The 107,618-nt window shown below is 48.6% G+C and overlaps 1 protein-coding gene across 1 annotated transcript; it reads left to right on the forward strand.

The window, feature by feature from the left end:
* The first annotated feature begins 7,299 nt into the window (after positions 1-7,299).
* On the forward strand, positions 7,300-101,699 carry UXS1 (UDP-glucuronate decarboxylase 1). Its single transcript, XM_075334261.1, is given in 17 exon segments — positions 7,300-7,392; positions 7,394-7,586; positions 30,869-30,896; positions 34,349-34,400; positions 34,720-34,763; positions 41,391-41,451; positions 44,782-44,962; positions 47,288-47,392; positions 51,950-52,009; positions 54,837-54,958; positions 75,754-75,873; positions 77,893-77,936; positions 90,732-90,792; positions 99,370-99,427; positions 100,167-100,270; positions 100,799-100,910; positions 101,013-101,699. Coding segments are annotated over 17 exon segments (1,455 nt in total). The 3' UTR covers positions 101,030-101,699.
* The last annotated feature ends 5,919 nt before the right edge of the window (positions 101,700-107,618 follow it).

Genomic DNA, 107,618 nt, shown 5'->3' on the forward strand with positions numbered 1-107,618 from the left:
CTGCAGCATCCAGCGCCGTCCAGTGTAAGAACGCTGAGAAAATGGCGCTGGAAGGAGGAGGGGGGCGGGTATTAGGCCAAGAGCGGGAAAACGGAGGGCCAGGGAGAGATGCAGAGAGAGATACAGGGGAGGGAACATCTCCCCAGAGAGGAGTGCCCTCCCCTCTGCTGGCCGAGCGGTGGGCGGCGCCTGTATGCATGACATGCAGAGAAGCCGAAACCGAAACTAGGCCCAAACTAAAGCCGGGGCCTAGATTTTAAAATGCGACCGACGAGCAGGCACCTTCGGCGCGGTTCTCAGGGGAAACCCCCCGAACTGGCCGGAATTTACAGTAACGATAAAACACATACTGTCCCCCTAATAAAAGTACCCGGGACCCCTGAAAAAACGTCTCAATACTTAGCTTTAGAGACGCAGGGCCATGTCCCTGAGGGGGGGGGGGAACGCTCCTTCCAGCAGGAACCAGACAGGGCTGTGGATGGAGACCGGTCTCCTGCAAGCAGAGAGGACCGTGATGGCTCCCACTTCAAACCAGAGCCTCTCAGAGGATGTGAAGGAGCACGGCATGTGAAGGCTCCAGCCTGGTAAAGTCAACCTTAACAGCACCGCCGACTGAGTGGGGTGTGAAGGGACATGCCGGGAGTCCAGACTGGACCCGCTTTTCTTCTAATCTTGAAAATCAAAAAATAAAAAAATATCAGAGAATGCAAGTGTGTGTATCCTCCTGAAACACAAAGCATTGAACTGGGTAGATTGTCATCCAGGGAGTGTATATAGCCCGGAGGGAGGAGCTACACGTTTGAGTGTAGTACTTTGTGTGTCCTCCGGAGGCGCTAGCTATACACCCATGGTCTGGGTCTCCCATGGAAGGAACGATAAAGAAAGAGAGCGCGGGGGGGAGGAAAAGAGAGCGAGTGGGGGAGGAAAAGAGAGTGAGTGGGGGAGGAAAAGAGAGCGAGGGGCGGAGGAAAAGAGAGCGAGGGGGGAGGAAAAGAGAGCGAGGGGCGGAGGAAAAGAGAGCGAGGGGGGAGGAAAAGAGAGCGAGGGGGGAGGGAAAGAGAGCGCGGGGGGAGGGAAAGAGAGCGCGGGGGGAGGGAAAGAGAGCGCGGGGGGGAGGGAAAGAGAGCGCGGGGGGGAGGGAAAGAGAGCGAGGGGGGGGAGAGAGCAAGGGGGGGAAGAGAGCGAGGGAAAAGAGAGGAGAGAGGGATAAGAGGGGGGCAGAGAAGAGGGGGAAGAGGGGAGGGGGAGAAGAGTGGGGGGAGAGAAGAGAGTGGGGAAAGAACGGGGGGCAGAGGTGCTCTGTCACCAACTGTCTCCACTCTGTGACTTGTGGTGCAGGTGACAGAGTGCAGACAGTTGGTCCCATGCAGCAGGACAGATGGCAGAGCATAGCGGTGACATGCCTGTCAGTCTTGCTGCTGGGAGGAGCACATGATCACACTTCCCAACACCGGCCGCTCTCCTGACATCGCAGCAGAGCGGGCGGGTGGACAGTGTGATCACATACTTACGTGCAGGGGGGGATTCAGCTGAAGAACCCCCCCCCCATGTACTGCACACTGGCGCCCCGTGCCTCACCATCTGCAGGACGCCGGGTCCACACTGACGTCCTCCGGCTCCTCCCCTCGATACTGGGCTGTGCACTGCAGTGCGGTAGTCACCGCCCACAGCCCTGTCACTCAATCTGAGTGGTGCCAGCCTCCTGTGACGTACCCGTCTTCTTTGATAGCCCGGAAATGCCGGGACGTCAGAGGATACTGGCGGCCACAGCTCCAGGGGGTCATGTGACAGGCACTGAGCGTGCAGGATAGCGCCGCTCAGTGCCAGAACTGGAAACAGAAGACAATGGAGAAAACGCCTAGAAAGGTAAGTAGAACTCCTACAGAAAATAAAAAAAATGGGTGAACCACCCCTTTAAGGTGATGGCATCTGTGTTCTGGGATAAGGAGGGCGTGCTGCTAGTGGACTACCTTCAAAAGAGTTTCACCATCAATACAAGGTATTACATTGAATTTTTGGACCAATTGGAGGCAGCTCTGAAGGCCAAAAGGTGTGGCAAGCTGTCCAAAGGAATCTTTTTCCTCTAAGACAATGCCAGTGCTCGCACAGCACAAACGACCACAGCAAAACTGGCAGAGCTGGGCTTCTAGCTGGTTGACCACCCACCTTATTCACCAGATCTAGATCCCTCCGACTATCATCTGTTTCCAAACCTGAAAAAACATCTCAAGGGTATGAAATTTCACACCATTTCTGATGCCATGGCTTCTACGGATGCCTGGTTTGAGGCACAACCGAAATCCTTCTTTTTGCTAGGCTTAGGTTGCTTTCACATCAGCGTTTTTTTAACTGTGGCAAGAATGGATTTTTTACCGCAAAACCGGATCCTTTACAAATGTGTTGTCATTTCAGTGCATTTGCAAAAAAATCGTTTCAAGATGCGGTCACTTGCACTTGCGTGCAGCATACACTGGATCCGGTGTTTTGCGGTATTTTATCTTTTTTCAAAACCGCTACTTGTAGCGTTTTTGACCTTGGACAAAATACTGCATCTCACTGAATCCGTAATATCGCGGCGGTACCTGCAATGCAGTTCAATGAGCGCCGGATCCCGCTCTACCGGAAGTCACCGCATTCTGATAGGCAGGATCCTGTTGTCTGTATTGAGCATGCCCAGAAAGTAGTTATTTCTCCCCCCGTGCTTTCTGATATAGTAGAGCTGCATCGGTTGAAGAAGACAGAAGATCAGGATCGTGGAGGGGTGAGAGGGAGTAAAAAAAGATGGAATCCCTAAAGGCTGCTTTACACGAGTCGATCTATTGTGCGATGCATCGTTGGGGTCACGGATTTTGTGATGCACTTCCGTCATTCGTAACGACATCTCCTCATGTGACAGCTCCTTGCGAGTCCAACCGATGCCTAATCGTTTGAAATTCGGCCATCGTGTACTCATCGTTTAATTCCATAAAATCGGTCAGTTTAGTCTTAATGAACGACACATTGCAAAGTGTGACACCGTGTAATCGGCCATCCTCGTAGTTGTTTGTGACGTCAGTAAACGTTCAGGGCATATTTGTGGTTTTAAATAATCACGCCTAATCTAATCGGATTGGTTGTAGCAGATGCGTTTTGATTGGTTATTACTGTTATAAAATACGGAGCTGTAGTCATGATGTGTGAACATTCATCCTTGGCGTCATGCACAGTGTTTTATAGTGCATTACTCCTAATTTTTCTTACGTTTGTTTGTTCGCTGGATTTTCCGCCCTCACTCCTTGTTATCCCTTTTTTGCGGTAAGTTGTTATATGCCAATCTTTCCTTTTTGGATCAAAATCGACATTAACCAGACCACAAACAACAAACAAGAATGATGCTAAGGACACACGAGGCAACAAAGACAGACGCAGAAGAGAAACTCTATATATGGGATGTAACCAATCAACCACATTAGCAGAACTGGATTGAGCAGGTCAGAAGAATTCAGGGCGTGCAACAATCCAGACAACGTCACGGAGGAGTGTATAGTTTGCCTAATTACGCCCATACAAAAGACAGCTTGACCAAAGGAAAACATGTGTGAAGCCTTTTGGACGTCCGCCATGGCCAATCAATATATCGATGAGCGCTTTGTGGTCGTTTGACAACACTCAACATGTGACACATGGACAACTACCTATCAGCGATACAAACAAAAAAAAAAAAAAAGACTTTGCCAAATAAATCGCACGATGGATTGACTTGTGTAAAGCAGCCTTAAGTGTGTCTGTGTATTAATTTCTAATAAAGTATTTTTTTCTCTGTGTGATGTCTTTTTTTTAACCCTTTATTGGAGATTCTTAATGGCTGGGTCAAACTTGGCTGACATTAAGAATTTTGGGCTTTATACCAGCTGATAAAACAAAGCTGGTATTAACCCCTTATTACTCAGCGTGCCACCTGGCACCAGGGCCGCTGGAACAGTTGGATACAGCGCAAGAAGATGATGCTTCTATGAAAGCGCCATTTTCTGGGTCGGCTGCGAACTGCAATTCGCAGCGAGGGTGGCCCCAGAAAGCTTGGGCCACCCTGCGCTACAGATTCTAATCCCCAGCTGCCTACTTGTACCTGGCTGGACACATAAATTGGGTGAAGCTCAAATCTTATTTTTTTAATTATTTTATGAAATTCATGAAATAATAAAAAAAGGGCTTCCCTACATTTATTATTACATTTATTATTCCAGCCGGATACAAATAAGCAGCTGGGGGTTGGGGGCAGCCCGTACCTGCCTGCTGTACCTGGCTAGGATACAAAAATATGGCGAAGCCCACGTCATTTTTAAAAAAAAAAAAAAAGGGCTTCTCAGGATTTTCCATTGCCAGTGAAGGCAACACCAGGCAGTGGGGGTTAGCAGCCAGTAGCTGCTTGGGTTACCCTTAGCAATAGTAAATGCAGCGGGAGCCCATGCATTTTTTTTTTTACCCCCTAGGGTTATGTGGGGTTTTTTGGTTTTTTTTATGAATTTAAAGAAAAAAAAATCAACATGGGCTTCGCCCATTGAGCACCCGAGAATTGTGCTGCTCACTCATCCCTACTCCTGACCACCACACACCCGGCAGAACAACTAATCAGATCAGCTGACTCCAGTGTCGGCCAATTACTTGTTCTGTGTCCCGCTGCATCCATCGCAGCGTGTGCGGGCTGTGAGTTCAGCTGAGTTTGGCCAGCAGTGGAGCTGATCTGATTACTTGTTCTGCTGGTTAGGAGGTCAGCTGATTTCGGCCGCCACTGGAGTCAGCTGATCTGAACTCAGCTAACCTCACAGCCCGCACACGCTGCGATTGATGCAGCGGGACACAGAACAAGTAATCGGCCAACACTGGAGTCAGCTGTTCTGAACTCAGCTGAACTCCTGACCACACCGCCTGCACACGGTCACACGTGATCGGCATCAGGCAGTGACTGCTGTTAACCTGCATCCATCGCTGTGTGTGCGGGCTGTGAGATCAGGAGTTCAGCTGACTCCAGTGCCGGCCGATAAATTCTGTGTCCCCGCTGCATCCATCCATCCAATAAAAGGATCCGGTAAAATAACGTACCGGTGAATTGTGGTTGCACTTTGAATGCACAGGATCCGGTCAAATGCAGTTTGCGGTATTTTACCTACACACAAAAAAACACTGATGTGAAAGCATCCAGAACTTGGAATACCGATGTAAGAAGTGTATAGACATCAGTGGAGAGTATGTGGAATAAATGTAAACTTTCATCATCCTATATTCTTTCATTCTGAGTAAAGCCAAAGACTTATCAGCAGCCCCTCGTATAACTACACTATACTGTATTCTTTCTACGGATGGATCAATAAATAAATTATAAATAAAAAATGAGCCATTATATTAAAAAAGGTCAATGTGAAAACGAAAGAGATTGCGCATGGTTTAAGCAGAGCAGTCTGACATGGAGCCCGGTCTAGGAGAGAACTCCCAGCAAGCTCTCTAACCCCAGGGAGCTGCCACCCTCTGCACCGCCCGTGAGGTGCCACCCTGTGCTCACCGTAAGCTGCCAGTCTGCACCCACCCTCTGTGCCCGAGAGCTGCCAGTCTGCACCCACCCTCTGTGTCCACCGCGAGCTGCCAGTCTGCACCCACCCTCTGTGCCCACCGTGAGCTGCCAGTCTGCACCCACTCTCTGTGCCCACCGTGAGCTGCCAGTCTGCACCCACCCTCTGTGCCCACCGTGAGCTGCCAGTCTGCCCCCACCCTCTGTGCCCACCGCGAGCTGCCAGTCTGCACCCACCCTCTGTGCCCACCGTGAGCTGCCAGTCTGCACCCACCCTCTGTGCCCACCGTGAGCTGCCAGTCTGCACCCACGCTCTGTACCCACCGTGAGCTGCCAGTCTGCACCCACGCTCAGTGCCCACCACGAGCTGCCAGTCTGCACCCACCCTCTGTGCCCACCACAAGCTGCCAGTCTGCACCCACCCTCTGTGCCCACCGTGGGCTGCCAGTCTGCACCCACCCTCTGTGCCCACCGTGAGCTGCCAGTCTGCATCCACGCTCTGTACCCACCGCGAGCTGCCAGTCTGCACCCACCCTCTGTGTCCACCGCGAGCTGCCAGTCTGCACCCACCCTCTGTGTCCACCGCGAGCTGCCAGTCTGCACCCACCCTCTGTGCCCACCGTGAGCTGCCAGTCTGCACCCACCCTCTGTGCCCACCATAAGCTGCCAATCTGCACCCACCCTCTGTGCCCACCATAAGCTGCCAGTCTGCACCCACCCTGTGCCCACCACGAGCTGCCAGTCTGCCCCCACCCTCTGTGCCCACCGCGAGCTGCCAGTCTGCACCCACCCTCTGTGCCCACCACGAGCTGCCAGTCTGCACCTACCCTCTGTGCCCACCGTAAGCTGCCAGTCTGCACCCACCCTCTGTGCCCGTGAGCTGCCAGTCTGCACCCACCCTCTGTGCCCACCGTGAGCTGCCAGTCTGCACCCACGCTCTGTACCCACCGTGAGCTGCCAGTCTGCACCCACGCTCTGTGCCCACCGTGAGCTGCCAGTCTGCACCCACCCTCTGTGCCCACCACGAGCTGCCAGTCTGCACCCACCCTCTGTGCCCACCACGAGCTGCCAGTCTGCACCCACCCTCTGTGCCCACCGTGAGCTGCCAGTCTGCACCCACCCTCTGTGCCCACCGTGAGCTGCCAGTCTGCACCCACCCTCTGTGCCCACCATAAGCTGCCAGTCTGCACCCACCCTCTGTGCCCACCATAAGCTGCCAGTCTGCACCCACCCTCTGTGCCCACCATAAGCTGCCAGTCTGCACCCACCCTCTGTGCCCACCATAAGCTGCCAGTCTGCACCCACCCTCTGTGCCCACCACGAGCTGCCAGTCTGCACCCACCCTCTGTGCCCACCATAAGCTGCCAGTCTGCACCCACCCTCTGTGCCCACAAGTTGCCAGTCTGCACCCACCCTCTGTGCCCACCACGAGCTGCCAGTCTGCACCCACCCTCTGTGCCCACCATAAGTTGCCAGTCTGCACCCACCCTCTGTGCCCACCGTGAGCTGCCAGTCTGCACCCACACTCTGTGCCCACCATAAGCTGCCAGTCTGCACCCACCCTCTGTGCCCACCATAAGTTGCCAGTCTGCACCCACCCTCTGTGCCCACCGTGAGCTGCCACGCTCCGCGCCAGGTAAACGGCAGCATGGCGTTGCTAGGAGAGTCTACTCTACACAAACCGCCAAGGTCTGACGTTCTATCACGTGATCAGAGACTGCCAGTCAGTGGCGCGCATGCTCACACGTCTTATTTGCATGGCGTTATTTCTTCCTGTATCCAGAGTATATGAAGTGCAGTGGAGTTGTGCGCATGCGTTGTGTCCTGACCGGGCAGGAACTCACTTACACCCCCTGTCCTGGCCTTCATCCCTCCTCCTGGGATTTCATTGAGACGCCGGGTTCATGTCCCCGGCTCCGAGATCGGGTACGGAACGAGGACCGGCTGGTGATGGTGAAGAGCCGAATGCGTCGCTTACTAACTGCAATCAATAGAAGGATGATGAAGCTGCTCATTGCACTCGCCTTGATCGCCTATGTAGCCTGTGAGTGCCTGTTCCCCCATTCATTCTTTGCGAGTCAGCCCGGGCCGTGTGGTGGGGTAATGTGAGGTTTATTATGGGTACGCCTCCTATGTAGACATGTCTCATGCCCATGTTGTATTATGCTGAATGTGCCCAGTGCATGGCACTGCCAAACGGCCCTGGTACTCTCCAGTGTGATGTAGTTGTGCTGTCAGTGGGTAGAATGGAGGTGGTGGGTACTGTGCAGGGACTGGACGGAGGCGGCGGGCACGGGGCAAGGACTGGATGGAGGCGGTGGGCACGGGGCAAGGACTGGACGGAGGCGGTGGACACGGTGCAGGGACTGGACGTAGGCGGTGGACACGGTGCAGGGACTGGACGTAGGCGGTGGACACGGTGCAGGGACTGGACGTAGGCGGTGGACACGGTGCAGGGACTGGACGGAGGCGGTGGACATGGTGCAGGGACTGGACGGAGGCGGCGGACATGGTGCAGGGACTGGACGGAGGTGGCGGGCACGGGGCAAGGACTGGACGGAGGTGGCGGGCACGGGGCAAGGACTGGACGGAGGTGGCGGGCACGGGGCAAGGACTGGACGGAGGTGGCGGGCACGGGGCAAGGACTGGACGGAGGTGGCGGGCATGGGGCAAGGACTGGACGGAGGTGGCGGGCACGGGGCAAGGACTGAACGCAGGCGGCGGACACGGTGCAGGGACTGGACAGAGGCGTCGGGCACGGGGCAAGGACTGGACGGAGGCGGTGGGCACGGGGCAAGGACTGGACGGAGGCGGTGGACACTGTGCAGGGACTGGACGTAGGCGGTGGACACGGTGCAGGGACTGGACGTAGGCGGTGGACATGGCGCAGGGACTGGACGGAGGCGGTGGACATGGCGCAGGGACTGGACGGAGGCGGCGGGCACGGGGCAAGGACTGGACGGAGGTGGCGGGCACGGGGCAAGGACTGGACGGAGGTGGCGGGCACGGGGCAAGGACTGGACGGAGGTGGCGGGCACGGGGCAAGGACTGAACGCAGGCGGCGGACACGGTGCAGGGACTGGACGGAGGCGTCGGGCACGGTGCAGGGACTGGACGGAGGCGGCGGGCAAGGACTGGACGGAGGCGGCGGGCACGGTACAGGGACTGGATGGAGGCGGCGGGCAAGGACTGGACGGAGGCGTCGGGCACGGTACAGGGACTGGACGGAGGCGTCTGGCAGTGACTGGACGGAGGCGTCGGGCAGGGACTGGACGGAGGCGTCGGGCACGGGGCAGGGACTGGACGGAGGCGTCGGGCAGGGACTGGACGGAGGCGGCGGGCACTGTGCAGTGAATAAACTCAGACCGGGGTGGCCAAAGCATATACCTGCTGTGTGGGCATGGATAACCAGTGACGTCCTGTACTATAGAGGACAATGCCCCCTTTTCTTCATTCACGGGCCTGGAGCAGCCATGCTGGAACTCTTTCTGCTGAAATGCAGCGTGGTGTTAACCTCTCGGTGCCAGCTGCTGTATACTGATCACTTCCAATAGTATGCAGGAATCAGCAGCAGCGCTGTGTCTATAGGAAGGTTTGCACTGTCACAAAGTGGGCACTGTCCATGAGTGGATTTCAACCACATCTCCAGGAATGGGACACATTAGCCACAGCTCTGGCCTGTTTATTCCCCCCCCCCCCCTTTTTGTGTCCTTTTTAAATCTTCTCCTTTTCTATGGCTCCTCTAGACCTGTCTTGTCATTGTTCTGTAGCGCAGTTGTGTATTGGTACACATGCTCTTCTGCATTCGTCAGGAGTGGGGTTCTGCCCCTAGGCCTGGGCTCCTGGCACCTCACCAGTCCGCTCATCTTCGGATGGTGCCTGTGAAGTTTTTACTTATCGTTTGGTCTCTAAAAAGATCAATGTGTCTTGGAGTGGAGGCCGGGTCCTCAATGTGCAGGGCAGTAAGCCAATATACCGTAGACTGGGTAGTGAACTACATGGAGACATCAAGGTGTACTTACTACAACTGCCCAGACCTTATGATTTCAAGGGAAGCACTAATTTTTTTCAGCATTAAAAACTGTTTTAGGCCATGTGCACATGTGGAGTATTAGTGGGTTTTTTACCTCCACATCTGTAAAGCTCAAACCAGGCGTGGAACAATCAGGGGAAAAGTACAATAGAAACACTTCACCACTTCTGTATTTATCACCCACTCCTGGATTTGGCTACAAATACTGAGGTAAAAAACTCACCAAATACTCAACGTGTGCACGTGGCCTGAGGGGTTGTCTAAGATCTTACTGTTGTATCACCAGGATATGCAATGAAGATTTTATTGATGGGGTGGTCCATAGATCATAGGGGTTTAGGGTGAGTACCACTTACCTTATCTGCACACCCGGTGCCGATCTCGTCCATGGGTTGTCCTGTATTGCAGCTACCTCTGTTGGGTCTCATTTTGATGTCGGTGACTTTTCACGTACGTAACGGACAGTACGAGTTTCATCAGTGTCAGTTTATACCATAGCGCTTCATCAGTGACTATCACATATTAGAGGTTGGCCACCACTTAAACACTGATGGTCTCTCCTTAAGGCCCCGTTATACGCAACGACGTATGTAACGATATATCGCCGGGGTCACAGATTCAGTGACGCACATCCGGTATCGTTAGCGACGTCGTTGCGTGTAACACCAATGAGCGACCATTAACGATGGAAAATACTCACCTAATCGTCCATCGTTGACACATCGTTCCTTTTCAAAAAAATCATTGATTGTTGAGGACGCAGGTTGTTCGTCGTTCCCAAGGCAGCACACATCGCTATGTGTGACACCTCGGGAACGACGAACTACAGCTTACCTGCGGCCGCCGGCAATGAGGAAGGAAGGAGGTGGGCGGCATGTTCGGCCGGCCAATCTCCGCCCCTCCATTTCTATTGGGCGGCCGCTTAGTGACACCGCACGAACCACCCCCTTAGAAAGGAGACGGTCCGCCGGCCACAGCAACGTCGCTAGGCAGGTAAGTCTGTGTGACGGCTCCTAACGATATTGTGCGCCACGGGCAGCGATTTGCCCGTGACTCACAAACGACGGGGGCAGGTGCTTTCACCAGCGATATCGCTGCGTGTAACACCCCATTTAGGATAGGTCACTAATGTCAGATGTGAGCGGCTCCGTGGATAATAATGGGAATGTTTTGTAGCTGTGAAAACCACAGAACACGTTCCTGATTCCTGGACATCTGAATAAGGCCTTAGGCTATGTCCGCACGATGCGTTCACCACAAAACTGCACCCTGTAATCACAAAAGTGCAGTCTGTGGCCAAAAAAGCACATCTAAAAAAGCACGTGTTTCTCTAGTCCCTTCCACGACAGCATAGGAGGTTGTCTCTCCACGCCCTAATTGGGACAGGAAGTTCAAGAGGTTTAAAAGGACCCTCCCACCTCCCACAGCCAGTGTCTTTCCTGTCCCCATGGGGCATGGAGAGGTTTTGTTTTTTCTCCTATGCTGTGGTGGCCGGCGAACTGCAGTATATTTTTTTTTTTCTCCCCCTATTACCTTCAGCCGGACGGCATCGGTCGGGCCTTCACCGCTCCTCCCTTGCTGTTCCCTCACGCTGTGGGGGACCGCTGCTCCAGCCTTCCGGATCCTCCTGAGGGGTGATGCAGGCTGTTGAGCTCCCCGGCCGGCGTCCTCCCTGAGCCGCCGGCCGCCTCCCGCATGCACGCTGCCGGAGCGATCCGGAAGTGCTCCCGGAGGCGGGACTTCTGGTCTTGCGGACTTCCGGTCGAGCGCTTCCGGTTTGCGGAGGCAGCGTGGAGGCACGCCGACTGCGACTCGACCTGCCCAGGACCGGATGCGGGAGGCGGGGAAACGTGCACCATCACTGGGGAGGCAGGCCCTTGTCCATAAGGGCTGCCACGAAGACATCAGATCATGGTAAGACCGTGCTCCCTGTCATGTCTTCCGCTGCAGCTGCCTCTGCAGAACCCAGTGTGCCCCCTGCTACTGTGAGTATGGAGGGGACTGGTCCCTCGGACATAGGTCTCATCAGTGATTATGGCTCTCTGCTCTGTGTTTTCTAGGAGGACAAGGCCACCAAGAAAACTGACAGAAATGAGAAATCAGAGAAGCCTGAGAAGTCAGAAAAAACTGACAAGTCCGATAAGCCTGATAGACCTGACAGAGTGGACAAAATTAAAAAATGTCCCATCTGTATAAAGAAGCTCCCTGCAGTATGGGATAGAAAGCTTTGCCAGCAATGTACGGACCAGGTTATTAGGGCCGAACAACCATCTCTGATAGATGAGTTGCGGTCCATGATGAAACAGGAGATTAGGGCCTCACTGGCTTCTCTCCCTGTTCCTGGCCCTGTTCCTGGCCCTGTTCCTGGCCCTGTTCCTGGCCCTGTTCCTGGCCCTGTTCCTGGCCCTGTTCCTGGCCCTGCTCCTGGCCCTGCTCCTGGCCCCTCTCCTCCAAAAAAGAGGAGACTCCAGTCGACCCCTTCTGATCAGGAGGACGCTGATTCCACCTCTGAGGGTCCTGATGAAGGATTTCCATCTGGGGGGTCTGACCAGTCCTTTCTTTTTCACTCAGAAGAGTTGGGGGATCTTATTGAGGCAGTTCGGAGCACTATGGGTTTAGAGGAAGTGCAGTCTCTTCCTTCAATCCAGGACGAAATGTTTGCTGGCCTGAAGTCAGTCAAACAGTTGGGATTCCCAGTTCATGCCAATATATTGGATATTGTTTCTCAGGAATGGGAATGTCCTGAGAGGCGGGTACGGAGTGACCTTAGACGCCGGTTTCCTCTGGAACCTTCGGGACTACATTGGGAGATCCCAAGAGTAGACGTTCAGGTGGCTAGGGTAGCTAAGCAAACGGCTCTTCCCTTTGAGGATACTTCCCAACTGAAGGATCAAATGGATAGGAAGGTAGAGGGCCTGATGAAGCGGTCCTGGGAGGCATCGTCTTCCTCTATTCAAGCCAACATTGCCTCCACCTGCGTATCCAGGTCCCTAATTAGGTGGTTGGACCAGTTAGAGGCTCATATTTCCCAAGGGACCCCTAGGGAGGAATTACTGGAATCCCTTCCCTTGCTTAGGAAGGCTACCTGTTTTCTGGCAGATACCTCGGTGGAATCTGTCCGCCTGGCAGCCAGGACCTCGGTGCTTTCTAACTCTGCCCGACGTGCCCTCTGGCTTACGGCCTGGAGTGGAGACTCCACCTCTAAAATGAGGCTTTGTTCCCTTCCTTTTAAAGGGGATTTGGTGTTTGGACCTGCCCTGGATGATATCCTGGACAAGGCGACTGATCGTAAGGCCTTGCCCGATCCTAGACCTACCAGGAAGCGGTCCTTTCGTCCCTCGATGCCTCAGGCCTCCCAGCCCAGAGGGAAAGGGAAGGCAGGCAGGTGGAGCTATCCCAAAGGTAGAGGGAGAAACATCCTCATCCCTCCACATCAGCAACGTCCTCAGCAGGACAAGCAGTGACTCGGCCCGGGTGGGGGGAAGACTCTCAGCGTTTCTTACCCAGTGGCAGTCCATAACCTCTTGCCAATGGGTTCTGAAGATCATCTCGGACGGTCTTCTCATAGAATTCCTTTCCCCCCCCTCTTCCGGGTCTCCGAGTCACTGCGCTGGCATCGCCGGGTTCACAGACTCTGTTGTACACAAAGATTTTAGAGTTAGTGCACTCGGGGGTCGTTTCCCCAGTCCCGAGTCGGGAAGAAGGGATAGGACACTACTCCCGTCTCTTCCTGGTCAAGAAGCCATCCGGCGACGTCCGTATAATTATCAATTTAAAAAGTCTAAACCGTCAGGTCAGGTACCGGCGGTTCAAGATGGAGTCGGTGAGATCAGCTATTCCCCTGATAGGTCTACACCACCAGATGGCCTCTATCGATCTGAAAGATGCCTACTTCCATGTACCCGTCCATCCGGGACACAGACAATACCTCAGGTTTGCGGTGCTTCACGGGGAAGAAGTACTTCATTTCCAATTCAATGTACTTCCCTTCGGGATCTCCTCAGCTCCAAGGATCTTTTCCAAGATCATGGCAGAGGTGGTCGCCTTCATAAGATTGCAGGGTATCTGTCTAGTTCCGTATCTGGACGACTTTCTTCTCATGGCTCCGTCTGCTCCAACCCTCCGGAGCCATGTGGAGAGGTCTTTGGGAATCCTTCGGTCTCTGGGATGGATTCCCAATCTCAAAAAATCACAGTTAAACCCCTCCTCCACACGGCAGTTTCTCGGAGTGCTGCTGGACTCCGACAGACAGGCATCTTTTCTCCCAGAGGGCCACAGGATAGCTCTGTTATCCAAAATCTCGAAGCTCCGCAGGCAGGCTCGCCCAACGCTTCGAGCGGCTATGTCAGCCCTGGGTTCCATGACATCCTGCATCCCCTCGGTCAGGTGGGCTCAGGCCCATTCTCGGTGTCTCCAGGATCATATCCTGGCACACTGGGACAGACTCCCGTCATCCCTAAACAGGAGGTTTCGCCTCTCGGAGTCCGTCTCCTCATCCCTTCTCTGGTGGCTGAGTCCCGCCAACCTGCAGGTGGGGGTTGCCTGGACTCAGAAACCCCTGGTTACACTGACCACAGATGCCAGCCTACGTGGATGGGGGGCAATGGTGGCAAATTCCCCATTTCAAGGGGTCTGGAGTCCTTATGTCAGCTCCCAATCCTCCAACTACCGGGAGCTCAGGGCAGTCAGGGAAGCCCTCCTTGCGGCTCAGGACCTCGTCCGGGACTCTCACGTCCTGGTATATTCAGACAATGTCACAACAGTGGCACATCTCCGCCATCAGGGCAGTACACGCTCAGGCGCCCTGAAGTCGGTATCCTCTCGAATCTTTCAATGGGCAGAACAATCTCTGCTCTCCCTTTCTGCGGTCCATCTGAAGGGCTCCCTCAATCTTCAGGCGGATTTCCTGAGTCGTCGGGATGTTCATCCAGGGGAATGGAGCCTGGATCAGGCAGTGTTCTGCTCCCTAGTGGCAAGGTGGGGTGCACCAGAGGTGGACCTCTTTGCCTCAGCAGAGAATCGCAAGGTCGCAACATATTTCTCCCTGAACCCAAGGGACGAGGCTTTAGGGGTAGACGCTTTCTGCCACAGTTGGTCCTTTCGCCTCGCTTACGCGTTCCCCCCTCTTCCTCTTCTCGCACGGGCCCTGAGGAAGATCAGAGACGAGGGGGTCCCAACTATACTGGTAGCCCCTCTGTGGCCCCGGAGGAGTTGGTACAGCCTGGTCATGACGCTAGGAATCGACGGCCCAGTCCTCTTAGGTTCGGACCCCAGCTTACTGTCACAGGGTCCGATTTTCCATCCGGCTCCTCAGAAACTCAACTTGGCTGCCTGGCTTCTGAGGCCCGGGCACTGAAGGCTCAAGGGCTTTCTGACAAAGTTGTGGCTACGCTGCAGAAGAACCGTAAACCTGTGACTAATAGTATATACAACAAAATCTGGAAGAGATTTTCCTCCTGGTGTGGTTCTCGGCCTCCTGACCCTTTTCGGCCTAATATTGCGCAGATTCTGGACTTTCTCCAAAGTGGTTTAGACTTAGGTCTTAGGCCCAGCTCCCTGAAAGTTCAGGTGTCAGCACTCAGTGCAGTCTTTGACACGGCTCTGGCAGATCATCGTTGGATCCGTCGGTTCTTTGTGTCCGCTAGTAGACTCTGTCCACGTCGGAGGGTCCTGACGCCTCGCTGGGATCTCAATGTGGTCCTTACAGGACTATCTCAATCTCCGTTTGAACCTCTGTGCTCTTGTAACATTCGTTCCCTTTCTCACAAGACTGCTTTTCTTGTGGCTATTACATCTGCTCGCAGAGTCGGCGAACTTCAGGCTTTGTCTGTTAGGGAACCTTATCTGACCATCAGAGATGACAGCATTGTTTTTCAGCTGGACCCTTCCTTCCTTCCCAAGGTGGTTTCGGATTTTCACCGTTCGCAGTCCATCGTCCTGCCTTCATTCTGTCAGAATCCTCGGACTCCGGGTGAAGAAGTGTTTCATTCTTTGGATGTCCGTCGGATAGTGTTGCACTACCTAGAGGTTACTGCTTCTTGGCGCCTTGATTCTAACCTGTTCATCCAGCCCTTTGGCCGCAATAAGGGCAAGAAGGTGGCTAAGAGTACAGTCGCCAACTGGATTGTGCGAGCAATTAGAGATGCATACCTCGCTCAGCATCTCTCTCCGCCTACTGGATTCACGGCGCACTCCACCAGGGCTACCTCTGCCTCCTGGGCCGAACGGGCAGGGGCCTCCCCTGAGCAGATCTGCAAGGCGGCTACGTGGTCTTCGCTCCATACCTTCACGAAGCATTATCGTCTGGATCTGGATTCCAACAGGGATTTGGCCTTTGGCAGGAAAGTCCTGCAGGCTGTGGTCCCCCCCTAGGTATCAATTCTTTGGTATTCCTCCTATGCTGTCGTGGAAGGGACTAGAGAAATAAGAATTATTCTTACCGATAATTCGCTTTCTAGGACCTTCCACGACAGCAGGTAATTCCCTCCCCTATGTATTCATGTATTCCTGAATGTGTAGTACTTCTCATATGCTATGGATTCTTTGTAAGACACTGGCTGTGGGAGGTGGGAGGGTCCTTTTAAACCTCTTGAACTTCCTGTCCCAATTAGGGCGTGGAGAGACAACCTCCTATGCTGTTGTGGAAGGTCCTAGAAAGCGAATTATCGGTAAGAATAATTCTTATTTTTGGATTATTTTTTATTTTTATTTATTTTATTTTTTTTAACACCTAATGGGTGAAAAATGCAGGGAGAACCGCAAAAAGAATTGACGTACTACGTTTTTCTTGTCGCCACAAAACTGCAGCCAAAAAAAAGCAACATGCGCACAGGAAATGTGAAATCTCATAGACTTTGCTGGGGAAGGAAAAGCATGCAGTTTAGTCACCACAAAACTGCATTAAAAAACCTGCAGCGTGTGCATGAGGCCTTAAAGTGTGATCTTAGTACAGCTGTTTAAGGCTGCTTTCACACATCAGTTTTTTGCCATCAGGGACAATCCGGCAAAAACATGAAAAAACGGATCGAGCGTCTGTTGCCGCCGGATCAGTTTTTCCCCCATAGACTTTCATTAGCGCCGGATTGTGCTGGATGGCCTTGCGTTTCATCCGTTTTTTGCCGGATCCGGCAAAATTTACTTGTCCGGTGGCCGGATGAAACGTTGAAGTGAACGTTTTTGTGTCCGGCAAAAAAAACCCGGATTGCGCTGGATCCGGCGCCGCACGGCATGTTTTATAATGGAAGCCTATGGACGCCAGATGCGGCGTAATGCGGCAAAAAAAATACAGATCCGGCCGCTGGATCCGTGTTTTTTTTTTTTTTTTTTTTTTTTTTTTGTAACTGAGCATGCTCCGTATCACACCAGATCTGTCAGAAAACGGAAGGAACTGATGGAAATATTAATGCAACTTATCCGTTTTTTCGCCGGATCGTGCCTGATGCCAAAAAACTGATGTGTGAAAGCAGCTTAAGCGGTGTGCACTCACTGAGTTGTATTTTATTTTTTTTTTTGGTACAGATTGTTGCCCAAACCTGCATGCCTTTCTTTATCCCAGAAAAGTCAATACGAATTCTGAAATGCTGTGCGCACGTTGCTTTTTTTTTTTTCCTTGTAGTTTTGGGTGCAAAAAAAACTGCTGTATATAAATTTTTTTTTTTTTTTGTGCAATTCCTGCACCAAAAACTCATGTGCACATACCTTATCATGTGCACTGAAAATGTGCGCTTCAGAGCGCAGCTGAAAAGCTGCGTTCTGAAGCGCATGGTGCCGGCAGATTCGTGCGCTCTGCATGCTGCCTCTCCCTATAGACAGCATGCAGAACGCACGAAAGAAGTGACATGTCACTTCTTAGAACGCAGCGATTCGGCAAGCAGCTGAATCGCTGCGTTCTAACATGCCACGTGCGCACGGCTCCTGCACAATCTCCATAGACTGTGCAGGGGACGCAGAACGCAGCGTAACTGCATGTAATACGCACAAGTGCGCACATACCCTTAGTCTCACAATGATTACTATCCTCTGTGACTGTACTATTAGGGCTCATGCGCACGTTGCGTAATTACATGCAGTTATGCTGCATATTGCACTGCAGCATAAATACATGTGTGCAGGGAACGCAGGACACATCTATGTAGATTGTGCATGAGACATGCGCACGTTGCTTTTTTGAACGCAACGATTTAGATGCTAAAAGTTTGACCCAAATCCGTGCGTTCCTAAAAGCAGCATGTCAATTATTCCGTGCGCTATGGATGCAGCTCCTGCTCTGTCTATGGGAGAGGCTGCATCCAGAGCGCATGAAATCGGCTTTTTTTTCTACACAAAAACTGCATCCATTATGCAGTGTTTCTGCAGCGATTTGACGCGCACATGTGCTGTCAAATCGCTGCGGAATATTCAGCAGTTGCCTGCGAACATAGCCTCAGGGTTAAGAGTTAACCATGCTTTATTTTCAGCACTGATGGACATATAGACTCATGATCTATAGACAGGGGCCACAGTCTGAACTTAACTTCACTTAAAAATAAAATAAAAAAAAAGTGCCCCCCAAAAAATTGAAGATTATGCACAGCACTGTCAAATCGGCATTGCTGTGCACGTTTCCTCTCATGGCACGTATTTTAACCACTTTATTTTCTAGAAACCTTGGAACAAGAGTGAGCCAGTTCGTTTTTATGGTGGCTTTATTTGGCAGCTGCCCGCTCTATATATACTTGAAAGTACAAAGATGCCATCAGTTTCGATGCTTAAAATGACCGCCGGCATTTTAGATGCTGTGTGCCAGATTCATTGAGGTGTGCTTCTCCATGAAACTGGTGCTTCTTTCAGCTGCAGAGTACCACCACAAGAAATGGGCTCCTGTAGTACTGGCGTACATGGCCATCACATTTCCACCGCCCTTGTAGAATCTATATATATAATTGCCTTATTCTGTCTGTCTGTCTGTCTGTCTGTCATGCTCCGAAATTGTGTCCTTACGGTGACACAAAGCTGATTGGCCGCTGGGCTCGCCATGGCCCCGCCCCCCCACACGGATTGGCCTCTCGCCCCGGCTCTCTGCAGGCCCCGCCCCCCTCACGCAATGCACGCTCGCTGTGGCCCAACTGACACGGGGCTCCGATTCCCAGGTGAGTACACACACACACATCAGATCACACTCACTCTCACACACACCTCACACATCACAACATGCTGGGATATCGCTTGCTTCTACACCGGCTCCGTTAGGATCCCGGCAGCGCCAGACATAACCTTGCGATGCTGGGATCTTAACGGAGGCCGTGAAAGCTGGTAACCATTATACACATCGGGTAACTAAGGTCCCTTAGTTACCCGATGTGTATCATAGTTACCAGTGTACACCGGCTCACACTCACTCTCACACACACCTCACACACACATCACATCGCATCCACACATCAAGGTCCTGCAGCTGCGGAACATACATAACATAACAGCACACACACACACACATACACACACAAATCAGATCACACTCACACACACCTCACACACACATCACATCCAAATACTCACAACATCCTGGGATATCGCTTGCTTCTCGGCGGCGATATTGTGCTGTGAGCTTCCAGGACCTGAGGGAGGATCACATGGCCAGAAGCATGTGATATCCCCGGATGTTGTGAGTATCAGCGCGTATGTGCAATATCGTCAGTGTCTGTGTGTGTGAGTGTATGCGATCGGGTGTGTGTGAGTGGATGCGATCGGTTGTGTGGGTGAGTGGATGCGATCGGGTGTGGGTGAGTGTCGGCAGAGGAGCACGGCGTGCTGGAGGAGGCTGGGAGCAGAGAGGCTGATCTTGGGGAAGGCTGGGAGGGGGAGGCTGATGCTGAGGGAGGCTGGAAGGAGAGAGGCTGAGCAAACGTGCTCCATCCGCCATACTGCGCACTCCCCATCGTGCTGCATCCCCCATGCTGCGCACTCCCAAACGTGGTCCATCCGCCATGCTGCGCACTCCCAAACGTGGTACATCCGCCATGCTGCGCACTCCCAAACGTGCTCCATCCGCCATACTGCGCACTCCTAAACGTGCTCCATCCGCCATACTGCGCACTCCCCATCGTGCACCATCCGGCATCCTGCGCACTCCCAAGCGGATGGAGCATGATGGGGGGTGCGCAGCATGGCGGATGGAGCACGTTTGGGAGTGCGCAGCATGGCGGATGGAGCACGTTTGGGAGTGCGCAGCATGACGGATGGAGCACGTTTGGGAGTGCGCAGCATGACGGATGGAGCACGTTTGGGAGTGCGCAGCATGCCGGATGGTGCACGATGGGGAGTGCGCAGTATGGCGGATGGAGCACGTTTGGGAGTGCGCAGTATGGCGGATGGAGCACGTTTGGGAGTGCGCAGCATGGCGGATGGAGCACGTTTGGGAGTGCGCAGCATGGCGGATGGAGCACGTTTGGGAGTGCGCAGCATGGCGGATGGAGCACGTTTGGGAGTGCGCAGCATGGCGGATGGAGCACGTTTGGGAGTGCGCAGCATGGCGGATGGAGCACGTTTGGGAGTGCGCAGCATGGCGGATGGAGCACGTTTGGGAGTGCGCAGCATGGCGGATGGAGCACGTTTGGGAGTGCGCAGCATGGCGGATGGAGCACGTTTGGGAGTGCGCAGCATGGCGGATGGAGCACGTTTGGGAGTGCGCAGCATGGCGGATGGAGCACGTTTGGGAGTGCGCAGCATGGCGGATGGAGCACGTTTGGGAGTGCGCAGCATGGCGGATGGAGCACGTTTGGGAGTGCGCAGCATGGCGGATGGAGCACGTTTGGGAGTGCGCAGCATGGCGGATGGTGCACGATGGGGAGTGCGCAGCATGCCGGATGGTGCACGATGGGGAGTGCGCAGCATGGCGGATGGAGCACGTTTGGGAGTGCGCAGCATGGCGGATGGAGCACGTTTGGGAGTGCGCAGCATGGCGGATGGAGCACGTTTGGGAGTGCGCAGCATGGCGGATGGAGCACGTTTGGGAGTGCGCAGCATGGCGGATGGAGCACGTTTGGGAGTGCGCAGCATGGCGGATGGAGCACGTTTGGGAGTGCGCAGCATGGCGGATGGAGCACGTTTGGGAGTGCGCAGCATGGCGGATGGAGCACGTTTGGGAGTGCGCAGCATGGCGGATGGAGCACGTTTGGGAGTGCGCAGCATGGCGGATGGAGCACGTTTGGGAGTGCGCAGCATGGCGGATGGAGCACGTTTGGGAGTGCGCAGCATGGCGGATGGAGCACGTTTGGGAGTGCGCAGCATGGCGGATGGAGCACGTTTGGGAGTGCGCAGCATGGCGGATGGAGCACGTTTGGGAGTGCGCAGCATGGCGGATGGAGCATGATAGGGGGTGCGCAGCATGGCGGATGGAGCACGTTTGGGAGTGTGCAGCATGGCGGATAGAGCACGATGGGGAGTGCGCAGCATGGGGGATGGAGCACGTTTGGGAGTGCGCAGTATGGCGGATGGAGCACGTTTGGGAGTGCGCAGCATGGCGGATGGACCACGTTTGGGAGTGCGCAGCATGGCGGATGGAGCACGTTTGGGAGTGCGCAGCATGGGGGATGCAGCACGATGGGGGGTGCGCAGCATGGGGGATGGAGCACGATGGGAGGTGCACACCTCCCCCCAACACACACACACACGCGCACTGCACAACACACACACACACTAGGAATCACAAACAACGCCCTACACAGACACCCACACACACAGACAACGCTGCACACACAAATATATGCACATACTGCACAACACACACATTGCTCAAAACATACCTCCCCCCCAAAACACACCACACCCGCACAACACACACACAACGCTACAGACACAGCGCTCCACAAACAACGCAACACACATACAATACCGCTCTCACCCCCCGCGACACTCAGAACATGTACAGCGCCCTACACAAACACTTGGTAACTACACACAACAACATATATATATATATATATATATAACAAAAATCATACATGAACTACACAATACATAAATTCTAGAAACCCGATGCGTAGAATCGGGCCACCTTCTAGTAATTTTATATTGAGTTTGTCAGCCACACGATGACCCTATTTTGCCAAGCCCACTTTTCTTAAAATTGGTATCTTTTAGGCCAGAATCACACTTGCGAGTGCCTCGCGAGTAACTCGCATTGTAGAACCCGGCTTGGCCGCACACAATGCATACAGGAGTGTCTGAGCTGCATAGAGATACATGCAACCGACCCGCTCCTGTCAGGGGAGTGTGCGGTCAAGCCGGGTTTTGCCATGAGAGACTTGCGCGAGTTACACGCGAGGCACTAGCAAGTGTAATTCTGGCCTTAGGGTTATTTTTCACGCCTTGGCCCAGGCTCCTTACTTCCACTGAGGGGGAAAAATGCTCCAATGTACAAGGCAAGGTCCATAAAAGCATGGCTTCGGTAAGTTTGGTGTGGAAGAACATGGCTGGTCCGTACAGATCCCTTACCTCAACCCATCTTAACGCAATCTCTGTTTTAGTTGATCCTTCTGGATTAGGGTCTCTCATCCAAAATCCGTGTCTGACTATACAGGACTTTTGGATGAATGAGCAAATATTCCGAGACACTCTATAGTTTTGTAGAAATCCCTCCAAGAAGAGTGGAGGTTGTCCTAAATTTAAGTCCAACTCCATATTAAGGACTACAGCTTCAGCCCGGGATGTGATAAGAGCCTGTAGGTGTCCCACTGCTTTTGGCCATATAGTGTGCACGTATAGGCCCTGTTTCCAATCTGCCTCTATAGTAAGGTGATAATGTGCGCTGCCCGGAGCTGTAATCGCTGGCGTCTATTTTTGAACCTGCCAGTTAATTGACCTGATAAACATTTTAAACTACTGCCCACCTGTTCATAGCCACAACGTGACATATGAGATCTCAAGTGATGAGGAGTCATCTCCTTCAGATCATACTTCTCTATTAGATCCCTTATAATATCAGATTTGATAGTAAATGACATTATACATTTTATGGTGATTTATGAGAAAAGGTGACTGAGCCATTATTCCATAATCACTAAAAGTACGATATATAGTAATACTAGCAGCCTATCTTAGGGCAGTGTCCATAATAGAAAATGCAGTCTCCTAAAGAGACTTTTCATTTTAGCCTTTTTTTGTTTACTTTTTTTTTAATGCAATTAAGGCAAAAAAAAAATGGTGCAGAATTTTTAATGAAACCCAATTGCACCATTTGCTTCCTATAGCTGCTGTATTACACGGTCATGCTGACTGCAGAAAGCGTTAATGGAGTCGGCCACGTTATCTTTATCAGATGTGCTGAAGACATGCTTTTGTGAAACTTACCAGTATATAAGAATGAGGTTTTTTTTTTTTGTTTAGTTTTTTTTTGTTTTTTTTTTCATGCTCTTCATAGTACAGCTTTCATCAGACTGCACAGTTCTCCTGTCCATACACAAGCTGCTGGTGACGGAGCGTGTGACCGGACCTGTCCATAAAAACACTGCTGGTGATTGTGTGTGACTGGACCTGTCCATACAATGGCTGCTGGTGGTGGGAGTGTGGGACCGCACCTGTCCATTCAATGGCTGCTGGTGGTGGGAGTGTGGGACCAGACCTGTCCATTCAATCATAGAATATTAGAGTTGGAACGGACCTCCTGGGTCATCTAGTCCAACCCCCTGCTGAAAGCAGGATTCACTAAATCATCCCAGACAGATGTCCGTCCAACCTCTTATTAAAGACTTCCATTGAAGGAGAACTCTCAACCTCTCGTGGCAGCCTGTTCCACTCGTTGATCAGCCTCACTGTCAAAGTTTTTTTCTAATATATAATCTGTGTCTCCTCCCCATAAGGTTCATCCCATTGCTTCTAGTCTTTCCTTGTGAAAATGAGAATAAAACGGCTCCCTCTACAGTGTGACAGCCTTTAAGATATTTGTAGACCGCTATTAAGTCTCCTCTCAGTCTTCTCTTTTGCAAGTTAAACCATCCTAAATCCTGTAACCGTTCCTCATAGGACATGATTTGCAGACCAGTCACCATTCTGGTCACTCTTCTCTGAACTTGCTCTAGTTTGCTGATGTCGTTTTTTTTTTGTTTGTTTTTTTTTAAATGTGGTGCCCAGAACTGGACACAATATTCCAGATGAGGTCTGACCAAAGAGGAGTTAAGGGGTATAATGACTTCACGTGATCTAGACTGTATGCTTCTGTTAATACATCCTAGAATGGTGTTTGCTTTTTTTTGCTGCTGCGTCACACTGTTGACTTATGGCTGCTGCTGGTGGAGGAGCGTGTGACAGGACCTGTCCATACAATGGCTGCTGGTGGAGGAGCGTGTGACCGGACCTGTCCATACAATGGCTACTGGTGGAGGAGCGTGTGACCGGACCTGTCCATGCAATGGCTGCTGGTGGAGGAGCGTGTGACAGGACCTGTCCATGCAATGGCTGCTGGTGGAGGAGTGTGTGACCGGACCTGTCCATGCAATGGCTGCTGCTGGTGGAGGAGTGTGTGACCGGACCTGTCCATGCAATGGCTGCTGGTGGAGGAGCGTGTGACCGGACCTGTCCATACAATGGCTGCTGGTGGAGGAGTGTGTGACCGGACCTGTCCATACAATGGCTGCTGGTGGAGGAGTGTGTGACCGGACCTGTCCATACAATGGCTGCTGGTGGAGGAGCGTGTGACCGGACCTGTCCATACAATGGCTGCTGGTGGAGGAGTGTGTGACCGGACCTGTCCATACAATGGCTGCTGGTGGAGGAGTGTGTGACCGGACCTGTCCATACAATGGCTGCTGGTGGAGGAGCGTGTGACCGGACCTGTCCATACAATGGCTGCTGGTGGAGGAGTGTGTGACCGGACCTGTCCATACAATGGCTGCTGGTGGAGGAGTGTGTGACCGGACCTGTCCATACAATGGCTGCTGGTGGAGGAGCAGGTGACCAGACCTGTCCATCAGTCTCTTCCAATAGAAAAGCTGTTTCTCATGTGAGGCTTTCAGTTGTACAGGTCTGGTAACATACTCCTCCAGAGCAGCCATTCTATGGACTGGAAAGCTGCATTAAGAAGAGCAGAAGAACCTGTCATACTTACTATTATGTAAGCGCCATAACATCATGTATCAACACATCTGATAAAGTAAAGATAACGTGGCCGACTCATTAACTCCTGCAGTCAGCAATAGTGTAATAACAGTGGCAATAGGTGCAGAAGTTTTAATAAAACCCAATTGCAAAAAAATGATTTTTAGCCTCAGCTGCATGTATTTAAGTAAGAAATGGTGTTCGATTTCTGGTGTAAGTAATGCTACAGCCAGCCATGTATTAGCAAAGCATTGGTAGGTTTCTCCTGTGCCACATATTTTGGCATAGCTGGGAGAAACTAGTGGGAAGTCGCTGAGGTTTGTGCAACTCTGAGTCGTGCAAAAATCTTAAGACTTATCAAAGCAATTTACACCAAGATTCTGGTGAAACTGCTTAGATTAATCAGAAATAAAGTGCAGCATAAAAAGAAACCCCAAACACTCCACAATAAAGCATGGTATGATCATAAAACACAAGTATCCAAATTTAGGTAATTGGTGATTTTTGTGGAGCAGGCTCAGCCGCTGAGTGCACTCTCTACATTGTGGGTCCTGGCTTCCAAATAAAGGTGACCTTTTGATGTAGCTACTGTGGTCAAAACTTGCTCCAATGTTGGCAGTTCAATCCCTTAAGGGGGCTTTACACGCAACGGCATCGCTAACGAGATGTCGTTGGGGTCACGGAATTCGTGACGCACATCCAGCCTTGTTAGCGATGTTGTTGCGTGTAACACATACGAGTGACTGCTAACTATGTAAAATACTCACCACATCGTTGAGCGTTGACACATCGTCCATTTCCTAAATATAGTTCCTGGTTCTGGACGCAGGTTGTTCGTCGTTCCTGAGGCAGCGCACATCGCTACGTGTGACACCCTGGGAACGACTAGCAACACTGTACCTGCGTCCTCCGGCCAAGAGGTGGCCGTGACTTTCCTGTGGCTGCTCTCCGCCCCTCCGCTTCAATTGGACGCCTGCTGTGTGATGCCGCACTAACCGCCCCCTTAGAAAAGAGGCTGTTCGCCGGCCACAGCGACGTCGCTAGGTAGGTAAGTCCGTGTGATGGGTATTTTAGGCATCACCATACCAGTCAGTAGTGATAGAAGCATATTGGTTGTTAATAGATGGCAATAAACTGTCACATCAACCAGAGGCCTAATACATGGCAGACACAACGGCTTTTATGTACTCCAGGACTTCATTGGAGATTATGATTTTAACAATGTTTCAACCCCCCCCTCCCCCATAAAATACATATATATTATATATAATGTGTGTGTGTGTGTGTATATATATATATATATATATATATATATATATATATATATATATATATATATATATATATATATATATATATATATATATATATATATATATATATATATATATATATATATATATATATATATATATATATATATATATATATATATATATATTACAGTTACTACAGCTAATATATATTAGCTGTAGTAACCGGGTGTTGCCCGGGATAGTAACTGCCTCTTTCCCCATCTGCCTTTCTGTCTGGCTTTTTTTTTTTTTCCCCGATCCATCTCTCTTTCCCTGTGTGCCTCTTTCTCTCTCTGTCTCCCCACCGACATCTTATTACCTCACACATAAGCTTCTTATACTATGAATGTCCTTTGTTCCTATAGCAACCAATCACAGCTCCTGATAATAGCCAGTAGCTCCCACCTCCATTCAGTTTAATGGAGACATTTTTGGAGAGTAACTGTAAAGCGGGAGGTTAAGTTTTCCTGTCAAAACATAGTCTATGACGTTCCCTGAATCACATTGGGCGTCTGAGCAAAATTTCTTGACTGTAAATGCGACGGTGTGGACTCCTTTAGCATACATACACACACTATGCGCAGAGATATATCTCTATCTCGGTTACTGATGCACCTCTATTAAACCAAACTAGTACAGCTCAATTGCCAAATGTTATGGGGCAATGAATATTGTAGCATATACCAGTTGCCATGCGGGCCAATCTGTGAACTGCACAGGGTGAAAGAGGCTGAGAAAATCAGAGACTGATCAGGTTTGTTGGAGATATTTCTAACTTGTGTTTTATTACTTTAAATATCTGGTGTTTGTATTAGTCCAGTGGGCGGTCCTACTCAGTGATGGGTATTTCTGCATGCAGAGTCCTACAGGGAGGACTGTCAATCATGTGATAGGACCGCCCACTGGACTCGTGTACAGACACCAGGGATTTCTATGAATAAAATGTACGTTTTACGGAAACTTCTCCCACTAAATTGTGTCAGTCTGATCCTCCTGCTCCATAATATCCTGCCTGCAGATCAGGGACCCTACAATAAACAATTACGGTATACCAGTGAATTCTGAAAACCTGTATATAATCAACCCCAACCTTAGCAGAATGTAGCAATGTTTTACGTTCCATCCCAGAAATATTTCCCTGTTCTGATTTTTATTATATTATATGGTGAATTAAATGCTGGCTTTATCAACTAAATCTCGAGCCGCAAAAATCCAAGCCCTCCCACAGGTATGTTAACAGAAAAATAAAATGAAAGAATATTAGTAGGGTAGGGGGGGGAATGGCTGCATCAGGAAGGGGTTAATGTAATCGTGTAATGTCCAGCCATAAGGCAAAGGCATTAATCTGTGTTGGCACTTCACATTGATCATTAACTCCCCAAGGCTTCTATACAGGACACAGTTGTGCTGTAACCATGTAGCCTCTAATCTTAAGATTTGCTGTCATTTAGATGTCAGTTATTTTCTTGTACTAGAAAACGGTCTTTTTAGTTTCATCAGTTTTTCTCGGATGTGGACGGGAAAAGGCTTCTATTATCAAAGTCTGAGGAAAAAACTGACCACACATGGATATTATTCATTTGATGATGATTTATTATTTATTATCAATTTCCATAGACTTGAAATTGCTATATTTGGTCATTTTTCTAAAAGCCTTTATGCTTTTTGGTAGAGCTCTTGCTCCGAGGGGGGGGGGGGGATTGGACATGGGAACTGCCCCATAGACAATCGGTTGAAAGACACTAATGGCACTGATCAAAACAAAAACAACTGATAATCTGGATAAGCTCTAATGGCGACACCAATGATCAGAATTGTTCAAGATAAAAGACACAAAGGGTCAGCTCACCGCCATTCACTTCAGACTTGATGGCTCCTCAGATCACACGGAGACGCCCAGGCTAGGCTGAAAACTTTGATGCAAGAAAAGATGGTTTTCTATCTATCATTGCTGGAAAAATCTGTTTTAAAACTACATATTTATTGATCCATTAAAAAATGAGCACTAGGATGTGAATAGGATACTAAACTGCAAAAACCCAACGCGTTTCAAAGCCTTATTCATGGTTTCAACAAATACAATCATCACGTGCTCATATAGCTTATATGCTGATCACGTGCTGATATAGTGTGTGTGTGTGTGTGTGTGTGTGTGTGTGTGTGTGTGTGTACACTCAGTGGTGGACTGAGCTGCTAAGGGCCCACCAGTAACACTGACGGACTCTGGGGGGCCCACTGTTCAGCTCGCCTCTGTCACACATTTTTCTGTACTTCTATGGAATAATATTTTGCAGGGGGGCTGCTTGAGATGCTTGGATCCAGGGTCGTGGCTGTGGCTCAAGTGGCAACCGGACCCGGGCGCGAGCACCTGTCCGTTGCCCGCAAGTGAAAAGGTTTTTTTTTTACACAGGAGAGTTTTCAGTGATGCCACCCGTGGGTTGCAGTGATTGTTGGTGACACCGCCGCTACCATGGTATGGGATGCCCGGGGCTGATGGGAGCGGGTCAGCAGGATAGTATCCCCTTCACGGGTAGGGGAGGTGTTGTCCCGGGGCCCAGGTGTCAGTGAGGCAGAGTGATCGGGCACAGTCTGCGCGGATGGACCGGATGGTACCGGTGTACTCACTGTTTGGAATAAAGTTACAGAGTCCAGATAATAAACCAACTGCCGGATACCGGTAGCCTCCGGAGAGCTGTGCTCGGGTCCCGCACTCCCTTGAACAGAACAGGGGCCCTTCCTCCTGCACTTTATGTTGCTGTCTTGTGTGTTAACTAGTCCGCATGAAACGGGGAAGTCCACTCCCGGTGTCTTTGCTGGGAGCTGTCGCCCGCGAGATCTGACCCTTGGGATATTAGCAGGCACTTGCAGATGCCCTATTCTCCGCGTTGGGCTTCCGTCTCACTCTATATGTGCTGCTAGTGGGACAAGACTTGGAATCTTGTCACCTGCTGGTTATTTGGAAAGGTGCTTGCAGCTGTCCTCGCCCTAGGGTCCAGGTACCCCTACTGTGCACAGCCTCCGGACCGGATTTCCACTGTCGGCACCGGCGGGCTACAACCCTGCCCCGGTCCACTTAAGGTCTCCCGCAACCGTATCTCCGTCGCCTGTGGCTCTGCTCTGCCGTCTGCCACCTAGTCAACTTAGGTAGTCCAGGAGCTACAACCCCCGACTACCACTTCACTCCTCTCACTTCCACTGTCTCCTCTGAACTTTTTTCCTAGACTGTCGTGTCACCTCCCCTTGACACCTCAGGACCCCTAGGTGAGTGTCACCATCTGCCTGGCCCCGCCCACTGGTGTGTCCCTATTGTCCTGGGGGGGTGACTAGGTTTTTGTGGCTGGTGTTTGTACCTGTATGTGGGGTTGTGTTGGAAGGCCAAGGAGGAGGAATCCCACACCTGGAAGAGGGATGCAGTCATCTGTGACAACCTGATTTTGTCAGGGCGTTACACATGCACTGGGAAGTTTGAGTGAATGATGAGACCCTGCTTTTTCTGTACATAGTGAATAATATAATGAGGCCAAATACTGCTCATATTGGGGGCTAAGTGACCCGCTCCAGCACAGGGGCCCACCCACTGGGGGACTCTCCTGTTCCCCTCTGGGCCAGTCCCAGCCTGTATACACTGATCGTTTGCTCATATAGCATATGACCATTGTATTTGTTCAAACCATGTATAAAGCTTCACCGAAACACGTTGGTTTTTAGTAGTTTAGTATCCTATTCATGTCCTATTGCTCATTTGTAAAGAATCAATAAACATGAAGTTTATATGGTTTTCTCTCATCCGGAAAATCTCCCCACCCTTATTAGGGATCACGCATGTACCTGGAATGCGTGTAGTCACATATTCACCGGGCGGTGTCTTCATCAGTTTTCAACCCCGCTCTTGTAAGCCACCGGATCGTTGTGTGTTTCTGAAGTCACTTTTCTCGATGCAGAAAACTGGTGACGATGGCTACCGTTTAGTATCTTGAGTAAATGCATTATGCTCGCATACCTGATCCCTAACAAAGGTATAAAAGCACAGCACTGAGTTGTGCCTAAAGGCCGCTTTACACGCTGCGATATCGTTACCGATATAGCTAGCGTGCGTACCCACCCCCATCGGTTGTGCGTCACGGGCATATCGCTGCCCGTGGCACACATCGCTCGGACCTGTCACACTACTTACCTGCTCGGCGACGTCGCTGTGACCAGCAAACTGCCTCCTTTCTAAGGGGGCGGTTCGTTCGACGTCACTAAGCGGCCACCCAATCAAAGCGGAGGAGCGGAGATGAGCGGGACGTAACATCCCGCCCACTTCCTTCCTTCCTCATTGCTGGTGGACGCAGGTAAGGAGATGTTCCTCATTCCTGCAGTGTGACAGTGTTGTGTGCTGCAGCAGCAACGATAATTGAGCTTAGGGGGGCATGTCACCGATTAGCGATTTTGCACGTTTTTGCAACGATCAAAAATAGCTAATAGCTGTCACACGCAACGACATCGCTAACGCGGCTGGATGTGTGTCACAAATTCTGTGACCCCAACGAGATTGCTTTAGCGATGTCGTAGCACGTAAAGCGGCCTTTAGAAACATTTTCAGTATAGCTGCTGTGTATGCACAGAATTGGGATCAGGGAACATGACTTCTGATGAAAGACCGGCAAAGGGCAATGTGACTTCTCTGTTCTTGGAAGTGTCCAAGTGAAATAACTGTTTCAGAGTGATGTCAAAGTATCTGACTGATAATATACAATGTACTGTTGACCTTCTGCATACTGCTTTGTTTGGGATACCTCTTCTCCGCCCCCCACCCCCCCCACACACCACCAATTTAAACGTTTGTTAAACATTTGAACAAGTTTATAACCTTTTCCACTGTCAATTGTAATATTTTAATAGGTGATTTTTTTTTTTTTTTTTATTTTATTTTTTTTTTTTTAGCCGTTTGGGGAAACTTTGTCAACATGAGGTAAGTTTTTATTTTATCCATTTTAAAATGTAAGCTGATGTAAAAGCTTCAGCCTTTACCTGCTTAGAATTGATGTTGGTTTTGATAGTCACAGGACTATTCAAGATATTTAAAGAGAACCTGTCAGGTGCAATATGCACCTAGAAATACAAGCAGTTCTGGGTGTATATTGCTAATCCTTGTCTAACCATCCCTGTATACACTAGCATAGATAAAGATATTTAGAAAAAGTATTTCTAAAGATCCTTTATGATATGCTAATGAGGCCAGGGACTATTCTTGAGGGTGTTGGTTCCCTTGGCTAGTCGGCACCATTAGCATGTATTCATGTCCCTGTGGGTGTGCTAACATGCTAATGAATGCGCAGTGTCAGAAGTGTGGTAGATCTCACCACTCTCTATTGCCACTGCCCTCGATGCTGGATTTCGGCTCATTGCGCATGATGGGTTGTCCCAGACTTCCATTCATGCTCACTATAAAGCTGAGTGTACACGTCCCGGCTTCAAACTGATGTAGTGCACATTACTGGAAGTCCAGGGACATTCTCATCTTCTCACCTTGAGCACTAAGCCGAAAACGCTGCGCATTTATTAGCATATTAGTACCCCCTTTTTTTTTTTTTTTTTTTTTGCTGGGAGCCATTTGGAAATTTGTACCAACCTTCGGGGGCTGCAAAATATTTTCAGCTTTAAAATTACGCAAAAATATTTTGTGGAACAATTAACTAACTTACACATACACACTTACTATGGTGGCTGGAGCTGCTTCACTTTAGTGTGATGGTTATATTGATCATGTTGCTTCTCACAACTGCTTTTGCAGGTTTGTCTCAGTCTGGAGCGCAATCAGCAGATTAGTAAATCATATAAATCACATAGGAGACGCTGGAAACGCATACATCACAGGAGGTACTGGGGGCATATACGCACATCACAGGAGGGGCTGGGGCTCGGACAGGACTGTGAGAGCACAGACATCACCATGGTGGCACACAGCACTGAGTGAGCACAGACATCACTAAGGGGACACACACAGCACTGGTGGGCGTACATAGTTCTAGGGGGTTACACAGCACTGGGTGGAGGGCTCACAGCAGCGGGAGGCAGGTAAACCTGCTGCTCTTCTTCTGTGGGACGATAAAACAGTGCATCTCGCACTTGCTCCACCCACAAAGTAATCTCCTCAGCAGGCTGGCACAGACCAACCTGCTGAGTACCTAATGTATGCATACTACACATTGTCATTTAAAAGGCTGGCAGCCAACAACCGCGACTGCCTCCCGAGTACTGTTGTCCCCAGGAATGTGCTTAGGGACCGCATAAAAAGTAATCGCGGGCCGGAGGTTTCCCCACCTTTTGTTATAAAGGATCTTTAGAAATCGCTTTTCCTAAGAATTCCTGATCTATGCTAGTAGATACAGGGACAGTTGGGCAGACATTAGCAATATGCACCTAAAACAGCTCGTGGTTTTCCATGCATATTACACCTGACAGGTTCCCTTTAGGCTATGTGCGCACGTTGCGTACTGTCCCTGCAGAAATGTCTGCAGTGATTTGAACAGCACACGTGCGCTTCAAATCGCTGCCGAAACAGTCCGTAGTGGGGAAAAAAAAAATTTCATGCGCTCTGACTGCAGACCCTCCCATAGACAGAGCCGGGGATGCAGGCAGAGAGCACGAAAAGTGACCTGTCACTTCTTAGAACGCGCGCTTCGGGCAGCAGCCGAAGCGCTGTGCTCTAATACGCCACGTGCGCATGTCTCCTGCACAATCTTCATAGATTATGCAGGGGACGCATGCAGTTAGGTTGTGGTGCAGATCGCAGCGTAACTGCATGCAATTACGCAACGTGCGCACATAGCCTTAATGTTTCTAACTCAGATGAATTTTCAGGGACTACAAACCACCATTCACAATGTGTACATGTTTATAACAAAACAAAAAAAAAAGGAAGGACCTTCGGTACAAAGAAGCACAAACAGAGTATTGCTATCTATCAAATGTATGTGTATAAAGGGGGCTTTACACGCAACGACCACTCTAACGAGATGTCATGGGGTCACGGAATTCGTGACGCACATCCGGCCTCGTTAGTGACGTCGTTGCATGTGACATGTACGATCGACCGCTAACAATCAAAAATACTCACCAAATCGTTGATCGTTGACACGTCGTTCAAATCCCAAATATCGTTGATGGTGCAGGACACAGGTTGTTCGTTGTTCCTGAGGCAGCACACATCGCTACGTGTGACAACCCGGTAACGACGAACACCGTACCTGCATCATCCAGCAACGAGGTGGGCATGACTTTCATGCTGCTGCTCTCCGCCCCTGCGCTTCTGTTGGACGCCTGCCGTGTGACGGCGCACGAACCGCCCCCTTTAAAAAGAGGTTGTTCGCCGGCCACAGCGACGTCACTAGGAAGGTAAGTACGTGTTACGCGTCCTAGCGATATTGTGCACCACAGGCAGCGATTTGCCCGTGACGCACAAACGACAGGGGAGGGTGCTTTCACGAGCGACATCGCTAGCGATGTCGTTGTGTGTAAAGCAGCCTTAATACATATACTAGTATATTCATAGTCTCTCTATCTTAACAGTTGTTAGTTTATTTGCCTCCCCTAAGCAGCTATATCAGGTATTACAAATTTAAATCTAGTTCTTGATCATCTCTTTTAAAGGGAACCTGTCAGGTCCAATATGCACCCAGAACCACGAGCAGTTCTGGGTGCATATTGCTAATCCCTGCCTAACCATCCCTGTATACACTAGCATAGATAAAGGGATCTTTAGAAAAGGTATTTCTAAAGATCTTATATTGTATGGACTAGTCCCCTGGGTGTTTGTTCCCCTGGCTAGTCTGCTCCATTAGCATGTTGGTACACCCCCGCGGGCCTGCTAATGTTTTGGAATGCGTAGTGTCACAGGATGATCTCACTCGCTTCTCCGCTGTCTGACGCTGGATTTCGGCTCAGTGCGCATGACCCTGGAGTTCCAGTCATGCACACTATGAACTTGGGTATACACATCCCGGCTTCAATCTGAAGTGGTGTGCGTGACCCAAACTCCGGGATCATGCGCACTGAGCTGAAATCCAGCATCGGACGCAATGGCGGCGGAGAGGTGAGTGAGATCATCCTCTGACACTGCACAGTCATTAGCATGTTAGCACATTCACAGGGACGTACGAACATGCTAATGGAGCCGACTAGAAGGGGGAACAAATGTCCAGGGGATTCGTCCCCTCGCTCATTAGCATACGGTAAAAGATCTTTAGAAATACATACGGTATATAAATGGTGTTCTTGTCTTGTCTTTGTTTTTTTTGGTTTGTTTTTATTTCCTTTTGCAGTAAATTTAAAACCACTTTATCCAAAGTGACACATAACTGTTGGGTACAGATGACCTCTCCACATGTAATTGTCCTAACCTTCCTACTTATTTATTCTCAGCAAGTCAATCCAGGAGATTGGGGAGCAGAAAATGGAAAAGAAAATCGAAGAGGTCTGTGCAATTATCTCCTGTGTTTTACACAGCGTTTATCGCACCAATGTTCTGTCTTGAATTAGATGCCGCTTCCTTCATGTTATTTCATCTGAAATGTCAGCGCTATGTGGTGATGGAACCCAGTGCTCCTCACCGGGGACGGCCTTCACAAAGGAGATAGGATTTCTTTCTTTATGAAACTGTAGTTGAAGAATAGTAGTCTGAGTTGTACAGTTATGTAGGACGTTTATTCTCTCTGGATTGTACTGCACTCTCGATTCCTCAGTATTTTACGTCACCTTTTGTTTACCATAGTCCATTATCCTCTTTTGTGCAGGTGATTGCTCCACTAAGAGAAAAAATAAGAAATTTAGAAAAAAGGTAAGTCCAGTGTCAAAAATTGCACAAAGTCATGTTTGTGTGTGTGGTTTGTTTTTTTTTGTGTTGGCATTGACTCCAAATGTTTTGGACTGACATCACGTAGCTCCCTTGTGTTGCAGTGTAGATAATCTACAGTGAAAATCCGCATCTTTAATTAAATATCCTGTAGATTGGTACTTTATGCAGCAGATTTTGTAAAATCTCATCCACCATGGTAGTACAGAAAGTCTGTGCAGCTGCTATATTGGCTCATACGTCGCCAGTCTACTTGCTTTACGATGACGGTGGCACTAATACTTTGAGATTGCAGTGCCCTAATTATATCTATTGTGGTAATTACTTTTTCTTAGTGGAAATGATATGAATCGTGGTCCTGGGCAGGGATTATTTCTCCCCCCTTCAGAAAACAGCTGGTCTTTCTATCAGGCTGCTCTCCCATTGTGCTGACAGATGTTAGAACAGCCATTCTCCACTTTTAATTCCCGAAATCAAACTGCTTATTGTCACATGGTCACTACATGGTCCTAGTACTAACCAACATTTATAGGAATAGTAGAGATACCGTATTTTTCCAAGACTTTTGATTTTAAAGAAAAAAAAAATCATATTGCTAAAATTTCTGTGCGTCTTAGTCTGCAGTCAGTAACCTCAGCAGTACTAGACCTCCCTGACTGCTTCCTTTTAAATCATAGGGTAGATATTACTAAGCGCTATGCTTCTATCACTGAGATAACGAAGTGGCTTCATGGTTCTCTGTCTAATGTAATTAATGTGGAGCAGGCGAGACTGAGCTGAGCTTGATAGCAGTTTGGATAAACCTTTTATATCCACTGGAGGGTTAATGGAATGGATCTTTGGTGCACCAACTGAAGAAAAATAAACTGTCACATGTAGATAACAAGGTGATTTACACTTAAGGTCCAGTCACACTTAACAAGATTGTTAACGAGATCGTTACTACGTCAGTTTCCGGATCGTTGTTAAATCGTTGGTGAGATGTCACAGTCATTTTCCCAACGACTTTAGTAACAATGCAGCGACCTGTAGAACGATCTCGTTGGTCTTTGGGACCCTGTCACACGGCAGCTATGTAACGATTCCGACCTCGAATAGGGGCGTAGTGTTTGACGCTGTAAGCCACGTAGGCGTGCATATGTGTCGCCTTTTCCACACCCCTCTGCTCCGATTGGTGGCCAATACTGCGTTCTGATTAGGCGGCCGGCCTAGAAGGCAACTTTGTATTGCTTCATCTTTTGTCCCTTCTTGAGCCTTGCTTTGAGGATAGAACCTGCGAGTCCACCCGGATTCATTCGTACTTTGTTCCCGGTTGCTCACTTGCTTTTCGGATCGAAGCTGCATCTGCACCCGGATTCATCCCTCCTTCGTTCTATCCTCAAAGCAAGGCTCAAAAAGGAACAAAGCATGAAGCGATACCCAATCAGAACACAGTACTGTTCTCAGTGCCAACCAATCGGTGCAGAGGGGGCGTGGAAAAGGTGACGCAACAACACGCCTACGTGTCACACTTGAAGTTCTCATCTAGGTCTTTAACGAGATCGTTGGTAGGTGTCAAACATAAAGATCCATCCTGCCCAGCAGGACTCCAACGAGCCAAAAATGGCCCAGGACATGGCCCGTAGGATAGTCCATCAATGTCTGATCAGTCAGGGTCTGGCTAGCGGGCACTTCCGCTGATTTAGGTGTTGTCAGTACTGGCAGCAGCAAGCAGTTGGAAATACGCAGTTTCATAGCTGCTCCTTCAACTGATAGCAGCTGCTGCCGGGTGCTGCACATCCAGCTCCCATTCAAACCAATGTGCAGTACCAGCCACTATCAGATGGGGCAGCTGTGCAATTGAGCATTTCCAGCTGCCTGCTCTCCACTATTAGAGAACAGCTGATCGGTGGCATGTTGGACCCCAGCCGGTCAGACTTTGATGACCTATCCTAAGGATAGGCCATCCATTTAAAAGTGGTAGATCATCTTCATCTTCATCCAGGTTTCCATTTGTTATTCAGGACCTTCAGAAACCTAGCAGGGAAAGACCACGTTGCGCAGGGGCACAATCTTGTGCTATTTACTAGGATGCCAGGTAGCTGGGTAGGGCATGTCCATAGGGTCAGAATATCGTCAACCTGTGCCCAATTTCTAATGGGAGAGGGATATAGATAGATATATACTGTGTGTGTTTTGAGATAGATATCTATATCTAACTCACACACACTCTATATCTCTCTTTCCCCCCAATTCTCCCCCCCCCCCCTTTTTCCACTCTTGCGGAAACTCCCTATAAATGCCTGTGATCCACACGTGACTGTATCAAAGTTCTGTCCAATACCAGGAACTATTAAAAGACCGACTGAATTTATGGCCTAAATTACCAAAGAGATGGCAAGCCCACTGTCAAAAACAAACAAAAAAAAATGCACTCAAATCGCAAGTAACCTAATTTACCTAATAGGTGTAGAAATGCTGCAAAATCAAAACCTCACAGAAGAACGTAACCTAATGCATTATTGGCACTGTTATAATGGAGTAAAGGGGAGTTCTTATTTTCTTAATCGTTTTATTTCACAGTGCCTATTGTGAAATTGTCTAAATGTTACCAAAGTGATGACAATATAGACATTGTTTAGTCTGGAATATTCCGCGTTATCTACTGCTTTAGTCAGCAGAACAGTGCAAAAAACTCCGAACTAGAACATGGGAGACCTCTGTCACTACAGATGAGTAATGCAATGTATGTGATAGATCCGTCGCTCTCATAATACTTCTGTGATATCTGTAATGTGCTGCTCGAGAATTATATAACATCTACATGAAATATCCACTAATAGCACCTATCCTCACTGTTCTGTCATGCACAACCTCAAGAGGAAAGGTGGCAGAGGTCCTATACAAGGGAATGGAGAGCTACTGGACATGTGAAGGAATGGCCATACATTCAGTTAGTGAGGTACACTGATGCAAAATGAAGACTATATTTAAGTGCGTTGTCTAGGCTTGTGGCACAAGTAATCAGTACCTTTATGTGACTGCAGAATTGTGAATGTGCACAGTGCACCCTGTCCAGATCCTCTGACCTCAGGAGCTGGCAGCTTGATTTTGCATTCTTGCGGTCACTTAGCGACTAGACGGGCGCAGCTTCACTCACTACAAGTGAATGATGCCGGATATCTCTTGTCAGAATGGGCAAATCGCATACTTGCAGTCACATGGCTGAATCCCCACAGTCACAGAGACTTCAGACTTGTACTTTATCCCTGGACAATCCCGTTAAATCTACTGTGAAAGTTTAAGCACAACTCCGTGTGTGTGTGTGTGTGTGTGTGTGTTCGTGTGTTCTGCGCTGGAGAGGCACAATAACAGTCATATACTCCCCTTCCGGCGGCTTGACCTTTTTTACCTGCGCCGCTCCGGTCCCATGGCACTATCTTGTGACTCTAACTTCTAATTCCGGCAGGATACAAATCGCCTTAGACCAACCTTAGCGAAAGCAATAGAAGATCAAGACCCTGGAAGTTGAGTTGAATCGCTTTAAGGCAACAGTAGTGCTTTTAAAGAAAGGGAAAAAAAACGTTTTTTTTTGTTTTTTTTTTCGGGGGGGGGTTGACTCCTAACTTAATGTTACAGATATATATATATATATATATATATATATATGACACGCCGGATTAGGTAATATGAGCTTCTTAAAAGGGGTTTTTCCCTGAATGTGTATTACCTGATCTGTTGATTTAAAATGAACTTCAACTTTTTTTTTTTTTTGTCCAATACAATTTCCTGTTTCGCCCATTGAAAACCTATTATAGGTTGTCATCAGTTTATATTTATTCCTGCGTTCGGTAGTGAAAACGGAATCTGCTCAAACCCATTGGCACAAGATGACATTCGTTGCCACCCATCGGCGTCGACCTCCGTACCCTCGTCATCTTCGGCGCTGACCAGTAGAAAAAACGCTTTCAACAGCACTCAGTTCCGACTCCACAAATTCACTTGCATCGTCCGAATCGCTCTCACTATTACTACTTTCACTAGTATCGATTAGACGCTGCCTTACTTCGTCCAGATTCACGCACCTTCGTTTCGCTATCTCTTAGGCTACTTTCACACATCCGGATTTTTGCTCTGCGGCACAATACGGCGTTCTGCAGAAAAACCGCAACCGACTTTTGTAACGCCGGTTGCGGTTTTTTTTGCATAGACTTACATTAGTGCCGTATTGTGCCGCAGGGGCTTGCGTTCGGTCCGGTTTTGGCCGCATGCGGCAGATTTAGCCGATGCCGCGGCCAGATCGAACGTACCCTACAACGTTTTTTGCTCCGGCAAAAAACACCGCATCCGGCCGCTGCGGCGCATTTTTCAATGCATACCTATGGAGGCCGGATGCGGCGCGATGCGGAAAAAACAGCATCCGGTCACCGCATGCGTTTTTTTCCTCTGCGCATGCTCAGTAGCATGCCGCAACCGGAAAAAAACGGACGGGCCGCATGTAAAAACTTATGCAAAGGATGCGGTGTTTTCGCCGCATCCGTTGCATAGTTTTCACAGCCGGATTGAGCCGCAGGGCTCAAACCGGATGTGTGAAAGTACCCTTAGCCATTTTTCACTTGTAAAACCAGAAGAAAACGAAACTGGGTTGGGTCAAAGGTCGTCAAGAACAGATGCAACCATTGGCTGCCAAAAATATCACTATGCGCAATGTCCTGCCTGCTATGCTTAGAAAAGGACTTTCCACTCAGTGGCCCGCTAGAAGGGACTTAGGACAGTAAAATGCGTATGAAATATTGATGTCCGCTGCCAGGGGACAAAGGAGCTTAACGGATTATTTTGAATGTCCCCCCTGGGGGGACTCAGGGTAGGAAAAGGTTAAAATGAATTTACACTATTGAATGTTGGGTTTTTTATTTACAAAAAAAAAATCTTGTGTCCCTGCTATATACTGCGTAATGGCCATGCCTGACCATACAGGAATATGGTCTGTTCATACCACATTTCCTAGGCAGGGGAGGACAGAGTATATAGACCTTACAGGTCACAATCCTAGCTGATTCTTTGTGAGGCAAAACATTTTCCAGCCTTTTTTTTTTTTTTTTTTTATTTTTTTTTTAATGTTTTACCTCAAGGAATTATTTGATTTCCCCATGCTGTAATGTCTGCATACCCTTAGTTTTTTTTTGTTTTTTTTTTTTTTTTATATATACATATAACAAATATTATGGTGATGGCGTCCCCTTTAAATTTCCTGTATTATTGCCCTTGTAGCTTTGAGGATATTGCGACTTGCTCTGATTTTAGTCCCTATGTTCTTGTACTCTTAGCTCGCAGCATCTGCAAACCTTTCCTGTCATCTCCCATGAATTTCATGCTGATGTTTAGATCACAGAAATGGGATGTCATAAAGTTATAGGTCTACAAGATCTGACAACACTCCCATATGAGATACGTGGGTTGAGAGTTTGATTTTAGTTTGCAGTTTTCTAGCATGGCTCTTAAAGTATATATTTAATTTTTTTTTTTTTTTTTTTTTTTTTTTTTTCCCACAATATTTTTGAAGTGTTGGAAAATCGGGTCACTTCCTGAAATCTGTATCAAACTCCTTTTTTGTGCTATTAAGTTAAAATGTTTTAAGGCCTCCTTCATACATCAGGGTTTGAAGTACGTCCCTCCATTTTTGATAACCAGCAAGGGTTAAGCAGACAGTTGGGGGCTGATATCAGAATGGAAAGTGCATGGCTATTTGGGTCCTTCCCAGCCTAAAAATACCAGCCCACTTTATTTAAAAGGGAAAAAAAAACCAAACATGCAGCCCACCAAATCCATCAAAATTCAAAACCGGATATCTCGGGGGGGAGGAAGGGGCAGCAAAGGACAAATCTACAAACACCGAGAAATATAAAATGACACCTATCCTCGTTCACTACTTTATTCAAAACGAGAAAAAAATAATTCCAGCTGCTCTGGAACTGAGTCTATGGAGCATCGTTTGACACTCCATAGACTATGCTTACAGGTAATTCCGGGTCACACTGCGTGAGACCTGGCACCTCTGAAGAGCAGTGACTTGAAAGTTACCTAGACTTTGCTTACCGGCAATTTAATGGCGTGTCAGAATGATGCTCCATAGACTTTGTTCGTCAGGATCCTGCCTGGACTATGGTAGAGGAGCTGGAATTTTATTTTCCTACTATTGCTATATGCACCTCCTGGCCATGTGCTCTAAATCCTGCTGTTGGAGACTAATCACAGCATTTAAGTGGTTAATAGCAGCAAATGGAGCTTAGCTATGTCCAGTCCTGTTAGGGTGAAATTCATCATTGTTTCTTTGTCATACAAATAGTGAAAGGTGTGGCTTTCCGTACCTTTTTTCATGCAAATTAGAATTCTATATTATATAATATAATCTGCAGTAAATGCGTTCTTTGAGAGCATAGTCTAATACGACCATTTATTTGATGGGAAAGAAGATGCAAGCTCTTGAAAAAAAATCTTCCTTACTTTATGTTGATTTATAGTCTTCTTTATACAGTGCATTTGTCAGTTCTTTTGCTATGTGTTTTGAATCGGTGATTCCACATTAACGTTTGAATTATTATTTATTATTTTATTTATTTTTTTTTTTAACAGCTTTACACAAAAATATCCACCTGTGAAATTCCTATCTGAAAAGGACAGGAAGAGAATTTTGGTAAGTTCCTAGACAACATCTCGCTGTCTACATAACTGCTGTGAGGCTTTTGCGTTTATATTTTTAAATGCAGCTTGGGTAATGTGACTATATCCCGTCCTTGTTTTATAGAGCCTTGTGGTTGTAACGAAAACTGTTACTTTTTAAGGGAACCCCGGTTAGTTGCCATATGCACCCAGAACCACGAGCCGTTCTGTGTGTATTTTGCTAATCTCTGCCCAATTGTCCCAGTCTATAGTAGCATAGATGATAAAGAGATATTTAGAAAAAGGTATTTCTAAAGATCCCATATGATATGCTAATGGGCGAGGGGACTAGTCCCAAAGGCATTACTTCCCCCTGGCTAGTTGGACCCCTTAGCATGTTAGTACACTCCTGTGGACGTGCTAAAATGCTAATGAACGTGCAATCATCAGAGGATGATCTCTCACCTCATCACTGCCCGCCACTGGATTTCAGCTCTGGAGTTTCGGTCAGGCGCACTATGAAGCCGGATGTACGAGTTCTGGCTTCAAACCCATGTAGTGCACATGATCAGAAGTCTGTGATCATACGCACTGAGCCGTAATCCAGGACTCGTACACTATTGCAGCTGAGAGGTGAGCTCGACTATCCTTTGACACTGTGCATTCATTAGCATGTTAGCACGGCCACAGTGACATACTAACATGCTAAGGGGGCCAACTAGCCAAGGAAACTAACGCCCTTGCAACTAGTCACTGGCCTCATTAGCATAGGATAAAAGATCATTAGAAATACTTTCTAAAGATCTTCTTTTTTTTTTTTTTTTCTTTTTTTTTTCTACTAGATTCAGGGACTGTTAGTCACCGATTAGAAATATGCGCCCAGAACTGCTCGTGGTTCTGGGTGCATATTGCAACTGACAGGTTCCCTTTTAAAGGGCTTTTCAGACCAGCATAATAAAATAAATAGTTAAAGGTTTAATATTTATCAAAATAAACTATACCTTTTTGCAAAAGAAAGGGTATCTACTGCACTCAGTCAGGATTTCAAAAATATGACAACTGCCATAAATTTGTGCAGCCAGTCCTAGATTTCAGAAGATACAAAGTAGGGCAACCTGTGTGAAGCGTGAGACCGTCTCGCTAAAACTGTCAGGCTGACTGAGAAGGTCATTTTCACAGCTACAGAAAGGTGCTTCTTCTTTAGTCCACTCCGCTCAGTGTCCTGTTGGGCATCGTGAACAAGCATTCCTCTGTTCAGTCAACCTGACAGGACACTGGCTCTAACCTGGCAGATGTTCTATATACTGCGTGTCCTCTGAAATCTAAGGCTACTTTCACACTTCCGTTGTTTTGTTTTGCATCAGTCACAATCTGTCGCCTTGAGGAAATACTGTATCCTGCAACATATTTTTCTGTATTCATTTTTTTTCCCCTAGACTTGTATTAACGATGGATTGCGACTAATGGCCCTGCGTTGCATCCGCAATGCGACTGATCAGTCATGGAATGACTGACCGTCGGGCGGAAGCAACGCAGAATGTACAGTTTTTGTGTGTTTTTTTTTTTTTATAGCTTCGAAAAACGCAGTATTCCGTCAGCGTCCGTCGTTGGTTATAATGGAAGGCTATGGGCGCCTGAATCTGTCAAATGACAGATTCCGGCGACCGTTCCATCCTTTAGCAACAGAGCATGCTCATATGTGTAAATTCCTTTCTGTCTTCCCTCTGTGTCTGGTGTCTAATACTCACCGATCACCGACACGGTGCTGCACGGCTGTCACACTGCTCCGGCGGCTTCTCCTGCTTTTGAAAATGCCAGCTGCTCATTATTCCATTTTGTGTTTACTGCTTCCCCACCCACCAGCGCCTATGATTAGTTGTAGTCAGATGCGCCCCCACGCTGAGTGACTGCTGTCTCACTGCAACCAATCATAGCCGCCGATGGGTGGGTCTATATCGTGCAGTATAATAAATAATTTAAAAAAACGATGTGCGGTCGCCCTAATTTTGATACCAGCCAAGGTAAAGCCACACGGCTGAGGGCTGGTATTCTCAGGATGGGGAGCCCCACGTTATGGGGAGCCCCCAGCCTAAAAATATCAGCCAGCTGCCGCCCAGAATTGTCTCATCCATTAGATGCGACAGTCCCGGGACTCTACTCAGCTCATCCCGATTGCCCTGATGTGGTGGCAGCTCGTCCCGATTGCCCTGATACGGTTGCAATCTGGGTAATGAGGAGTTAGCCCATAGCTACCACTAAGTCCTAGCTTAGTGATGGCAGGAGTCTGAGAGGCCCCCCCCCCTCCCCTCCTCAAATTACTAAACTGTAGTGAAAGTAAATAAACAGAAGCACCGAACTTTCCTTTATTTTGAAAAAAAGACCTAAAAAAAACCCCACCCTCTTTCACCACTTTATTAAGCCCCAAATACCCCTCCAGGTCTGGCGTAATTCACATAAGGTCCCACAACGCTTTCAGCTCTGCTACATCGGAAGCTGACTGTAGCGGCCGTAGAGAACGACCGCTCTCTGTGACAGAGCAACTGAAGTGAGTATGTATTATTTATATATATATATATATATATATATATATATATATATATATATATATATATATATATATATATATATATATATATATATATATTTGTCATGTGACCCTCAGTGTGAGTTTTGACACCGCTGGAACAGTAAACAGTAAAGGTACTGTCACACTAAGTGATGCTCTAGCGATCCCACCAGCGATCTGACCTGGCAGGGATCGCTGGAGCGTCGTTACATGGTAGCTGGTGAGCTGTCAATCAGGCAGATCTCCACAGCGATCAGAGATCAGCGACCCGTGTAACAACCCTGTGCTTGGTAACCATAGTACACATCGGGTTACTAAGCAAAGCGCTTTGCTTATAGTTACCCGGTGTGTACCTTGGCTACATGTGCAGGGAGCCGGCTTATAGAAGCTGCAGACACTGGTAACCAAGGTAAATATCGGGTAACCAAGCAAAGCGCTTTGCTTGGTTACCCGATGTGTACTTTGGTTACCAGCGTCCGCAGAAGCCGGCTCCCTGCACATTCAGATCGTTGCTCTCTCGCTGTCAAACACAGCGATGTGTGCTTCACAGCGAGAGAGCAACGACCAAAAAATGGTCCCGGACATTCAGCAACCACCAACGACCTCACAGCAGGGGCCAGGTTGTTACTGGATGTCACACACAGCAACATCACTAGCAACATCGCTGCTACATCACAAAAACCATGACTCAGCAGCGATGTCACTTAGTGAGACATGGCCTTCATGTCACGTAATATTGTCACTGAAATGAAATCTTTTCAAGGAATCTTATGTTCCAAATTGCCTTTGTCTTTGCAGATAACAGGAGGTGCTGGTTTTGTGGGATCCCATCTCACAGACAAGCTTATGATGGACGGTCACGAGGTTACAGTTGTAGATAACTTTTTTACTGGTAGGAAAAGAAATGTGGAACACTGGATTGGCCATGAGAACTTTGAGCTCATCAATCATGATGTTGTGGAGCCACTTTATATTGAAGGTAAATACACCATTCTTTTCTGGGGCTTTCCAGCTTCAGACTCTTTATAAAAAATAGTGTGCGGTTTGTGTTTTGGGTTTTGTCTGTTTTAAAAGTCGTCTCAGACCATATAAACAGCTATGTTGTGAAATGGGATATCCAGCAATTCTGTAGGTGAAATGGTGAGATATCGACATACTTTGGTCAGTATCCATCAATTAGAGCAGTGTTAGTGCTAGGCCATAGCTTTGATCTTTAGTAAAATATGAGGGAACATCATCTGCCAGGAAAATGCCTTGAATGTTCTAGTGAAGGACAACCACAAGGTATAACAAACTTGCAGTTATTGGGTGTAATTGTGCCTCACCAAGTCCATTGTTACTGCTCATCCCCCTCCTCCCACCCTACATTTTATTGTTGCTAACCTCTCGCTAGCATTATGAGCTTTAGACATTGCTACATCGCAACTTTGAGACTGTGGTTTGTAGTTGAAATTGCCTCATTGCTCTCCTAGAAGGGGAAGCCAGCCTGGAGGTGGGGGGAGGGCTGGAAGGCTGCTTATAACATCAATCCGCTCTGGTGTAGCCATCTGACAGTCTACATTGTGCCAGTGACTGTCATCACCGCCATCAGTACAGGAGAGACTGAGCAGCAGCAGATCGCGGAGGTTAAACCTCCATTGGTGACTTCTGGTAGATCAACATTGATCATGGAAAATGTAACATCAGAAGTCTTGATACGAGAGCGAGCAGAACCGGATACTTACCAGTGTCTCTGGTTGAAACATATTCACATTTTAAAGAACCTATTGTAATTTTCATGAATCAGAGTTTTGCTGCTGATTCACCCAGACTAATGTTTTGTATGACAGGCTTTATGAAAGATGCCGTTTGCGGCTTCTTTCAGCTGTAATGGCAGATATGTACTGCAATAATAGACGGGCGTATATATTTCTGTCTTAAGTTCTGCCACTTCAGTGGCACAAATAATATATTGAGTGTCAGGCTCCACTCTGCCTCGCCCCTGTCGCGCACGCTGCCTCGTACGAGTTGCCTCAACCCATGTTAAATGCCACATTTGGGTTCCAGTGCAAATATTCTGTTGACTAGATTTCAATCGTTATTTAAGGAAACCTGTCACCAGATTTTTACTGTTTTCTGACAGCAACATAATGTAGGGACCGACGTCCCGATTCCAGAGATATGTCACTTACTGTTCTGCTTGGTAACATTTTAACCACATGGTTTTAATCGTACTTAGTAAAGACTAGACTTTTGTTAATCGAGCCTGGTGCTAGACTTCGCCTTCTATACATTAAAATGATTGGTAAAGATTGTAAATTGGCTAATAAATACTGTATTTTTCGCTTTATAAGACGCACTTTTGTTCCCACAAATTTTGGGGGAAAGTAGGGGGTGTCTTTTTTTTTTTTTTTTATAATCCGAATATACGGATTATATACTGCAGGGCCCAGTGGAGGTGGGGGCGGCTCTGGAGCGGTGCTAGAGGCTGAGGCAGGCTGGTGAAGGCTGCAGGAGGCAGCAGGTGATCTCTGCTCCCGCTCATTTAATATGCACTGCCGCTGTCAATCACCATGGTGCTGAAACCGCACAGCGGTGCTGGGCTGGGGGAGCGGCGCATATTATGTACCTGTGGCCCCCTTTGATGGCACATGTCACCCCCATGCTGCTGCCTATAGTAAAATAAACTCTTTACCTCCTCCAGTGTGTCTCCCCCGGTCTCCCTGCTGCCACTAGGATCAGGCACGCAGAGATGATGTCACTCTGCCGAGCCGATCACATGACCGACACTGAGAAGCAGGAAGTGCAGGAGCTCAGCAGCACGGAGGGAGACACGAGGGAGGACCGCGCTGGAGGAGGTAAGTAAACAGTTTTTTATTTTACTATGGGCAGCAGCATGGGGGCCATATCAAACACAGGGGGATGTGTGCCATCTATAGGGGGCCATGGGCAGCACAGGGGGATGTCTGCCATCCATAGGGGGCCATGGGCAGCACAGGGGAACGTGTGTCATCCATAAGAGACCTGTGCCGGCTGAAGGGGACGTGTGCCTGCAAAAGGGGGCTATATTCAATATAAGGGGGCCATATCCAGATTCAGGGGGCTAATTTTAGGATGGGCTATGAGGGACATATACCCTATATGATTTGTTAGACGGATACTGGCATTATAAGATGGACCCCCATTTAACATTAAAAAAAAATAATTCTCTTTTCCTTCACCAAATTTGGGGGTGCATCTTATAATCAGGTGCGTCTTATAAAGCGAAAAATACGGCAGATTAAAAAAGAGTAATTTTATTTTTTTTTTTTTTTCCCCCCCACAGTGGACCAGATTTACCATTTAGCCTCTCCCGCTTCTCCTCCGAATTACATGTATAATCCAATCAAGACTTTAAAAACCAACACAATAGGAACCCTGAATATGTTGGGTGAGTTGTTGTATAGCATGCACATTTATGGAACTGCTGTCTGTCATCTTTATTCCTTCAAAGAGAGAATTTTGGTGCTTTCCCACACCTAAAAGGAATGCTGAGTTTTAAAAAGTTGATTATAATGAAGGCTAGTTTTACCTTTTTTCCTGTAAAAAAAAAAAAAAAAAAAAAAAAAAAAAATTCATTAGCAACATGCAACAGACAATATTGCATCAAATAGTAGGACAGGAGCAGATTGATAAATGGTTTGTGGTCTGTCAGCAGGTTTTTGCTGCCTCCTCTGAGAGGAGAATGATGTAGGAAACGAGGCTCTGAATCCAACCATGTATCAGTTAGTTAACTGTGTGCAGCAGTTCTGACACAATCAGTTTTTAGATTTTAGCAGAGCTCAGAATGCTGCCCCTACTTACACACTAGAAAGCAGTGTGGAAAGGGGCATTAATCTGGTGGGCCTTGCAGCATGCTATCTTCAGATTGCTTAACAAAACCTGCTGACCAACCATTCCCTTTTAATATATTGTTCTACACCTCTGCTCTTTCAATTCTTTGGAGTCCAGTGGGCGGTCCTACTTACTGAGTGACCACTACCTATCTGCACGGCTAAACGGAACGCTGTCATTGGGCGGCTCACTGGAATTTTTAATTTATTGCCATGAACCCCTGTCCTTTTCTATGCTTACATATTCTACTAAATCTTTCACCACTGATCTATATTATCAATTCCGCTACCCCGGATCTACAAAATTCTGCTGCAGATTTGACTGCATTTTCAGTTTGAAATCCCAGCTCCCCTTTATAAGGGAGACCCTTCAAACAACCTTGCCAAAATTAAAATGTCCTGAAGAGTAGTTCAAATCACTGCAGTTTTAAAATTTTGATGTTTTATTAATAAAACGAAAACTCTGAATAGGGGGTCGCTTTTCTTCTTTGTTGCCCAATGCCTTTTTGTCAGGATCAGCATCACAGCAGTGATTGTACACCTGATGTATTGCTTCACAATCACGTGTGTACTTTGGTTTAATCATCCTCTTAATTTTACAATTGACTCTGAAACGGTATTATTATTAATATATATATATTTTTTTTTTTAATAGAGCACCATTGATTCCATGGTGCTGTACATGAGAAGGGGGTTACATATGAAACGGATTACAGTAGACACTGGCACTGTGGGGAGAGTGGGAGAAGGAGAGTAGCTGGCATGTCTTAATAGGTTTAGGCTGCTTTCACACAAGTTTTTTGGCATCGGGCATGATCGGTGAAAAAACTGACGCGACGGATCCGACAAAACGGATCAGTTGCATCTGTTTTTTTTTCAATCTGTTCCTTCGGTGTGATACTGAGCATGCTCAGTTCAAAAAAACGTATCAGGCGGCCGGATCCATTTTTTGCCGCATTACGCCGAATCCGTCATCTATAGGCTTACATGATGAAACACGCCGTACGGCGCCGGATCCGGCGTGATCGTTTTTTTTGCCGAACACAAAAACGTTCACTTTAGTGTTTCATCTGGCCTCCGGACAAATGAATTTTGCAGATGAAACGCAAGGCCATCCGGCGCTAATGAAAGTCTATGGGGGAAGAAACTGATCCGGCGGCAACAGACGCCGGATCCGTTTTTTTAAAGTTTTTGCCAGATTGTGCCTGATGGCAAAAAACTGATGTGTGAAAGCAGCCTTAGAAGATCAGCAGATGGGATTGTTTGGGGAGAGAAAGTGAGAATCATTGGTTTTGGGATATTGAAGGAGAGTATGTATTTGGAGCAAAGACTTGTAAGGGCAAATGTAAGCATGGTGAAAGGAAGTTTTGAAAAATGCAAAGGGAAATTCAATTATGGGGGTTGTCCACTATTTGGACAACCTCTTCTAATTCCCCATGGTTTGCCCCCATAAAAATAATAGCCTATACTCCCTTCTATTGCAGTTTCAGCGATATCGGAACTCTCGTTCCCGGGGCCCACGTGACATTGTTATGACACACAAGGCCCATGACCAATCGGCGCCATCTTCCTTCTCCCGCCTTCGTACGGAGGGAGTGGCAGCTGCACCGCTCACTTCCTGTTAAGTACTTAACCGTACAAAGGTGGGAGAAAGAAGCTGGCGCTGATTATGACACACAAGGCCCATGACCAATGTCACGTGGGCCCCGGGAACGCGAGTTGCGACATCGTTGGAACCGCATCAGAAGTGAGTATAGGCTTTTATTTTATGGGGACAAACAATGGGGATTAGGAAGTTTGTTGTTCAAGTACTGGACAAACACTTTTATAGCCCCCTTCACACGTTTTTCATTCCGGTACATGTGTTGTCTGTTTTCACACGTACCGGAATGAAACATGGAGACATGGACATACGTAGACCCATTAAAATCAATGGGTCTGCGCATAAATCTGTTCTTTTTCACAGACGTGTGGCGCACATGCATGTCTGTGTGTTCTGCACGGCGACAAGTCCGTTTTTCTCCAGCAGCACTGATGTCACATAGATCACATTAGTGTGCGGTCCATGTGACATCAGTGTGACACATACCAGAGAAAACACGTCTTTGAAATAACATGATTTTACATAATCGCATGTCTCCAGCCCTGCTGTCTTTTGGCACTGCTGGCACTTGCTTCCAGGCCCGCTTGTTATGCTCATTCATATTCGCTGCACCACGGACCCAGAAGCAGCAGCAGCAGCGTTGGAAACAGCAGTGCCAGGGATAGGCGAGTAAAAAGTTCCTGATCACACGTTTGCCAAAATCACGGCACATAGCTGGCCATACGCACCTTCAAACGTCTGTGATAAAACGCAAGTTTTTTTACGGTCCATGTTGAAGGGGGCCTTATCAACAGAGTGCTTACCTTCTAGTCAATTCTGGTATTTTCGGCTGCAGTTGATGGAAACAGACCCTGTCTCGTCAAATTTTATACATCTTCAAATGCACGTGAAATAGACGAAGGAAGGACCACAGGAGACGGGTCAGACAATCCCAGCAGGGGGTGATTTAAGAGACTGGAGAGAGTATGAACATTTAGACTTGCTACACGGGAAGTAGACTTGCTACCAAAATGTACAGATGACAAGTTTTGTTTATTAGCACTAACAATCCCTTTTTTTATGGGATAATAACATTAAAATAGCATTCTGGAGCACATCATAGGCATTGGGTAAAAGACACAGTGCTAGTATAGTGGTATAATATATAGGAGCCTTTTCAGGCTGTGCCCCCTGCTGAGGCACGGAGAAGCTGTGCAGTGTAAAGATGGCTGCAGAAAAAAACTGTAATTTGGACAGACCATAAGGCCAAGCGATTCTGCAGCACTTCTCAGTATGATTTGTGCTCTAGTCGAGCAGGTCAGACGAGCTAACTCTGAAATTGCTCAAGTAACGAGTATAATGATCGTAAATGGTTGGGCAGTGCAGCTTAGGCCCCTTTCACACATCAGTTTTTTTGCCATCAATCACAATCAGTTTTCTTGACGTATCCGTCGCAGATTGTGGATAAACTGATGCAATGGATCAGTTTTTCGATGGATCCAACTAGCTGAGGGCTAAATAATTGGAGCATGCTAAAACGGAATCTGTTCCTGGATTGCATCATTTGACGGATCTTGCGCCCATAGGCTTCCATTTCACCAAATGACGGATGGCGACGGATACGTCGCTGTCTGGTTTTTCAACGTACACAAAAAAACGTTACTTTGGCTGTCGTCTCCGTCCTACGGCCAAACATTTTTCGACGGATGAAACGTGAGGCGATCCGTCGCTAATACGAATTCGCTAATAATAAGTCGATGGGGTAAAAAACATCAGTCGCTGGATCAGTTTTTTTCTTTGTTGTGGTGGTTGTTGTTGTTTGTTGGTGGTTGCGTTTTTTTTTTTTTTTGCTTTAATCAAAATTCGACGGATTGTGACTGGCAAAAAATTGTTTACAGCCAGCCATAAACAGCATGTTTCTGGGGGGGGGGACGGGATTGTGTGTGGTGAGAGGGTTGGGGAGGGAGGCTTTTTTTTTTTTTTTTTTTTTTTTTTTTTTTTGATTATCAAAGGCACAATTACAAAAATAGATAATGCATTGATTGTAAAGCTGAAAGTAGATAATACAGAGTACCTCTGTTTATTATGAGTCCATACTCTGTATTAAAATAAAATGTATAATTGTAGATTTTTATTCTTTTAACCTAAAAACAAATAAAATGTGACTTTTACAATATGGAGCGTCAGCACGATACTTCATTGGCTTCCATTGTAAGAGATGGAGCTATTCACAATTGGGGTGGTCACTTAGAAGCAGAGACTATACAGTATGTGCTGGATATTGGGGAGCAGCTGTAGGTGATCGCACACAGAAGATATTGTAATAGGAGGGCTTCTTTAATAATCATCCTCCATCACACAGTGTAGAGTGCTGCGGAGTTGCACAGGCCAGTTGACTTGTACCTATAGCAGCTCATTTTGAGCATAATTTCCTTCTTGTGAGCGTGCCTTTAGGTAAATGTGACCTGTTATCTTATTTATAAAAAGCAAAAAAAACCCCTACAAATTCATCATGTTTATTCATGTCTTTTAGGACTAGCGAAGCGTGTTGGAGCTCGACTACTGCTGGCATCTACCTCAGAGGTCTATGGAGGTAACTGACATTACAGCCGTGTATTTAGCATATTGCTAAAGAGGTTTACACCCATAATTGCTTTCAACATTGTTCCTGTGTCTCATTATCTTCTATCACAATGATCCCTGGTGTCAAGCTGCAGAGCAAAAGATAAACAGTCAAGACTGATAATGCAATGCTTGGCTTGTGTAATCCTTGGCCCTCTTATGTGTTGCTGTAATGGCTCCCTGTGACTCATGTATCTTATATTGAACTTAATTATCTATATATATAATTGCCTTATTCTGTCTGTCTGTCTGTCATGCTCCAAAATTGTGTCCTTACGGTGACACAAAGCTGATTGGCCGCTGGGCTCGCCATGGCCCCGCCCCCCCACACGGATTGGCCGCTCGCCCAGGCTGCGCCCCCACACGGATTGGCCAGCCGCTCGCCCAGGCTCCGCCCCCCCCACAGATTGGCCTCTCGCCCCGGCACCCTGCAGGCATTGGCAATTCGGCCACGCCACGCCCCGCCCCCCTCACGCAATGCACGTTAGCTCTGGCCCCACCCCCTCCCTCCTCCCGCGCATTTCTCGAACTGACACGGCTGTCACGGAGGTGAGTACGGTACTCCCTGCCCACCCCCCCCCTCCCCCCCTCCCCCCCCGCCCCCGCCCCCGCTCGCACAGGACTGGTGTGGATACGTTGCTAACCATGCTCGCATGGTTACAAGCGCTGTCACGGAGGTGAGTACTGTACTCCCTCCCCCCCCCTCCCCCCCCCCCGGCCCCCGCTCGCACGGCAGTGGTGGGAGTGGTGTGGATACGTTGGTATCAAGCCCATCAAGGTCCTGCTGCGCCAGAAGATCCACACGCACACACACAAACATACACACACATCAGATCACACTCACACTCACTCTTACACACACCTCACACACACCTCACACACACCTCACATCGCATCCACATACTCACAACATCCTGGGATATCGCTTGCTTCTCGGCGGCGAAAATGTGCTGTTGTGATCTTCCAGGACCTGACGGAGGATCACATGGCCAGAAGCATGTGATATCCCCGGATGTTGTCAGTATGAGCGCGTAAGTGCGATATCGTCAGTGTCTGTGTGTGTGAGTGGATGCGATCGGGTGTGTGTGAGTGGATGCGATCGGGTGTGTGTGAGTGGATGCGATCGGGTGTGTGTGAGTGGATGCGATCGGGTGTGTGTGAGTGGATGCGATCGGGTGTGTGTGAGTGGATGCGATCGGGTGTGTGTGAGTGTATGCGATCGGGTGTGTGTGAGTGTATGCGATCGGGTGTGTGTGTGAGTGTATGCGATCGGGTGTGTGTGTGAGTGGATGCGATCGGGTGTGTGTGAGTGGATGCGATCGGGTGTGTGTGAGTGGATGCGATCGGGTGTGTGTGTGAGTTGATGCGATCGGGTGTGTGTGTGAGTGGATGCGATCGGGTGTGTGTGTGAGTGGATGCGATCGGGTGTGTGTGTGAGTGGATGCGATCGGGTGTGTGAGTGCCGGCAGAGGACCAGGCCGTGCTGGAGGAGGCTGGGAGCAGAGAGGCTGATCATGGGGAAGAGGGGAATGCTGATGCTGAAGGAGGCTGGGATGGGAAGGCTGGGAGGAAGGAGGCTGGGACGAGAGAGGCTGATCCTCAGGAAGGCTGAGGAGGGGAGGCTGATGCTGAGGGAGGCTGGAAGGAGAGAGGCTGAGCAAACGTGCTCCATCCGCCATACTGCGCACTCCCCATCGTGCTGCATCCCCCATGCTGCGCACTCCCAAACGTGGTCCATCCCCCATGCTGCGCACTCCCAAACGTGGTCCATCCGCCATGCTGCGCACTCCCAAACGTGGTCCATCCGCCATGCTGCGCACTCCCAAACGTGGTCCATCCGCCATGCTGCGCACTCCCAAACGTGGTCCATCCGCCATGCTGCGCACTCCCAAACGTGCTCCATCCGCCATGCTGCGCACTCCCAAACGTGCTCCATCCGCCATACTGCGCACTGGAGCACGTTTGGGAGTGCGCAGCATGGCGGATGGAGCACGTTTGAGAATGCGCAGCATGGCGGATGGAGCACGTTTGGGAGTGCGCAGCATGGCGGATGGAGCACGTTTAGGAGTGCGCAGCATGCCGGATGGTGCACGATCGGGAGTGCGCAGTATGGCGGATGGAGCACGTTTGGGAGTGCGCAGCATGGCGGATGGAGCACGTTTAGAAGTGCGCAGCATGGCGGATGGACCACGTTTGGGAGTGCGCAGCATGGCGGATGGAGCACGTTTAGGAGTGCGCAGCATGGCGGATGGAGCACGTTTGCAAGTGCGCAGCATGGCGGGTGGAGCACGATGGGAGGTGCACACCTCCCCCCAACACACACACACACGCGCACTGCACAACACACACACACTAGGAATCACAAACAACGCCCTACACAGACACCCACACAGACAACGCTGCACACACAAATATACGCACATACTGCACAACACACACATTGCTCAAAACATACCTCCCCCCAAAACACACCACACCCACACAAACCGCACAACACACACACACACACACAACGCTACAGACACACAGCGCTCCACAAACAACGCAACACACGCAACACACATACAACACCGCTCTCACCCCCCGCGACACTCAGAACATGTACAGCGCCCTACACAAACACTTAGTAACTACACACAACAACATCTATATATATATATAACAAAAATCATACATGAACTACACAATACGTAAATTCTAGAATACCCGATGCGTAGAATCGGGCCACCTTCTAGTTTATTATATTTGCTTTGAAAGAAAAAGATGAAGTAATCTTATCCTTTTATTTTCATCATCAGATCCAGAAGTCCACCCTCAAAATGAAGACTACTGGGGACATGTGAATCCTATTGGCCCCCGAGCTTGCTATGATGAGGGAAAGCGAGTAGCGGAGACAATGTGCTACGCTTATATGAAGCAGGTTGGCCATACTACTAAATATTCTGTAATACTTCCCATCCCTGCTTTAATCTCTATTTACTGTCAATGTAATGGCAATGAGATGTTGAGCCTTCGGTATCGGTCCTCCCTCCTTTCAGGCATCATTATTCCCAGAATTACATTTGGGTTACTCCGATAACATGTAGGGAGCAGTGGGGGTGTGGGGTGTGCTTCGCACTAAGTTTTATAAACTTGCAAGTTTTATCATTTGCCCAATTTAAAGCCCCTCTATTAAAGGGAATATCTGTCAGCAGGTTTTTACTACCTCATCTGAGAGCAGCATAATGTAGCCAAAGAGGCCCTGAGTTGAACGATGTATCAATTAGGTTGGCTGCAGCCACTAATCTAACAGTGAGCTGAGAGAACTGCCCCTGTCCTGACCATGCTTTCAGTATACATTTCCATAGACAGAAACTGCTACTCACAGAGGGGGGCAGAGTCTAACTAGAGCTACTGTGCTGCTGAGACCCACTAATGATAAAGATAAGAGGCTTAAACTAACATTGCAGGTACACAAAAAAGGCTGAGATAACAGACAGGGCTGAATTCTGTTTTAAGTCTTGCAGCAATGCCTTCTTCAGATTACATTGCAGAAACTGGTTGACAGTCTTTTTTTTTAAGTAGCTAATTTTATGATCTACTAAATTTTAGAGAAAATCTCGGATTGCACTCGGACACCTGTTATTCAATGAACCGCTCTCAGATGCGTTTTTTGTTTTTTTTTTCTCCAAATCGGACTGAAAAAAATCGCAGCAAGCTGCTTTTTGGCGAGTTTCACGCACAAGTCTCTCCAATGCAACTCTATGGGAGCATGAAAAAAAAGCATGTCACACGGACCGGCACTCACACCATCCTAGTGACATTCGTTTTTCAAAATACATTAATCGCATGTTTCTCAAAACACTGGAAATGAGTGAGGTCTCACAATGTCTGTCAATTATAGAGATTGACCGACATTGTGAGACCTCACTCATTTCCAGTGTTTTGAGAAACATGCGATTAATGTCAGTCGGTCTCTCCCTCTCAGTCTCTACGCTCTCTCTGTCTGTCTCTGTCCATGTCGGTCTATCCCTCTCCCCTGCCCCCCTCTCTCATACTCACCGATTCCCGATCTCCGGCGCGGCGCTGAACGACGTTTACACTGCTCCGGCAGCTTCTCCTCTTTTGAAAAAGCCGGACTCTCATTATTCAATCTCTTATTCCCTGCTTTCCCCGCCCACAGGCGCCTATGATTGATTACAGTCAGACACGCCCCCACGATGAGTGACAGCTGTCTCAATTCAACCAATCACAGCTGCCGGTGGGCGGGTCTATATCATGCAGTTAAAAAAAATAATTTACAAAAAAAAACTGCGTGCAGTTCCCCCCAATTTTAATACCAGCCAGGGGAAAGCCACACGGCTGGTATTATCAGGATTGGGAGCCCCACCTTATGGGGAGCCCCCCACTTTAACATGAGCAGCCAGCAGTCGCCCGGAATAGCCGCATCCATTAGATGCGACTGTCCCGGGACTGTACCCGGCCATCCCAAATTGCCCTGGTGCGGTGCCAATTGAGGTAATAAGGAGTTAATGGCAGCAGCCCATAGCTGCCACTAAGTCCTAGATTAATCATGGCAGGCGTCTCCCCGAGATACCTTCCATGATTAACCTGTAAGATAAAGGAGTTTTTGGTGTATGTCTTTTATTTTCTTTATTTGAAATAAATGACAAAAAAAACAACCTCTTTCACCATTTTATTAAACCCCCAAATACCCCTCCAGGTCCGACGTAATCCACAGAGGTCCCTCGACGCTGTCAGCTCTGCTACATCGGAAGCTGGCAGAGCAGTCACAGACCACGACTGCTCTCTGCGAGTTCCCCGCAGCAACTGAAGTGAGTCGCGCTATCAGCGATGACGTTACCCGTGGCCACAGATCTCAGCGGGAGGACTGCAGCTGTGGCCGCGGGTAACCTCAGTGACTGCACCGCTGATCGCGCGACTCAGTGCGGTCACTCAGGTGATTTCCGGTCACCGGTGAGACCTTCACTGGTGACCGAAAATCATGCCATGCCATGCCACGCCACACAGACAGAGCCGCGGGATGACAATGAAGTCGGGTGCCGTTCATCCGACTTCATTCTGATCGCGCGGCTCTGTCTGTGTCTGCTGTCAGCGGCCATGTAGCAGAGCTGCATGGCAGATGACAGCTGCTGAGAAAAAAAGGATCACACACGGATCACACACGCATTACACACGCTCTGCTACCCTGGAAACAATTTAAAAAAAGCATTGCACTTTGTCAGGCAACTCTGACCGATTTTACACGCATAGGTGTGTTTCCACCCTTAGGCTGAGTTCACATGTGCTCTAATCATCCATTAGAAGGGATCCTGCAGAGATCCTTTTGGTAAAAAAAAATCTGCAAACACAACTTTTTGTCTATTATTAAATAACTGATGTTCCTTCCCTTCCTTCCTCCTTCATGTAGAAAAACAGATTCAACACAAATCATTTTGCCAACGGATCTTTGCAGGATCTGTTCTCAGAATTACAGGACATGTAAATTTAGCCTAACACTGCTATGCTTTTTGTGAAAACATCAAAATTAAGCCTATAAGAGAGCATATCACAATTTGGAGAAACCAAAAAAAGCTGTGTGTCAGTGTGGTGCGGCACAGTTCAAGCCGCCACTCACTATATATACACTGAGAGTTGACGGAACCCGCAATGACATCACCCCTGTGAGCTGAATGCTGCTGGGAGGAATAAAGTTCACTTCCTCCTGGCAGCGAGGCTCTAAAAGCCACTTCACACATAACGAGATCGCTAACTACATCGTTGCTACGTCAGTTTCTGTGACGAAACCGCAACTTCACCAGTGATCTCGTTATGTTTGACACGTACCAACGATCCGCCCCCTGCTGTGAGGTCGTTGGTCGTTGCTGAATGTCCTGGGCCATTTTTTGCTCGTTGGAGTCCTGCTGGGCAGGATGGATCTATATATTTGACACCTACCAACGATCTCGTTTACGACCTAGATGAGAACTTCAAGTGTGACACGTAGGCGTGTAGTTGTGTCACCTTTTCTGCGCCCCCTCTGCACCGATTTGGTTGGCGCTGAGAACAGTACTGCATTCTGATTGTGTATCTCTTCATGCTTTGTTCCCTTTTGAGCCTTGCTTTTGAGGATAGAATGAAGGATGGATGAATCCAGGTGCAGATGCAGCTTCGATCCGAAAAGCAAGCAAGCAACCGGGAACAAAGTACGAATGAATCCTGGTGGAGTCGCAGGTTCTATCCTCAAAGCAAGGCTCAAAAAGGGACAAAGGATGAAGCGATACAAAGTTGCCTTCTAGGCCGGTCGCCTAATCAGAACGCGGTATTGGCCACCAATCGGGGCGGAAGGGTGTGGAGAAAAGGCAACGCATATGCACGCCTACGTGGCCTACAGCGTCAAACACTACGCCCCTATTCGAGGTCAGAATCGTTACATAGCTGCCGTGTGACAGGGTCACAACGACCAACGAGATCGTTCTACAGGTCGCTGCATCGTTACTAAAGTCGTTGGGAAAATGACTGACATCTCACCAACGATCCAGAAACTGAGACGTAGTAACGATCTTGTTATGTGTGACTGGACCTTTAGACAAATGCTGACACCAGGCGGCTTCAGAACATCATTAACCTGCATACTAACCAGGTTAGTAGCCTGTTAAAGAGAACCTGTTGGCACAATTTCACCGTATAAAATAAAAACTTTGATGTAATGGAACTGTAATACTGATTACATTGATGGCTTTGGTTAAGAAATCTTTGTGGTTTTTTATTAACCATCATTTGATGTTTTTTGCCAATTAAATTTTGGTGCACAGGATTTTTCCACCCTATCTGTGATTCCCCAGCCTTTGTATGACCTACCATGTCTGACATCTCAGCAGTGATCTGTCATTCACAGACCAGAGGCAAGTGGAGGGGCTGGAGAATCAGACAGGGAGGAGAAATCCCATCCACTGTGCACCGAAATCTAACTGGCAAAAAACATCAAATGCTGATTGGTGAAGAAACCTTTCTTCATCGTTCCTTATGGGAGACCCAGACCATGGGTGTATAGCTTCTGCCTCCGGAGGACACACAAAGTACTACACTAAAAAGTGTAGCTCCTCCCTCCGAGCATATACACCCCCTGGATGACCAAATCTAGCCAGTTCAATGCTTTGTGTTCAGGAGGTCACACACACATGCATTCTCATCTGATTTTTGATTTTTGATTTCAAAGAGTTGGAAGAAAAGCGGGTCCAAGCTGGACTCCCGGCATGTCCCTTCTCACCCCACTGTGTCGGCGGTGCTGTTAATGGTTGATTTTACAAGGCTGGAGCCTTACATGCCGCGCTCCTTCACCATCCCTCGGGCTCTGGCTTGAAGTGGGAGCCATCACGGTTCTCACTGCTTTGCAGGAGACCGGTCTCCATCCGCAGCCCTTTCAAGGACCCTGCCGGACGGAGCGCTCATCCCTCAGGGACCTGGCCCTGCGTCTCATAAGCTAAGTATTGAGACGTTATTGAGGGGTCCCTTGTACATTTTTTTGTGGGGAGTGTGTGTTATTTAACTTTGCTATGATTTCCGGCCGGTTCTCTGGTTTTCTCCTGAGAACCGCGCCGAGGGTGCCTGCTCGTCGGCCGCATGGTAAAATTTAGGCTTCGGCTGCGGCCTACTTTCGTTTTCACTGCCCCTGCTTGTCAGTCATGTAGGGGGACAGTGCGGCGCCGCCCACCGGCCGTTCAGCTCAGGGGAGGACACGCCTCTCTGAGGAGATGTTTCCCTCCCCTGTATTTCTCCTTGGCCCTCCGGTTCCTGCTCTTGGACTAAACCCCGCCCCCCCTCCTCACTCCGGCGCCATTTTATCAGCGTTCACACACTGATCGGCGCTGGCTGCTGCAGCTCTGCATCTGTCTGGGGGTCCAAGCTGTGGAATCCGGAGGGCACACAAAACGGTCTGGTAAGCCACAACCTCTGGTTGTGGACTTTCTTGTACACTCTCTGGGGGTCATTCTGAAGGAGTGTGTTCCTTACTGCAGAACCTCCACCTCAGCAGCATGTCTCTCACTAGGAGCAAGGCTGCAAGGCTTTACTCTATATGCACTGCATGTAAGCTCATACTGCCTGAACCGAGCACATATCCACATTGTGATGCCTGCTCTAACATGGTGGTGCCTCAGCCTGGAGTCTCCCCAGGGGTCCCTCCGGCTGCTCCAGCCCCGGTGGCTGAACCCCCGGCTTGGGTAGCATCGTTTTCTAAAGCTATCTCCCAGTCCTTTGCCGACTCCATGGGACAGCTGTCCCGGACTCTGCTGACCATGCATCAGCCCCCTTCTCAGGGCGCCTCTGCTGCTCCGACTCGCTCTGCAGAGCTCAGAGGATTTTTCATCTGTTCCCAGACCCCGTCCTCCTAAACGGAGACGCAGGGACTCTTCTCCTTCCTCGTCCCACGGCTCTGATTCACGAGCTGAATCGCAGGGCGAGGAGGATGCCTTTACTGTGGGCTCGGACGCTACCTCTATGTACCCCATTGATCGAACTGAAGGTGATGCGGATGTTAGTGATTTGAATGCGTCCATTAATTCCGTACTGGACCTCAATCCACCAGTGTCAGAGGAACAAGCCTCTCTGGTAGAAAAACACCAGTTTACCTCACCCTCACAAATCTCTATATGAAGCGGCAGGGGCCTCGTTCTCCCCGTCTTTTGCAGCAGTGTGGGCTCTTAAGGCCGTCTCTGCTTCTCTGGCGGAGATGCATTCCCTCACCAGGGACTCTATGCCCGAAATGGTTGCCTTAACTTCCCAGGCTTCGGCTTTTTCATCCTATGCCATGTCTGCCATTCTGGAGGCTTCTCACCGCACGGCGGTGGCTTCCGCTAATTCCCTCGCGATCCGCAGGATCTTGTGGCTTCGAGAGTGGAAAGCAGACGCTTCTTCCAAGAAGTACCTTGCTGGGCTCCCCTTTGCTGGGTCCCGGCTGTTCGGTGAACAACTGGATGAAATTATTAAGGAAGCTACTGGCGGGAAGAGTACTTCCTTGCCACAAACTAAAACCAGGAAACCTGTCCAGGGCAGGAACCAGTCGAGGTTTCGTTCCTTTCGTTCCTCTAACTGGTCATCCTCTAAGCCCTCAGCCTCGTCCACTAACTCAGCCAAGGATCGAAAACCCAGCTGGCGCACGAAGCCGCGTCCTCAGAAGAACGGAGGAGCCGCTGCCACTAAGGCAGCCTCCTCTTGACTATCTGGCTGCGCCAGCAACGTCCTTGGTCGGTGGCAGGCTCTCCCACTTTGGCGACGTTTGGTTTCAACACGTCTCCGATCAGTGGGTGCGGGATATCATCTCCCACGGCTACAGGATAGAATTTTCTTCCAGCCCGCCAAACAGATTTTTTCTGTCCACTCCCCCCTGCTCCAAAGCCGCCGCCTTCTCTCAGGCCGTGGCATCGTTGCAGGCCAACGGAGTAATTGTACCGGTTCCCGCCCGTTAACGGTTCAGAGGTTTCTACTCAAACCTCTTCCTAGTCCCCAAGAAGGACGGTTCCTTCCGGCCCATCCTGGATCTCACGCTTCTCAACAAGCATGTTCAGGTGCGGCACTTTCGCATGGAATCTCTGCGATCGGTCATTGCCTCAATGACTCAAGGAGATTTTCTAGCATCCATCGACATCAGAGATGCCTATCTGCATGTGCCAATTGCAGTTTCACACCAGCGTTGGCTACGTTTTGCAATCGGAGAGGAACATTTCCAATTCGTGGCTCTCCCCTTTGGGTTAGCCACGGCCCCTCGTGTATTCACCAAGGTCATGGCAGCAGTGGTTGCGGTTCTGCACCTCCAGGGGTTGGCAGTGATTCCTTCCCTGGACGACCTTCTAGTCAAGGCTTCATCCAGTGCAGACTGTCAGCGGAGTGTCTCGCTCACTCTCGCCACGCTTGTTCAATTCGGGTGGCTTGTCAATCTGCCCAAGTCCACTCTGACCCCGACCCAGAAACTTGCGTACCTAGGGGTGCAATTCGAGACTCTGACTAAGGGCAGCTTCACAAGTGCCGGCAAACAGCAGTCCCTTCATCTGGCGGTGTGCTCTCTGTTGAAGCCCCGCCGTCATTCCATCAGGCACCTCATGCAGGTGCTGGGTCAGATGGTGGAGTCAATGGAAGCGTTTCCCTTTGCCCAGTTCCATCTGCGTCCTCTGCAGCTGGACATTCTCCGCTGTTGGGACAAGCGGACCTCTTCCTTGCACAGGCTAGTGGCTCTGTCGCCACAGACCAGGAGCTCTCTTCAGTGGTGGCTTCGGCCCCTCTCTCTGTCCCAGGGACGCTCCTTTCTGATCCCGTCCTGGGTGATTCCCACCACGGATGCCAGTCTATCCGGCTGGGGAGCAGTGTTTCTCCACCACCGAGCACAGGGCACTTGGACTCCGTCCGAATCAGCCCTCTCGATCAATATGCTGGAAATCAGAGCTGTGCTCCTAGCTCTCGTAGCCTTTCACCACCTGTTGGCGGGCAAGCACATTTGAGTCCAGTCAGACAACGCGACAGCAGTTGCCTACATCAATCACCAGGGCGGGACTCGCAGCCGCCTAGCAATGTTGGAAGTTCAACGTATCCTTCAGTGGACGGAGGACTCCAAGTCCACCATATCCGCAGTCCACATCCCAGGCGTAGAAAACTGGGAGGCAGATTATCTCAGCCGTCAAACCGTGGACAGCGGCGAGTGGGCCCTGCATCCGGCAGTGTTCTGGTCAATCTGCCGCAAGTGGGGCACTCCGGAAGTGGATCTAATGGCATCCCGGCACAACAACAAGGTCCCGGTTTACGTGGCTCGCTCCCACGATCCTCAGGCCTTGGCAGCGGACGCGCTGGTTCAGGATTGGTCCCAGTTCCGTCTGGCCTACGTGTTTCCCCCTCTAGCTCTCTTGCCCAGAGTCCTGCGCAAGATCAGAATGGAGGGCCGTCGGGTCATAATCATTGCTCCAGACTGGCCCAGGCGAGCTTGGTACCCAGACCTGCTCCGTCTGTCCGTAGAGGTGCCGTGGCATCTCCCGGACCGCCCAGACCTTCTCTCACAAGGTCCGTTTTTCCGCCAGAATTCTGCGGCTCTCAGATTGACAGCGTGGCTCTTGAGTCCTGGATCCTGACGGCTTCAGACATTCCTTCCGAGGTCATCTCCACTATGACTCAGGCTCGGAAGTCTTCCTCGGCCAGGATTTACCACAAGACTTGGAGAATTTTCCTGTCCTGGTGTCGCTCTTCCGGCCATGCTCCTTGGCCGTTTTCCTTGCCGACCATCCTGTCCTTTCTACAGTCCGGTCTGCAGCTAGGACTATCCCTCAATTCCCTCAAGGGACAGGTCTCGGCTCTGTCAGTGTTGTTCCAGCGGCGTATCGCCCGACTGGCCCAGGTGCGCACCTTCATGCAGGGCGCATCTCACATCATTCCTCCTTACCGGCGGCCTTTGGATCCCTGGGACCTTAATCTGGTCCTCACGGCCTTACAGAAACCCCCCTTTGAGCCTCTTAGGGAGGTTTCTTTGTTTCGACTTTCACAGAAAGTGGTCTTTCTGGTGGCCATAACTTCTCTCAGGAGAGTCTCTGATTTGGCTGCGCTCTCTTCGGAGTCACCCTTTTTGGGTTTTCACCAAGACAAGGTGGTTCTCCGTCCGACTCCGGACTTTCTCCCTAAGGTGGTGTCTCCTTTCCACCTTAACCAGGACATTTCATTGCCTTCCCTTTGTCCGGCCCCTGTGCATCGCTTTGAGAAAGCGTTGCATACTTTAGATTTGGTGCGGGCGCTCCGGATCTATGTGTCACGCACCGCTGCTCTTAGGCGGTGCACCTCTCTTTTTGTGCTGACCACAGGTCAGCGCAAGGGTCTCTCGGCTTCTAAACCGACCCTTGCTCGTTGGATTAGGTCGGCCATATCCGATGCCTACCAATGTTCTCAGGTGCCTCCCCCGCCGGGGATTAAGGCGCACTCGACCAGAGCTGTCTGTGCCTCTTGGGCTTTCAGGCACCAGGCTACGGCTCAGCAGGTCTGTCAGGCTGCCACTTGGTCTAGTCTGCACACCTTTTCGAAGCACTACCAAGTGCATGCTCATGCTTCGGCAGATGCGAGCTTGGGCAGACGCATCCTTCAGGCGGCTGTTGCCCATTTGTGAAGTTAGGTTTTGCCTACTTCTCAGTTTTCTGTTTATTTCCCACCCATGGACTGCTTTGAGACGTCCCATGGTCTGGGTCTCCCATAAGGAACGATGAAGAAAAAGAATTTTGTTTACTTACCGTAAATTCTTTTTCTTATAGTTCCGACATGGGAGGCCCAGCACCCTCCCTGTTGCCTGTTGGCAGTTCTTGTTCCGTGTGTTTTCACCGGCTGTTGTTGTAGACAGAGGTTCCGGTTATTCCGGGTTTTACTCTATCTCTACATGTGGGTGGATGTCCTCCTTCAGCTTTTGCACTAAACTGGCTAGATTTGGTCATCCAGGGGGTGTATATGCTCGGAGGGAGGAGCTACACTTTTTAGTGTAGTACTTTGTGTGTCCTCCGGAGGCAGAAGCTATACACCCATGGTCTGGGTCTCCCATGTCGGAACTATAAGAAAAATAATTTACGGTAAGTAAACAAAATTCTCTTTTTTGTGGTTCTGCTTTATAGACATCAGTGTAATCAGTATTACAGCGCCATTACACCCATGGCTTTACTTTTACATTGCACAATTGTGCTGACAGGTTGGCTTTCAATAGTTTTTGCCTGTGTTCAGGGCCGTATTTACCATTAGGCACCCGTGGTCCGGTGCCTAGGGCGGCAGATTGTGAGGGGCGGCACCTTCTGGCAGCAAAAAAAAAAAAAAAAAAAAAATTTTTTTTTTTTTTTTTTTTACATTTTTTTTTTTGTGGCTGCCGAGCACAGGGAGCTGATTGACCCCGGAACTGCCGGCGCCTGCACTTCCGGGGTCACAGGCGCGCGCCAATCAGCTCCTTCCTCTGTGCTGCGTCCACTGCTGTGTGGACGTCACATGCAGAGCTCACAGCAGGACGCCGCGGATGACGCCGTGATGGAAGCTGGTGTCAGAAGAGGATACTCACGTGAGACAGGAAGATGGTGGCGGGCACTGGAGCAGGTAAGTGGATTCATAAGGAGCGTGGGAGTGTCTCTAATGCAGACCAGAGATCTGCGCATGCGGGGGGGGGAGGCGGCAAAGGCTGATACTGGAGGGAGGCAGAGGCTGAGACTGGGGGTAGGCTGGAGGGAGGCAGAGGCTGAGACTGGGGGGAGGCTGGAGGGAGGCAGAGGCTGAGACTGGGGGGAGGCTGGAGGGAGGCAGAGGCTGAGACTGGGGGGAGGCTGGAGGGAGGCAGAGGCTGAGACTGGGGGGAGGCTGGAGGGAGGCAGAGACTGAGACTGGGGGGAGGCTGGAGGGAGGCAGAGGCTGAGACTGGAGGGAGGCAGAGGCTGAGACTGGAGGGAGGCAGAGGCTGAGACTGGGGGAGGCTGGAGGGAGGCAGAGGCTGAGACTGGAGAGAGGCAGAGGCTGAGACTGGGGGGAGGCTGGAGGGAGGCAGAGGCTGAGACTGGGGGGAGGCTGGAGGGAGGCAGAGGCTGAGACTGGGGGGAGGCTGGAGGGAGGCAGAGGCTGAGACTGGAGGGAGGCAGAGGCTGAGACTGGGGGGAGACTGGAGGGAGGCAGAGGCTGAGACTGGGAGGAGGCTGGAGGGAAGCAGAGGCAGAGACTGGGGGGAGGCTGGAGGGAGGCAGAGGCAGAGACTGGGGGGAGGCTGGAGGGAGGCAGAGGCTGAGACTGGGGGGAGGCTGGAGGGAGGCAGAGGCAGAGACTGGGGGGAGGCTGGAGGGAGGCAGAGGCAGAGACTGGGGGGAGGCTGGAGGGAGGCAGAGGCTGAGACTGGGGGGAGGCTGGAGGGAGGCAGAGGCTGAGACTGGGGGGAGGCTGGAGGGAGGCAGAGGCTGAGACTGGGGGGAGGCTGGAGGGAGGCAGAGGCTGAGACTGGGGGGAGGCTGGAGGGAGGCAGAGGCTGAGACTGGGGGGAGGCTGGAGGGAGGCAGAGGCAGAGACTGGGGGGAGGCTGGAGGGAGGCAGAGGCAGAGACTGGGGGGAGGCTGGAGGGAGGCAGAGGCAGAGACTGGGGGGAGGCTGGAGGGAGGCAGAGACTGGGGGGAGGCTGGAGGGAGGCAGAGACTGGGGGGAGGCTGGAGGGAGGCAGAGGCAGAGACTGGGGGGAGGCTGGAGGGAGGCAGAGGCAGAGACTGGGGGGAGGCTGGAGGGAGGCAGAGGCAGAGACTGGGGGGAGGCTGGAGGGAGGCAGAGGCAGAGACTGGGGGGAGGCTGGAGGGAGGCAGAGGCAGAGACTGGGGGGAGGCTGGAGGGAGGCAGAGACTGGGGGGAGGCTGGAGGGAGGCAGAGGCAGAGACTGGGGGGAGGCTGGAGGGAGGCAGAGGCAGAGACTGGGGGGAGGCTGGAGGGAGGCAGAGGCAGAGACTTGGGGGAGGCTGGAGGGAGGCAGAGGCTGGGACTGAGGGGAGGCTGGAGGGAGGCTGAGACTGGGGGGAGGCTGGAGGGAGGCTGAAGCTGAGACTGGAGGGAGGCTGAGACTGGGGGGAGGCTGGAGGGAGGCTGAAGCTGAGACTGGAGGGAGGCTGAGACTGGGGGGAGGCTGGAGGGAGGCTGAAGCTGAGACTGGAGGGAGGCTGAGACTGGGGGGAGGCTGGAGGGAGGCTGAAGCTGAGACTGGGGGGAGGCTGGAGGGAGGCAGAGGCTGAGACTGGGGGGAGGCTGTAGGGAGGCAGAGGCTGAGACTGGAGAGAGGCTGGAGGGAGGCAGAGGCTGAGACTGTGGGGAGGCTAGAGGGAGGCAGAGACTGGGGGGAGGCTGGAGGGAGGCAGAGGCAGAGACTGGGGGGAGGCTGGAGGGAGGCAGAGGCTAAGACTGGGGGGAGGCTGGAGAGAGGCAGAGGCTGAGACTGGGGGGAGGTTGGAGGGAGGCAGAGGCAGAGACTGGGGGGAGGCTGGAGGGAGGCAGAGACTGGGGGGAGGCTGGAGGGAGGCAGAAGCTGAGACTGGAGGGAGGCTGAGACTGGGGGGAGGCTGGAGGGAGACTGAGGCCGAGACTGGGGGGAGGCTGTAGGGAGGCTGAGGCTGAGACTGGAGGGAGGCTGAGGCTGAGACTGGAGGGAGGCTGAGGCTGAGACTGGAGGGAGGCTGAGGCTGAGACTGGAGGGAGGCTGAGGCTGAGGCTGAGACTTGAGGGAGGCTGAGGCTGAGACTGGAGGGAGGCTGAGGCTGGGGGGAGGCAAAGGCTGAGACGGGGAGAGAGGCTGATGCTGAGGGAAGATAGAGGCTGATGCTGGGGGAGAGAGGCTGATGCTGGGGGAGTGGGAGAGAGGGGCTAATACTAGAGACAGAGGACAAGGGATGAGGGATAGTGCAATGACAAAATCGATTGGGTGGGGGGAGTGTAAGGACACAGAATAAGAGGGGGCAGCATTGTGAGCTCATTGTGAAGAAGGGGCAGCATGTGTGGGATCAGTATGGAGTGGAGCAATGTAGGGGAGTCAATATCAAGAGTGGGGTAGTGTGTGTGGGGGGGTCTCAGCATAAGCGTTAGTGTGGTGGTCTTAGCATGAGTGGGGCAACATGAAGGTCTCATTATGGAAAAGAGGAAGGCAGCATTAGGAGCTCATGGAGAGGGACAGCATGCATGGGACATTGTGAGAAGGGGGCAGCATGCATGGGACACTGAGGAGGGGGCAGCATGCATGGGACACTGTGAGGAGGGGGCAGCATGCATGGGACACTGTGAGGAGGGGGCAGCATGCATGGGACATTGTGAGGAGGGAGCAGCATGCATGGGACATTGTGAAGAGGAGGCAGCATGCATGGGACATTGTAAAGAGGGGGAAGCATGCATGGGACATTGTGAGGAGAGAGAAGCATGCATGGGACATTGTGAGGAGGGGGCAGCATGCAAGGGACATTGTGAGGAGGGGGCAGCATGCATGGGACATTGTGAGGCGGGAGCAGCATGCATGAGACATTGTGAGGAGGGAGCAGCATGCATGGGACATTGTGAGGAGGGGGCAGCATGCATGGGACATTGTGAGGAGGGGGCAGTATGCATGGGACATTGTGAGGAGGGAGCAGCATGCATGGGACATTGTGAAGAGGGGGCAGCATGCATGGGACATTGTGAGGAGGGAGCAGCATGCATGGGACATTGTGAGGAGGGGGCAGCATGCATGGGACATTGTGAGGAGGGGGCAGCATGCATGGGACATTGTGAGGAGGGGGCAGCATGCATGGGACATTGTGAGGAGGGGGCAGCATGCATGGGACATTGTGAGGAGGGGGCAGCATGCATGGGACATTGTGAGGAGGGGGCAGCATGCATGGGGCATTGTCCTCACATCATGCTGCTCCCTCCTCACAATGTACAGATCATATTTCATAATCGAGGAAGGTGTGGTGGATATACAGTAGTTTATAAGGGAGGGCAGAGTGGTGTTTATTAGGGGCAGTGTCACAGTCACAGTATATAAGTGGGGACGGTGTGGTGGGAATATTTTATACTCATGCTATGTTTTGATGTGCCTGTGGTGATTCCCATTGGGGGGAGGGGGGGTTCGTTTCTTATTGATACTTTTTAAAGTGTGCTACAGAGTAGATCTGCCTTAAACAGATGTCGTGTGCGAAAACTCAGTTTTACGTTGTCACTAAGGGGCGCGACCACTTAAAGTGCCTAGGGCAGCATGAAGGCAAAATACAGCCCTGCCTGTGTTAGTAAACCATAAACTTTTTTTTTTATACATTGGGATTCACCCAGAATGAAATTTCACTGGGATGTCAACAGGGATCGGTAGTCTTACGAAATGGAATTAAGCACTTTAACTTCATTAATATATGGATCAAACTGAAATATGGATTATTCTCTATAGAAATCGAGACCATTTCCAAGGAAACATGGCTGTCTGACATCACTTTCAATGCTGTTAATTTTTATTTTTTTTCTTCTTCTGACTCGAATACATTTCCAAGGGTGTTTCATTATGTAAAACATAATGTGTTTCTACAAGCCAGAAATGACCTCTTCTATTAACCATGACGGATACATTCTTTGTAGACGTGGTGGTGGATTATTGCTTCAGATTTGCGGTTATGAGCTGCATTTCTTATATACTTTTTTTGTTGTTTTTACAAAACTTTACATGTTTGAGGAGATTTTTATTTCAGTTTGTTCTTGCTACAGAAAATGCTATCTGTACAGTGGAAACTTGGATTATGAGCATAATTGGTTTTGGGCTCGAGTTATGGAGGAATTGGCCAGGAATTGGTTCTTGTGAAATGGGAGCCCTATCTTGTGCACCCTTATACCACCTATACCAGGACACTGTATTCAGTGGTGGTATCCCCATTGATGTTTGAAATGTTTTACAGGACTTATCGGAAAGGTCCTGAAGTTCGATATTGGTTCTATATGTTTACAGCTGCAATTGCATTAGCTTTATTTCTTTGCAGGGACAGGCTTATTACTGTTGGAGGGTTAACCACACTTACTTGCAGGGCAGAAAGCGTCTTATACCTGGGATCCTGGTTCTATAAAAAGATCTATGTGATATGGGGTCAGAGCTAATATTTATGACCTGGAATGTCAGAGGCCTTAAATCGCCCAAAAAACGTATTAAGGTATTCTCCCAAATTAAGCAAGTCAAGGCCCAACTGGTGGTACTGGTAGAGACTCACCTCACACGGGACACAGCCAGACTAGTAAACAAACCGTGGGTACAATGGTCGGCACATGCGTTCCACACCAGCTACTCCAGGGGTGTCTCTCTATTGGTCCATAGACATATCCGTTGGGAAGTGAAGGTGGTGAGGCGTGACCCGGAGGGGCGATTTGTGTTTATATATGCGTCTATAAAATCTAGAGATTATGTGCTATGTATTTACAACCCCCCGCCAGCTCGCATCTCCATTCTTAAACAAGCAATGAGCTTTGCCCTCAATTATCCAGATGCTTATGTGTTATGTATGGGGGATTTTAATCTTGTGATGAATGAGGAGCAGGACAGGTTTCGGATGGATGGATGGAGGGGGGGACAACATTCGGCCATACACTTGACTGATTTGCAGCAATGCGCGGAGGGAGGTGGGTGGATTGACCTTTGGCGACTCCGGCATCCTAACACCCGAGAATATACATGTCATTCTTCTACTAGACGCACGCTGTCCCGACTAGATTATATTTTTGGGTCGAGCAATATCGCAACCTGGGTGGATGACGTGGTACACGGGGTCAGGGGCATATCAGATCACAGCCCAGTGATTCTTACTATGAAGACTAACCAAGGTGTTGGTAAACCCTTTTGGAGGTTAAACCCCTTTTGGCTAAAACTAATAGATCAAAGTGATAGAACTCTGACCCAAATAGAGGATTTCCTGGAAGCCCACCCTAAACCCTGGAATATTAACTTGGTGTGGGACACCCTTAAAGCCTACCTTAGAGGGTGTTTGTCTTCAACCATAACATATCTTAAAAGAGTGACTAAAACTGAGGATGATATAGTAGAGGGGAGACTTAGGGACTTAGAGGCAATATATATATCGGCCCCAACCGATGGAAATATGGCGGCCTGGATGCAATCATATAGGTTATATATGCAGCACTCTGAGACCAAGTCCAAACGCAAATTGTTCTTTACCCGACAATCATATTTTGAGCTTGGAAATCAATCCAGTAAATTATTGGCATATATGGTTAGGCAACACAACACTTCAAATACAATATTGGGTATACGGAGGATGGATGGCTCAATAGCTACATCCCCTGAGGATATTTTAGAGTGCTTTTGTGAATACTATAAAACCCTATACACATCTAGAAATCCTCATGGAGTTCAAAGTTGCGTGACATATTTGTCGGATTTGGAGTTTCCCACTTTGAGTGAATCACAACGGGAGTCTCTGGAGGCGGACATCACACTGGATGAAGTGATTACTGCCATCTCTGATATGGCTAGGGGGAAATCCCCGGGTCCAGATGGCCTTCCCATAGAATTCTATAGTAAATATTGTGACGTATTGGCCCCGATTCTTTTAGAGGTTTTCTCACATTTTTCAGCCGGCGACTCTCTACCTGCCTCCTTGTACGAACCACATATAGTCGTGCTGAGGAAGGAGGGTAAAGACCCACTAGACTGCGGTTCATACCGTCCTATATCCCTAGTTAACGTGGATTACAAGATCTTTACCAAAATACTGGCGTCCAGGCTTAATTCAGTCATATTGAGTATAGTTCACCCAGATCAAACCGGATTTATGCCTGGGAAAAACACCTCTATAAATATAAGACGGGTCCAGTCCATAGTGCAATATAGCACACTGGTCCAGGAGAACGAGTGGGCCTTGGCCTCGCTGGACGCGGCCAAGGCATTTGACTCTGTAGAATGGCCATTTTTATTTGCCTGCCTCCAGAGATTTGCTTTTGGGCCTAAATTCAGTAACTGGATTCATATGTTGTATAGGTCCCCGACAGCCAGGATACTAGTCAATGGTGCTATGTCTACACCCTTCGCATTGAACCGGGGCACAAGACAGGGATGCCCTCTGTCTCCAGCATTGTTTGCACTAGTTATTGAAGCTTTGGCAATTAGAATCCGCTCTCATCCACAGATCACTGGAATCACTATAGCCGACCGAACAGATCAAATAGGATTGTATGCGGATGACATGGTTGTCTTAGATAGAGTGCAAGAGACTCTACCGGTGGTTATAGACACAATAGATACATTTGGGGAGTTTTCGGGACTACGCATCAACTGGGATAAGTCGGCTTTGATGCCATTAATGCATGGGTCTGGAATTTCAATGGAGGGTAGGTCACCTTTGCAAGTGGTAACTAGCTTTAAATACCTGGGAATACACATACAGAAAGACCATACACTAGACCTGCAGACGAGTATAACACCACTTCTGGAGCACGTTAAACTTAAATATAACTTGTGGAGCAAGCTACCCCTGTCAGTGGTTGGCAGAATAAATTTAATCAAAATGATATTACTTCCAAAGCTTAGTTATACACTACAACATAGTGCAGTATCAGTACCCAAATCCTTCTTCTCAATGTTGAACTCGCTTACTACCTCTTTCATATGGGGGAAATCCAGACCCAAACTTCGGTTATCCATTTTACAGAGATCCAAAAGACTGGGAGGGATGGCGTTACCGGAGTTCTTCCTCTACTACCTCGCGGGACAGCTTAGGGCACTAGAGACTTGGATGCCTGGATGTCAGCTGCCAAACTCTGAGAGTCACTTGGCACACGCGGCTGGGACTGATTGTTTAGTGGGTTTTCTGGAATCAGAAGGACTGAGAACACCATGGCAATTACCCCTCCTCAGGTTGGCAAGATTAGTCTGGCGACAAGCCAAGAGGGTGGTACACTTCGAAGGGGTGGTGGCGGAACTCCCATTATGGGGGAATAGCCACTTCCATACTCTGAGAGATCACCCCTCGGCGCAATTCTGGGCCACTCACAGCGTCAGTGCATTAGGTGATCTTTTTGTCCCGGGAACCACAACCTTCAAGTCCTTTGAACAAGTCCAGATTGAATATAATGTTCCAAGATCACAATTCTTTAGATACCTGCAGATTCGTACAGCGATTCAATCCCACATACAGAAAATTGGAGTGAGGAAATTGATATCATCACTTCCTATGATAGGTTTTCTAAAATCACAAGGACCTCGAGGCCTCATCTCAGCTATATATATTTGCCTGTTGTCAGTGGGGGTGGAGTCTGACCCCTTGCCAGCCCAGGATAGATGGAAATCTCTAATTCCCTCTCTACAGGGAGAGGAATGGGAAAGAGATATTGGAATCTCCGACTGCGGTATCCCTTTCGGTTAATAATTGATTCAATGTTACATTGTCCACCAGGCATACCTTACTCCAACTCGATTATTTAGTATGGGCCGTTCTCGTACATCGGAGTGCCCGAGGTGTCATCTCTCGGGGGCAAATTTCATACATATGATTTGGAGCTGTCCCAATATATCTTCGTACTGGCGGGGAGTGACATCTCTGCTGACATCGATTGGGTCGATTCCTCATTTCTGTGACTCTTTGATATACCTGTTTGGGGTGGTGGAGGAAGAGTCCTGGGATCATTACATGACAATATTCCTCAGAGAGACATTGTTTCTGTCTAGGAAATTAATAGCTCTGAGGTGGATGGGAGATTCGAATCTAACTGTGCGGTCCTGGGTTAAACTAGTCAATGCAACCATAGTCTATGAGCGGGTGGTATATTATAATAGGGGGTGCCCGGGAAAATTTAACAAAATCTGGGGTTTGTGGAATTCTTCTCCAGACACACTTGCAGAGGTTTGAGGGAGATTATGCGGATAATGGTGGTTCCCGTTAGATGTTGGGATATGAAACACTGTCCAATAGTATATTGAGGTATAATAATGCAATGTGGCTGTTCTTTCTTTCTTCCTTTTTCTATTCCTCTTTCTATCTTGTTTTCAAAATATGGTCATGCTGATAGTTACAGCTGTTCTTATGCTCAATATAAAATTAGATATATATGCAAATGATAAGATAGAACAATGTTATTATCCATACTACTTAACTGCTAAAGATATTATGGACTTTATATGACTGTTTATTGTTATATTTAAATATTACTATCTATATACGGAGCTATCTTTATATGGCAAATGTCAGTTGTACCATGTTTTGAAATTGTTAATAAAACGAAGTTAAAAAAATAATTGGTTTTGGGAGTGAGCTCTTAAACAAAGTTACTCTTATATCAAAGCAAATTTTCCCATAGGAAATAATTGACATGCAGACAATTTGTTCCATAACCCAAAAATATTTACTGCATTTATACAAACTTATTAAAGTAATACATAATGTACTGCATTCATATAAAATTATTACAGTGCACTAATACAAAATACTCTGCAGTAAAAAAACATAAAAAGAAAACAAATTTAACTGCGTGTTAGCTTACTATAGAATTGTTGGTGTGCGGGAGGTATGCTATAGACAAAAAAAAAATTTAGTATAAATATGACAACCTTTTTATTCTAGTACAATACACAAAAAAAAATACCCCAAATCTATTCTCCCCAAAATAAGGGCAGAACTAAACTGAATGTGTAGGGATACTGCACAGGAAATTAGACTACAGTACAAGCAATAGCAGAAAGTACAATACTGTATCCACAAATGCATATTGATAAATATGATTATATGTCTGTGTACTGTACAATGGTATACCGTACATATGTGCAGAAAGTTACCTCTACAACAGTGCCGAGTGTTGTGAAAGGACAGAACCAGAAGTGTGCACGGTGAGGATTTGCTCTTATTGTAAATCATTACTCTTAAACCAAGTTAGGGGTACTTCACACACAGCGAGATCGCTACTGAGATCGCTGCTGAGTCACGGCCCCTGCTGTGAGATCGCTGCTCGTTACACACAGCCCTGGTTCGTTTTTTTTATTGTTGCTCTCCCGCTGATAAGCACACATCGCAGTGTGTGACAGCGAGAGAGCAACAATCTGAATGTGCAGGGAGCAGAAGCCGGCGTCTGACAGCCTGCAGTAAGCTGTAACCAAGGTAAACATCGGGTAACCAAGGTGGTTACCCGATATTTACCTTCGTTACCAGCCTCCGCAGCTCTCACGCTGCCAGTGCCGGCTCCTGCTCCCTGCACACTCTAAGCTAAGCGGTGTGCGCTGGTAACTAAGGTAAACATCGGGTAACCATACCCGATGTTTACCTTAGTTACCAGTGTCCGCAGCTTCCAGACGCCGGCTCCGTGCAAGCGCAGCGTCTCTTGCACGTCGCTGCTGGCTGGGGGCTGGCCACTGGTTGCTGGTGAGATCTGCCTGTTTAACAGCTCACTAGCGACCATGTAGCGACGCAGCAGTGATCCTGACCAGGTCAGATTGCTGGTGGGATCGCTGCTGCGTCGCTAAAGTGTGACTGTACCCTTACTCTTAATCCAAGGTTTCACTGTGTAACATGATCATTATAAAACAATCATACCCTCCCAAGAAAAACTCATCATCACAACTTATTGGAAACATTTAAACGGGTTCTCATCATAAATTGGTTAAATTGGTATATAAAACCAAGTAACTTTTGCAACTTCTTAAGAATACAGAGGATTTTTTAATAATGGAAGGCTTTCTAATAGTTTAGTACGCTGCACATTACTTAGCCTGCACAGTTTGCTGGTATCCTTTCCTAGTACCCTAGGCACCTCTGATAGCAGTGAAACCCTGCTATGCTGTTTACTTTTGAGGCTACCCAGATTGCTGGGTCCAGCCAGCTTCAGAGGCAACACTGGAGGTTTGAAAACTGCACACGGTTTGAGCCACCTGTGCAGCCGTGTTTCTGATTTTGTCTTGTGAGCCATTCAAGAGGGTAACTTCCCCTAGCAAACCAAGTCGGGAGGCCGGGTAGTAGTCTGCTCATAAACGCATAATAAAAAAAAACAAAAAAAACTTGTATTGAGTGATATGGAAAAACAGAAAAATAATTGTGTGTGTGTGTGTGTGTGTGTGTGTGTGTGTGTGTGTGTGTGTTTTTGGTTTGTTTTTTGTTTTTGTTTGGGTTTTTTTGAGGGGGGGGGGTTGGGGGTTTACTATGGCTTTAATTTAATTCCCAGCCAAATTTTTACATTTTGTTTACTGTAAGCAAAATATGCTCTCTAAACTGCTTTTCTTGTTGGCAGGAAGGTGTGGAGGTCAGAGTTGCTCGGATATTTAATACATTTGGGCCACGTATGCACATGAACGATGGAAGAGTTGTCAGTAACTTTGTACTACAAGCACTACAGGGAGAGCCGTTAACTGTAAGTACAAAATGGCAAGCCATATTGGTCTGAGGGACCGCTAATGGGCTTCTTCTAATTGAAGATTGGCCTTTCCATCCGGTCTGTTCCACACCTCCGCACATTCTGTTTTCTGCAACAAACCTTTTAGTGGGATTAAAGTATCGATCTCTATAGTCCGTGATGGATGCATGAAGGTGAATCTACTGTGACTTTATGAAGGAATGTAGTGAGCTTGGACGTTTCATCTCTAATAAATAAGATTATCTAAGGTTTTCTTGCCTTGCTTTATGGAAAGGCATCTGAACCTTATTGTATCGAGATTTCGCTCATCACTTTTTGGGTCCAAAAGTCTTAACGTTGCTTTCTCCTGATTTTTTTTTTTTTTTTGCATGACTATATGTTCACAAAATGAGTAGCTTTGTCGTGCCTCGTCCCCAACGTCACACCTCGGCGCAGTGTCTTCTTCTGCCTTGGTGCCCTCCGCTGCATCCTCCTTTACTGCTTTTTTTTTTTTTTTTGTTATACAGAATATTTTACTGTCTTTTTATAAAGTTACTTAAGAAACAAACAAAACCTTTCTATGGAACTGACTGAACCTTGTACACAGTGCAGACCTTGCTAGACCACTTGCACTTGACAGAACTGCTGCGATCAGAGCTAACTATATTAAATGGAATAATAAAAGCGCAGCAAAATGTGACTCTAGACAGGTAAAGGGAATCTGTCACCAGGTTTTTGCTTCCCATCTGAGAGCAGCATAATTTAGAGACAGACCCGGATTCCAGTGATGTGTCACTTACTGAGCCGTTTGCTGTCATTTTGATAACATCAATGTTTTCTCTGCTGCAGATCTAGCAGTTATATATAGCTCATGAATATGCTGGACTACCTGCAGCACGCCAAGTAGTCCTCTAATGGTAATCACATCACATAATCGGCAGTAGATTATCAAAACTACACTAAGCAGCCCAGTAAGTGACACATCACTAAAATCAGGATCTCTGCCCCTACATTATGCTGCTCTCAGATAAGGTGGCAAAAACCTGGTGACAAATTCCCTTTTTGAAGGAGGGAAAAAAATGTCCACGTCTCCAAGAGTTTAAATTGAAATTTTGATGTTGTTTTTGGAATTATTTGCTTTACACGCAAGAGTTATAAGAAATCTGCCTCACATGTTTTGTGTATTGAGCTGTTCTTCCTACAGCATTATGTTAAGCCTAGGTCACACGTAGTGACGCAGCAGCGATCAAGACGATGATCTGACCTTATCAGGATCGCTGCTGCGCCGTTACATGGTCGCTGGTGAGCTGTCAAACAGGCAGATCTCACCAGCGACCAGCCAGCAGCGACGCGTGGAAGCGATGCTGCGCTTGGTAACTAAGGTAAATATCGGGCAACCAAGCAAAGTGCTTCGCTTGGTTACCCGATATTTACCTTGGTTACCAGCGCACACCGCTTAGCGCTGGCTCCTGCACTCGTAGCCAGAGAACACATCGGGTTAATAAGCAAACCGCTTTGCTTATAGTTACCCGATGTGTACCTTGGCTACGTGTGCAGGGAGCAGGTAGCCGGCTTCAAGAAGCTGCGGACGCTGGTAATGAAAGTAAATATCAAGTAACCAAGCCTTTGCTTGGGTACCCGATATTTACCTTGGTAACCTGCGTCCGCAGAAGCCGGCTCCTGCTGCCTGCACATTCAGTTGTTGCTCTGTCGCTGTCACACACAGCAATATGTGCTTCACAGCAGGAGAGTAACGACCAAAAAATGGTCCAGGACATTCAGCAACAAAAGCCGACCTCACAGCAGGGGCCAGGTTGTTGCTGGATGTCACACACAGCAACATCGCTAGCAAGGTCGCTGCTACGTCACAGAAAATGGTGACTAAGCAGCGACGTCGTCACTGTGTGTGACATGACCATTAGAATATCACTGAATTCCTTTTTTATAGCTTTGTTGTATTTAGAGATAAGGGATTTTTAAGTTCTAATTCATTTATTTATTTATTTATTTATTTATTTTTTCCCCCTCCCTCCATAGGTATATGGGTCAGGATCACAGACCAGGGCGTTTCAATACGTCAGGTTAGTACGTGAGTTTCTGGCTTGTGTGTGGTTTGGGTGTTTTGTTTTTTTTTTTTTTTTTTTTTTTTTTTTTTTTTCCTAAAGTTCAATCTTTATCTTGGGTCCTTTCACTTTAATGTAATAAAGGGAGTATCACAAGGCTTTTGCCACCTAATCCTAGAACAGCATGTAATATAAATGGAGACCCTGATTCTTCGATGTCTCTTAATGAGTGTTGAGCGAGTAGGTAGCTATTCGTACTCACTATGCAGTTAGCGAGTACTGTTTGCTACATTGCACCCGCTAATCATAACGAATATATGAGTAAGTCAATGGGAAATAATCGCTAAGTAGCGAGTAACCCTAATGCCGTACTATTCGTGTGAATAGTACGGGTTTCGGGTTACTCACTACTTAGCGAGTATTTCCCATTGACTTACATTGTGTCCGCTACAAGTAACGAATATGCGAGTAGCAGACAGTACCCACTAACAGCATAGTGAGTATGAATAGTCAACTACTCGCTCAACACTACTCTTAATTGATTGATTTTGTTATAGTTTTGATCAAATGGCAGTAAATGATCACTAGAAGACTAGTAAACCTGCTACCATGTAGCCTAACCACATCCCCACCGCTGATTATCTGAACCTGATAAGTGACATAACATTGTGCTGCTCTCAGATGGAAAACCTGGTGACAGATTTCACTTAATGGAAATTTTCAACTAATACATTTTATATTTGAGGGAAGTGATGGAAATAGATTTTAGTAATCTATGAATTAAACCTGGTAATCCTTTAACTCCGTGTAGCATTGCTTGAATGTTGTGACTGAGCATAATGTAGAATTACTGCAATCTTATAAATGACGTCTCTATGGGTCCATTCATACTTCTATGGTGTTAAATTTGGGCATAAATGACGGTTTTATTGCCCTCTAGTGACCAATTTATGCAATTACTAAGACATATGGAATAATAAATCAATATTGTAATTGCATAAAGTCTGAATGAACAGTCTTGTGCTTAATAAGTACACTCTATCCTTTTATTAACTAAAGCTGTAAGATAAAGTGGGAAATAGTTATCAGGTACTTGGTTCCAACTTGGCAAGGTATTAGCGATCTACAGGATAAGTGATCATGCTTTTATATTTGGGGGTTTGACCTATGGGAAATGCTCAATCTCTGTCCATTGTTTTGCGACTGCTGAAGATGGCTAAGTGCTATAGACAGAATAGAGCATTCTGGAGTTTTCTGTATCAGTCAGGGGTGGGGGCTGGATTGATCTTACATTCTTTACAGCTACAGTGCTTTGAAAAAGTACTCATACCCTGTAAACTTCCAGTTGTTCGGGGTTTTTTTTATTTTGGTTTTTTTTTCGCATTATACCCACAATTTGAAATTTTTATTTTTATGTGCTATAACACAAAGTAACAACCATTTGTAAAGTATAAGGCTAGGTTCACATTTCCGTTGTTTTCCATCAGTCACATGCATTGCTTGACGCTTGTGACTGATGCGTTGTACAACTGGTGACAAGAATTGGAATTCATTGTCACGGGAAAGCGGATTCCGTTGTAAAACGAGTGATCGTTCACAATAGCCGGCTTCTGTGAGCGATCAGCTGATTGGCCGGCTTCTGTGAGCGATCAGCTGATCTCCCGGCCGCCGGCTTTTGAGAGCGACTGATCGCTCACAGAAGCCGGCGATTTAGCTGATCATTTGGCCGCTAAGAGCATGCGCAGCGAAATCAAAAGTATTCCGTTGCTCAAAAAACATTACATGCTGCGTTCCTGCCGCCCGACAGCCAGTCGTTCCACGACTGATCAGTCGGGCGGAGGATGCAACGCAAGGGCATTAGTCGCAATCCGCCGCTCATACAAGTCTATGGGAAACAACGGAATGTCAAACGGATTGCGTCGTTTATCAGAGCGGCGGATTGTGACTGATCATAAACAACGGAAATGTGAACCTAGCCTAAAGGAAATAATGCATGGTTTTCTAAATATTTTCGAAATACAAATCTGCAAACTGTGATGTGCATTTGTAGTTTGCCCCCGGAGTCTATACTTATGTAAGACCATCATGCACTGCAATTCTTTTGTAACTCTTTTGGGGTATGTCTGTAATAGTGTTTTTGTATAGCACCAAAATATTCTGCAGCACATACCCTTTCTCTAAAGTCTTATCTTATTTGTACAGGTATTCTCTGAATGGTTATGTGCACACGTTGTGTATTCGGATGCTGAAATTTTTGCACCATTTCTGTATCTTTTTGCTCTGTTTTTGCATACATGTTTCACTGAAGTATTTCTGGCGTTTTTTGGACACCAACGAATACTACAGAGATGGATAATAGAGATACAGACAGATATATAAACACATAGACATAAAAAGCTGTCCACACGGTGAAATTTTATGATTTAAAAAAAAATTAAATGACAAAAAGCGACATGGGGGTCACCTATTTTTATTTATTTTATTTTTTAATTTTTTTTTATAACCAGCAAAGGTAAAGCAGACAGCTGCAGGCTGATTATTAGGCTGGGAAGGTCCACGATTATTGGGCCCTTCCCAGCCTAAAAATTAGCAGCCTGCAGCCGCCCTAGAGATGGAACATTGTGTCGGCTCTTCCTGATACTCTTGTGTGGTAGCAATCTGGGTAATGGTAGTTGGGATTTATGTCGGTGTTATGTGAGGGCTGAAATTAAAATTATAATTAATATGTAAATATTGAACAGAATTTGTGATCGTTATTCTGCCCAATCTTAAAGTGACAATTCAGTATTCAGACTACTTCCCCCACACCCCAACTCCTGCCCCGCTTACAATGAACCTAACATGGCCCCCTATATACAGTATGAACCAAATACAAGCCCCCATATACAGTGATCTCACACATGTCTTACACAGAATATAGGTAGGCCATCACATGGCCTCCTATATACAGTATGGGCCTCCTATATACAGGTACACCTCTCAAACACACAAAAAAACACACACTGTCCTAAATTCAGTTTTCCTAGCGCTTTTGATCCTTTCTTCATTGCACTCCATACAGCAGATGTGATCAAGTGACATCATTGCCTCTGCTATATTACCCACACGCTTTGGTGGAAGGAGGAGCTGCTGACTCTGTCCTCCTCCAGTGGATCCAAGGGCTCTGTAGAGAGAGAGGTGTCAATCCAAGGAGGGGGTGTGCCGGACTGCTGTGCAAGTGACATTGTAGGCCAAGCAATGATTAGTCCTGCTGGTTACACAAACTTGGCAAATATACAGATCGACAAGACTGGCATCTCTGAATTCTGTTTTAACCCTTAAAGCATGCGGTCTTCAGATTACATAGCAAAATCCTGCTGACAGATTCCCTTTTTAAAGCTGAAGTAAAAAATGTCCTTAAATCCTTAATGCATCAAGAGGGATAAGCCAGGAAAAATCTAGGTTCGGGGTAATGTCCTCTTGTTCTAGTGAGTCCAATAAGTCCGAGGGTGAATGTGATTTGTATGTTTCCTCCTCCTCTCCTTCTACTTACTGCTCTGCAGAGGGCAGACCCTTTTTCTCTACTGAAGACACTGATATTCTGGTCAAGGCTGTAAGAGCTACTATAGACATCACTGAAATTAAGTTGTACATTCCCTGTTAATAATAAAATTAAAGCCCTTAAGAGTGGGGTCATTGCCCTCTTCATCAAAAAAAGACTTCCTTAATCTGTCCATCCCAGAATATAAGAGATCCTTCCAGAGAAGATATGATCAAAGACCTTCCACAGATCAGAAGTGGGTGACCAAAAGATTAAGAACAGAGGGTTCCTGTTTGGTGGTCCCTCCTCAAGAGGGAACAAATCATCCCAGTGACTCTGTTCCCCAGTTACCAGTTAGGAGGAAGACTCTCTTCTTCCCTACCTGGGTGAAGATCTCTTCCAGCGCTTGGGTCCTGGATATAATAATACAATAGTAAGACCTAAAGCTTAAAATTCTAATGGTTCCTCCAGTAGTTTGTCTTGACTCTTCAGAAGGATGCTGGAACAGCAAGCAGCCCTGGAAACAGAGGTCCTCTATCTGATATGGAAACAGGCGCTCACAGAAGGTTCAGCAGAATAAGTAGGAGGGGGATTCTATTCCCCCCCCCCCACCCTCTTTTCTTGGCTAGTAAAACAGACGGCTCCTTCAGGCCCATCATCAATTTGAAGAAGCTGGTCAGATTCCTGGTTTATCATGCTTTCAAGATGGAGTCACTAAGATCCGCTATAAAATTCCCTTTTTTTTTTTTTTTTTTCTGCTTTCCCCAGGCTATTTTATGAGCATGCTGGATCTAAAGGACTCCTATTACAATCTCCTGATCCATATAGTAAATCAGAAATATAATCTGATAGTAGCCTATCCCATAAACAACTAGGTCAGACATTTGCAGTTCAGGACACTTCCCTTGTGGTCTGTCCATGACCCCAAGAGGTTTTTTTACCAAGTTGATTGCAGCGGTAACTGCATCTTCAAGAACAAGATACACTAGTTATAGCATACCTGGAAGATTTTCTGGTAGTAGACAGTTCAGCAGAACAGTGTAGGGTCGGTTAGCAAGGGTCAAAGGTACCCTGTAGGGTTTATGTTGGCTGCTAAATGTAAAAAAAAAAAAAAAAAAAAAAAGACTGGATTTTCAAAAGTGGCTCCCCCCCATGTCATTTTTAAGATTCAGGGACACATTTTTCTTACTAGAGGAAAAGAAATAGAAGATTTTATACCTAATTTTGGAAACTATAGGCAATCTTTCTGTGTCGCTCTGATAAGCGATATCTCTCTGTTTAGGGTATCTAACTTTGTGCATCTGTGGCGCCCCTGACCTGGTCAGGCACCACAGAGTATTGCACCCATGCTGGGGCAGTGCTTCCAGGTAATCTCCAAAGGCCAGGATGAGGTGCACACACAAACACATAGTGACCAGGTCTTGCACACCATTAGAAGGGACCCTTGGGTAGCCAGAAGGGGTTAACTTTCAATTCCCTGCAAGGGGTGTGCTCAGAGGCTGGTTGCTAGGAAGCAGGGCAGACAGGAAGAGAAGGAGGAGCAAGCAGTCTGAAGCAGAGTGTGGAGGAGTTTGGAAGGGAGCAGAGGGGTTCTGATGTCAGCCAAGCCCTGAGGAGTGCAGTAGCTGAACACTGGGGAGAAAGGGTACCTGTGGGTCGGCCTGAAAGACACCTAGAGAAAGGGGTGGCTGAGTAAGGAGATCCCTGGTATTCCATCACGCAAGGGGAGACAGGTCCCCAGAGCAGGCAGCAAATCATCCAGAGCTGCTCAACCATCAGATGGGGGTACTTCATGCCCTCACCACCACCACAGAGTCCGAGCCAAGCAGCGATCACCAGGCCCATAAGGGGTCAGGGCCAGAAGCCATCCCACCAAGGTCACGCTGCCGGCAGACGGGCCAGAGAGGGGAGCGGGGTTTAGAAACAGCTTCCCTGGAGGGATCCTACCACACTTCAAGTAAGGGATCCTCCCAAACAAAAGGAGTGCAAGGAGGGCGAGTGGAGAGCTACCCTCAGAACGGCCTTCTGGAATTCCTGGTTCCACCTGGTTATCACCGTGTCGCCCTGGCACCTCACAGAGACCACCAAACAGTGAGTAAAACCCCTGAAAGAAATTCTGCTTGTGCGTGTGAGTCATTCTGCGACTTGTGGTTCCACACTCCTACACAGGGCCCTGGGGCTTGCTTCACTCTCAGGAGGCTATTACAACTGACTGCACCCACCATAAGCCTCAGGCATCCCTTAATCTGCAGTGGCGGTCCCCATTGACCGCAATTCTGAGAGTGGCATCACGACAATCCCAAGAAGGTTCTCTACCTGTGACCAGAACCGTCCCATCACGTGGAGTCCCTAAAGGTAATGCACCGCTACACCGCACCTGTGGGGCTTCACACATTCCAGCAGTTTTGTGGCCTCAATTCCACACTACTTGTAGACTACAGCGGGAGGTGCTTTTTGGCAAAGGACTGCTAAAGGAGTTTAGAAGAAAGATTTAGATCTCTCACAGTTGCAACCGAGGCCCTTGCATGGTGGTTAAGTGTGGAGAAGTTATCAAAAGTGGTTCCATGGGTTATTCGGTTCATAGAAATAGTAATCTCTGATGTAATCCGAGAGGCTGCGGGGCTCATGATGACAAAGCCCAATGTACTTGGTCATCACAAGAGTTCCTCCAGCCTAAAGGAACTTCTGGCAGTGAAATATTCAGTGACGCATTTTCTTTAAATTCTCCAGAATCTGCATGTCCATATCTTTTCAGATAACCATACATCCGTTTCATATGTCAACCATCAGGGGAAACTGGATTGAAATCTCTGCCAGTAGCAGAGGAAATCTTTTGCATTGGCAGAAGAGCACCTGCTATCATTGTCGGCACTGCTCGTAAAGGGGAAGGAAAACCATCAGGGCTGACTTGATAAGCAATAGCTGTCTGAAACTGTGGGAGTGGGCTTTAAATCCGTGTCTTTCAACAGATGGTGGACCTATGGTGCCTTCCAAGTATAGTCTTTGCAAACTGTTGGAACAGGAAAGTAGGGAAGTTCGGTTCCTTAAATCCCAGGGAGAGGCCTAACATGGTAGATGATTTATGCCTTTCCTCCTACAATGATGATCCCAGCATTCCTGCGGAAGATACAGCAGGACTGAGCAAGCCTGATAGCCCCATTCTGGTGGAAGAGGTCATGGTTTTATTGGATGAAGCTAATGTCTATTTCTGATCCCTGGATCCTTCCACATGTCCCAGATCTCCTTAGTCAGGGTCCGTTCCTCCCTGGGATCTAAACTTAGTGCTGGAGGCTTTAATGGGGGCTCCCTTTGAACCCTCTTCTTGAAGACCATGCTCTTGGTGATGCTGAGCTCTCCCCGTAGGATTAATGATATCCAGTTTTCATCAGCGGATCCCCTTTTTTATGGCAGTGTTTGATGGTAGATTGGTTCTAGGACCAGAACCGGTCTACCTTCTGAAGGTAGCATCTAGATTCCATTTGAAGTCAGGAGATTATACTGTCATCCTTTTTAAACCTAAGCCTAGTAACCCAGAGAAGAATAAGTTTCACACCTTAGATGTGAAAATGTCCCTGTTCAAGTACGTTTTAAAGGCCAAAGCCTGAAGGAAGAGTTGGTCACTGTTTATCTCCTTTCAGGGCTCTAAAGACTCGGGACCTGACAGGGTACTGTAGTTAGGTGGATTAGAGAACCTATTAGACCTACTCTGCCATTGGTAATTCAGACCTGGTAGGTGTTTAAAGCCCATTTGACGAAGGCAATTCGGAATTCATGGGCAGAGAAAGCGTAGACCTCGATTTGACCAAATATGTAAGGCAGTGACTTGGTCTTCACCTTTCAACCTTCTATAGAAACTATCGATTGGATCGATCTTCTTCTGACAACCTTTCCATTGGGAGAAGGGTTCTGCTAGCGGGGGTCCATCCCTAGGCGATTTATGCTTCATGTAAATGGAGAAAAGGAAAATACGAAATTGCTTACCCGTAATGTGATTTTCCAGGGCCCATGACAGCATATTATCTTTCTTATAACTGGTTTGGGTATAATTATGTAGGAGGACGACCTCTCATGCTCTGTAAGCAGACTGATGTGAGGGAAAGTTCCACCCTTTTTTCAGGAGGTTTCCTGTCCTTGTGGGGCAAATCCCTCTCGTGTGGTGCTGTCATGGGCCTCAAAGGGTAGGTGGACACGTGCAAGGTCTCTAACCTCTACCAGCTCCATGATATCATAATGGAGGAGTGGAAGAGGATTCCTCCTGTGACGCTCTAGTGAACACCAGGCTCAAGAGTTAAGGAAGTGCTTGAAAAATAATGGTGGTCACACAAAATATTGTCACTTTGGGCTTAATTTGACCATTTTCACTTAGGGGTGTACTCTTTTTTTTTTTTGTTGCCAGTGGTTTAGACCTTAATAGCTGTGTCTTGAGTTAAAAGGCACACCAAATTTACACTCTTATACAAGCTGTTCATGGACTAATTTACAATGTATCAACATGACATATCATCAAAGTTGTTCCATGAAAAGATGGAATAAAATATTTTAAACAAACCGTGAGGGGTGTACTCACTTTTGTGATAGGGAGGGGGAATCTGTGTATGTATATATCTCTAGCTCTATGTGCTCGTTTGCTCTGTGCTCTCATTTGGTGCACTTTTGCTCACTTTGCGCTCACTCTTATCACTCTACAAATATCCCTGTAAGTCCACGGTTTGGGCGGACTTACTGGGGTTTGCACACTGGCCGCTTGTAGTTTAGGAAAAGGCATGAGGAGAAATGTAGTAAGAAGGGAGCAAAGGATTTGGAATAAAAAGGAATGAGACCAGAGCTGGGACCTTTTGAATAAGGAAGTGAAGCAGAAAGGTACAAATCAGAAAAAGAAATACAGTAACTACCAGTTATGAGTAGGGGTAGTGGACAGTCTCTTTAAAGGGAACCTGTCAGCAGAAATGTTGCAATAAACCTAAAAGATTCCCCCTCTGCAGCTCCTGGGCTGCATTCTAGCAAGGTTCCTGTTATTGTGCCCCCTTTTGAGACCAGAATAAATACTTTATATAAAGTCTTACCTTTTTGTATGCTAATCCTTCTTTTTTTTTTTTTTTTTTTTTTTTTTTTTTATGTACACAGGGGCGGGCTCTCTTGCGTCCATTATTCTCCCTCCTGCCGCTTTACGCCGTCCCCCATCGCTCATTTCCATAACTGAGGACGCCGCCCAGTGCTCCAGAGGTCCCCGCGCATGCACTGTGCCACTCTCGCGGGACTGAGCACTGTGCACAGTGTGACCGCTGGTGACGTGATTGCGCAGGCGGAAGATTATGGGCGGCACTGTGATTGTCATCAGCAAGTACCCGCCCATAATCTCGTGCCCGCGCTTTCCCCTCTGCCTCCGGTCAGCCAGTGCCAGCGGTCACACTCCAGTGCTCACTCCCGCGAGAGTGGCACTGGGCATGCGCGGGGACCTCTGGAGCACTGGGCGGCGTCCTCAGTTATGGAAATGAGCGATGAGGGACGGCATAAAGTGGCAGGAGGGAGAATAACGGACGCAAAAGAGCCCGCCCCTGTGTACATAAAAAAAATTTGCATACAAAAATGTAAGACTTTGTAAAGTATTTATTTTGGTATCAAAGGGGGCACAATAACAGGAACCTTTCCAGAATGCAGCCCAGGAGCTGCAGAGGGGGAATCTTTTAGGTTTATAGCAAAATTTCTGCTGACAGGTTCCCTTTAAGACTGCTGTTGAGGCAGACTAACCTCAAGCTGTGACTATATCAATAGATATATCGCACTACTATAATAATGTTTGCGTTCTGTCAAAGTATGAAACTTTAAATAAAAAAAACTACATTTTTGGGGTTGTCCCCACCAATCAATTTACTATGACACACAATTGTCAACAGGGCACTTTTATCCTCATTAGAATGGACCATTAGTATGCATACCCGACCATTAGGCCGGTTTCACACATTCTGCTTTTTTACGGTTCTGGCGCACGCCAGTACAGTGTATACAGTAAAGTGGCAGCGTGACAAGCTCCGGTCACATGCTCCGGAAGTTACAATGTACTGGCGTGCGCCAGAACCAGCAAACTGGTGAAAAGCCGGATGTGTGAAACCGGCCTAACTCCATTAATTTCCTATGGAGCTGACTAGCCCTGTGCTTAACTTTTTTTTCTGATAGCTCCAAGGGCAATGAATAGAGTGGCAGCCGGACGTGCCCGCTAGCACTATGTGACCAGGATAAAAAATTCCCTGATCTGCTGATTGGTGCAGGTGCCAATGTTTGTTCCCCATTGATTTTCTGCACAGCGTGGAGGTTTGATCTACATTATGCTCTCAAATGCAGGCACAAAGCTGGAGAATTGCCCATTTGCGTAAACTATACAGCATATTAATGAGAAGCTGTAAGATGCAGCAAGAACTAAGACTATAAACTGAATAAAGAGAGTTTTCCAACCATTGCATGTATGGTCTGTTTTCATTTTTTTTTACAGTCTTTAACTCTTTAGGACGTGAATTCACACAGGCAGACCCCTTTCCAGGATGTTGAGCACTTAGTACTGTAGATGAGTTCCCTCCACTCGTGGCCGATTCCAGCTAAGTTACATAACTGACATCTGTCTTTTTTAACAGCCGTGGACAAAGCCTCATTCTGGCTGCGTCTGTTAACGATTTAGATGCTGCTGTCAATCTCTGACAGTAGCAGTTAAATGGAACATGGGTTAATTAACTAGCACGCGCGCTGCCATCTGGATAGTTTCATGAAGCTCAGTCTCCATACAAGACCATGACTTTTCGTTGATCGCTTTATACTATACAAGTAAAAAATAAAGTCCACTAAGGAAACTGTGTTTAAATTAAATTAAAAAAAATATATAAAAACCTTTTACAGGGAGCCTGTCCAAAACTACCTTGCTGCACATGTGTAGTCATGTATATACGTGTGTGACTAGTTCACCTGCCACCACCTAGCTTTTCCCAGCGCTGTTCTAGATAATTGACAGGTCTACTAACCCAGGTGTTGTTTTAGCCTTCGATTGACTTCCACTGCAAAGTATTGAGTGTCTCCATGGCGGAAACAGCCAGACTAATGTACATGTTACTATGTGTCATTTGCAAATCTGAGTGTTTTAAGACTCTTCCAAGCCTGAACAAATGAACAGCAAGTTGGTTTTATTTAGAAATATTAAACTAATAGGTCCGTTCTTTTGAGTGTTTGGGAAACTTACTTGCAGATTCTGTTTTGAAAAAGGCAGTGTGAACACCTTCTAGTGATCTCAAGGGAATTTATGCTGCCAAATTTTTCATTTGGAATTATGCAAACTTAAAAGGTTCATTAGGCAGCTTGTGTCTGATCTTCACTCTGTTTGCAGTGGCCAAGGGCCACACAGGTTTGCTTTAAAATTTGTGTGGCCAATAGCAACTTCTGGTGTTAGGCCTAAGCCACACGGCATGAAAATCGGTGCTAGTGGAGTGCGATAACAAACCGCATTCCACTCGGACCAATATTAGCCTGTGTCCCAACACCCATGAGCGATTATTTTCTCAGTCCTAATCGAACCTAGAAAACAATCGCATGCTCTGTGACTGTAATGCGATCCTTTTTTCTCTCGCACCCATTTTAGTCTATGGGGCGAGAGAAAAATCGCACTGCACTCGCGGTACACCGGTGTACCGCGAGTGCAGTGCGAGAATGGCAATAGCCGGCTACGGAGGAGAGAGGGAGATAAATCCCTCCCTCCTCCGTGCCGGCCCACTCCTTCTCAGTGCTGGCCTGCCCCTCCTTAGTGCCGGGCCGCCTTGCAGCTGAGGTCGGCTCGCATGATCGCACCTCAGTCACGGACACTCGCATGACACTCTGCTCTGCTGTACTGCCAGAGTGAGCCAAGTGTCATGAGAAGGGATCGCAGTAATGCCCGTGTGGCCCCAGCCTCAAGAGTTTCATCTGGACTGTCAGATCTCACCCCTACTGCAGAATTGTAATTAAAGGGAAACTGTCACCAGGTCTTACCCATATAAAGTGTAGCCACCACCTGTATACCCTTATATACAGCATTCTAGAATACTTGTGTACTTCTTTCTAGCCTGCTGAGGGCATAGTAAAGTACTGTAATGTACAGGGAAAGGCCAAAGCATGCATGTGCTCTACAAAACTCTGCTCTGTCCTCCACTGGGCAGAAGCACAATGGAAGAGTGTGTGTGTGTGTGTGTGTGTGTGTGTGTGTGTGTGTGTGTGTGTGTGTGTGTGTGTATGAATGATGTAAGACACATTATCCACATCAAGCAAGGAAGGAGGATGGCATCGGATCAAGACTAGCAAAGCCCATCCGGCTGGACTGCTCCATAGGTGAGCATAATATTTCTTATGTTGTGCGGATTGGCCTTTGGACGTCTATACGTCATTCTAGAATGCTGTGTATATAAGGACATACAGCTGTTGGCCGTACTTCTAAAGAGAGCCTGTCATCCCGTTTTCCAAATACAAACTGATGGCTGAAAACAGGCAGACTCCCTCTTGCCTTGTGCTCAGCCTGTAGTGCCTAAATATAACCAGCATAGGCCACTTTATGACTATAATACACATGTATTAGTTGGTAACTACAGACTTTCATCAGGTCGGATAGCCCCTTTGTGACTGCAGATTTCTGAATTCTTAGTGTGCACTTTTGGGTTTCTCCAGTGGTGCCAGGGAGAACAGACAGTCATATGACCGCAAGTATCCTTTTTTTTTTTTTTTTTTTTATTTTACACATGCGATCACATGCCAACTAGATATGCTCTTCCCCGCTTACTACAAATATAAATAAATATATAAAAATACTGACCTGCACATTCAATAGGTGTGAACAGGTGCTAGCTGAAAACACATTGTAACTACGAAAAAAATACAGCTGCACACTGAAATGCTAACAATGAATAAATGAATTCTGGTATTGCATTACTGCTATAGGAATATTTGAAAAAGAGATGTTTAGCATATGTATTGGCCAATGCATGTGAGCCCTGCTTACTATGCGTGAGTTAAGCAAGGCCGAGCACTTCTAATTAGAATGTGACCAGAAGTATGCAAATCGCATAATTGCCGTCATATGACTGCCCACTATCACCAGCAACACAGGAGAATCCTGACAGTGTGTGTGCTTTGTATTTAGAAGTCTGGTCTGCAGCCATAGCGACTGCAGATTTTCATCAGAAGACTCAACAACCTTTTAAATAAAAAGCAATACTTCAGACATTACTTCCAAATTGTAGTGACTAATGGCAGATTTTAAACCTGTACTCTGTATTCTTCTCTTCTAGTGACCTGGTTAATGGGCTTGTTGCTTTAATGAACAGCAATGTCAGCAGTCCAGTGAACCTGGTAAGTTTCCCTTTCTAGTTGTGTATTCTACTGGGATTTTAACATCGAATGTAAGTATATTTTTACCGTTGTTAGACTCATAATGTTGCCATGATCTTGGAAAGTCGCATGTAAGCAAAAAAAAGTTTTTGGGACTATACCTGATTGTTTTTGCCAGCACTCACCCTCCCCCCCCCCCCCACCCCCTACAACGTTTTAAGCTAATCACAAGAGAGCATACAATGGAAAAATGAAAGCCACCCTAGTCTTGATGAAGGGGTGTGTTGAAGTCCAACGCACCTGATTAGACGCCTCTTGATAAATCAGGTGTATCTTTAAAATTGGTGTGCACCTCCTGTGAGCCTCACCACAAATTTTACTGTAGTCGGAGACTAGTATAAGTTTTGTGACCTGAGGCTCGACCTGAATTAGAATAGTGGGATTAGAAAGGGCCGTTTCACACAAGGATCCGGCACACTCCAGTACAGTGCAATACAGTACAATGGCATCGCGGCAAGCTCCAGTCACAAGCTCCGGCTGCCGCAATGCCATTGTACTGGAGTGCGCCAGATCCGGCGACATGTGGATGTGTGAAACTGCCCTAACCAAACCATGTTCCACCTCGGCTCTGCCCATTTTAGCAGAGCTGGATGAAACTGGCTTGAAACTCAAAGTAGAAAAAAATGTGGCAACGGCTCGTTTTTTGACAATTTCTGGCAAAATTTCTTTTAATTGGAGCTTGAAGGGCTTTTCCCACGAACAAAGTTAATTTTATTCTGTAGGTGTTGGAATAATAAGGTCTACAATTAAATTTTTTTATTTTTTTTTTTTTAAAACAAAAAAAAACTTCCTGTGCTGAAATCTTATGCGCCCCTGCTATGTACTGTGTAATGGTCGTGTCTGACTGTACAGGGACATAGTCTAATCATACCACAGCTCTTGGGCCGGGGAGGAAATTTTAAAAAATAAAAATTTTTTACAAATGTTACAGCACGGGATTGCAAAATGTACCGTATTTTTCGCTTTATAAGACACACTTTTACTCCCAAAAATTTGAGAGGAAAATGGGGGGTGCGTCTTATAAAGCGAATATAGCGGTACCTGGGGGTCCTGTCTGCGGTGATCGGGTGGCCGGGTGTCTGTGGCTGCGTGCAAGCGGCCGGGTACCTGTGCTTGCATGCGGTGGCAGCCGGGTACCCGTGGCTGTGTGCGGCCGGGTGCTGTGTGCGGGCAGCCGATGGCAGCAAGTTACCCAGTTTGTCCGCGGTCCCAGTTTCAAATGATGGCAGCGGGCGCGTGCGCAGATGGAGTCCTTGGATGAGAGCTCAATCTGCGCAGGCGCCATTATTTGAACCGGGACCGCGGACAGTGGGACACTTACTGCATCGGCCTGCTACATGACTCGCCCGCCGACGCTGCTGCTGCCGCCACCACCACTAGTCCCCCGGCTCCTGCCACCCCCGGACGCCACCTGCCACCACGGACCCCACTGCCACTGACCCGCCGTGCTTGCCAGCACAAACTCTGCCTCCTGCGACCCACGCTTCACCACCACTGCTGCCCCCCTCCGGTAAGAGAACACCGGATTATAAGACGGACCCCATTTTTCTTCTTTTTTTTATGTCTAAGTTTGGGGTGCGTCTTATAATCCGGTGCGTCTTATAAAGCGAAAAATACGGTATTTCTGTGACGTAAAACATTTTTTTTAAATCCAGGCAGGCATATGTTTTACCTCACAAAAAGAATCCGCTATTCTGTAATGTTCTTATACTTTTGCGTCCTCCGCTGCCTAGGAGATGTGGTATGGTCAGACACAGCCATTACACAATACATAGCAGGGACACATATATAAGATTATCCCAACACCAGGTTTTGGGGGGGTTTTTTGTCAGTTAATTACTAATCTTGATTTTGGGAATTTATATATATATATATATATATATATATTATTTCTTTGTCGCTCCATTGGGAGACCCAGACAATTGGGTGTATAGCTTCTGCCTCCGGAGGCCACACAAAGTATTACACTCAAAAGTGTAACCCCTCCCCTCTGCCTATACACCCTCCCGTGCCTCACGGGCTCCTCAGTTTTATGCTTTGTGTGGAAGGAGGCACACATCCACTCACACATCTCCATTTTAGTCAGCAGCAGCTGCTGATTGTATCGGTTGGAAGAAAAGAGGGCCCCCACGGGGCCCCCGGCATGCTCCCTTCTCACCCCACTAAGTCGGCGGTGCTGTTAAGGTTGAGGTACCCATTGCGGGTACGACGGCCGGAGCCTCATGCCGTGTTTCCTTCTCCATCCCTTAGGGCTCTGGTAGAAGTGGGATCCGAAGCGGTCATCCAGGTTCTGGGACCGTGCTCCCTCCGCAGCCCCTGAGGGAATCTGCTGGACAGGAGCTTATCTATCCTCAGGGACAGGGCCCTGCATCCACGAGGTACTCTGTGTCCCCATGGGGAATGTGTATGGAGCGCCTGGTTCCCGGACGTCGCAACTGGCTGCTGAACTGTGAAGACCGGGGACTACCGCGCCGACCGCGCCTGCTTGTCGGCCGCGGTATTAAATTTAGTCCCCGGCTTCATCGCGGCCTAGTGGCAAAACTCCCGCCCCCGGGCCTGTCTATCAGAGATAGGGGCGGGACAGCCGACCTGACGTCGGATGTGAGGGCCGGGGCATCCTGTATGCTCCCTCCCCCCTCACTGATCACTGTGGGGACCCCAGATTCCCGCACTTTTCCTAACGCCGCCCACGGCTTCACTCCTCCCCTGAGAGCTCCGGCAGCCATTTTTCGGACATTCTGCCGGTGGAGAATCACAGAGAACAGCTCTGCAGCTCTGGGAGACCAAGGCAGGGAATCTGGAGCACACACACCCCGCTTTTTAGCGGTCGGTAAGCCGCACCGGTCACTCGGTGTTGGTCCCCCTGGGTGCCGGTATAGATACGTATATATATACTTATTTCTGTTCGGCCGGGCTGTATACCCTTTTTTCTATATACCCTCAGTGATCACGCTCCTAGGACACTACAGCATGTCGTCCACACGGAGCAAGGGCACTAAAGCACAGGGTTTTTTTGCGACATGTACCTCTTGTAGGGCTATGTTACCTGCGGGTTCCACCTACCCTCATTGTGAGCAATGCTCGGCCCCTGTTACGCTTGCTCAGCCGGAGCCTCGGTCACTAGTGGGCCCCTCGGCTCAGGCAGACCCCCCTGCTTCCACTGTCCAGGTGGCAGCGACAGAGTTTGCAGTTTTTGCTGAAAAGCTCTGAGTCACTCTCACAATCCATGGCTCAGTCTATGGACAAATGGTCTGCCAAGTTGCTGGAAGCCCTGCAGTCCAGACCGGTCCTTACACAGGCCCCGGACCCTGTTAGATCGGCGCCTCCAGGTCCCTCTCGGTCCACCCCTGGCAGGTCTCACGTGGAGGACTCCTCCACGGACCACAGTCCCAGACCAGCTAAGCGGGCTCGCTTGGAATCTTCCCCGACTTCCTCACGCTGCTCGGGTTCCCAGCTGGAGGACTCTCTGGAGGACGAGGCGGAGGTTGCAGCTCGGGGCTCGGACCCTGATGTTGCTCTCAATCTTGATACACCTGAAGGGGACGCCTTAGTAAATGATCTTATCTCGTCCATCAATCAGGTGTTGGATCTATCTCCCCCGCCTCCACCTATAGAGGAGTCGGCCTCTCGGCAGGAGAAACACCAGTTTCGGTTTCCCAAACGTGCACGGAGTGCATTTTTTGATCACTCTAACTTCAGGGATGCCATCCAGAAGCCCAGAACGGTTCCGGACAAGCGCTTTACTAAGCGCCTTACTGACACACGTTACCCCTTCCCCGCTGACGTAGTTAAGGGTTGGGCTCAATGTCCCAAGGTGGATCCCCCAGTCTCCAGATTGGCGGCTAGATCTGTGGTTGCGGTTGCAGATGGCTCATCGCTAAAAGATGCCACTGACAGGCAGAACTCCTGATGAAATCCATCTATGAGGCCACGGGAGCGTCTTTTGCCCCGGCTTTTGCAGCCGTGTGGGCACTCCAAGCTATTTCAGCTTGTCTGGCTGAGATTAATGCGGTCACACGTACGTGTGCCCCGCAGGTTGCATCTTTAACCTCGCAGGCGTCGGCGTTTTCTTCCTACGCCATGAACGCAGTCCTAGACTCTACTAGCCGTACAGCGGTGGCATCCGCTAATTCTGTTGCAGTCCGCAGGGCCATGTGGCTGCGCGAATGGAAGGCAGACTCGGCTTCCAAGAGGTTCTTAACCGGTTTGCCGTTTTCTGGCGAGAGATTGTTTGGCGAACGATTGGATGAGATTATTAAGGAATCAAAGGGAAAGGACTCCTCCTTACCCCAGTCAAAACCCAAGAGACCTCAGCAACGAAAAATACAATCGAGGTTTCGGTCCTTTCGTCCCTCCGCCAAGCCACAGTCCTCTTCGTCCAATAGACAGGACAAAGGCCAGAGGAACTCCTATGCGTGGCGGTCTAAGTCACGCCCCCAAAAGACCGCCGGAGGCACTGCCCCCAAGGCGGCCTCCTCATGACTCACGGCATCCCCGAACCGCATCCTCGGTCGGTGGCAGGCTCTCCCGCTTTCGCGACGCCTGGTGGCCACTTGTTCAAGACCGATGGGTGAGAGACATCCTGTCTCACGGTTACAGGATAGAGTTCAGCTCTCGTCCTCCGACTCGTTTCTTCAGAACCTCCCCGCCCCCCGCGCGGGCAGACGCACTTTTTCAAGCGGTGGACGCTCTGAAAAAAGGAGTTGTGACCCCCGTTCCCACTCAGGAACAGGGTCGCGGTTTTTACTCCAACTTATTCGTGGTGCCAAAGAAAGACGGATCTTCCGTCCCGTTCTGGACCTCAAATTGCTCAACAAACACGTGAACACCAGACTATTCCGGATGGAATCTCTCCGCTCGGTCATCGCCTCGATGTCACAAGGAGACTTCCTCGCATCGATCGACATCAAGGATGCTTATCTCCATGTGCCGATCGCACCAGAACATCAACACGTTTTGCGTTTCGCCATCGGTTACGAACACCTTCAGTTCGTGACATTGCCCTTCGGCCTGGCGACAGCCCCACGGGTTTTCACCAAAGTCATGGCATCCGTTGTGGCGGTCCTGCATTCTCAGGGCCACTCGGTGATTCCCTACTTAGACGATCTCCTAGTCAGGGCCCCGTCTCGGGTGACGTGTCAACAAAGTCTAGCCGTCGCTCTGGCGACTCTCCAGCGGTTCGGGTGGATCATCAACTTCCCGAAATCCAAGTTGACTTACCTCGGGATGGAGTTTCATACCCAGTCAGCGGTAGTCAAGCTACCACTGGACAAACAGCTTTCTCTGCAAGCAGGGGTGCAATCTCTTCTTCAGAGTCAGTCACACCCATTGAGGCGCCTCATGCACTTCCTAGGGAAGATGGTGGCAGCGATGGAGGCAGTGCCCTTCGCGCAATTTCATCTACGCCCACTCCAATGGGACATTCTCCACAAGTGGGACAAGAGATCGACTTCCCTCGACAAGAATGTCTCTCTTTCCCTGGCAACCAAGACGTCTCTTCAGTGGTGGCTTCTTCCCACTTCTCTATCGCAGGGAAAATCCTTCCTGCCCCCAACCTGGGCTGTGGTCACCACGGACGCGAGCCTGTCAGGGTGGGGAGCAGTGTTTCTCCACCACAGGGCTCAAGGGACCTGGACTCCGAGGGAGTCTTCCCTTCAGATCAATGTTCTGGCGATAAGGGCAGTGTATCTAGCCCTATTGGCGTTCCATCACTGGCTGGAGGGCAGGCAGATCCGTATCCAGTCGGACAACGCCACTGCAGTCGCCTACATCAATCACCAGGGCGGCACTCGCAGTCGTCAAGCCTTCCAGGAAGTACGGCGAATTCTGCAGTGGGTGGAAGCCACAGCATCCACCATCTCCGCAGTTCACATACCGGGAGTAGAAAACTGGAAGCAGATTTTCTCAGTCGTCAGGGCATGGACGCGGGGGAATGGTCTCTGCACCCAGAGGTGTTTCGAGAGATCTGTCGCCGCTGGGGAACGCCGGACGTCGATCTCATGGCGTCACGGCACAACAACAAGGTCCCAGCATTCATGGCACGATCTCAGGATCACAGAGCTCTGGCGGCGGATGCATTAGTACAGGATTGGTCGCAGTTTCAACTGCCTTACGTGTTTCCTCCTCTGGCGATGCTGCCCAGAGTGTTACGCAAGATCAGGTCCGACTGCCGCCGCGCCATTCTCGTCGCTCCAGACTGGCCGAGGCAGTCGTGGTACCCGGATCTGTGGCATCTCACGGTGGGTCAACCGTGGGCCCTTCCAGACCGCACAGACTTGCTGTCACAAGGGCCGTTTTTCCATCTGAATTCTGCGGCCCTCAACCTGACTGTGTGGCCATTGAGTCCTGGCTCCTAGCATCGTCAGGGTTATCTCAGGATGTCATTGCCACTATGAGACAAGCCAGGAAACCGACGTCCGCCAAGATCTATTACAGGACTTGGCGGATATTCTTGTCCTGGTGCTCTGTGAATGGGTTTACTCCCTGGCCTTTTGCCTTACCCATTTTTCTTTCCTTCCTTCAATCTGGAATGGACAAAGGTTTGTCACTAAGCTCTCTCAAGGGACAAGTATCGGCGCTCTCAGTATTTTTTCAAAGGCGCCTGGCCAGGCTCCCGCAGGTCCGCACGTTCCTGCAAGGAGTATGCCACATAGTCCCACCTTACAAGCACCCACTAGAGCCCTGGGACCTTAACAGGGTGCTAACGGCTCTTCAGAAACCACCTTTCGAGCCGCTGCGAGATGTCTCCTTATCACGTCTTTCGCAGAAGGTGGCCTTCCTGGTGGCAGTCACATCACTCCGAAGAGTGTCGGATCTTGCAGCGCTGTCATGCAAAGCCCCCTTCCTGGTTTTTCACCAGGATAAGGTGGTTCTGCGTCCTGTTCCGGAATTTCTCCCTAAGGTGGCATCTCCTTTTCATCTCAATCAAGATATCACCTTACCTTCTTTTTGCCCTAATCCAATTCACCGATGTGAAAAGGATTTGCACTCATTAGATCTAGTGAGAGCACTCCGGTACTACGTGTCTCGCACAGCGCCCCTGCGCCGTTCAGATGCACTCTTTGTACTTGTCGCCGGTCAGCGTAAGGGTTCGCAGGCTTCCAAGTCAACCTTGGCTCGGTGGATCAAGGAACCGATTCTTGAAGCTTACCGTTCTTCGGGGCTTCCGCTTCCTTCGGGGCTGAAAGCCCATTCTACCAGAGCCGTGGGTGCGTCCTGGGCATTGCGGCACCGGGCGACGGCTCAGCAGGTGTCTGGCAGCTACGTGGTCTAGTCTGCACACTTTCACGAAACACTATCAGGTGCTTACCTATGCTTCGGCAGATGCCAGTCTAGGTAGGCGAGTCCTTCAGGCGGCGGTTGCCCACCTGTAAGAGGGAGCCGTGTCGGCTCTATTTATCGAGGTATTCTTTTACCCACCCAGGGACTGCTTTTGGACGTCCCAATTGTCTGGGTCTCCCAATGGAGCGACAAAGAAGAAGGGAATTTTGTTTACTTACCGTAAATTCCTTTTCTTCTAGCTCCAATTGGGAGACCCAGCACCCGCCCCTGTTCCCTTCGGGCTTATTGTTCTGTTGTGTACACATGTTGTTCATGTTCAATTGTTTCTTTGGTTCATGGTTTCAGTTCTCCGAACATCCTTCGGATTGAATTTACCTTAGACCAATTTATAAGTTTCCTCCTTCCTGCTCTTGCACCAAAACTGAGGAGACCGTGAGGCACGGGAGGGTGTATAGGCAGAGGGGAGGGGTTACACTTTTGAGTGTAATACTTTGTGTGGCCTCCGGAGGCAGAAGCTATACACCCAATTGTCTGGGTCTCCCAATTGGAGCTAGAAGAAAAGGAATTTACGGTAAGTAAACAAAATTCCCTTCTTTTCAAATACAACAGAAATGTATTCATCCCACTTCAGAGTTTTTGCTTTTCTAATGCAATAATTTAAGAGCAGTCACTAATGACTAACAAGCACATAGTCTGATACTGAAATCAATTTTTTTTTTTTCCTGTGCATTTAAAAAAACTAAACAAACCGCCCTTTCCAATGTAGCAGAACTGTATTTGAGGTTTTAAGAGTGTGTTTCCCAATATGCTGCATGTCAGTTTATGCCGTAAAGTGTCACCTGACTTGATCTGGATGCTTGGCGGTAAAGTTGCGCCAATTCTCCAGTCTAAAGGCCCCGTTACACGCAACGACGTATCTAACGATCTATCGCCGGGGTCACGGATTCCATGACTCGCATCCGGCATCGTTAGCGATTTTGCCCGTGACGCACAAACGACGGGGCAGGTGCTTTCACCAGCGATATCGCTAGCAATATCGCTGCGTGTAAAGCCCCCTTTAGACTCATACAAATCTCGGGCAGTATAGACCTTATCAGCGAATGTCACTTTGTACATCATTGTCTAATTCACCTGAAGAAAAGGTAAAAAGAAAATAATGAAGAAGGTTTTAAACCTAATCATAAATTCATCTCAGCATTGAAATTATTAATTACAATTTGCAATTAAAGTTGTAATCTGCCTTCATCTCCTCCACAGGGAAACCCAGAAGAGCACACCATCCTGGAATTTGCCAGATTAATTAAACACCTTGTTGGTGAGTTCTGCATCCCCCTGAGACATCCTGCCAATTGTTGATGAGATGTGTAATTACACGTAGACCTCGGGGACTTTCTTGTCACCACTGTAGTTTTCAATACTCTTCAGCGATTCTCATACAGTACATATACTGCCTAGTAGAATATATATATATATATATATATATATTATATTATATTATATTATATTATATTATATCTGATATGCTCCGTATTTTGGTGTGGACCACTTGGCTTTCAACATTGCTCAGGCATGTGAACTACACCATAGACCATTGTAAGTAAAAGTTCTGTCCTTGAAAAAAACTGAATTTGTACATGTAAAACTGATGTCTGAATGAAGCTTTAATAGAAAATGATCATAGGCCAGCCATATTGTACTAGTTGTCCATATCCTTCTTCTAGAGATGAGCAAAAAGATTTGCACTACGATTTAGTGCTGCTTGGCTGTCGTCTAAAGAAGAGGGAGTGTCATGAGTCGGCGCTTAAATGCCAACATCCTGGGCACTTTTTGTGATAAATAAACCCCCTGTGATGTCATGAAGTGTGTGGTACCATGACATCTCTAGGGTTCACTAATCTGCTGGCATTCGAGTATCAGCCGAGGAAGATCGCGCTACTTCGGCAGCCTAATGCAATTTGCAACTGAACAAAGTTGATGCTGGGCAGTCTTTTTACTTGTCTCAATAGTTCTAAAAAACACAAACGACTGTTAAGTGTATTTTGCTTTCTTTATAGGAAGTGGTGGAGATATACAGTTTCTTTCAGAAGCTCAAGACGATCCACAAAGGCGAAAACCAGATATCAGGAAAGCAAAGCTTTTACTTGGATGGGAACCTGTGGTATGTATACAGTTTAGCTCTCAGTAGAGATGTATGTATTCTAGTTCTTGTCCCCTTACAAAGTCTGTGTGGTCCGACACAGACTCGAACCAGAACGCTGCAGGGACAAAAGGCTATAGAGTTAATGGAGCAGCAATTGAGCATGTGCTCTACCTCTCCATTAATTTTTCTTATTTATGGGACTGCCAGCAATGGCTAATTATCACAATACATATTTATGCTACTGTCAGAAATAGCCAATCTTAGTACTTGACAATCGCTATGAACAGTAATGGAGTGGTAATGTGTATGTGAACAGTCAGTAGTCTTTTGTCCCCTCCACCACCCGGTTGTAGTCTATATCAGACTCCATTGATCTTGAAAGGTGATCACTATAATAATCCGTAAGAGACTGAACTATACAAAATGTTAGGCTTTTTATATTATTTATTTATTATTATTATTAATAATAATAATAATAATAACTCCTTTGGTATAAGTTCAGAAAGCTACGGTAACGTGGTTTCTCCTGTCTTTCTCTCTTATCAGGTTCCACTAGAGGAAGGCTTGAATAAAACAATCCACTACTTTAGCAAAGAACTTGAATACCAAGCAAATAACCAATATATACCCAAGCCAAAACCGGCAAGAATAAAAAAAGGTAGAATGAGACATAACTGAACACTCCGTGAAGAAGAGGGCTACCTTGATGGTTTACAAGATGTAATTTTTGTTCTCCCTTTCCCCTTGTTTCTTCTACAAGAAAAGAGAGACTTCTGAAAGGGTATCGTGAAGAATAAAACTGGAATTTCCCTATGAAGCTTGCTTTAAAGGAATGGATGTGCCTAATAACATTTGAGAACTGCAAACATTGCCTTGCACTTTTTAAAGATGTCTTTCTATGTACAGTAGAGTAGGAAATACATGGAAATCTCCACATTTTATATATCTTGCTGTGACTGTTTTTGACCACTGTCTCAGGACAGGTCAGCCCTATTGCTGGTGGTGGGGCCAGCTAAGAATCACCGTCTAGTCCTTTTCAGACTCTGCCGAGTACAACGGGTTTAAATTACTAGTTTCTTTTTGAAGCTGAAGCAAACGTGGATCTAAAAATGCCAATTTATTTATATGTTTAAAAAAAATATATGGTAGGTACTTTAATATGGAATGTACTCTATGCATTACACGGGGGCAGTCTTGTAAGGGTCCACTCTTTCATACTGCCAACTTAGATTTACTCCTGAAGAGTGTGAAAACGTTAAAGCTTTGTTTTTTGTTTTGTTTTTTTGGCGCTTTTTTTTTTTGTTACTTAAACCTTCTTTGTTCTCCTCAATGTTCACAAAGCTGTAAATTTTCAATTTGAAAGCAGCTATGATAAATAAGGATATTTTGAATCACTATTGTGTTGTTAAGTGTACTCTTGGATAAAGAAAATAAAGTATTATCAGTTTATGGTGGTTGAATATGCTATTTTAATAAAATAAGAACAATAGTCAACTGGGACTTTTTTCTTGTGCATATAAGATTGCTGCTTTAACCCCATTACGACAGCCTTACGGAGATAAACGGCGGCAGAATAGGGTACTTATTCTGATCTGCCGTTTATAAACTGCAGGCAGAAATAAGTGTATAGAGCGCCCCCAAGCGTCTGAAAATCTCCAGGGTTTCAGCTACTGTGGGGGTAGCTGAGACTCTGGAGATCATGATTAAGGCCGTTTTATTCGGTCCCCTCTCACGTGATCACCGTTATACTCCGTATACCGATGATCACGTTCCAGTAAATGACAGCGCCGGTAAAAAAATATTTATCTCCCATCTGGAATGATCAAACATGTCATGATCAAACATGTCAGGAGATAAATCTCCTCCCCGGTCCCCCGGTGTCACCAAAGTGCCCGCAAATCCAGCGCGCCACCCGCATTCACCCTACTCCTCTGATTTGTCGCATGTGCCATGACACATGGAACAGGAAACTCCTCCCCAGGGCCAGTTAGGCCACCCCCTATAACACCCCCAGCTGTTCCCTGATGTTCCAAGGGACCTGTGCAGCGTTGATTCCCCCCCCCCCCCCCTCCCCCTCGCGATCCCTCCTCCTTCACAATAGACGCTGCCGCATGCGCAAAGAGCGTCTGTCAACTCAGCTTCCTGTGCTCAGTGAGATCTGTGCTGGCTGCACACACACTGCTGCTGTGGACCCGGGGAGAGTGGGTGCAGTGTCATTGCACCCCACCCACACTCCTCACATGGAGGGTTTGCTCTCCTAGAAAATGGGGGGATACATTCTCTGAGTGTGCCCCCCATATTCTAGAAGGTCCAGAGTCATCGTGGGACCCCTTTATTAGATTACTGCCTAGCGGATATATTTTTTTCCTTACAATAAATTGGTGAAAGAAGGAATGTGTTAGGGAATGGTGTGTGGTTTTTTGTTTTTGTTTTTTCTTCGGCGCTCCATTGGGAGACCCAGACGATTGGGTGTATAGCTACTGCCTCCGGAGGCCACACAAAGCACTACACTAAAAAGTGCAAGGCCCCTCCCCTTCTGGCTATACACCCCCCGTGGGATCACGGGCTGCTTCAGTTTTATGCTTTGTGCGAAGGAGGTCAGACATCCACGCATAGCTCCACTGTTTAGTCAGCAGTAGCTGCTGACTATGTCGGATGGAAGAAAAGAGGGCCCATACTAGGGCCCCCAGCATGCTCCCTTCTCACCCCACTTTTGTCGGCGGTGTTTAAGGTTGAGGTACCCATTGCGGGTACGGAGGCTGGAGCCCACATGCTGTTTTCCTTCCCCATCCCCCTGAAGGGCTCTGGTGAAGTGGGATCTTACCGGCCTCCAGACTGAGGCCGGGCTCCATCCACAGACCCGGAGATCCTGCTGGATACGGAGCTGGGTACCATCAGGGACAAGGCCCTGCAACATTCAGGTACTCTGTGTCCCCGTACAGACAGGCACAGACACACTCCAGCGTTGCTGGGTGTTCTAGTGCGCCGGGGACAGTAGCGCTGCGCGCTTGGGTTATACTCACTGCAGCTTAGCTGAGTGAGTTTGTGTGGGGAACTACCGCGCCGGCCGCCATGGTGACTGCGGCGCGGCTGAGACTTGTGGTGCGCCGGGGACTTCGCGCCGACCGTGCTTTTACGACGGCAGCGCTTATAAATTTAGTCCCCGGCTTCTGCGGCCTAGCTACGCTTCGTTCCCGCCCCCAGCCCTGTCAGTCAGGGAAGGGGAGAGACGCTGTACAATAGTCAGCGCCAAGGGCTGGAGTCTTATTTACATACTCCAGCCCTCTCACTGGGCACAGTGGGACGCCAGTTTCCCGCTCTTGTCTGCAGCACGCCCACGGCCCGCCCCTCTTCACAGGACGCCGGCAGCCATTCCTGCACGCAGTCTGAGCTGGAGAACGGACATAGCCCTGGGAGACCCAGACAGGGGATTCTGGCGACCACACACCCGCTGTTTAGCGGGCGGTAAGCAGCACCTAAGTGCTGACCCCACTTGTGCCACAGTGTTGTTTTTGTGTACTTTTATCTGTACCTATATATTGCACTGTACGGTCGCTTCTTGGCTTATACCCCTATATTGCTCTGAGGAGACAACAGCATGTCATCCGCAAAAAGCAAGGGTGCCAAGGCACGGGCTTCATATGCTGCCTGTACCGCATGTGGGGCTGATCTACCGGCAGGTTCCACTGACCCCCATTGTGTGCAATGTTCGGTCCCTGTGCCACTTCGTCAGCCGGAGTCTATGCTAGTAGTGGCCCAGGCAGAGACGCCTGTGAACCCTGCCCCGGTGACGGGGACAGAGTTTGCAGTTTTTGCTGATAAGATGTCTGTGACTATGACAAAAATTCTGGAAACTGTGCAGTCCAGGCCGGTCACTCAGACCATGGGTACTGCTGATTCTAGTCCCCCTCAGTTGGAACTAATCCGTGCTCCAAGGGGGTCCCAGACATCACAGGCTGAAGGCTCTGACTCAGACGACAGTCCCAGGCAGCCTAAGCGAGCTCGCTGGGAGAGACCCTCGGCGTCATCACGCTGGTCAGGGTCTCAGCGAGAGGATTCTCTGTATGATGAGACAGAGCTAGGTGATCAGGAGTCTAATCCTGAGACTGCTCTCAACCTGGATACCCCTGATGGTGACGCCATGGTGAATGATCTTATAGCGGCCATCAATAGACTGCTGGATATTTCTCCTCCAGCGGAGGAGGCAGCAGCACAGCAGGAGAAATTCCATTTCAGGTATCCCAAACGTAAATTGAGTACTTTCCTGGACCACGCTGACTTCAGAGAAGCACCATGCTTATCCTGATAAGCGTTTCTCCAAACGTCTTAAGGATACACGTTATCCCTTTCCCCCTGACGTGGTCAAACGCTGGACCCAGTGTCCAAAGGTGGACCCCCCAATCTCCAGGCTTGCGGCTAGATCCATAGTTGCAGTGGAAGATGGGGCTTCACTTAAAGATGCCAATGACAGACAGATGGACCTTTGGTTGAAATCTGTCTATGAAGCTATCGGCGCGTCGTTTGCTCCAGCATTCGCAGCCGTGTGGGCACTCCAAGCTATTTCAGCTGGTCTGGCGCAGGTGGACTCTGTCATACGTCCATCAGTGCCGCAAGTGGCGTCCTTGACATCACAAATGTCTGCGTTTGCGACTTACGCTATCAATGCAGTCTTGGACTCTACCAGCCGTACGTCAATAGCGTCCGCCAACTCTGTGGTTTTACGCAGAGCCTTATGGTTAAAGGAATGGAAAGCAGATTCTGCTTCCAAAAAATGCTTAACCAGTTTGCCATTATCTCAAGACAGACTGTTTGGTGAGCAATTGGCAGAAATCATTAAACAGTCCAAGGGTAAGGACTCTTCCTTACCACAGCCCAGATCAAGCAAACCTCAACAGTGGAAGGGGCAGTCGAGGTTTCGGTCCTTTCGAGGTTCGGGCAGGGCCCAATTCTCCTCGTCCAAAAGGACTCAGAAGGAGCAGAGGAGCTCAGATTCCTGGCGGACTCACTCACGCCCAAAGAAAGCAGCCGGAGGAACCACTTCCAAGCCGGCTGCCTCATGACTTTCGGCCTCCTCTCTCCGCATCCTCGGTCGGTGGCAGACTCTCCCGCTTTTGCGGCATTTGGCTGCCACAGGTCAAAGACCGGTGGGTAACAGACATTTTGTCTCACGGGTACCGGATAGAGTTCAGTTCTCGTCCTCCGCCTCGGTTCTTCAGAACTTCCCCACATCCCGACCGAGCCGATGCTCTTCTGCAGGCGGTGTGCTCTCTAAGGGCAGAAGGAGTGGTGATCCCTGTTCCTCTTCAGGAACGAGGTCAAGGTTTTTACTCCAATCTGTTTGTGGTGCCAAAAAAGGACGGCTCTTTCCGTCCTGTTCTGGACCTAAAACTGCTCAACAAGCACGTGAAAACCAGGCGGTTCCGGATGGAATCTCTCCGCTCCGTCATTGCCTCAATGTCTCAAGGAGATTTCCTAGCATCAATAGACATCAAAGATGCTTATCTCCACGTGCCGATTGCTCCAGAGCACCAGCGTTTTCTACGCTTCGTTATAGGAGACGAACACCTTCAGTTCGTAGCCCTGCCATTTGGTCTGGCGACAGCTCCACGGGTTTTCACCAAGGTCATGGCAGCAGTGGTAGCAGTCTTGCACTCTCAGGGACACTCGGTGGTCCCTTACTTGGACGATCTACTTGTCAAGGCACCCTCTCAAGAGGCATGCCAACACAGCCTGAACGTTGCGCTGGAGACTCTCCAGACTTTCGGGTGGATAATCAACTTTTCAAAGTCAAATCTGTCACCGACCCAATCACTAACATATCTTGGCATGGAGTTTCATACTCTCTCAGCGATAGTGAAGCTTCCGATGGACAAGCAGCGTTCACTACAGACAGGGGTGCACTCTCTCCTTCAAGGCCAGTCGCACCCCTTAAGACGCCTCATGCACTTCCTGGGGAAGATGGTGGCAGCAATGGAGGCAGTCCCGTTTGCGCAGTTTCATCTGCGCCCACTTCAATGGGACATTCTCCGCCAATGGGACGGGAAGTCGACGTCCTTAGACAGGAAAGTCTCCCTTTCCCAGATGGCCAAGGACTCTCTTCAATGGTGGCTTCTTCCCACTTCATTATCACAGGGAAGGTCATTCCTACCCCCATCCTGGGCAGTGGTCACGACAGACGCGAGTCTGTTAGGGTGGGGAGCAGTTTTTCTCCACCACAGGGCTCAGGGTACGTGGACTCGGCAGGAGTCCACCCTTCAGATCAATGTTCTGGAAATCAGGGCAGTGTATCTTGCCCTACAAGCCTTCCAGCAGTGGCTGGAAGGAAAGCAGATCCGAATTCAGTCGGACAACTCCACAGCGGTGGCTTACATCAACCACCAAGGCGGGACACGCAGTCGGCAAGCCTTCCAGGAAGTCCGGCGGATTCTGATGTGGGTGGAAGCCACGGCCTCCACCATCTCCGCAGTTCACATCCCCGGAGTAGAAAACTGGGAAGCGGACTTCCTCAGTCGCCAGGGTATGGACGCAGGGGAATGGTCCCTTCACCCGGATGTGTTTCAGGAAATCTGTCGCCGCTGGGGAAGGCCGGACGTCGACCTAATGGCGTCCCGGCACAACAACAAGGTCCCAATTTTCATGGCACGGTCTCGCGATCACAGAGCTCTGGCGGCAGACGCCTTAGTGCAAGATTGGTCGCAGTTCCAGCTGCCCTATGTGTTTCCCCCTCTGGCACTCTTGCCCAGAGTGCTACGCAAGATCAGGTCCGAGTGCCACCGCGTCCTGCTCGTCGCTCCAGACTGGCCGAGAAGGTCGTGGTATCCGGATCTGTGGCATCTCACGGTCGGCCAACCGTGGGCGCTACCAGACCGGCCAGACTTACTGTCACAAGGGCCGTTTTTCCATCTGAATTCTACGGCCCTGAACCTGACTGTGTGGCCATTGAGTCCTGGATACTAGCATCTTCAGGATTATCCCAAGGGGTAGTGGCCACCATGAGACAGGCTAGGAAGCCCACGTCTGCTAAGATCTACCACAGAACGTGGAAGATTTTCTTATCCTGGTGCTCGGCACAGGGAGTTTCTCCCTGGCCATTTGCATTGCCTACTTTTCTTTCCTTCCTGCAATCCGGTTTGGAAAAAGGCTTATCACTCGGCTCCCTTAAAGGGCAAGTCTCAGCGCTATCGGTATTTTTTCAAAAGCGTCTAGCGCGACTTCCTCAGGTACGCACGTTCCTGCAGGGGGTTTGTCACATCGTCCCTCCGTACAAACGGCCGTTAGATCCATGGGATCTGAACAGGGTACTAGTTGCTCTCCAGAAGCCGCCCTTCGAGCCACTGAGGGATGTTTCACTTTCTCGACTCTCACA

Source organism: Anomaloglossus baeobatrachus, chromosome 2, assembly GCF_048569485.1.
Source record: "Anomaloglossus baeobatrachus isolate aAnoBae1 chromosome 2, aAnoBae1.hap1, whole genome shotgun sequence".
Classification (NCBI taxonomy): Eukaryota; Metazoa; Chordata; class Amphibia; order Anura; family Aromobatidae; genus Anomaloglossus; species Anomaloglossus baeobatrachus.